At 41.6% G+C, this 142,192-nt stretch overlaps 1 protein-coding gene across 1 annotated transcript; it reads left to right on the top strand.

Moving 5' to 3' along the window:
- The first annotated feature begins 62,646 nt into the window (after window positions 1–62,646).
- FYB1 (FYN binding protein 1) lies at window positions 62,647–128,782 on the top strand. Its single transcript, XM_065406209.1, has 17 exons — window positions 62,647–63,814; window positions 90,554–90,737; window positions 92,185–92,234; window positions 93,337–93,356; window positions 94,686–94,732; window positions 96,384–96,504; window positions 97,788–97,947; window positions 100,235–100,379; window positions 104,066–104,094; window positions 106,188–106,257; window positions 108,728–108,759; window positions 110,166–110,235; window positions 112,514–112,628; window positions 116,296–116,458; window positions 127,125–127,158; window positions 128,558–128,589; window positions 128,721–128,782. The coding sequence occupies exons 1-17, from the start codon at window positions 62,692–62,694 to the stop codon at window positions 128,741–128,743; spliced, it is 2,418 nt and encodes an 805-aa protein (XP_065262281.1). The 5' UTR covers window positions 62,647–62,691; the 3' UTR covers window positions 128,744–128,782.
- The last annotated feature ends 13,410 nt before the right edge of the window (window positions 128,783–142,192 follow it).

Genomic DNA, 142,192 nt, shown 5'->3' with positions numbered 1-142,192 from the left:
CCCTAAAATCACAGGAGCCGCTTTATTTTACTCCTGCAATTCACAATTGGCCTGTTTATAACACAGTCAGGAAGGTAAATGTCATAATAATGTACACCGAGCCTACATAGCCAAGTATGTTTCCTACTGTATTGCACAATCAAATCACCTTACCAAATTAAAGTACATTGAGGGTGGGAAGGGGTAGCTCAGTGGTTTGAGCATTGGCCTGCTAAATCTTGGGTTGTGAGTTCAATCCTTGAGGGGTCCACTTAGGGATCTGGGGCAAAAATCTGTCTGGGGATTGGTCCTGCTTTGAGCAGGGGGTTAGACTAGATGACATCCTTAGGTCCCTTCCAATCCTGATAGTCTATGATTCTACGAGGCCCTGGTTTTCAGAAAAGCTAAGCATCCGTAACTCCAGCTGAAGTCAATCAGAGTTATAAGGGCTCAGCACTTCTGAAAAATCAGGCCTTCTTTGACTTGTTCAGTCTACATTAGAACCATATTAGAGAGACACTAAGAGCATGTTCCCAGTAAGCTGTTACATTCACCTACTTAAAATAAGGCAAACTATCTGATTGACATGATAGCTATTCTCTAATATTCTTTCTTTTGACAGGTGTTTGTTATGAAAACAATACAGCTTTCAAAGGCATGCATGAACTCTGCAATTATTCTACCGCATAAGCTTCCTGTTGGCAGAAGGATTAGAATTGTATGCTTCATGAGTGGCTATACCTTAAACAATCGCTAATCAAAACCAAAATAAGATAAAAATAAACATGTTTAAGGAGATTAGCTGGTGTGATTGGTGTTCAATGTGCATTTTTATTTGCTTCCTTTTAGCACTGGGATACATGCTACCCAATGCCTCCAAGAAAAAATAATTTGTCATTATTGGCAAAAAAAGGAGAAGTATTGATGTAAATCATTTACATATTTTGTGGCTCTTGACTTATTGTTTCCTAGATCCGTGTTGCTCAGCTAGCAGGGGCATTATCTGCAAGTGGGTAGCCTGGGGCTGCAGGACTGGCAGTGTCCTGCCTGGAATTAGTGATGGTCAAATCTCAGACGATGTGGGTAGGCAATGACACGTTCCCACTCCCTCTCTATGAAATGACAGATACCCAGCTTTAGCCACGCCCCACAACCTCTTCCTCAGGCCCCCTTGCAACTTTCCAGACAACCTGACAGGCTCCCAACTTGGACCCTCCCCAACTCCCCAGCTTTACTGACTTCTTAATGTTCTTCTCTGTCTGTTCTAGCTTTCTTCCTTGCTCTCTTCAAACACAGGTTCTGTCCTCAGCTAGCAGAGTGAGGCATAACATTGAAAAAAATAACTTACGTATGACAATCAAATCATTTTCTCATTAACCAAAATCTAACCTGCCTTTCATCTGTTTGTTTACTGTTGGTTATAGCTGTAACATAAAAATTAGTGGGCTTGATTCATATTTATACTAAGGCTTCCTTTACACTGCAAGAGCAAATGAGAATGTAGCTCGGAATATTTTTGCATACATCAGACATGAGGAAGTACCCCTGATGATAACTCTCAGTACTTAGTGTAGGAAAGAGGGTGGCCTAGTGGGTGGAACACTGCATTGGGACTGGGTTCTATTCCTGACTCTGCCACTGGGTGATCTTGGGCATGTCACTTCACCAATCTTGCCTCAGTTTTCCCCTCTGTAAAATGGGGATAATTGTACTTGCCTCCTTGGTAAAGCATTTTGAGATCTGCTGATGAAAAGCACTGTATAAAAACTAGGTAGTAGTAGTTGTAGATCGGAAGAGTAACATTTAAATGGCTTTGGGTTTGGGTGATGTTTTTGGGATCCTCACAATGACATGTCAGACTTTTTATATGATGAGCTGGGTGAAGAGTTACTGGTCTCGGTGGAATCCCATTATTGTGATATCACTTTTTTTTTTTAAAACCCTTTATCTAATTTAATTACTATCTCATCTCCTGCTCTTCACCACACATCCTGTTTCATCTGCCTGTTGAGAGTTAGATCCACATGCTTAGTCAATAAAATGTTTAAGAAACTATTTGGGGGGGTTTCCTAGTTTTTAAAGCTCTGAATATTCATGGAACTAACATTTTGGTTTATTATGAATTATTCGTGGGAGCCAGGAGAGGCAACATTTGAGAACTGCTATGATATGTGAGTGTGGGAGAGCAAGTGAACATAGCACCAAAAGACAGACTCTTGCCAGAGCTATTGTTTCTGCTGCTCATGACAGAGGTTTCTAAATCTATACTTAAAGCTTTCACACCCATTGTTAAACTCAGGGGCGGAAAATAGCACATATAGTAAAATAGGTTACTCTACGTGCATGATGCTTAAAAAGCATGCCAGAGTGATTATTCTGCATGAAAACGCCCTTGCTGATTTCACAAGAAATGTGAGCCAACCCAGCCGGCCATACATCTGCCTCAGGCTCTGAATCGCTGAAGGTTTTTACAGAAATGCTTTGAGGGAGGCATCGCTGACAAAAGATAAGAACACCAGAAATAGCACCATCACTCCCCCTACTTCTGATTTTTGCTAACTAAGCAAATAGTTTAGAGGGGTTTTTCTTTTTTAATTAAAGAGAGATTAGTCTTTTGTAGCGTGGACCTATCTTAAGTACTGATAGGCTCCCTACACACCTCACAGTATTGTAATGTAGTGATCCTCACAACACACTGTGAGATAGGGAAGTACTATTATTCCCGTTTTTTTACAGCGGGGAACTGAGGCATAGAGAAACTAACTTGACCACATTCCCCCTGTAATAGAGCAGGAACATGTATTGAACCATCATTCCTTTCTGTTTCGATCTAGAGTTGAATTTTGAACAGCCAAACATTCAGAGGTGTTTGAATAAGGGTTATTGCTCCAGCCGTTATAGGCAGGGTTCCGGATTCAAATTCCAAACACCCCTCAATATTAGAGCAGGAAGGTGATGGATTCAGGAGGATGTTAGCAAAGCCTGAACATTTGAATGTTGCTGGAAAGCAAGCATGAAAGGCTTTTAAAAAGAAAGGAGTCAAAATACGATTTTGAATTCAACCAAACACTAGTGGGAAAATGTTTATACTATTTTCTCATCTAGTCATTAACCTGTTTATCATCCTTTTGAAGATTATATAATGAACATATGTTAATTCACTTTCACTTGTCCTTCTCAGCACTACATTGTATCCCAAGAAAATACATACAGCTATAAGCATTGTTAGGCCTCTGATAATATGCAAAACAAGGATTTTGCTGTTATAGCTTCCTGTGAAAGCTGGACAGACCACATAGACTTTCAAAAAAAGGAAGTGCACTCTGAAGGACAGAAACATTTTTTGCCTCACAATATTGCAGTACATGCTCTTTACCAGACTTGCAGACACTGAGTTGCTGAAGCTATGGTAAGTACAGAACTTTCTATTCATTTACTTTTCATACACACATGCATATGACTTAGGACTAAAACTACAGTGGACATGACTGTAAAAATTTCTGTCTGCTCCCAGCAATTTTCATTTCAGTTCCCTGCAGTTGAACTGTTTAGTGAATGATGAAACTTTTGAATTTCTTTACTGTCTCTTCCCAAGGCCTGGTGTACACTTAAAAATTAGAGCAACCTGATGGTCACTCAGAGCTGTGAAAAAATTTGTGCCCTAAGTGCTGTAGTTAGGTGTAGATGCAGCTAGGTCAGTGGAAGAACACTTCCATCAACCTAGCTGCAGCCTCTCAGAGAAGTGGATTAACTACATCGATGGAAAATCCCCTTCCATTGAGGTAGGAAGCATCTACATTATAGCGTAATAGTGGTACATCTGCAGCACCATAGCAGTGCCGCTGTAATGTAGATATGGCCCAAGTGATCTGTACAGCAAAGGGTGTATTTTACTGATTCTAGCATTTGGAATTAAGAAAGAGAAAGCAATTGTTTCCTTCAAGAGTAAGCAGGAAAAAAAATGTGGTGTATCTTAGGGAATCCGATGCCAATGTGAGTGTGTAGCAACAGCCACACATTGCAAATGGGAATGAGTCAAGCACTTTAATTAGACCTCCAGAAAGCCTTTCCAGTGTCCTAATCTGAAATGTAAGAACATTGTAGCTAAAAAACTTAAAAGCATTTTATGTGACTATACAATAGAGCTGCACATTTTAGTAATCTTAGATGTGTTTCCTTAAAAATAAAACTTCAATAGAATACAAGTCTTCTATATAATACTATAAAGTTTACATTTTTTAGATATTTTATTAGGAAATCCTGATCAATGATTGGAGGCAGGAGATGGTGGCTAGGGGGTGAACAATATGAAGTCTGAATGAGAGTAGCTTTTAGTATGGGCTACCTTTTCCTCTGGGGATGATGTAGAAGTACTGTGAGTATCTGTATGTTTTCATCATGGTATATATATGCAAACGAAGCAATCTTTCATTAAGGGTAATGATTTTGTAAGATAGATTCTTCATTTGAACACTTCCATGTCAGTGCAATTGTGTGAAATGTGTAAACAGAGGTTAACACAATCTGAAAGACTCTGATCTGGCTCCGGAGTCTGAACACCCCAAAGTTCAGGGGGATTTGGTTCAGGTCATCATATAGAGAAAGATGATGCGTAAATGTTCAGATCCAGATCCAGGTTTATTCTGCACCACCACCACACAACGTTTGGAATTTATGGATCTGGGCTTTTGGTTGAGCCCTTCTCTAATGATGAAATCTTTCATGAGTCTGAGGAATGGCTTCAAAGGCTTAGAGTAAAATTTGGGATATGTAAAAATGGCATTTCTTATTCATCACTAATTTACTTTGATTTTAATTACTAGTATTCATGACAGTTACTATCTAATATCCAAAGGCAAAATTCTGCTCTGTTACACCAGTGTAATTTGATTCAAACTCACTGAAGGTAATTTACACTAGCTTTACACAGGTATAACTGGGCGGAAAAATTGGCTCTAAATTTGTACAAGACTAGCATCCCACAATCATAACACATGTCAATTTTCTATTTATTGCAGAAATTCCATCCTTATCACTAGAGCTAGTCAATAAAGGCCCCAAATTTGCATGTACCCCTAGCACTTGCAAATCTCCATATTTAAATGTGTGTGGCTGGCACACAGCTACTCTATTGGCACAATTCAAATGCCTGGTTGCTTACCCAAATGGGGTTGTTTCAGTGTAGGGAGTATGTATGCAAGTATGGGGAGTGCACCAGTTGTTCTGTGCTCCAATATAGTTTGAAAATAAAGAACAAATAACAGGGCCACTTTTTTCTTTTTCTTTTTTTTTAATTTTAAATTCTCCAAGTTGCTCAGTCTGAATCCAGTTTTCACTGACAATTCAAAGTTATATAAAATAACTGTGTGCATGTTTATGCTAGATTTATCTTAAACTGACAATTTTATAATACTGTTTCAAAGATACTGTTTTCACCTCTTCTGCTGAGCATCACAAGCATCCCAGCAATCTCTCAAAGGCAAATAAGCAACATTCTGCAAAGCTGCAGGAAGTGGAAATGAACTAAGGCATGAGACTGATAGATCCAGGAGTCCACTTAATCATCTAATGACCATGACCCAGTATTGGCATTTGCTGATGTTTCAGCACACATCAGTAGCCATGGTCTGGAAGCATGCAAAACTTTTTTCTAGGGGCTTTCTCCTAAGTGACCCTGTCTAAAGTGTGCAAGGCTAAGGGATGCTATATCTGAGAAGTTTCAGGGCTTCGCCTTACTGCCATAATGCAGCTAGAAGCTTACCTAACCTTAAACCAAAGGCCCAGTCTGATAACACCGGATGAGAAAAATACTGGGCAACGCTAGTTGCTGTCAATAGAGATAACTGAACCCAAGTTACTACATGGCTGAAACTGACTAATATATTCAGGAGAAATAGGTAGCATTCTCTGATGGTTTCAAACCCAGCTGTGTAATGCGGTTAGAAATAATCCTTAGTCCCCAGCCTTCCTGAAGTAGGATAATCCTATTGATAAGAGTGTTAAACCAATTGCATGAAACAGGAGAACATTTGAGACTTGAGAATCCAGGTGAATTGATAAGATAAACCCTTATCCAGAAGTTGACCAGATCAGGATGAAATGATGAAACTGGTGACTCATTTGGATCTAGAATTTGTTGTTAACTATTAATTCTTGTTGAAGACTGTATAGAAAAAGAAGGGGAAGGTGTGTGTATTGTGTTTTTCAATCTGTAGGTGGGGAAGGCTCTAGAGAGAAGCTCTACCATGAAGCAGAGAGCGAGGGTAGCTTTAGGATTTATACTGTTCATTATTCCAATAAAGTCCCTTCTTCAGTCTGAGAAGAAATCAACTTTTTTTCTGTAATTCTTTACTATTCTCACACAACAGGATTCAAGATGAAAATGCAATCCCAAATCCAGATTTTAAATACATTTTAATTTGGGGGCTATTTGGATTGTTTTATTAATATTATTATTAAATATTTATACTGTGGTAGTGCCTAGAGTTCCCAACCAGGTCAGGATCCCATGTTAGGCACTATATAGAAATATAATAAATGATAATCCCTGCTTCAAAGACTTTACAATCTAAGACACCAATTCTGCAAGTTACTTAAGCACATGCATAACTTTAAGCATGGGACTACTCATGTATTTAAAGTTATGCACATACTTAGGGCCATGAACTGGTTGTTTGTTTTTTTCAAACCATCTTTTAACTAAGTAGGACAAAACCCTCAGCATCTTATTTTCAGAGACCAACTTCAGACTAGCAGCATTAAAAATATGAATTTAGTAAACGCGTTAATTAATAGTGAAGGAATGGTAACAGTTTTGAAGTAGAGTTGGAAAGAAGAATGCTAGGTGTGTTTTAGCAGAGTTTGGGACAAACCCTATCAAACGAGTGAGCTTGCTGAAATAAATCCATTTGCAACACTCTTATCTATAGCACTTTTTAAAAGTGCACATAGTGCTTCTGAAAGGTACAGGATAGACAGTGTTGAACAATGAAGTAATCTGTTTCTCCAATGCAGTGCGAGCTTACCCCATGTCACCCAGCCAGTATGACTAAAGCATGACCCATGGGGATGACTTTGAGGGTGAAGGAACATTTCTAATAATGGGGCTGTTCATTTCTTGAGCTCTCTATGAAGACTGCCTGAAAACTGTCTATTGGGATATTTTATGCACCATTGTTTCAGCCTGTAGAGCCTTCAATGCTTCTCCTCCACACAAGCATGCTGTCTCCCAAGTTTTTGAATGATTCTGCTTAGATTTTTTAATTCTAGCAAATTCTTTCTTGATCTGGTTGCTTAGAAAACTTCCCCCACTGTGATTTTAAAAGTGCAAACACTGAAACAACAAACAACCTAAAAAGAGATGATGTCTCAAATTGAATTTCATTGAAGAAATAAACTGTTAACTACAAAAACAAAGGTGCATGCAAAGAGTCTACATAGCAAACAAGTTTAGTTTTCTTCTCCATTTTGGGAGAAAGCAAGCTGGTTGATGTAATTATTTTACTGCATGAGTTAAACACTCATTTGTTTTAGCCCACTAGGATTAATGTTGCTGAGAAACTAGGTGATGTAAAAGATACTAAGAAGACGGTGGTTTCTTTGTTATTGTCAGCGTCCACTATGCTCTGTGGTGTCAGAGCAAGACAGGACTTGGCAATCTGTCACATATTGAATCAAGACACATTTGTGATTGTGAATCATCATAAATAATAGAGGATTATTCTCAGTATTGGCTGAAATCCACAAACTATATATTCAGTCAGAAATGCGCCACACATGGGCTATCACTGTTTTAAACATAGTTGCCTACTTATGCCAATAGGCTGCCAAAAAAATTTACTTTTTAGTTCCCCATCGATAAGATGCCCTGCATAACAGGTTTTGCACAACAGGTGTTGCATGTACATATTTTTTCCTAAACGTAATTTGTTTTGATGCTCAGAGTTTCAAAGACCTTCCATTGGGGGGATCATTTTCCCACATGAAGGGCTACAGATTTAGTGATCCTTTTTAGTTGCACCTGCCAACAAGTGAGCATAACTGTTCTGTGCTCAGAAAATGCTTTATGTGCTCCATCATCTGCACTGGCTTCAAGATCATCTCTGGGTGCAACTGAAGATACTGAAGTTTACTCTCGGGAGTCCTTTATTATGGATGGGTACCTGGTAGCCTCACTTCTCAACTTAGTCCCCCTTGTTTAAGGGAGAACAGATAGGATGTTTTTAGTGAAGGGTCCTTGACAGAGGAACTGATTTCAGTCATCAGTTCACCTATGCCTTAGTTTGTTGACTGTCATGTCCATTTGTTCCCCCATGCCTTTCTCTGGAAGCAGAGGAAGAGAGAGTAGATGGGAGAGGGTTGTGGGATAAAACATCATGGCAAATGCAGTTACTGTTCATACACAGTCAGCATTTTTCTCTTCTAATTCTTCATTTCAATGAGCTGGTAGCACAACCATTCACTGGACATTGTGTCACTGCAGGGGGGATGCACTACAACACATTCTGTTCTTTGCCCTAATGAAGGGCAAAAGTGACATTCTGAGGTATAGGGCCTCGGATTGGTGTAAATCTCATATCTCTATGGAAGTCAATAGAGTTATGCCAATTTAAATCAGCTGAAAGTTTGGCCTATAGTCTCATTTCAGCACTCTGCGGTTTACACATAAGCATTAAGCTCACATTTGGATTCACGGTGTGCAGTTGGAACCTCAGCTGCAGGCACAGGGCAGTGTGAAACTGTGTGGGAGAAGTGGGTTGGGGGAAAGTGGTGCCAGGCAAACGCTATTTGCAACACTTCTCTGCTGGGCACCCAGAGCCAGCTGTGACAACTGCAAAGCAAGTGGAGATGGCCCAGAACAGGGGGAGGGGGCAGGGCAGGGCTGGCCTGGAGACATGTTGATTTGGCACATTTCTCGTTGCTGGCAGGTCTTCCATAGAGCCCTGGTTGGAACTTAGAGCTACCCTCTATTTCCCTTTCCCTACAGCATGAATGCCTCCATCACAATAGCTGCCCCACTGACAGGAAGGGAAAAGCAATTTGCAATCCCTGTGCCACTGTGCAAAGGACATAGGACCCATCACTGATCCATTGTTGCCATCCAAAATAAGTCCTGCAATGCAGTCTGCTAGAGCAGACGCCTAAGCCCACAAGGAGTCCTACTGATTCTATGTGAGGACAGTGATCCATATCAGATCAGAGATTAGGTGAACTCCTAGGTTGCATATGCAAGTCACTTGGGAAGCTGCTAATGGTGGCTGTAGAATTGTTTTTCATTTTGTGGCAGGTTGTTTCTGTGTGTTCAGACCTGCCCTATGTGTTTGGGGAAGGTGGGGCAGTGGCCAGATACGTCACCCTAAATTGTTGAGCCCTTGAAATGAATCCCAGTGGAGAAGATCGACACGAGGTTGGTGTATAATGATGGGCAGCTGCTGCAGGAATAGGGGGGGCAGGCTGGGATCAGAGCTGAAAGAGCTGGAGTGTGTCAGGCCACCTGGTAACTGATGGGTTATGTGGAAGCCAGGATATGTCTGTGCACAGGCCAGTCCTATGTAACCCAACTGCACAATCCCTGGTTGGTGAGGAAACAGATCCCATTTTGATAGCTGAGGTTGTGTGTGTTCCAGCTCTACATGTGGGTAGTAAAGAGGTTTCCCCAAGAAGGGCTGTCCCGACCCCTACGCAAAGTACGCAGCTGCATAGGGCATCAGGGAATTTGGGAGGCCTGAGGCAACACACACACCCTGCAGGGGGGCTGTGTAAGGCACCAAAATGGCTAGGGATGGCCCTGTCCCCAAGTACTCAAAATGTACTGATAATGTTATTCTGAAAGGTGTTTTCCACTGTTGGTCCCTCAGAGTGCATCCATACATTCCAGAGCAGCTTCAGGATAAAATGTATTGCTCTGTGCACGATGGTGATTAAGTTGCCAATACAGAATTTCCCCTTCCATAGTGGGGTGACTGGCCCCTGGAGGTGAGAATACACTGCAAAGCCTCAACAGATCCCAGAAAGAAAGGCAGTGGTGTTTTCAGGGATTATTCTTTCCTTGTTGTTTTCCCACCTGCTACTAGTAGCTAAAAGAATTAAAACTTTACAAAAGTTATACAATTACATGCATGGATTCACACTAACAATTCTATCCCTTATTCCTTTCTGTATATCTCACGTCTCCATAACACACACGATCTTCTGTAATCAGGAAGTATGCAAATAATCTTGTGCATGTAAGTACTGATCTCTCCAGTGGATGGAACATCCTCCTAAGTAATTGCACCCTCAAGTTCGCAGATGACACTAAACTGGGGGGAGAGGTAGATATGCTGGAGGGTAGGGATAGGGTCCAGAGTGATTTAGACAAATTGGAGGAATGGGCCAAAAGAAATCTGATGAGGTTCAACAAGAAGAAGTGCAGAGTCCTGCACTTAGGAAGGAAGAATCCCATGCACCGCTACAGGCTGGGGACTGACTGGCTAAGCAGCAGTTCTGCAGAAAAAGACCTGGGGATTACAGTGGATGAGAAGCTGGATATGAGTCAGCAGTGTGACCTCGTTGCCAAGAAGGTCAATGGCATATTGGGCTGTATTAGTAGGAGCATTGCCAGCAGATCAAGGGAAGTGATTATTCCCCTCTATTCAACTCTGGTGAGGCCACACCTGGAGTATTGTGTCCAGTTTTGGTCCCCTCACTACAGAAGGGATGTGGACAAATTGGAGAGAGTCCAGCGGAGGGCAACGGAAATGATTAGGAGGCTGGGGCACATGACTTACAAGGAAAGGCTGAGGGAACTGGGGTTATTTAGTCTGCAGAAGAGAAGAGTGAGGGGGATTTGATAGCAGCATTCAACTACTTGAAGGGGGGTTCCAAAGAGGATGGAGCTCGGCTGTTCTCAGTGGTGGCAGATGACAGAATAAGAAGCAATGGTCTCAAGTTGCAGTGGGGGAGGGCTAGGTTGGATATTAGGAAACACTATTTCACTAGGAGGGTGGTGAAGCACTGGAATGGGTTACCTAGGGAGGTGGTGGAATCTCCATCCTTAGAGGTTTTTAAGTTCAGGCTTGACAAAGCCCTGGCTGGAATGATTTAGTTGGGAATTGGTCCTGCTTTGAGCAGGGAGTTGGATTAGATGACCTCCTGAGGTCTCTTCCAACCCTAATATTCTGTGATTCTAGGTACAGGGTACAAGATATTTTTGCCCATACAGATTAAAATGCCAACCTCTATATATCCTGCCATTCCAAATGTAAGCAGGCAAGAGCTCATTCAGACCCTGGCATCTAGTAATGAGCTGAGGGGAAAGACTTCAGGAGCAGCCCCTATGTGCATTGACACATTTACTCTGCCCAAGTGCTCAGCAGACAGATCTGCTTTGCCAAAGTGATCAATTTTGGCTGGTTTTGGGTTACAAATCACTTTGGATGCAGAGATAATGAAATGTTGTTATTCTTAGTATATAAGTAAAGGGCAGCAGAACTATACTTAGCATGCCCTGCTAAGGGGGTCATCCTAAACAGAACCTCACTTGATAAGCAGGAGATGGGGATGCCAAATTCCCAGGAAAAGGAAAGAGGGCAGGGGGTTCCTACCTGATGGTGTGGACTCTGCCTAGAGAGTCCTACACTCATTTGACCTCCCCTTTCCAGTGTTTAAAGACAGAGCTGATTGGATTCAAGGGAGCATCCTTGTTTCTGGTCAGTTCTGATTGCTAGAACTGAAATCACTGGTGAGCAGACCTAGGGGCTAAGCCTTGGACCTGGTTGGCAGGGGGGCAGGGCAGTATTGCAGTGAAAGACAATGAAGAGGCAGCAGCAGACAAGTACCCCACTACCCAGTAAGAGCTAGGCTAAGTGATGGAACCTTAGAACATGGCATCACGGAAGTGGCAGTGAGCTGGCAAGCAACAGCAGTGATAGCAGCAGCAAGCAGCCAGCAATGGCAAAGCACAGGGGCAAGTGGTGGCAGACAACAGCAGCGAACCAGTTGCAGAGGGGGTGGCAACAGCGGAGACATTGCTTGACACCCTCCTCCTTTTTGGGGAACCCATATGAACACACTTCTGAACTCTGGGTCTCTGCTTACCAAGGACAACCCGCTGTGAGAGTGTGGTGCAGCAGAGGGAAAGGGGAGTGGTGTGCTAAAGGCACATTCGTTCCTTGTATTCTCACACCACACTGTGAGAAACTGAGGTGAAGGACACTGCCCAAAGTACTGTAGGATAGGTGTTTGTTAACTAATGGTTATATGCTTTTGAACTGCGGTGATAGTGTTTTCCCAAATTAATGCTGAGTTCCCTCTCCCTTTTCATAAAAATGCTCGTTTGTTATACACACACTCAGTGCTTGCGAGTAGGGAAGTATTGCCTCTTAGAGGCAACTGGAGTGGTGTTAACTTTTTACAGCTTACTGAGTGGGGGCTCGAGCTTGTTCTGTTTTGTATTGATAAGATGAACCCCTAGATATTGAACCTGGCCGTTGCTGCTGCCTCAGCCCAACATAAGGGTTACACAGTATGGATTAAACACCTTCTGTCTATGTCACTGTTCCTGCATCGCCTACGCACCTACAAATAGAATTTAATAAATGATCTGAGGAGAATAGAGTTCATGCCTAAAAGAACATCACTGGAGTCCCTTTACACATAACTTACATTGACCTCTTAATTGATTTTGAATTAGATGCACTGAGGTACAATAGGGTGCCTGAAATACAAGTGTTATAACCAGGACTGCCTGAGGGAGGGAGGAGTTTGTCCAAGGCCCTATCTGAGAGGGCCCCCAAATTGAGTGACGCCGCTATCTGATGCACAGGGTCGCAATGCCACTCACCAAAACTGGTCCCTCTGTCATGACAGAAGGGTGGCCAAGCTAAACCTAAGTGACGCTATGATCCCATGCACCAGGTCACAATGCCCAAAGCAGGGAACTGGGCACTGGACCCAGCCATGTGGGACAGGAGCCAAGTTTCTGCTGTGCAGCTCACTCTCCAAACCACCTCACCCCCACCCCAGAGCCTCCTGTCAGTGGTAATATATTTAGAAGGATGGTCCCATTTCAGATTTTGCCCTGGGCCTCTACAAATCTCTGTGTAGCCCTGGCTATAGCACTCCCAAATGGGAACAAGGTAAAAGTAAGAGTATATGTGGGTGTTAGATAAATCTGCTTGAAAGTCACTTACTAGGTGAACTCAAGAGACACCGACAGAGGCAGCTAACAGGACAGTTTTGGACAGAGTTGAGAAAGGGAGTGTGAGAGGCTTTCCTTCCAGGTTCAGCACTATATGTGATATCAAGATGCCCAGCAATGGAACAGTGGTGGTGACCTGCAATGGATGTGCCACATTCTCAGACAGAAGGGATTCCTGTGACGTGCAAGTTGGTGGCTATGCTGGAGAAAAATTGGAGGGGCAAGCTGAGATGCTGCTGAGAAGCTGAGTTCCTGGACAGCCACATTTAGGAAACACCAGTATCCCACGTTCAACGAAGAATGGAGATGGCCACAAAGGAATCAGTGAGAAGTCAGAGAGGAGGCCTGGCAGCTCATAACCATCAGAGGCAAGAGGTCATGGCGGCATTCTATACTTTTGGAGACGGATGAGGATAGGCAGACTATGGCCACCAGAGAGAATTCCATACAGCTAGAGGTTTCAAAAATGATACCAGTCCTCTGCATGGAAACTATGGAAGATACCTCTCAAGTTCCAGCAGGTCCAAGGGGATGGAGAGATGTATAGGACACATGTGGATGGCAGCTCAGCCCAACTTGTAAGAAAAAATCAAGCTTACCCACAAACCTTGGAACAACCGTCCAAGGAAGCCAGATGCACCTTGTTGGAGATTTGATATTCAGAAGACTCAAAGGAACATTCTAAAAGGGGTAGGCATACAACAGGGACAGTGTGCTGCCTTCCCAAAGCCAAGACATGAGATGTCATGCAAGACTGGATAGGCTTCTGAAGTCTATGAGCAAGGATGTTGACAATAAAATTAATCAGAGGACATGAAGAGAAGAAATTTTTGAATTGCCTATACACCAATGCTAGGAGCCTGGATAACAAACAAGAGGAACAGGAATTGCTCATTTAGGAGTATAAATTCAACCTAGTTGGTATGACTGAAATCTGGTGGGATGATTCACACAACTGGAATGTTATTGTCAATGTTAATGTCAATTTACGAGGGATTAAATGAACAGAAGGGGAGGAGGAGTGGCACTTTGTCAAAAATGGCACTAACTGTTTGTGTCACTGATAACTCAAAATAATAAAATGATCTTAAAAGCTTTTGGATTATCCTAATAGATAAAGCACAAGATTGGGTATTAGCTGGTGTCTGCTACAGACCACCAAAACACACTAAGGAACAGGATGGCTATCACTTTATGCACCTGTCTATAATGTATAGGGGGGAAAATTGTGAGATCACAGGGGATCTCAATTTGAGTGACATATGCCGGAGGTCATATGTTGCCAGTACAAAAATAACCTTGGAATTTCTAAACATTGTAGATGACAATTTCCTAACTCAAAACATGTTGCAGCCAACATGGAAAAATTCTATATTAGACCTTGTCCTAACAGATAAAGAGCAACTGATCACAGAACTAAAAGTTAATGGCAGCTTAATACAAGTGATCATAACTTGATCATATTTATAATGTGCAAGACGACTAACATCCAGGCCAGTTTTGTTTGTTTGTATGTGTGTACGTACACACACACACACACACACACACACACACACACACACAGTGCTTTAATAGGGCCAGTTTCACAAAGCTGAGCCAAATCAGCTGTGAGGAAGAATTTAATCAGAAAAATGTGAATGATAATTGGGAATCATTTAAGAGCACCTGACTAGATACCCAAGAAGCCACAATCCCACAATTGAGGAAGAAGGCTGTGCTGGTTTTAAAAAACAAAAAACAAACAAACAAACAAAAAACACACCACCTGGTTTAGAGGGGGAAGAGAAGACTGCTGTAAAAATAATAAGTATTATTATCATATAAACAAATGGAAGAAAGGGGAAGTTTATAGTAATGAATATAAATCAGAAGTTCGGAATTGTAGAAAATTAATAAGGTAAGCCAAGAGACAGAAGGACACCTCTATGGCCAGCACAGTTAAGGAAAATAAGAATGTGGGTTTAATATATTAGGAAAAAAGAATCCTGACAATGGTATTGGTCCATTACTAGATGGAAGTGGTATTAATTCATCATTCTAAGACAGAAACGGCAGATGTGCTCAATAAATATTTCTCTTCTTCATTTGGTGAAAAAACAGGACACAGCTTCATCATGTAGAGATAACATTCTTTCCATTCTACCACTGAAGGATGTTAAATAGAAGTTACTAAAGTTAGACATTTTTAAATCAGCAGATCCAGATAACTTACATCCAAGTGTTTTAAAAGAGCTGACTAAGGAGCTTACTGGACTCTTAATGTTGATTTCAATAAGTCTTGGAGCACTAGGGAAGTACCAGAAGACTAAAAGAAAGTTAATGTTTTGCCTCTATCTAAAAAGGGTATATGGGATGACCAGGTAATTATAGGCCTGTCAGCATGACATCAATCCCAGGCAAGATAATGAAGCATCTGATACAGGACTCAATTAATAAAGAATTAAAGGTGGATAATGTAAGTAACGAAAATCAACATGGGTTTATGGAAAATAGATCATGTCAAATTACGTTAATATCTTTTTTGATGAGCTTACAAGTTTGCTTGATAAAGGTAATAATGTTGATGTAATATATTTAGACTTACGTAAGGTGTTTGACTTGATTCCACATGACATTTTGAGTAGAAAACTAGACTGATATCAAATTAACATGGCACACATTAAATGGATTTAAAACTGGCTAGCTGATAGGTCTCAAAGTGTAATTGTAAATGGGGAATCCATATTGAGTGGATCTGTTTCCAGTGGTGTCCCACAGGAATTGGTTCTTGGCCTTACTCTATTTAGTATGTTTATCAATGACCTGAAAGAAAACATTAAATCATCACTGATAAAGTTTGCAGATAACATGGAAATTGAGGGAGTGAAAAATAGTGAAGAGGACAGATCACTGATTCAGTGAGATCTAGATCGCTTGGTAAACTGGGTGCAAGCAAACAATATGCCTTTTAATAGAGCTAACTGTAAATGTATACCTCTGGGAACAAAAGAATGTAGGCCATACTTCAAGGATGGGGGACCCTATTGTGTGAAGCAGTGACTGAAAAAGATTTGGGTGTTGTGGTGGATAATCAACTGAACATAAGCTCCCACTGTGACACTGTGGCCAAAAGAGCTAATGCAATCCTGGGATGCATAAGCAGAGGAATCTTGAGTAGGAGTAGAAAGGTTATTTTACCTCTGTATTTGGCACTGGTGTGACTGCTGCTGGAATATTGTGTCTAGTTCTGGTGCCCACAGTTCAAGAAGGATGTTGATAAATTGGAGAAGGTTCAGAGAAGAGCCACTAGAATGGTTAAAGGGCTAGAAAAATATACCCCATTGTAATAGATTTAAGGAGCTCAACTTATTTAGTTTAATAAAGAGAAGGTTAAGAGGTGACTTGATTACCGTCTATAAGTACCTACATGGGGAACAACTGTTTAATAATGGGCTCTTCAATCTAGCAGAGAAATGTAAAACATGATCCAATGGCTAGAAGTTGAAGCTAGACAAATTCAGACTGGAAGTAAGACAAATATTGAATGGTAAGAGTACTTAACCACTGGAACAATTTACCAAGAGTTGCAGTGGATTCTCCATCACTGATAATTTTGAAGTCAATATTAGATCTTTTTCTAAAAGATCTGCTCCAGGAATTATTTTGGGGAAGTGCTATCACAACAATCCCTTCTGGCCTTAGAATCTATGGATCTCTGAAAGCTCATGTGCTACATTAAAGGGTAATAGATCAAATTATTAATGCTTTTTGTTGTGGGTTTGTTGTTGTTGTTGTTGTTTGTGGTGAGATTTGGGGCCCAATTCTGATCCAATTAATTTTAGCAGGAATCTTCTGCCATTAACTTCAGGAGGGGCAGGATTAGGTACAATAGCCCTCATTCAGCAAGATAATTAAATACCTGCCTAACATCGAACATGAGTAGCCAATGAGATTTCTCAGGTGCTTAATGCACAGCATGTGCTTTATTGAATCAGGGTCTATATGTCTGGGTTAGTATGTTGCACCTTGTGGCTGGTTGCAACCCCCAAAAAAGCCCCCAAAAGACATGAGTCCTTCTATAGGTGACAACGAGCAGTTCATTCTTTAGCTCAAGTGCTAGAGGTTTAGGACCCATAGTACTAGGAATCTAGTCCTGGCTCACCACCTATTTGTGGCTTATTACTGAGAAGTGGAAGAAACTAAACAAGGCAATTTGCAATGTCTCATTACAAAGCCAATCTTTCCTCATTTTACCAGAGTGTGCTATGTACTCTGTATCCCTCATGTTGCACTGCAGAATTAGAAACGTGTACAGATCCTGCAAGGTGCTCCATGATAGCTGACCTCTGTACCCTTGTGGAGGCCCAGTGAAGTCATTGGATGTCACAAAGGATCTGGGCTCCATCTGCACAGAGTTGGTTAGGGCTTGTCTAAACAAACACAAGCTGAGGCATCAGCACATCATTTGTTTCCATTAGTAATTTTTTCACTTGTTTGACATATACTTGAAATGTTGTATTTGTCTTTGCTGGTTAAAGATATTGTCTTCTAATACAAACTCATTCACCCACCCAACGATGGGAATTACCATCACCTATGTTTATTGGGTTTGTGGGGGAGCAGGTAACAGCCTCTCATTAGAATATTTTACATTAATATAGAGACCCCATTACCACTCAGCTCCTTCCTTCTACAATAATTACACTGTGCATGTCTCCTAGTAGGATTTAGGGAAACATCCCATAAAGATGTCTGCAAGTTTTAAGTTTTTTTTTTTAGTTTTGCCTATCCAGAGTGTCACCCAACTCTTGCATTGAAGTCACCCTTGAGGATAAGCTTGTCTTCCTTGGCTGTAGCATTCAGGACTGCACAAGAGCACAGTAAAACTGCTCCTTGTTGTCTTCGTCATCATCAAATGTGGAAGCATATGCACTGATGACCATGGCATACTGGTTGTTACTAAGCTTAAGGCAAAGAGTCACGAGACATTCGTTAATATCCATAGGGAACTCTAAAAGCTGGTTAGCAATCTTGTTCTTGATGGCAAAACCAATCCAATGGAGTACGCCTCTGTCAAGGCTGTATCACCACTTTGAACTTTAGGGTACAAGTGTGGGGGCCTGCATGAAGACTTCTAAGCTTAACTACCAGCTTAGATCTGGTCCGCTGCCAGCATTTCCCACAAGCTAATTCCCTTCCCTGGGAAGCTTTGAGAAACCTTTCACCAATTCCCTGGTGAATACAGATCCAAACCCCTTGGATCTAAAAACAAGGAAAAATCAATCAAGTTCTTAAAAAGAAGGCTTTTAATTAAAGAAAAAGGTAAAAATCATCTCTGTAAAATCAGTATGGAAAATAACTTTACAGGGTAATCAAACTTAAAGAGCTCAGAGGACCCCCCTCTAGTCTCAGGTTCAAAGTACAGCAAACAATGAAACACTCTAGTAAAAGGTACATTTACAAGTTGAGAAAACAAAGTAAAACTAAGACGCCTTGCCTGGCTTTCTACTTACAAGTTTGAAATATGAGAGACTTGTTTAGAAAGATGGGGAGAACCTGGATTGATGTCTGGTCCCTCTCAGTCCCAAGAGCGAACCACCCCCTAAACAAAGAGCACAAACAAAAGCCTTCCCCCCCCCCCCCCCAAGATTTGAAAGTATCTTGTCCCCTTATTGGTCCTTTGGGTCAGGTGTCAGCCAGGTTACCCGAGCTTCTTAACCCTTTACAGGTAAAAGGATTTTGGAGTCTCTGGCCAGGAGGGATTTTATAGTACTGTACACAGGAGAGCTGTTACCCTTCCCTTTATAGTTATGACAGCCTCTCTTCAGATGACTTTCCTTTCCAACACAAAGTATAGCCACTTCCATCTTCTTTCTGTTGGCTTACTCTGCTCAATGGGTCTCATTTAGGGCAGCAATATTGATTTCATATCTTGCAGATCTCTAGCTATTATGGCAGTTCTTTCAGGATAGTCGCTGCTCGGGGAAATGTGACCATTCCAAGTGGCGAACTTCATTACTTTGCTTCGTATGTTTTAACCGTAGGTAGAGCGATTCCACTGGACACAGCCATCTAGGTTGGGGGGGGGGGGGGCGGGAGGTGTTGAGACAGCCTATGCTTAGGGAACCTTTTCTAGCTCCTTCCTCACTCAGGGTGAGCAGAGGGAATCCTGAAAAGGACTGCTCAGTCACAGCCACCAAATTGCACTTCTGCCTCATAAGTCCAAGCGCAAGACGACCCACACGTGGCTGCTGCCTGCATGATGCAGATTTGTGACTAGGGACTCCCAGAGATCATTGCTCCTGTCCACACCACCACTTATCCATCACTGCAGGACTTTGTTAGTGGGAGATGTTAACCCATCCTTGTCAGAGGCCTACATGTGAAATCTTTTAATGTGGGGAGCTGATGCAATCTCACAAAACTTGACCAGAAGGAGCCCTGGACCTAGTGGCAGGGAATCCTGAGACAACCAGAGGCCTCCATCCTGCTGCAGCCCTCATCTGCTTTCACAGCCGCAGAGAACTGACAAGTCCTTGAATATGCCTATTCCACCAATGGGGTCTTAGGCACCATTGGAAAAGAAGGGGTGGGGAAAGTCAACTCTAATGGCATTCTCCTCCTTAGCAAGTGTGTGGAACATGATTTGCTTATCACAAAGACCATCTTTAGACAGAGGGACAAATATAAGACCACTTGGAAACACCCATTTTCCAGACACTGGCATCTTCTGGACTATGTCATCATCAGATCCATGATCACACTGATGTCCATATTACACAAGCTATGAGAGGTACGGATGACTGATATGAACAAACGATGGTCCATCCAGCAATCATGAACATGTGGCTTGTACCACAACACCATAAAAACCGAAAGGAATGCAGAAAAGATTTAACATCAGGGTGCTTCAAAATCATGCTAGTTGTGAGACCCTTCAACAACGCCTCTGAGAGGCTCTCTGGTCTGCCTGACAACATCAGTGACAGCCAAATACATTGGGAGAAGTTCAAGATCATTATTCACAAGGTATGTGCTCAATCAATTGGATATTCCACGTACCACTATCAGGATTGGTTTGATGAAAACAACAAGGAAATCCTAGCACTTATTCATCAGAAGAGAAGCGCACTTTGCAAAATAATCCTTCTAACCAGCAAAAATGAGAGACTTATCGGATTAAAGCTGTAGTTCAAAGGAGACTGTGTGACATCAAGAATCAGTGGTGGCAAGGAAAGGCATGGAGATCCAGAGCTTTGCTGATCAACATGACATGAGAAGCTTTTTTCAATCAACAAAAGCCATCTATGGGCCAATCTTAAGCAGCACAACCCCTCTGCGATCCTAAGACAGCTCCCCCATTCTTAAGGAAAATGTAGCCCTCAAGCAACTTTGGAAGGCACATTTTGAGATGCTATTGAACTGCGAATCTGAAGTCTCAGATACCACCATCCAGTCCATTCCGAGCATCCAGTAACAGAACCTCTTGCCGACCCCCATCTTCTGAGGAAGTTTGGTGTGCTATTGCTCAGATTAGAAATAAGGTGCCGCACCCAGATGGCATCCCCAGGGAGGTCTTCAAAGCTGGTGGAATAACACTCATGCAAAAACGTCATTAACCCAAATCCTAACAAGAAGTTGATGAGGAAATTCCACCCAGCCTAAAGAGTGCCAATATTCTGACCATTTTTAAGAAAAGGGACAAGTCAATGTGTGGGAATTATGGAGGCACTGTCTGCCTCTCCATTGCCAGGAAGATCCTGGCTTGCATCCTTTTGAACCATCTCCTCCCTCTTGTCAAAGATGTCATTCCAGAATCCCAATGTGGTTTCAGACCATCTCGGGGCATCACTGACCTGATTTTTGTTGCACAACAAGAGAAGTGTAGAGAACACAACCACCCATTGTTTATCGCATTTATTGACCTAACTAAGGCCTTTTGATTCCAATCAATCATGAAGCATTATGGAAGGTGCTGTCTAGATTTGGTTGTCCATTGAAGTTTATCCACATTCTCAGGCTACTTCATGATGGGCTTGACCACCACCATCCTCTGTAATGGGTTGGAGGTGGACCCGTTCACCATCCATACTGGTATTAACCAGGGCTGTGTTATTGCCCCCACACTTTTCTCCCCATTAGTCTTGGCGTGATCTTGATTCTCCCGCCTTCCTTCTGGAACTGGGATTGAATATGACATTGTAACGATGCTGGCTTTGGTGGAACCCAACTGAGAGATACCAATTCAGGACAAATTGCTTAAAGCAGGGCAGTTACAGCTCAAGGCTGGGGTTCCTTTGCGCACCAAGGCAAACCAAACCAGCCAAACAGAGAAGACTTTGATTTTACCCCACTGGCTAACCATAAGTCACACAAGCAATTTCCTTAGACACTCCAGTTTCCCAATATCACCACCAGTGCCACTTGTTATGGGGACAAATGGTTATGAAAACCAATACCCCAGTAAAAGAAAAAAAGGTTCTCCCGATCCCAAAGGACCAAGCCCCAGACCCAGGTCAAATCAGATCTTACCCACAAATCACACTGTTGCCAATCCTTTAGAATCTAAAATCTAAAGGTTTAGTCATAAAAGGAAAAAGCTATAGATGAGAGCTAGAACTGGTTAAATGGAATCAATTACATACAGTAATGGCAAAGTCCTTGGTTCATACACCCCACACAAAATTGATTCAGGAAGGGATGACACAATCATCGCTGACTGCATCCCAAGTGCTCCCCATCCTTGGTTCTGTCTTACTACAGCTAGTATTGGGTAAGAAGCCGTATCAATGTACAACAGAAACGGTTTATCAAAGTCATGTTCAATAACATGATTGAATCTCTTTACAAACTCAAGGTAATACTTGATTAGAACAATAGTGGATTGGATCTGCTCTTGCAGCATGGTTCCTGTATGTCTTATGTGATCTTGCCAACAGTTAAAGAACATAGCTACTTTATTCATACAAGCTCTGGAAAATGTTTGGAACTCAATTAAAATTAAGTTACTGAAGATATTAATGTTGTCCACAGTATAAGAATCTTGGCATTTAGCGGTGAAAGCAATATGGTAGTGTGCCTCAGTTTCCCTTTTCATACAGCACATCAGGTTTGGAATGTCTTTTCCCCTGTGAAAAGTTCCAATACTGTTTACAGGCATTAACTGTGAAACATCAGTATAACAAGGCCTTTTAACATAAAGTATGTTCTCATGTAACATGTTCAAAGTTTTTTTCAAAAGATTAGGCACATTGTACATTTTTACAGTTCTTGGTAATAGCAACACATTAGTTACAAAAATTACCATTAGCAACAACATCATTGCAAGTGTCCATCTACAATCATTTTTGTCATGCCACACCTTTGGCTCAATACCATTGGGGTTTTGGCTAGGGGCGGCAGGTTTGTATAATTTTTGGTGGTGCCCAGAACAGGTCCAAGTCCCGCCTCCCCCCTGCCTTGTAAGCCAATATACAGTAACTCCTCACTTAAAATGGTCCCGGTTAACCTTGTTTTGTTGTTACGTTGCTGATCAATTAGAGCAATGGCTCTCAAACTTTTTTTTCCGTGGACCACTTGAAAATTGCTGAGGGTCTTGGCGGACCACTTAATGCTCTTTCCAAATGTTGTTAGTACCGTTAGCTAACTATTGTAAAGCGCTTTGGATAAAAGTGCTATATAAAAAAACCTTGATAATAATTAACTTTTTTGTTTTACATATAAAAGCACACAACTCATATTTTAATATCAGTAGTCTTACCTTTTCTAATGCCCTTCCCCCCCCACCGCAGCAGCCCCCAAGCTGGGGCTGGGAAGGAGGGGAGGATCTCTCCCTCTCTCCCCCACCACAGCAGCCCCCAAGCTGGGACTGGGAAGGAGGGGGGGGTTCTCTCCCTCTCTCCCCCACTGCAGCAGCCCCTAAGCTCGGGCTGGAAAGGAGCGGGGGGGGTCTCCCCTTCCACAGCAGCCACAGAGCTGAAGCTGGGAAGGGGGTCTCTCCCCAGCAGCCGCAACCCTGGAGCCTCTTTCTCTGGCCGCTGCCATAGCCCTGCACGTCCCAAATTCCCCCCACCCCCTCTTCTCACACCACTGCCCCCTCCTACCTACTCCCTATTCCCCCCCCCCCAAGGCCACCACCTCACCTTACATGTGCATCTTCTCCAGGGTCCAGGCACCTAATTAGTGGAGCCACGCCTGCGTGGCTCCACTAATTAGGTGGGGGGCCCTTCATTCTCTCATGTGCGGCTGCCCAGGAGTGCACCTTAAGGGAACTATCCACGGACCACCTGAATGGAGCTCACGGACCACTGGTGGTCCATGGACCACAGTTTGAGAACCTCTGAATTAGAGAACATGCTCATTTAAAGTTGTGCTGTGCTCCCTTACAGTGTTGTTTGGCAGCCACCTGCTTTGTCCACTGCTTGCGCTCCAATAGGCTGCTCTTTCTGCTAGTGGTGGGGGCTTGGAACCAGGGTGGGCCGACAGCCCCCCTATCAGCTCCCCTAAGTTCCCTGTGCGGCTGCCACCCAGCAGACTATCAATTGCTGGGCAGTTCAGGTGTCTCTCCCCCACACCATCTCCTCCACTGCCTTGGAGCTGCTCCCATGAACCTCCTGCTTGCTATGCGGTGGGGGGGGGGGAGAAAGAGGTGCTGTTGTCAGGGTGTCCCCTTCCTGCTCCCCCATCTCCACAGAGCAGGGGGGGATACAACAGGGTTTAGAATGGAGGGAGCTTGCTGGCAGTAGCTGCTGTCTCAAAGTCTCTCTCTCACACACAGGGTGTGTCTCTGTCTCTCTCTGCCATGCGGTCATCTCCTCCCCCTCCCCTCCCCATTTGTGCTGCCTTATAAAGTGTGAGGCTGCATTAACAACACTGTGTTAACCCTTGAGGGCTCAGCCGAGTACTAGTTCATCATTTAGCACAGGGTTTCTCAAACTGGGGGTCATGGGGCTATTACATGGGGGGGTCATGAGCTGTCAGCCCCCACCCCAAACCACGCTTCACCTCCAGCATTTATAATAATGTTAAATATAAAAAAGTGTTTTTAATTTGTAAGGGGCTTGCTGTGTGAAAGGGGTCACCAGTACAAAAGTTTGAGAACCGCTGATTTAACAGTAAGGCATTCCCTGGGAAATATCCCACCCTCTGACTTCACCACCTCAACCAAGCTTCACAATTATCATTGCTGTGTACAGTATTAAGTTGTTTAAAACTTATACTGTGTATATATATAAAATATGTAGTCTTTTGTCTGGCAAAAAATAATTCCTTGGAATCTAACTCCCTATTTACATTAATTCTTATAGGGAAATTGGATTCGCTTAACATCGTTTCACTTAAAGTTGCATTTTTCAGGAACATAACTACAACGTTAAGTGAGGAGTTACTGTATATTTTTTAAAATAATGTAAAAATGTGAGGGCTCTGGGGTGGGGCTGGTGATGAGAAGTTTGGGGTGTGGGAGGGGCTCAGGCAGAGGGCTAGGGTTCAGGGGTGGGGGCTGTGGATGAGGGGTTTGGGGGGCTCAGGGCTAGGGTTGGGGTGTGGGGGTGAGGGCTCTGGGGTGGGGTGGGGCTGGGGATGAGGGGCTTGGGGTGTGGGAGGGGCTCAGGGCTGGGGCAGAGATTTGAGGTGCAGGGGTGAGGGCTCTGAGGTGGGATAGGGCTGGGGATGAGGAGTTTGGGGTGCAGACAGGCTGCCCCGGGGCAAGGACCAGAGAGGAGGATTCCCCCCAGCCCTCTCCCCGCAGGTAGCAACGAACTCCGGGGGAGGGCCCCCCCCCCATCCCCCCTGCACCACTCACCTCGCACCACTGTCACTGCACGTGTTCCTAGGGCCCCTCTCAGGCACAGGAAGCCCCCTCGACTCCCCTGTGGTGGGTGCCTTGGGGGGGCGGGGCTGCCATCACATGTGCACCTCCTCCCCTGCTGCTGCCCCTCACTGTAGCCTCACTGGGGGTGGGGGATGGGGCTGCCCCTTGTCCAGCGTGGGGCAGGAGCGGTGCCTGCGGGCCGGGGAGCCCCCTGTGCTGGTAGAGGGTTCCGCTGGAAAATGAAGGGGTCTGAGGGGGAAGGGCAGGCTCAGGGTCAGTCTGCCCTGGCAGTAGTGAATCGGGGGCACTAGAACCCTGCGATGGCAGTTGATGCAGGAAGGCAGCATGGAGCTGCAGGGGAGAGACAGGGATGCTCTGCTCCGGGGCCCCAGGGAGGCGCCGGGGGCAGCAGGCGGGGCCGGGGGAGAGACCCAGCTCCGAACATTGGTGGAGCCAGGCCCTGAATATTGCTGGAGCCTGGACACCATGGACACATACAACTCGCCGCCCCTGGTTTTGGCATTTTAGGGTTAACTTGTGGCTTCCATTTGCAGAAGTAAATTCTCTTTTTACCTTGTCCTAAAGGATCAAACCCTGATTTCTCTTGCATAACAGATTTCACTGGCTGATTGGGTGTGCTTTCTTTGCTAACCGCTATTAGCAAGTCTTTCCTCCCCCAGTCAGTCAGGTAATTTGCATCAACACAAACACTAGCTTTTAAATTTTCAGCTGCTACCAATTTCAAGGCTGGACTTTGTCTTAAAGAGATACCATACAAATCCAAAGAGTCTGAGGGTGAGAGTTTGCTTGCTCTCCCCTGCATCCTTAAGCATTCAGCCATAAAACTATTCTGCTCTGAAACACCAATAGCCAAATTTGTTTTCAGACCCTGAAGCACAGACTGCTCACTTAATGAATTAGCATGGAGACATTCCTCCCTCAACAACCTTGTCTCCCCAACAAACTGGTCAAGCACAGCCACTTGGTTATAGGGCTGTTCAACTTTTGTAACAGCTTTTACTCCATCTGAGACCTTCTCAAAGCTCTCCACACTAGATCTTTCAAAATGAAAGTCAGTGGATCCAGTCACAACAGAAAATTTCTGGCTGTTAGGAACTGAAACTTCCTTGATTAACTCATTTTTACACCCTTCAGTTGCAACAAACTGCTTGCACAGATTACCATGAGGATTCCTTTCCCTAGGAGCTTCTCTAAGCCACAATTCATCCCTCACAGAAATTCTGCCCTTACCCTCGTCACCTAGGGCTTGCTCTAAAGGAACACTTTCCTGAGCAACAACAGACTTTTGCTGGGTCTCACTTATATCCAGGATCACCTTTGGCCCATCAGGTGGATTCCTACACAATCCCCTTTCAGGCAAACTCAGACTCACTAGATAAAACATTAGAAGCATTCTCCTTCCCTTTGCCACACACAAGTTCAGGAATCTTTTCCTTCTTGCTACAAATTTGCAAACTATCAGTAGGTAACACAATCAAATCACCTTTCTGCTCTCCTTGTGCCCTGGCTAGTACATCACCCTGATCAGACAGAGTTGCTACACCCTTTTCCAGCCACACATTAGCAACAGGCAAAATACAAGCACCAGAATTATCTGGTCTTTGGGATTTTGCTAAGACACTAATGGGATGCAACCTAGTTACAGTGCCATTCTCCCTAGCAGACACAAACTTAGGACCATTCCCTTCCTGGGCTTTAGTTGAATCCAGAACCAACTGAGACAACTGAACCACCCTCAACCATCACAGGCTGAAAGGCACCTTCTGTCTGCTTCACAGACAAAGAACTGGAGACACCTTCTCCTTTACCAGACACACAGCTTGGGATCTTATTTCCCTTGTCCCAGCACACAGGGCTGTTCACAGACAACTGCTTGGAGGCAGGAGCGCCGCCAGCTTTTCTGCCGCCCTAGGCGGCGGAAGGTCCCGCCCCGAAATGCCCCGCCCTCCCCCGAGGCGGCGGAAAGTCCCACCCCCAAAATGCCACAGCGGTTGCCACCCCCCAAATTGTAGCGCCCTAGGCGACCACCTAGGTCGCCTAATAGGTTGCGCCAGCCCTGCTTGGAGGCTGGGGTAGCTCCCTCCATAGGCAAGTCAATACCCTTAACAGACACAGGTACATTCCCTTTATTGTTACAATTCTCCACACAGGAAACAGGTAAGGTATAGGGACACTTATTTTCCACTATCCTTGCCTTCCTAAACTGCTGATTGGACAAAGCCATCAGCTCACAAGGCTGCCTAGGCTCATTCAAACTTTCCTTACCAGGCACATTGCCACTCCCAACAGATAAACTGCTGCTCTTCTCGCTACACTGAGCTACTTCCAGCAAATTACAGTCACCCTTTTCAGGTTCACTTTTATAAGATGTACTAGCCAACAATCCATTATCCATCAAAAATCTACCCTCTCCTTCCTCAGTTAGGGCTTTAACCTGACCATTCACTTTAATCTGCTCCCGAGAAACATTTTCCTGACCAATGAAATCTTTCTGTGCTTGATCCAATTCCAGATTCACTTCTGAGACATTAGACAGACATTGCGAAACTTCATTCACAGACAAACTGCTTTTTTGCACAGACAAACACCTATTTCCCACCAGGTTAGAGTTACCCTCTCCCTAGCCATAGCAAAACTGGTTAAACACAGACAACATTGTTATAAACTCAACTTCCAAGAAGATACAATTTTAGCTGTTCTTCCATTGCTTTTTTGACTTGGAGCTGAAGTCTGGCCATCTTCTGTTGCATCTGGTGAACCCTCTCCTCAGCAGTGAGCAGCTCAATACACACCCCCTATGAGCCCTTTCCTCTCTCTCTCTCTCATCAGCCTCTCTTTCCAATTTAGCATTTCTTTCCTTAGCTTCTTTCTCTCTCTCAGCAGCTTCTTTTTCTAATTCAGCATTCTTTTGCTTTTCCAGCAATCGAATGTCTGCTAGTTTCTGTTCATGCTCAAGTTGCAGTTTATTTGCTGCCTTTTGCATTCTAATTGCTCCTGTAGTATCAGGTAAGGGCTGTGCACCTGCCTTCTGATCACTGGCCATTAACAGATCTCAGTTCTTGATTTGTAGCTTTCTTTTTAAAGCTTAGTCCCTTTTCTGAACACAAATCTTCCCGGACTTTTTTGTCAAGGCCCTCATATGCTCTTTGCTCACCCATTGCAACTGCTCTTTAACCAACTAAACTCTCACTACCAAAATTCAAATTTTGATAGCGTGGGGTTTTGATTCAAAGCTTAATTGACCTGGTTCTGTGGATCCCAGCACGACTACGCCACTGTAACGATGCTGGCTTTGGTGGGACCCAACTGAGAGTACCAATTCAGGACAAATTGCTTAAAGCAGGGCAGTTACAGCCCAAGGTTGGGGTTCCTTTGCACACCAAGACAAACCAAACCAGCCAAACAGAGAAGACTTTGGTTTTACCCCACTGGCTAACCACAAGTCACACAAGCAATTTCCTTAGACACTCCAATTTCTTAGTATTACCACCAGTGCCACTCATTATGGGGACAAATGGTTATGAAACCAATATCCCAGTAAAAGAAGAAAGGTTCTTCCGATCCCAAAGGACCAAACACCAGACCCAGGTCAATATACAAATCAGATCTTACCCACAAATCACACTGTTGCCAATCCTTTAGAATCTAAAATCTAAAGGTTTATTCATAAAAGGAAAAAGATATAGATGAGAGCTAGAATTGGTTAAATGGAATTAATTACATACAGTAATGGCAAAGTTCTTGGTTCAGGCTTGTAGCAGTGATGGAATAAGCTGCAGGTTCAAATCAAGTCTCTGGAGTACATCCACAGCTGTGATGGGGGGAGGGATAGCTCAGTGGTTTGAGCATTGGCCTGCTAAACCTAGGGTTGTGAGTTCAATCCTTGAGGGGGCCATTTAGGGAACTGGGGTAAAAAAATCTGTCTGGGGATTGGTCCTGCTTTGAGCTGGGGGTTGGACTAGATGATCTCCTGAGGTCCCTTCCAACCCTGATATTCTATGATTCAGAACTTCAGTTTGTAGCAAAGTTCCTCCAGGGGCAAGAAGCAGGATTGAAAACAAAATGGAGGGGATGCAGCAGCTGCCTTTTATATCCTCTGCCCTGTGGACAATCACAGCAGCAAGATGGAGCCCTGGAGTCACCTGGGCAAGCCACATGTCCATGCAAGACTCAGTTCTTTATAGGCCAATGCCATTGTTTACAAGTTAGTTTGAACGTTCCCAGGAAAGCTCAGATGTGGATTGGCGTCTCCCAAAGTTCATTGTCAGCTAAGTATTTCTTGATTGGGCACTTACTGAGAATAGTCCCTTCTCAAGAAGCTGACCAAATGCTTCACTGAGGCTACTTAGAATCAAAACACATTGATATACAAGTACATAGCCAATATTCATAACTTAAACTACAAAAATGATACACACATACAGATAGAACAGGAGTACTTGTGGCACCTTAGAGACTAACAAATTTATTAGAGCATAAGCTTTCGTGGGCTACAACCCACTTCTTCGGATGCATTGTAGCCCACGAAAGCTTATGCTCTAATAAATTTGTTAGTCTCTAAGGTGCCACAAGTACTCCTGTTCTTTTTGCGGATACAGACTAACACGGCTGCTACTCTGAAACCTGACATACAGATAGCATAATCATAACCAGCAAATCATAACCTTTCCATAGTTACCTTACACGACAATCTTTGTACAATATTTGCTGCAAATATATAACAGTGGTTGCAACACTGATCTATATGGTTACAGTTTATGTCAATAATGTCACAGGCATGGACAGCCAGTTCTTTAACTTGTGGCATCTTCATTCTAAAACTAAGGTCACCAGCACTGTTATTACCAACTGGCAATATGCTGATGACTGTGCTATCCTCATGCACACTGAGGCTGACTTGCAATCAGTGTTCCCTCTAATTTTTCCCACCCATGTGTGGAATGAATTTTGTTATGTGCATATAACAAAATTCATGTGGTGGGGGTGGGGCCGCGGGGTTCGGAGTGTGAGAGGGGGCTCTGGGCTGGGACAGAGTGTTGGGGTACAAGGGTGTGCAGGCACCTTTCTCCTGTGACCGATCTGGGAGGTGTGACTGCGTGAAGCCCTTCTGTGCTGGGCTCTGCCCTCTCATAGGCTCAATCTGGTAAGGCCAACAGATCATTTCTCGTAATCCCCTGCAGGCTCTCTGGGGGTCTACCAGCACCGCAAGGGGAACAGGTCAGTCTCCGCACCTTGCCTGGGTGAGCCTAAGTGTGCAGCCATAGCTCCTCTCCCTATGCAGTAAGGCAGCAGGTGGCCAGTGGGGGGCACTGCTTAGCAGCAGCTGCAGCACAACAAGTGCCCTGCATGCACTCTACTCACAGACAGAGGAATTGGCCTGAAAGGGTGGGCTTGTAACTGGAGTGCTGGAAGACTGGCATCCCTTGAGGGTAGAATTAAGGGTGTGCTGCCTGGTGCGTGGTACTTGTGGCAATGGTAAGGCATGTGCCTAGGGGTGGAGGAGTACAGCCAGGGTATTGCTATAGATTAGCAAAAGCTGCTAATGAGCTGTGCATCAGGGATCATTGAGGTATACACACCCAGGATGAAACTCCTCATAGAATTGATATGTCATGCAGTCAGTGCCCGCATTGAGTCATTACGGGTATCGTGTGAGTTAAAACATGATGATTCTTCTTGTTGCAAAGCAGCTGCACTAAAGGAAGGTGGGCTCCCAGGCCCACTTGGCCAGTCCCTGCAGTCTCTGCCTTGAACGACGTTTCCCATGTAGAAAGTGCAGGGCCTGAGGTGTAAAAACGGACAGTTTGTTAAGCAGAGAAACTTGTGTGAGGCCCTGGAAAGACATAGAAGTACAAAACAGCTGCCTCTGGGAATAGTGTAGAGTGACCTGAGTTTTCTGCTAAGGGGAATTGCCTGTGTGCCATTTCTTACCATCCCTGCTGCAGGGAATGGGACTCGAGTACATTTTCTAAAAAGCAAGTTGCACTGACTCTGCATCTCCGTTTTCTGCTCCAAACAGGAAACTGACATGCAGGACCCTGACATCAGCTATTGCATAGTGAAGGGTACTGTTAATTGGCTTAACTTTCCTTTCCTTTGCCTTTGGGGGGGGGGGAAGGGGGGTCAGATGTGTCACAGGGCAACTGGCTCCTTTGAGGGGAAACGGAACAGCCCCATGTGTGACTCATCAGCTACCTCCCAGCTGATGGTGTGGAGCTAAGGTCATATGACAGCCTGAACAGCAACTCATCCTTATAAAAACCAGCAAGTGCTCATTTGAGCTGGAGGTCTGTAGAGAGGCCCTACAGTGAGGTGCCTGTAGCAGGACCTGGGTGAGGAAAAAAAACCCAGCTATTAGTTGACTGTGTATGGAGTAGAAAGGCTCTTGTGAGTGCCTGGGTCAGGGTAATGGGTAAGAGGGGTGAAGGAAAGACTCTGGGGGCTGTAGCCCTTGTGAGGCAGAGGAACAACTTTATTTTGCCTAAGTTTCTGTTCAACCAATAAACTGTTCCCTGAGGGAAGGGCCTGAAGCAGACTGTGGTGTGGCATTGCTCCTTCCTGGGCTGGTTAGCTAGCCTGCTGGCTTACATCTGTAGCAAACTCTTTTTTTGTTTGTTTTTTTTGCAAATTGTATAAAAGCATAACTGTGCAGTAACTCAATGCACAGTGCCACTGCTCCAAGAAAGGGCTTTACAGCTAACAAACTGTTTTTCAAAGTGACTCTACACTATCAGTTCCATTGGCATAGGAGTGGTCTATTTTCCCTTCTATTGTGAATTCTTCACTGATGTGGGTAAGTAGGTGGTTTGCAATGGGAGTGGCATACTCTGCACATAGACACAAAAGCTGAAGTTTCATCTCAGGGTGACTCATGACTGATTGGCAAAGAGGGAGGGTTTGTAGTAGAAAGAGAGGTCAGGCTGTCATTCAATGGTTTCTCACTCTTGTAAAGTTTTTTAAGCAGAGCACTTCTAGAGAAGTGATTAAAACTTAATACCGGACTAAACTTAAGGAAATGTTCGTCACTGTCCTAAATTTAGTGTGGCTGTTGCGATCAGCAATATTAGTCAACTGCCTTCTCAGTGCAAATGCAGACGTTTGAAAAAACGTGGACAGAAATAGACAAAAATGGCTAACGTTAAATTCAGTATTACTGAAGTGGTGTAATCATGTGAAGATTAGTTCCTAGTAAATACACTTTCTTTTCTGTTTGATAAAACTTAACTCACCATTAAAAGATTAAGGATTCCATTCAAAAAGATGCAGGTGCCCACACCCTACTATAAAGTACATTTAAGCCAGAAAATGAAATATTATGAAGTGGTAGTAGCCCTCTGCCATGCCCTAGCTCCATATCTCACCCAGCTGTAACTTACCCTACAATACACACCTTCTATACTCTTGCTAAATCTGCAAAAGAAGAGCTCCTTTGGGGCTTCTTAAAATCAACTGTAATCAGACTCCCTTCTAGTGGTGGTTGGTTTTGTTTTTGTTCCAGAGTTAAAAAGATTATTGGGACAGGCTGCCATAAGAGTCTGGGTAGCTTTCCTTGGACTGAGAAACCATACATCATCTACTCAGAAAATGCGCTTCTCTTGGCTTTGTGTTGGTTGTCTTTTGCTTGCTGTATGCCTGTCCTGTTCTTTATATCCTGCTCTTAACTAGGGGACAAATGAGTGTCAAGCCTAACAGGGGAGCATGGTGTTTTTTGAGCCTAACAATATATCCTAAATGGTATTTGCCTCCCCACTGGCTTCTGTTGCACCTCAAAGAACTGGGCGAGGGGGCAGAGGAACTTCACCCAAATTGAGGACTGGAGAGAACCGGGCCTTGTCTCCTGATCCAGCTCACCAGTGTCACCAGCAGTCTCAGCAAGACCAGAGTTATTCTACCAGCTTGGGAAAGGAGCCATCTCCTGGCCAAAGGGTGATAAGTATCATCATCCACCAACCACATGAGCCTCAAAATCCCTCTGTCTGTGTGTCTGGCTGGGAAAACAGACTCAACACAACTAACTGTTGTGAGTAAACTGCAAATTTTGGTCGCAATGCAGGTAATATTTCCATTGCTTAACAGAGGTTTAAAGAAAATACTGGGGTTTGTAACTAACAGTTTTTCCATTTATTATTTTAATAAATAAAAATAGTTTAATGTCATGCATGTGCTAATTAAGCCTTAGGCCTTGAGGAACAACACTGATGTTGTTATTACTAGACATGGGATACACTAAATAACATATAATTAACCCATAAGCAACAATAGTGGATGGCATGATTTGGGGTAGTAATAGGATTACACAAAGGATTATGTGGCCATGGTGAATTGACTGGATCGCTCTTCTCCTCATTGCCAGATGTTCTAAAGTTTTTAGGGCTGTTCTACACTGAAAAGTTACATTGACATAGCTACATCTCTCAGGGGTGTGAAAAATCTCCCCCCTTAAGGGACGTAGTTAAACTTACCTAAGTCCCTCCCCCCCACCCCTGTAGACAGTGCTAGGTCGCCCTAGCTACCGCCTCTCAGGGAGGTGGATTTACTACAGTAATGGGAGAACCCCTCCTGTCACTGTAGTAAGTGTCTACACTGAAGCGCTACAGCTTTTAAATAGTCTTTTAAATAACATTTTTGTTAAATGTACTTCTGGGATGGAGCAGGAGCATATTAGCTGGACTCCACAGAAACATATTTCACTGCTCTACAGCCAAAATGCTTCTGAAATAAATGTAGTCAAACTTTACTAATTCTGGGTCACTGAGAACGAAAATGATGCTTAAAATTGTTGATTGGCTCTAGTTTTCAAGATATGCTATTGGGTCAGTATATACGAGCCTTGACTTGGGAATGGCGGAGGATAAGTGAGTTATAAAGGGAAGGGATCTCAATTTAAACCAGAAATGACTAAAATACATCTTGGACTGGATCTATGAATAAATCTATGACTGGGTTTGGACAGTACTTGCTTTTTAGGCAAAACAATGAATGATGAAATCTGAAGCTGGTATTGCGTCATACATGATATGAATGCATCATGTTATTCCTAGAAGTCATGGATGATGCAATCATAACGAAGCTTACATCACTCTGCTGAACAAATTGCCCTATATCAGCTCTAGAAATCATACAGTGTCGTGCTCTCTTATTTGTCAGTGTTTAATTTTGCAAAGGGACACGTTTCTGTTTAGCCAAAGTGAGCAGAGATGCCTCGTACTTGTGTGAACAGTGCAGATAACTTCTGCTATGTTTGTGGTGAAGTGACTTTTGCATCACAAAAGCGCAGTATAACCACTATGGTTAAGAAAGCCTATCACCTTTATTTTGGCTGCAAAATTGGAGATCAGGACAAGAGGTGGGCCCCACACATATGCTGCAACACTTGTGCAACAAATCTTCGCCAGTGGTTGAACAGGAAAAGGAAATCTATGCCTTTTGCAGTGCCAATGATTTGGAGAGAGCCAACAGATCATACCAGCAATTGTTACTTCTGCATGGTGCCTCCAGTTGGGAAAGGTGTGTCAAAGAAGAAAAAGTGGACTGTGCATTATCCAAACATTCCATCAGCTATACGCCCAGTACCCCACGGAGAAGGACTGCCGGTTCCTGATGCACCAGAATCATTCTCACTTGAGTCAGATGAGGAAGAGGAAGAGGATGAAACTTCTGGTCCTGAACCATCAATGTCACAGGACCCACATTTTCTCCCATCCTCCTCCTCTGAACCACACCTCATAACACAAAGTGAACTGAATGACCATGTCAGGGATTTGGAACTACCCAAGAGTAAGGCAGAGCTGTTGGGCTCCAGACTACAGCAGTAGAATCTCCTGGCAGGTGATGTTAGGGTTTCCATGTTCCGTGACCGTCAAAAGGATCTTGTCCCATTCTTCTTCATGGAAGGTGATCTTGTAGCCTGCAACAACATCGATGGTGTGATGGCAGCCCTCAACATCGTTCACGATCCAGATGAGTGGAGACTGTTCATTGATTCATCGAAGACGAGTCTTAAAGCCATTTTACTGCATAATGGCAATGTTTTGCCATCAATTCCAGTTGGTCATGCAGTCCATATGAAGGAAACCTATGACAACATAAAACAACTTTTGAGGTGCATAAACTATGACCAACATCAGTGGCAGCTTTGTGGCAATTTGAAGGTTGTTGCTCTCTTGCTTGGTCTGCAGACTGGATACACAAAGTACTGCTGTTTTCTCTGCGAATGGGATAGTCGTGCAAGAGATTCCTACTACATCAAGAAAGATTGGCCACTCCGACAGTCATTGGAGCCTGGGAGGAAAAGTGTTCAGCATCCACCACTTGTTGAATCAAGGAAGATTTTGTTACCACCCTTACACATCAAGCTGGGTCTGATGAAGAACTTTGTCAAGGCCATTGACAAAACACAAGCAGCTTTCAAGTACCTCCGTGGAAAATTTCCAAGGTTAAGTGAAGCTAAGATAAAGGAAGGTGTCTTTGTTGGTCCTCAGATTCGTGAACTTCTTCGAGATGATGCATTTGACCATGCACTGCGTGGCAAGAAAAGACGGCATGGAAAGCCTTCCAGTTAGTGGCAATAAATTTTCTCGGAAACAACAAGGCAGACAACTTCAGGTTGTTGGTGGAAAACCTCCTCAAGGCATACAAAAGCCTTGGTTGCAACAGGTCACTAAAGATACATTTTTTGCACTCTCATCTAGATTTTTTTCCACCGAACTGCGGAGCAGTGAGCGACGAGCACAGCGAGCGATTTCACCAGGACATTGCAACAATGGAGAAACGCTATCAGGGCAAATGGAGCCCATCAATGCTTGCAGACTATTGCTGGACAGTGACAAGAGATGCTCCATTTAATGAATACAAGAGACAAGCCAAGAAGCGCCGAGTAGACACTGAATAGGACTAAATTATGTACATAATAGTATTTTGCCTTTTGTTTCATAATAAATTTTATTTATATAACCCTTTTGCTGATTTTTAAAGTGTTACATAAACAGGACAGGTGAAATATTATCATGTAAAGCAACCATAAACACATGAAAAGACCTAGGTTTACAATTTGATTAAAACTCTACTATCTACACAATATACATAGGTTTCAGAGTAGCAGCCGTGTTAGTCTGTATCCGCAAAAAGAACAGGAGTACTTGTGGCACCTTAGAGACTAACAAATTTATTAGAGCATAAGCTTTCGTGGGCTGTAGCCACAAGTACTCCTGTTCTTTTTACGATATACATAGACATAAAATGTAAAAACTTAAATATCTTAGAAACAGTAGCCAATCAGTTGTTTTAATTGTCATAATTGAATTCAGCACATCAAAATACATAATAAATAGCACATTTTATCTCTGAAGCAGACGACTTCTCAAAAATTGTAGACCGGTGTTTTCAGCCTTAGCTGTTGTCTAACTCAGTGTGTGTGTGTGTGTGTGTGTGTGTGTGTGTGTGTGTGTTAGAGAGAGATTTATCAATCAGGGACTCTCTGTAACTGATAGTAACTTAAACATCTTATTTTGTGATTGTATTTTATAAAAATCCTTTTAAAAACAAAAAACTACCCACTTCTGATGGTTTATCTGATGTGGGCACTGACCATCAAAATACGGGTCTTTGTACAAAATGTAAATGGGCCTGTAACAGGGTGCTGGCCTAAGAGGCCCTGAACCAGCCCCTGTTAGCTCAGAACCTGCTAGCGTAGCTCCCATAAAGGGGAACTGATTGGAGCTGGCAGGGTGTGGCTCATTAAAGGAGCCTAAGAACAATCACCTGTGAGCCTGCTGGGAGGAAGGCCTATAAAGCTGAGAGGAAGGAAGTGGAGGAGAAACAGGAGGAGTAAGGAACTGCTGCGCCTAGTTAGCAATAGGCACTAGCTGTCCCCTGGCTGGCTACCTAACTGCAATTGACTTATACATAGAGTTGTATATAGATGGTGGTGGGAATGAACACAGGGAAATAAATGGACACTGGGTTGCAAAATAAGAGGTCTCTGGCTAATTTGTACAGTGAGCAAGGAAGTGCTCGTTTACAGGGCCAAACACTGAGTCCCTTCTCCAATGAGCTTTTAAGGGCACAAAAGGCAGTTGGATACCCAGTTCACATTGAAAGCGAATGGTAATTGAGCTCCTAACTGTTGTATGCACCTTGAGAAATCTCACCTACCTGTTCTGAAGGCACAGGTGAGACAAATGCTAAGGTACACCAAAGAACAAACATAGAGGATGGAATGCTTCCTGGAGCTTGAATGCTTCACAGGACAAGGGCGTCATGTGGCATTTTTTGAAGGACACAGAAAGGGCAGTTAGCAAATTTGGATTCAGAGGCTATTACAGGTGTAAGATATAGTATGGTAGCAAAGAAGGGTGCAAAGTTATGAGCGGGAAATCACCAAGACCCTTTAAGTCAGGCCCTCGTCTTACAAAACATCATTTGCATAATTTCTGGCAACAGATTTGCAAATTCTTGCACATTTTTCTTTTCAGGCAAAAAGGGGGAAGGATACATTATAGATGAGAAGGGGAAGTCCACTGTGTTTGCTAATTCTATCAGTTCCTCTTTCCTTTCCCCTTCTCCCTCCTCACTGAGAAGTTAGCTGTTTGGAGATGCTGAGCGGTAACAAGTCAATGTGAAAAATTCCTGGTTTGAGTGCAGGGACATTAAGGAAGTGCATAGCAGCAGAGACAAAATTGAAGCAACTTCTCCTTGGTCAGGGAAATCTGATAATCCCCATTTATAGTTCCCCCACATCTCTTCTGCTTGTGTGAGGTTATTCCTGACCAAACAGTTTCTAAAATTAATCTAAATAAACAAAAGTTAGTATGGAAAATATTTGCATTCATGTGAAGGCCACACATGCCCGGTACATGACCCTCCCTCATCTCACTCACCTGGCCTTCCTGTCAGATGTTTCTACAGCTGGGCTGGATCCTCAACCACCCAGTTTTGCTGTGGGAAGGCTGCAGGCCTTTGTTTTTGCCTTTCTACCACCAGAGGCCACTGTGGCACCCACTGAGCAGATAGCCCAATGCCTCCTCTGTAGGTGCTCCCCCTGCTGGATCTAGCCAGGCAGAGCAATCAGACAGAGGCAGTGGCAGTAGAGGCTTCAGGAGGCAACAGGAACAGCAGAATCAGGAAGGCAAGGTCTCAGACTCCCTCAACAGCAGCTCCAGGCAACTAGCACACACCCACCTTCCTCAGCAACTGCATGCTCCAGTACCACTGATCCCACATGCACCCACTGAGCTTCAGCCACCTTCGTCACCTCAGATGCCACCACCTACCCACCCTGCCACTCCCTGGACAGTCATCAGCTACCTCCCCGACACCTCGTCCCAGCATCCAGCTACCCTCAGCCACCTCTAGCAATCCCAGATACCTTCCAGCCATCTCCCACAGTTGAAGCGGCCAAGCTTCATGACGCTCCATGTCCTCCCCTCTCCATTGCTTGGGGCAGGGTTTGCTGACCATACAACTGAATATTATGATTGCAAATTATGTGCAAATATGCAAATGATCTCATTAAATAATTTGCATTAAATTGTCACACATGGCGCTGCACAAGACATGGCAGCTGTGCTGAAGGCACATGCTGTGTATTTTTAATGTCCTGCCAGCGACACATGTCCATCATGAACGGAAGTAATTATGCTATCCTAGGAAAAGCTGCACAAGGGCTTCAAGTAAAGAGATAGGGACACTGTCAGCTTGCAGTTTTGGAAACGCTGGGGTTTTCAGTTCAGGTTTCTGACCACAGTTTAAACAGTAGAGCCTGAATTTTAAAAAAGGGTTTCTGCTTCTGTAGATGATCTCTTGGGTGGGCCCAAGGACACAAACACATTCGGGCCATACTTTCTCTCCACCCCCACCCATCCCCATCTCCACCTCCACCTCTCTCTGTCTAGACTCCGGCCTGCTGCCTCATCAGTTTCAGCTTCACTGCTGCCGGTAAAGACAGCCACAAAACAGAGAAATTGAGTGTGCACAAAGGGCCTGGTCTGAAGTTTATTGAGGTTGATGGAAAGACCCCCATTAAATCCAGTGAGCTCTGGATCAGAATAGCCCATTGGAGTCAGAGAGAGAGAATGAGAATGACTCTATAGCCTGGTAGCTAGGACATTTGCCTGGGAGAGCCAGGGTCCACTCCATTGCCCTGGTTCTAACGACTGTTGAATTATTTAGCCAAAGTGGAAATACTTCAACAGGAGAGATTGAGAATGACCCACATCAGAATATCCTGGACCTCAGTGGCTAGGGCATTCAGCTGAGAGACCCCCCATTCAGATCCTTTCTCCCCATCAGGCAGGTGTGGGGGGGGAATTGAAAGCAGGTCTCCCACATCTCAGCTAAGTGCGCTAGCCACTAGGCTAAAAGTTATAAGGGATTCCTTGTCTCTGGCCAAATTTTGTCTGGAGCCAATCTGATAGGCATGCTTTGAGCATACGTTCTGGATCAGGCCTGCAGGCCAGATCGGCAGGGGAATGCCCATCTTCCCTTGGTTTGAGGATCCCACTGAGGGTTGGGCATGTGATTGGCATCTGGATGCCTAGAGGGAGGCCTCCGGCATGCACGCCCAGAAACTGAGGCAGCTAGGGGACTTTTAGGGTACAAATGTAGGTGCTGAGGGATTTTAGATGCCTACAGGGTTTGGTGGCAGCCAAGCATAGGTTTTGAAGATCTCAGCGGCACCTACATTTTGGATGTAGGCCCCTATAGTGGGGTGTTAGGTGCCTAAGTCCTTTTGTGGATCTGGGTCAAAGTAAATAAACTGCAAAAAAAAAAAAATTACAGAAAATGTGCATTTCTCTCTAATCTTTCAGCTGCAGTAGTCTAAAGAGTCACTTGTAGCAATGGTAGGTTCCATATGTTCCATATGTGGCCTATGTCACCTTTTAGGGCTTAAGATACAATAACTGATACTTTTAAAAAGCAAGAGTGATTAAAATATAGAGAGCTTAAGTGCTAGAATGATTCTCAGAGTCTGATCCGGTTCCTGCCATGGGATATGCCCGGGCAGACCCCTGTGCTGCACAGGCACTGGCTTTCTTTGGGCCCCAGGCATGCTCAAACCCCCGCTCCGCCCCAAGCCCCCGCCCTGGAGTTCATGCCTATGCTTTGCTGTGCAGACACTGCACACTGTCCATGCACACTTCATTGTGGGGTTGCGGGCTTAAGATGCATCTACACTTCCCAAAAAATTCCACCACAGCGAGTCTCAGAGCCTGGGTCAACTGACTTAGCAGAAATAGCAGAAATAGCAGAAAATAACTAGCACAGGCCCCGAGACCCCCTCACTGGGTTTCAGAGTCTGGGCTCTAGCCAGAGCAGGAACATCTACACTGTAACATAAGCCCTGCAAACCTGAATCAGTTGACCCAGGTTCTGAGACTCATGGCCACAGGGGTTTTTTGGAAGTATAGATTGTAGATTCCCCTGCAACACAAGGTCACTCCTGACCTTATAGAGCAGTAGTTCTCAAACTTTTGTACTGGTGACCCCTTTCAAATAGCAAGCCTCTGAGTGCGGCCCCCCTTATAAATTAAAAACACTTTTTTTATATATTTAACACCATTATAAATGCTGGATGCAAAGCAGGGTTTGGGGTGGAGGCTGATAGTTTGCGACCCCCGTGTAATAACCTCACGACCCCCTGAGGGTTCCCGACACCCTCTATGCCAGGGGTTCTCAAACTGGGGATCAGTGGTTCCCCTGTGTCTTCTGCTCCAGTGACAGAGGAAAGAGCCCCCTTGGAGGCTGTGATTCAGAGGCACCAAGAAACGTTACAATGATCCATTCTCCACACTTACCCCTATCCTCAGTGTTTCCTGGCTGGCTCTCCATAACCCACTCATTTGGTGGCAAGCACAGGAAGTCTGTTTTCTATCAGAGTTTTGTCAGCAGCACTGTTGGGAAACAGTAGCTCCTGTCCCAGCATCCGAAACTTGAGAGGCCCAGATGGGGTGGCTATCCAGGCAGAACCTTCCACTGAAGCCACATCTGAACTCGCCTCAAAAGACTAAGACTACACTGATATTTTTGAAAAGAAGACTGCGGAAACTCTCCCTCTGCATGAGGACTACAACAGAGCTGCAGCCAGGTGCAAAAATACCATTTGGGGGAATTTACACCATGTCAGAACGTGAACTGACTGTGCTCCGAGAAATACCCTCAGGCAAGGTTCTCCTGGTAATCTGCAAGTTGACCTCATCAGCTGGCACACCACTCTTTTTGTCATGAAGAAAGACGGCAGTCTCAGACTCAGACCGTGCACTGAATCAGATAACTATCAGGAATCGTTATCTGCTACCCCTGATTCCTGAGTTGCTAGATTGTGTTGTAGCTGCCCATATAGTCGCTAAATTGGACCTGAGGGCTGCATACAACCTTGTACAAATTAGAGAAGGGGACGAGTGGAAAACTGCCTTCCAAACCCGCTATGGCCCATTAAGAATATCTTGTAATGCCCTTCTGGTTGACCAACTCCCTGGCTACCTTCCAACATTTTATGAATGACTTGTTCCAAGATATCTTGGACCACTATGTAGTAGTCTAGTCTACCTGGACAACATATTGATCTTCTCTGAGTACCGCAAACAGCATACTGCTCCCATCCGGGTGGTCCTGGAACACTTATGGCAGCATGGTCTTTTCGCCAAGCTCGAGAAGTGTGCCTCTGATCAGACCTCCTGGAGTTCTTGGGCTTCATCTTATCCCCAGAAAGGTGAACCCATGCAAGGCCTGAGCCATTCAAGACTGGCCGATTCCCCACATGGTACGCGACCTGCAATGCTTCCTGGGGTTCGCCAATTTTTATTGATGATTTATCCTACATTTTTCAAAACAAATCGAGTCCCTCACCACTCTTCACTGGAAAAATACCCAATTCCATTGGCCTCCTGAAACTTGAAACTTGCCTCTACTACAGCACCCATATTGGCTCATCCAGATGTCACACAAGCCTTCACTGTAGAAGCTGATGACTCCAGTATGGCAATTGGGGCTGTCCTCTCCCAGAGACTTGGTCCCAAGCCAGTGTTACAGCGTGTGCTTATTATGCAAGGAAACTCACTCACACAGAACTAAACTATGAAATACTTGATAAGGAACTCCTGTGATAATAACTGCCTTTGCAGAATGGTGGCTGTACCTGGAAAGAGCTGGCTACCTGGTGCAGGTACTCACTGATCATAAAAATCTGGAATAGCTATGTAGGGCAAAGGCCGTAAAACAACAGCAGCATTGGTGGACCTTGTTTTTCTCACAATGCAATTTCATTATCACATACTGCCCCAGATCCAAAAATGGCAAGGCCAACACCCTGTCCTGAAGATATGGTACCAACCCACATTCTCAAATCCCAGAACTTTGTCAGTGCAGCTCGTCACCAGGATGTATTGATATAGCGCAGTGTAGACACTGCTGGAAGTCGATCTAAACTAGGTCAACTGAAGATACATAACTTACGTAATTTAACTAGCATAACTTAGATCGACTTACTTCATTAGTGTAGACCAGGCCTATTAGACCTTTTTTTAGGTGTGGTCTCTTAAGTACTGTTTCTTACAGCAATATTAAATAAAGGGCATGCTCATATATCAGTGTCAACAAGGTTTTAACTTAACCCATAACAAGGTTTAACCCCGCTCATAACAATACAATACCTATGGCCCAGTTCTACTTGTAGTCATCAGAGCTTTGCCCAGTTCTTCCATAATAATTTAATGTGCTAATTATCCATTAAAACTTTGGTCAGAACTACACTACTCAAAGCACTTTAAAATGGCAGCCAAATGGAGCTTTAATAGCATGTTGTTCAGGAAATCTATTCCCGTCTGTGGAGGCAAAGATAAGGTGCATGATCGCTGAAGGAAATGCCTTGTTCTCCTTTTGTATTGTGCTGGTAAGCACAAGGAGAAGCTTGTCTGTACTCCAATGCTGCAAGTACGCACTGAAGATTTAGGTATTTCCTAAAATGATTCCCTAATAGGATTGATTATTGGGATATCTGGGCCATTACCTGTCCTGGGAAAATGGGGATAGATGAGAAATCATTCCCAGAATTCTTGCCTTCCAGGAGCAGCGTAACAGCGCTGGTTGTTGCTGGTATGTTAACTCACCATCTTTGTACTGTAATTTATAGACATTCAAACTTTTGGAAGCACTAATTCCACAAATGGCATTAAATCTCAGAGGGCAGGCAGGAGCTACTTGGCTGCCTGACAGGGTACCTGACATCTCATCTTTGGTCCCTAGCCTAGAACTAGGAGGGAGAAGTACTGCCATAGTGGTCAGAAAGAGCAAGAGAACTTCTGGAGACAACTGTACTAAGGGGACTTTGCTCTTGCTTAGACACTTTATGCATTCTCCTGCTGGTTATTTATTGATTACTTACAGGTGTCCATCACCATAGCTTCATGATACTGGTTACTTAAAGTGCAACACTTCCCAAATTAAGGCACAGTGCTCCCCCTCCTTGCCCCCTCTCAACTACTACCCACTTGATGAGGGACCACGTTTAAGGGATAACCAACCAGGAGACCAGATGTCACCAACTGTTAGGAATAAGCAGGAGCAAGGAGATTTGTGCTCCATCCTGCCCTAAAAGTGACAAGATCTTGACTCTGAGGGGGCTCCGTTAGGAGTGAATTCCAAAGCTAAAGGAATTCCCTCTACTGAGAATGTCCAACCCTCAAAATACAATAAGAGCAGGGGACAATTGTCTTTGACATTTGATGTGAGCAAATGAAAAGGGTACATAAAAAGGCCAGGCCACCACTCATCCTGTGGAAGCTCTGTAAGGGAATTTACTATTTTTCTTGTTTTTTTTGCGTTGTTACTTCTGACTTGTTTATTTTTCTTTCAAAAAAACTTTTCCCCCAAGGTACAGGAAGGTGATCAACTGAATAAATGCTTGGAAACACAGAATATACCTCATGTAGTACAGGTGACTGATGTGTACAGGAATATTAACAAACCATTACACTGGGGATTGGAAGTCAGTATGTGGTGCACTAAATCAACTTGTCATTGTGTAACAGGCAGGCACACAAATGAGCCAATCTATATACAGAGGTCAGGATGGCACAAGCAGGCATTACTGTGTTTGGAGGGATATCTCTGTTTTACTGGAAGCCTGAATCATTTTGTGTTGGTATTTTGGTTGTGGAGAAGTTTCCTTGCACTGCTGAGAGTGCTGGAAAGCAAAGGAAAAAAGATCTCTAGACCCTTTTCAAAGTTGCAGGTCTCACGTGCCTGCTAAAAGTGCCTTACACCCAAAATCACTCACTAGTAAATGCCACAGTGACACCAGAGAACTGAGCGGAAAGCCACAAGAACTGAAAGGCTGTGGCAGTTGTAAAATGGCTCCCTGAAGCATTTGAACACCATTTTTGACTATAGATAATCTAGTGATCTGTAGCAAACATTGAACGTGGGCAACTTCACAGCAAGTTCACTGTATAGACTGTGATTCCGACTGAATGGCATTGTTTGGTTATAAGGTATACTCTCAACAGCATTATAGCAATGAGGGCTATTTTTACTCTCCTGCATTCTATGAAAAAGATGAAAACCAAAAACAGTCTTATCAGAGTTGCAAAGAGCAGCTCTTTCTTTGATCATTCCATGATTTGCTTAGTGCCGATACTGTATGCAAACTCTGGCAGCAATGTTTACCAGTAGCAAAATAATGCTGCTGTTTTAGCTCTCAAACAGGCATGCAGATCAAAAACTAGACTGTCAACAGCCAATGAGTGTAATCCTCCTTAGCATTTAGTGCTGACCGCTCATTCTCACCAACAACATGAATTGTATAAATGAAATCTAGTGTGTACTAAAAAGGATAATGAACAGCAAATATAATTCAATTAAATTAAAGGAAAGATGAGGATGAACATTCATGCTTTAGATCCTCTTTATCCTGTAGGTCTTGTCCCAAACTGGATATTTTGATAATTCAAGTGTACAGAGGACCTTCTTATCATAATCCATCTCCCTAATCCATCTCTTTATTTAATCTATTCCTGCAACTAGGTCACAAAAATCATCTGTGTCACCCAACTGGTGGTGGTTGTTTTCACTTTCTCTCTCTCTCTCTCTCTCTCTCTCTCACACACACACACACACACACACACACACACACACACACACACACACACACACACACACACACACACACACACACACACACACACACCAGAGATAACATGGCCCTCTAGTGGCAAATATCTTAGTCTTAATAAAAACAAGGAGGAGTCCTTGTGGCACCTTAGAGACAACAAATGTATTTGGGCATAAGCTTTCGTGGGCTAAAACCCACTTCATCAGATGCATGGAGTGGAAAATACAGTATGGAGGTATAAATACACGGCATATGAAAAGATGGGAGTTGCCTTACCAAGTGGGGGGTCAGTGCTAATGAGCCAATTCAATTAAGGTAGAAGAGGGCTATTCTCAAAGGTTGACATGAAGGGGTGAATACCAAGGGAGGAAAAATCACTTTTGTAGTGCTAATGAGGCCAATGTAATCAAGGTGGCCCATTTCAAACAGTTGACAATAAGGTGTGAGTATCAGCAGGGGGAAATTAGTTTTTGTAGTGCCCCATCCACTCCCAGTCTTTATTCAGGCCTAATTTGATGGTGGCCAGTTTGCAAATTAATTCCAGTTCTGCAGTTTCTCGTTGGACTCTGTTTTTGAATTTTTGTTGTTGAAGAATTGCCACTTTTAAGTCTCTTATTGAGTGTCCAGGGAGATTGAAGTGTTCTCCTACTGGTTTTTTAATGTTATAATTCTTGATGTCAGATTTGTGTCCTTTTTTTTTTTTTTTGCATAGAGACTGTCTGGTTTGGCCAATGTACATGGCAGAGGGGCATTGTTGGCACATGATGGCATATATCACATTGGTGGATGTGCAGGTGAACGAGCCCCTGATCATGTGGCTGATGTGGTTACGTCCTATGATGGTGTCCCTTGAATAGATATGTGGACAGAGTTGGCACCAGGGTTTGTTGCAGAGTTTGGTTCCTGGATTAGTGTTTTTGTTGCGTGGTGTGTAGTTGTTGGTGAGTATTTGCTTCAGGTTGAGGGGCTGTCTGTAAGCGAGGACTGCCCTGTCTCCCAAGGTCTGTGAGAGTGAGGGATCGTCCTTCAGGATAGGTTGTAGATCCTTGATGATGCGCTGGAGAGGTTTTAGTTGGGGGCTGTAGGTGATGGCTCGTGGCGTTCTGTTACTTTCCTTGTTGGGCCTGTCCTATAGTAGGTGACTTCTGGTTACCCTTCCTGCTGTCAGGGTGCCAATGCCTGAGATGATGGGGTGCCCAGGATTCCCAGGTTTATGGATCTTGGGTAGCAGATAGAATACCCCTGGTCGGGGCTCTAGGGGTGTGTCTGTGTAGATTTGTTCCTGTGCTTCTTCAGGGAGTTTCTTGAGCAGATGGTGTAGTTTCTTTTGGTAATCCTCAGTGGGATCAGAGGGTAATGGCCTGTAGAATGTAGTGTCAGAGAGTTGCCTAGCAGCCTCTCATTCATATTCCGACCTGTTCATGATGACTACAGCACCTCCTTTGTCAGCCTTTTTGATTATGATGTCAGAGTTGTTTCTGAGGCTCTGGATGGCACTGTGTTCTGCACGGCTGAGGTTATGGGGCAAGTGATGCTGCTTTTCCACAATTTCAGCCCGTGCCCGTTGGCAGAAGCACTCTATGTAGAAGTCCAGTCTGTTGATTCGATCTTCAGGAGGAGTCCATGCAGAATCCTTCTTTTTGTAGCGTTGGTAGGAAGGTTTCTGTGGGTTAGTGTGCTGTTCAGTGGTGTGTTGGAAATATTCCTTGAGTCAGAGACGTCAAAAGTAGGATTCTAGCCTTAATACTAGCTCATGTGCTCAGCCATTGGATCTTTGCTATTTTAAGGCTTTAGGATTTAAAAGGCAGAAAGAGAGAAGACAAGATGCACTGGAAATACTGATGTGGGGTTTGTGACAGATTGTTCTTTACTTGTGGATTACCCATGTATGAGAATTAGAAACTCAAGGGAACTATCTTAGTGAAATTTCCCCAGTATCATTTTCTCAGGCGTTTACTCCACACAGAATAAGCTGAGGGTTTGGTCTGCAAATCCAGTAGATTTCCTGAAGCCCAAGGAGGTCTTTGTGCTTCTCTGTTGGCTTTTGGCTTCCCCTCGCCATAGTCTCTTGACAGGAGCCAGGGAGATCCCGATCCACTGATTCTAGTCCCCTGGAACCACTCCCATCAGGGGTGTTTGCAGCCTGTGGAGTGGGAACTCAGCTAAGTTAATGCTTGCAGGGTCAGCATTAACTTATCCAGAAAAGACGTGGAGAGCTGCGTAGGTACAATGCTGGTGGTGCAGCCCAAATCCAAATGTTTAAGGCCCTTATTTCACAATTTGGTCTCAGATCCCACCTGGCTTCCGTGGGGGCTGTATGTGGGGGTCAGAGTCACCCTGTGTGGATCAGATTGCAGGATCAGAACCCAAGTTCGTTCAGTTCAAGTGCTGGATTAAGGTTCATGGGGAACATGATTTTATTCATACCAATTTGTCCCTCTTTATTCTATTTACCTACTTTTTGACTTATAAAATACTCCCAGTGCCACAGAGCTGCATGCACGTGTATAACACGTAGTTTTAAAAATGAACCTTTTAAAACAAAAGCTAAAGAAAGAAAGAAAAGACAAAAAAATTCCCTCCTGTGTTTCATTAATCATGGCTCGGGAAGGGCCAGATCCTGTAAAATGCACACTGACTTCCTGGGGTGCAGGCTCTGGTTCTGATCCCTCAGCTAAATATATAACTGCCACTCACTTTCTTTCAGCTATCACATGGAGAATATTGCTGATGGCAGCAGCAGAAGTCTGAATAAACACATTTTAGTTCCTTTTCTCCTACACTTCTTGCCCAATATCCTGTAAGTATTAGAAAGAAAGGGTTTCTTTGCTGATTGCAATGTTGAGCTAATGGAATCCACAGTAGGTTTTATTCTGCAACCCTCTGCCAGGTTCAGCACTTCCGTGCATGGATTCCTGAGCGCACAGACAGAGGTAGCAAGGCCACAATGAAGGTGAACCTGTGATTTTGCTGCACTGAGAGAGAACGAAGACTGATAGTTTTTCTGTCTTTGCCAAATTATTGGAGAGCGGAATGCAGGTAAATGTCATGTATGTTTATTTTATAAATGACTATACAGAATTCCAGAAGAAGAAAGGCACATTCGATGCCTCAATAAAATCTCTTATTCTTGGAAGCGTTAATTGAGCTAGATGGAGAACAGAATAGATCATGGCACAATATGATACATTGTTTACAGACCTCAATGCAGACCTACCACAAGACTTAAGAGCCACAAAATTGCCCCGTCTCTCTCTGAAAAATGCACATTGTGTAATTTCCTGACTTTACTAAAAGTCACCCTGATTCTAAAAAACCTTACAACTTGAAGATTAACTGAAATAGTGACCCCAAGTGGTATGTTATGGTTGTGACCAGTGATTTCTTTCCTAGCATTTTCTTAAGCATTCTTTGTGTTTGGTTGTTTTTTCTTGTGTGTGTTGTGTGTTGTGGTTGTTTTTAGTTGTTTGCTTGTTTTATGGTAGCCTGGAATGAGGTATCAGCTTGAGTATCTACCCTGTTTCTAATTGGCCAAGAAAGCAACTTTGTGATGATTTATTATTCATAATAGTGCCATTTTTATTCGTAGGACCAAAACTTGAACTAAATCTCCTGGAAACTACATAGGATCTTGCTTGCTAGCATAAAATCCTTTGAAAGTAATGGTGGGGGTCCATAGCTTTCAGTGCTTGGGAAGACAGAGTTGTTGTGTTAATTCTGATGGAATAGATGGCCCCAGAAAGTCCAAGGGGTTAACAAGCCCTATCACTACAATAATAACCAGTCAAATATAATTTGGGGTTTTGAGTACAGAGATTTCGACCTGCTTAGTCCCATGGCAAACACACTAGAAAATTCATGCCAAAGTTTAAAAAAAATTATTGATTAGGATACATGAGAGAGAAAAAGAATTTTTTAAAAAGCTTTTGGAAATCGAGTGGTTCTGTAAAACAAACTTAATCAAAACCACTTTTTGAAAGAGAGCGAGAGAGGAAGAGATCAGTTAGGGACTCCTATTTTGTCAGCTGATCCTTCTAAATGGAGAAGAAAGCTGTTGAATTTTGAGTTGGCAGCTGTAAATAGTAGTTACTCTTCCTGCTTTTGACAAAACTGGCAGGCACAAAAAAGAAGAGATGGAGGGGGGCGGAATACAGCTTTCGTTGATGTTCTTAGGATACAAGCTTGCTGTTCAGTGATGGATGGACGTTGTAGGCTGGCAGGTCGGCCATGACAGTTGTTGCTCTTGACCCTGGCTCATTTCCTTGGTCTGGGATGTCATCTATTTTTATTATTTTATTAATAATCAAGTTTATTAGTGTAGTGTGTAAGGGCCAACCAAGAATGGGAACCCATTTACAATCCAAATAGACAAGACAGACACAGGATGAGAGAAGGGATATAATGCACAAGCAGAGTGAACAATATGATGATAACCAATGGCATGTTAGTTCCACTTTGTGTGTGTGTGTGTGTGTGTGTGTGTGTGTGTTTGTGAGAAGGGTGTTACCTAGGAGAGAATCGGCTAAACGGAAAGAAAAGAAAAGGGAAGGGAAGGGAAGGAGGTGGATGACAGAGGTAAAGAGGGTAAGAGGGACAGATATGGATTGAAGCTGAGGTGAAGAGACTGGCTGACCTGGTCAGGTCCCTGTCCTTCACTGGTCCTTCTGAGTCTGGGCAAACTGGATGGGCCATTTCATCCAGTCATGCTGGTGCCATGCCACAGTGAATCAGGTGAAAAGTCAAAAGATAGTGAAAGAGGACTGGAAGCAGATGGTAGCAACAAAAAGGAACACAAGAGAAAAGGGAAGACAGAGCAGGGTCTCTCATGTGTCAGGCTGGAGTCCTCACTGGTACAGAGGTGATGGTCTGGCATCCTCAGCCACATGCTGATCTAGACATACTGATGTTTGAGGCTCACCGATGGAGGACAGAGTCTATGGGGCAAAACAGATGTCTGTTGGGCTATCCCCAAGGAATCCCTCACAAGTCTATTCCACTCTGATCCCTAGAGTCTGCTTCTCTGAGAACCCCAAAGGAGCAGATTGGTGGTTGGAATAGCCCATCCTTTCATTATGTTGTTCACCAATTAGGCATTATTTCCAACACATTAATTTTGCTCCATTAATTTTTTATTCCAATCTTGTTTACCAATCATGATCTTAACACAGTCCTTAGATTGTATCAGTAGCCCTTTTTGAATGGGTGAAATCTGTCCTTTTGTACCTTTTCCATCAACATTTATTATTACAGGTTATTGCAACATTTTATGGACTTTCTCCCAATCTCCAACAGTTGAGTTTACAATTTGGGTAGGCCCACTAGAGCCCAGTCATTACAACAGCGCCAAAGGGAAAGGAAAGAGCATGACAGTTATTTCCTCTGAAAGGAGAACACTGCATGGTGGCAATCTTGCAGCCCCTACATTGGGCGAGTGATAGCCAGGAGAAGAAAACGGTCACTCGGCCATCCTAAAAAGTACTGACACGTTCAGCAAGTGACTGAACATTCTTCACTCCCTTTGATTTCAATGGAGGCAAAAGACACCAGGACCTCCCAGGATCAGACCTGTATTTTGCAAAATAATTTTCAGATCTATATTTTTCTATCACTTTCAATGCCAGTCTTCCTGGACTGTTACTATCCAGTTCCTTATTTGACCTGTCCTTGCATGAGATCTCACTTCCCTCAGTGGCTAGCAGCTGATGCAGGTCTTTCATTAAGTAAGGAAACATGCTGGAGTATATTGCTTTTCTCCTAGAATTGATGCCATTATTGTTTTCTCATAAATCCAACTGATGAAGCCTTCTGCAAACTCAACCAGACCTCATTCCTTTGCAGAGTTTCGATTTTCTTAGAAACTCTGATTATGGCCCCTAACTTCCCCCAGCTGTTACAGAGACATGGCAGGAGGAAGAAAAGCTGTCACAGGTGGAAAATGTATCTAGAATGAGGATATGGCTTTGCCTTTACAAGTCAGGTTTGTATGTATTTTTCATGAGAACCGGGTGTTTCTTATGCTTTATGTAAAGATTGTTATCTCTCTTGAGGGAAGGGGTTATGCCCATGTGTGTGCTCGTTTGCTCGGAGCAAAATTACTTTGTTCCTTTGTTGATTGATCCAGTGCTGCTGTTTGCTTGAAAAAGAACACCCACAAGAGGAAGTTAAAGTGAAATGATCTCTTTGCATTAAAGAGAGTGGAAAGTGTGTGTTGATGTGTAAATGGAGCACAAATCATCTCTGATCGCCAAACCATGCTCCCACTTAAGTACAATTGCACAGTTCCTAATAATTTTAATGAGATTGGAATTGGGCCCGTTAGCTTTCATAGATTCATAGATTCTAGGACTGGAAGGGACCTCGAGAGGTCATTGAGTCCAGTCCCCTGCCCGCATGGCAGGACCAAATACTGTCTAGACCATCCCTGATAGACATTTATCTAACCTACTCTTAAATATCTCCAGAGATGGCGATTCCACAACCTCCCTAGGCAATTTATTCCAGTGTTTAACCACCCTGACAGTTAGGAACTTTTTCCTAATGTCCAACCTAGACCTCCCTTGCTGCAGTTTAAGCCCATTGCTTCTTGTTCTATCCTCAGAGGCTAAGGTGAACAAGTTTTCTCCCTCCTCCTTATGACACCCTTTTAGATACCTGAAAACTGCTATCATGTCCCCTCTCAGTCTTCTCTTTTCCAAACTAAACAAACCCAATTCTTTCAGCCTTCCTTCATAGGTCATGTTCTCAAGACCTTTAATCATTCTTGTTGCGCTTCTCTGGACCCTTTCCAATTTCTCCACATCTTTCTTGAAATGCGGTGCCCAGAACTGGACACAATACTCCAGCTGAGGCCTAACCAGAGCAGAGTAGAGCGGAAGAATGACTTCTCGTGTCTTGCTCACAACACACCTGTTAATACATCCCAGAATCATGTTTGCTTTTTTTGCAACAGCATCACACTGTTGACTCATATTTAGCTTGTGGTCCACTATAACCCCTAGATCCCTTTCTGCCGTACTCCTTCCTAGACAGTCTCTTCCCATTCTGTATGTGTGAAACTGATTTTTTCTTCCTAAGTGGAGCACTTTGCATTTGTCTTTGTTAAACTTCATCCTGTTTAACTCAGACCATTTCTCCAATTTGTCCAGATCATTTTGAATTATGACCCTGTCCTCCAAAGCAGTTGCAATCCCTCCCAGTTTGGTATCATCCGCAAACTTAATAAGCGTACTTTCTATGCCAATATCTAAGTCGTTAATGAAGATATTGAACAGAGCCGGTCCCAAAACAGACCCCTGCGGAACCCCACTCGTTATGCCTTTCCAGCAGGATTGGGAACCATTAATAACAACTCTCTGAGTACGGTTATCCAGCCAGTTATGCACCCACCTTATAGTAGCCCCATCTAAATTGTATTTGCCTAGTTTGTCGATAAGAATATCATGCGAGACCGTATCAAATGCCTTACTAAAGTCTAGGTATACCACATCCACAGCTTCTCCCTTATCCACAAGACTCGTTATCCTATCAAAGAAAGCTATCAGATTGGTTTGACATGATTTGTTCTTTACAAATCCATGCTGGCTGTTCCCTATCACCTTACCACCTTCCAAGTGTTTGCAGATGATTTCCTTAATTACTTGCTCCATTATCTTCCCTGGCACAGAAGTTAAACTAACTGGTCTGTAGTTTCCTGGGTTGTTTTTATTTCCCTTTTTATAGATGGGCACTATAGTTGCCCTTTTCCAGTCTTCTGGAATCTCTCCCGTCTCCCATGATTTTCCAAAGATAATAGCTAGAGGCTCAGATACCTCCTCTATTAGCTCCTTGAGTATTCTAGGATGCATTTCATCAGGCCCTGGTGACTTGCAGGCATCTAACTTTTCTAAGTGATTTTTAACTTGTTCTTTTTTTATTTTATCTGCTAAACCTACCCCCTTCCCATTAGCATTCACTATGTTAGGCATTCCTTCAGACTTCTCGGTGAAGACCGAAACAAAGAAGTCATTAAGCATCTCTGCCATTTCCAAGTTTCCTGTTACTGTTTCTCCCTCTTCACTAAGCAGTGGGCCTACCCTGTCTTTGGTCTTCCTCTTGCTTCTAATGTATTGATAAAAAGTCTTCTTGTTCCCCTTTATTCCCGTCGCTAGTTTGAGCTCATTTTATGCCTTTGCCTTTCTAATCTTGCCCCTGCATTCCTGTGTTGTTTGCCTATATTCATCCTTTGTAATCTGTCCTAGTTTCCATTTTTTGTATGACTCCTTTTTATTTTTTAGATCATGCAAGATCTCGTGGTTAAGCCAAGGTGGTCTTTTGCCACATTTTCTATCTTTCCTAACGAGCGGAATAGCTTGCTTTTGGGCCCTTAATAGTGTCCCTTTGAAAAACTGCCAACTCTCCTCAGTTGTTTTTCCCCTCAGTCTTGATTCCCATGGGACCTTACCTATCAGCTCTCTGAGCTTACCAAAATCCGCCTTCCTGAAATCCATTGTCTCTATTTTGCTGTTCTCCCTTCTACCCTTCCTTAGAATTGCAAACTCTATGATTTCATGATCACTTTCACCCAAGCTGCCTTCTACTTTCAAATTCTCAACGAGTTCCTCCCTATTTGTTAAAATCAAGTCTAGAACAGCTTCCCCCCTAGTAGCTTTTTCAACCTTCTGAAATAAAAAGTTTTCTGCAATGCAGTCCAAGAATTTGTTGGATAGTCTGTGCCCCGCTATGTTATTTTCCCAACATATATCCGGATAGTTGAAGTCCCCCATCACCACCAAATCTTGGGCTTTGGATGATTTTGTTAGTTGTTTAAAAAAAGCCTCATCCACCTCTTCCACCTGGTTAGGTGGCCTGTAGTAGACTCCTAGCATGACATCACCCTTGTTTTTTACCCCTTTTAGCCTAACCCAGAGACTCTCAACACTTCCATCTCCTATGTCCATCTCTACCTCAGTCCAATTGTGTACATTTTTAATATATAAGGCAACACCTCCTCCCTTTTTCCCCTGTCTATCCTTCCTGAGCAAGCTGTATCCATCCACACCAACATTCCAATCATGTGTATTATCCCACCAAGTTTCAGTGATGCCAACAATGTCATAGTTGTATTTATTTATTAGCACTTCCAGTTCTTCCTGCTTATTACCCATACTTCTCGCATTTGTATATAGGCATCTAAGATACTGGTTTGATCTTTCCTCCCAGTTTTGTCCTGACCCTCCTTTCTCTCTGCCAATATAGCCCACACTCCCTCTCGTTTCCCACCCATCTCCCAGGTCTCCATGTTCCCCACTTACCTGCGGGCTTTGCTCACCTGTCCCCGTCGAACCTAGTTTAAAGCCCTCCTCACTAGGTTAGCCAGTCTGTGTCCAAATAGGGTCTTTCCCCTCCTCGAAAGGTGAACGCCATCTCTGCCTAGCAGTCCTTCCTCAAATAGCATCCCGTGGTCTAGGAAGCCAAAGCCCTCCTGGCGACACCATCTTCGCAGCCAGGCATTCACCTCCATGATGCATCTGTCTCTGCCCGGGCCCCTACCTTTGACAGGAAGAATCGAAGAGAATACCACCTGCGCTCCAAACTCCTTCACCCGTACTCCCAAAGCCCTGTAGTCACTCTTGATCCGCTCAGTGTCACACCGCGCAGTATCATTTGTGCCCACATGGATGAGTAGCATGGGGTAATAGTCAGAGGGCTGGATAATCCTCGACAATGCCTCCGTAACGTCTCGGATACGGGCTCCCGGCAGGCAGCATACCTCCCGAGATGAAATGTCAGGGCGACAGATGGGCGCCTCCATCCCCCTCAGCAGAGAGTCTCCGACCACCACTACCCTACGTTTCCTATTCGCAGTGGTGGCAGCAGACCTCCCAGCCTTAGGGGTACGAGGCTTCTCCTCCTTTACTGTAGGGGGTGATGCCTTCTTTCCTGTATCAAGAAGAGCATAACGGTTACCTATTACCACAGCGGGAGGGTTCGGAGCAGGGTGGAGCACTGCCTGCTGCCAGAAGTAACCAGCTGCCAGTGTCCACCGTGAGCCATCTCCTCCTCCACCAGTGGTGTATCAGCAGTCCTGTGTACTGGGACAGCTACCTCAGCTGTCTCCACATGGACACTGTCCAGGAACTGCTCGTGGATTCGGATGCTTCTCAACCTAGCCACCTCCTCCTGTAGCTCTCCCACCTGCTGCCTGAGAGATTCCACCAGCAGGCACCTTTCACATTGGATGGTCCCCCCAGCCTGGATATCAGTAAGTGGACATTGCAAGTTACAGTCTCTGCAAAACCACACCAGGATCTGGGTAGAAGCATCCATGCTCAGGCGCTCTGTCTGGCTACAGGCGCAGGTGGAGGAGACAGAAGCAGTGCTGGCACAGGTGTTGCGGGTCTTCCTAACCATCGTAAGCCTCCCTCTGTCAAACTCCCGTCTGCAGCCCCCTGTCTGCTGAAAGGGTTGTTTAAGCAAGAAGTTTTACGTTTTAAGGGGAATAAAGGGAAAACAGATAGAACTGGCAAGGGACCCTCGCCCCTTCCCACTCCCCTTCCAAACTCCCTTGCGAAACTCCCTGTTAGCAGCCCCTGTTCGCAAAAGCTTTGTTGCATTTGGGCTGTATTCTGGCCTCATGTAACGTGACACACTTACGCTAAATTTAATAGTGAGTTGCACCTGCTTACACCAAGATTAAATTAAGCCCTGGTCCTATAAGGCACTCCATGCAAGTGGGCCCCAAAGCTGGTGTGGAGCCCTGTTGAAGACAATAGGAGTCTGTCCTGGAATAGCGTTTTGCCCATGCAAAGCTCCTTGCAGCATCAAGACCGTGGGAACCAGAGACAGGGCTATATGAGAAATGCAACTAGGATTGGACCATCTAGTCTGGATAAAATCACAGGTGCCACCTACTCTCAGCACATTAACACCAAATCTTTTCTGAAGTTAGAAAACCATTGGTATGTTTTTCCCCCTCATTATTTTACTGTTTCTGACTGGGAGTGGAGGCTGAAAGGCCAAAATACTTCTCATTGTATTTCCTGCTAGATTGTAAACAGGAAGTGCAGACAGTAGCCTAAACTCTGGTCACATGAGACCGTCTACTCCAACAGGTTTGAATACGAGGCACCCAAACATCTGGGTATTTATTCAAACTGAATCTATCCATAGAGATTCCAGTGCACCACCTGGCCAGTCAAGGACTGCACAAGGGGCCAGAATTTGGCCCTCAAGGTAGTAATTAGGGCTGTTAATTAACCACAGTTAACTCATGAGATTAACTCAAAAAAATTAATCACGATTAAAAAAATTAATCGTGATTAATCGCACTTATAACAATAGAATACCAATTGAAATTTATTAAATATTTTTGGATGTTTTTCTACATTTTCAATATTGATTTCAATTACAACACAGAATACAAAGTGCACAGTTCTCACTTTATATTATTTTTATTACAAATATATGCACTTTAAAAATGATAAAAGAAATAGTATTTTTCAATTCACCTCATACACGTACTGAAGTGCAATCTCTTTATTGTGAAAGTGTAACTTACAAATGCAGATTTTTTTTGGTTACATAACTGCACTCAAAAACAAAACAGTGTAAAACTTTAGAGCCTCAAGGCCACTCAATCCTACTTCTTATTCTGCCAATCACTAAGACAAACAAGTTTGTTTACATTGACGGGAGATACTGCTGCCTGCTTCTTATTTACAATGTCACCTGAAAATGAGAACAGGCGTTTGCACGGCACTGTTGTAGCTGGCATTGCAAGATATTTACGTGCCAGATGCGCTAAAGATTCATATGCCCTTTCATGCTTCAACCACCATTCCAGAGGACATGCGTCCATGCTGATGATGGGTTCTGCTTGATAACGATCCAAAGCAGTGTGGACCGACGCATGTTCATTTTCATCATCTGAGTCAGATGCCACCAGCAGAAGGTTGATTTTCTTTTTTGGTGGTTTGGATTCTGTAGTTTCCGCATCAAAATGTTGCTCTTTTAAGACTTCTAAAAGCATGCTCCACACCTCGTCCTTCTCAGATTTTGGACGGCACTTCAGATTCTTAAACCTTGGGTTGAGTGCTGTAGCTATTTTTAGAAATCTCACATCGGTATCTTCTTTGCATTTTGTCAAATCTGCTGTGAAAGTGTTCTTAAAACGAACATGTGCTAGATCATCATCTGAAACTGCTATAACATGAAATATATGCAGAATGAGGGTAAAACAGAGCAGGAGACATACAATTCCCCCCTCAAGGAGTACAGTCAGAAATTTAATTGACGCATTATTTTTTTAACAAGCATGAAGGGACATAGGAATCTTTAGCACATCTGGCATGTAAATATCTTGCGACACTGGCTCTAACAGTGCCATGCAAATGCCTGTTCTCACTTTCAGGTGACATTGTAAACAAGAAGCAGGCAGCATTATCTCCTGCAAATGTAACCAACCTTGTTTGTCTGAGTGATTGGCTGACCAAGAAGTAGGGCTGAGTGGACTTGTAGGCTCTAAAGTTTTACATTGTTTTATTTTTGAATGCAATTGGTTTTTTTACATAATTCTACATTTGTAAGTTCAACTTTCATGGTAAAGAGATTGCACTACAGTACTTGTATGAGGCAAATTGAAAAAAAAAATTCTTTTTTACAGCGCAAATATTTGTAATAAAAAATAAATATAAAGTGAGCACTGTACACTTTGTATTCTGTGTTGTAATTGAAACTAATATATTTGAAAATGTAGTAAACATCCAAAAATATTTAAAATAAAGGGTATTCTATTGTTGTTTAACAGCACGATTAATCGCGTGATTAATCGTGATTAATTTTTTTAATCGCTTGACAGCCCAAGTAGGAATAACAAGCAAGGCCTCCACAATTTGAAATCACAATAAAAAATCAAAAAGGAAAAGATTCTTGTTCTGTTACCCTGACTACTAAAAGCAAGTAAGAAAGGACACATGGCTAATTGTGCCTTCTTGCTGCATATGCTCAGTCACCACTCTTTTCTCTTTGAAGAGCTTGTATTCATGTATGAAGAGGGTAAGAGTGGTTGTCTGTTCAAAGCACAATGGAACTCCAGGGTAGAGTTTACAGATGGAAGGACCAATTATGCAAGGTGCCGAATTCCCCCAACCTCTAATGAATTCAGCAGGAGGCAGGGGCACTCCACACCTTAGGGGAGGAGCTCAGCACTTCACAGGCCCATAGAGTATTTAGCTAAATTATTGAAAGGCTTTCAGGATATTCCCTTCCATTTTTCAATTGACAGGCATTGTGTTTCAGAGTTGGAATGAGGACACAGCTGAGTACCTAATTTTCTAATGCATATATAAAGGGAAAGCTCTGGTTTCCCACAGAGCAAACATGTACTATTCTATTACGTTTATTTGTTCTCGATGTATTGGATACTGAATCTGATTTGCTGGTTTGGGTTCTTTTAGCTTTGATAATTGTGAGAAAAAAAATGATACATGAGGTAATGAAGACGTTGAATTTGATCAAAAGCTCAGTGAAATCCATGAAAAGACTCTCTGATTCCAATGGGCTTTGGATGAACCCATAGTGAAAATATTACTGTAGCCATATGTTAACTATGTTAACTGTACCTGGAAAGAAAATGAAGCAAATAATTAAGCAATCAATTTGCAAACATCTAGAAGATAATAAGGTGATAAGTAACAGTCAGCATGGATTTGTCAAGAACATATCATGTCAAACCAACCTGATAGCTTTCTTTGACAGAATAAAAAGCCTTTGATGGGGGGAAGCGGTAGAGGTGGTATATCTTGACTTTAGTAAAGCTTTTGATACTGTCTCACATGACCTTCTCATAAACAAACTAGTGAAATGCAAGGTAGATGGAGTTACTATAAGGTGGGTGCAAAACTGGTTGGAAAACCATTCCCAGGGACCAGTTATCAGTGGTTCACAGTCATGCTGGAAGGGCATAACAAGTGGGGTCCTACAGGGATCAGTTCTGGGTCCGGTTCTATTCAATATCTTCATCAATGATTTAGATAATGGTATAGAGAGTATACTTATAAAGTTTGCAGATAATACCAAGCTGGGAGGGGTTGCAAGTGCTTTAGAGGATAGGATTAAAATTCAAAATTATCTGGACAAACTGGAGAAATGGTCTGAAGTAAATAGGATGAAATAAGGACAAACGCAAAGTACTCCCCTTATCAAGGACCATTCAGTTGCACACATAGAAAATGGGAAATGACTGCCTAGAAAGAAGTACTGCGGAAAGGGATCTGGAGGTCATAGTGGACCATAAGCTAAATATGAGTCAACAGTGTAACACTGTTGCAAAAAAAAGCAAATATCGTTCTGGGATGTATTAGCAGCAGTGTTGTAAGCAAGACACGAGAAGTAATTCTTCTGCTCTACTCCACGCTGATTAGGCCTCAACTGGAGTATTGTGTCCAGTTCTGGGTGCCACATTTCAGGAAAGATGTGGACAGAGAAGAGCAATAAAAATTATTAAAGGTCTAGAAAACATGACCTATGAGAGAAGATTGAAAAAAATGGGTTTGTTTAGTCTGGAAAAGAGAAGACTGAGAGGGAACATGATAATAGTTTTCAAGTACATAAAAGGTTGTTACAAGGAGGGAGAAAAATTGTTCTTCTGAACCTCTGAGGCTAGGACAAGAAGCAATGGGCTTAAATTGCAGAAAGAGAGGTTTAGGTTGGACTTTAGGAAACACTTCCTAACTGTTAGGGTGGCTAAGCACTGGAATAAATCGCCTAGGGAGGTTGTGGAATCTCCATCATTGGAAACTTTTAAGAGCAGGTTAGACAAACACGTGTCAGAAATGGTCTAGATAATACTTAGTCCTGCCATGAGTGCATGGGACTGGACTAGATGACCTCTCAAGGTCCCTTCCAGTCCTATGATTCTGTTAGGTAAATGATTTATTACATTTTGAAAGCATATATAAATGTAGTAAGTTCTGCCTATTGCAAAGACCCAGAAGACTCACAAAGGGAATTAGCAAAGCACTGCGCCCAACTAATGGGAGAACAAATTACCATGAATAATGCAAACAAAAATAATCTGTATAATTTAAATCAGATGGAATATGGCAAATACTGTTATCCTTCCATTGAAAACATCCTTCCACTGAAGGTGTCCTATGGAAGGCAGAAGTATTGTATCTTCCCTCTGAAGCACCTGGCATTGGCCATTGTCCGAATACAGAATACTGAGCTAGATGGACCATTGGTCTGACCCAGTACAGCCGTTCTTACGTTCTTATCTTTGATTTACAAGGAGTTTATTTGAACAATTCATCTCAGCCTCAGTTTGGTAGGATTTAGATTTTTTTTCCCATATGGTTTGTCTTTTTAATAAAAGATGCTCCAGAAATGTTATTTCATCAAAACCTCAGATTTCGACAGGAAAAGCTTCTTTATTAGCAGCCAGATTTCCAACACCTGTAAGAGCTATGGTAAGATTCTGTGAATGGCTCGTATCTGTGAGCTTCACATTACTGTCATTTAACACAGTATGAGTATAGGGATCAATTTAAATGAACACGTGTGAACTGACCAAACTACTAAGCAGTGGATGGAAGGAATATGTTCCAGAAGGGTTCAAACACACTGAAGGAGAGGTTTTGAACATCTCTGATTGCTAGGATTCTATTGCAAAGTTTTTAAAATATGTATATTGTGACATAAATAGGGCAATATTAAAACGTGTAGTCAGGGCAGAGACCTGGGAGCCAGAACTCCTGAGTTCTATTTGTGGCTCTGACATTAATTTTCTCTTCTCATTGAGCAAATCAGTGCCCGTTGAAGCTTTTAGTCTGGTAGGCTTTTGTGTATGTGTGCACATGCATGTCCGTAGTAGTTAGTTTAAATCTGATAGTATCTCTAGTGAATGTGAACTTCCTCCCTTTCCTGCATAAGCAAGAGAGCTGGACAGAGATAACAATGGGGTGCTTTAAGGCTGACGTTTGTCTATCTATATTCTTAAACAACACCCACATTAATTCACTTTCTGTATTATTGAAGTGACTGCACAGTACAGTATACTGTGTGGAATGACTAAATGTTTGATGCCATTAAAAGGATGGGGGAGAAATGCAGAAAAACTAAATCCAGAAATACGTAACTAGAATGATTCAGAAACAGTTCATGTAATTCATTGCAATAACACGGTAGGCAAAAGCAGTGGATAACCCTGATTCAGTGTGTGTTGTGCATGTAAATTAATTTATTATCAGAATTAATCTAACTAGCACAGTGTGAACTCTAAAGGAAACTGCTCTTCTGCCCAGCATTATTGAGGGTCAGAGAACAAACTGCATAACTCTTCTATCTCCTTCTAAAATTCTGAGTTTTGTTCAGCCCTTTGCCTAGGTACGGAAGTTATGCTGTATTATACTGTGCAGTGATATTCCTTTGTTTGCAGACAACTCACACATCACCCCCTCTGCACTTTAACTTTTAGGCTAATAAATGGTGATAACCAAATGCACAGACAAAACAGTTCCCATTTAAAATAATCTGCACATCTGGTAGCATACACCCCCATATTTGCTGTAGCAAGTATGTTTAGGAGAAGTCTCTCAAGAGCCATTCTTTCCAAGGGTATCCTTGATATAGACTTCTCAGAGACTGAATCTTACCCTCAATGCCAGGATCTGGGGTAGGAGATGGGGTGTGAGGGAAGGCAGTTCACTCATTGCTTCCCCTTTTTCCAGAATTACATAGAACCTTCAGTATAGTATGGCCTATGTGTGTCATGCATTTGCTCTCAGTTCACATTTGGGGCTTGATCCTGCAAGGTGCTGAGTAGAGTTGATAAAATAAATAAACAAAACCTGGGCTTTTTAATAATCAGAAATGTTCACCAAAACAAAATGTTTTTGGTGTGCATGGGGGTTTGTTTTGCTTTTTCTTTCTATTTTTTTCCCAAGAAAGTGGGAGAAAAAAAATCCAGTTTTGGGTTTACAGTATTTCAACTCCTCCCCCCCCATTTTGTCCCTCGGTTTCCTCCCCACCTCAGCCCTCCCCCCCTTTTTCAGTGGCAAAATGGAAAAGAAAAAATAGAGGAAGGGGAGGGGAGAAAAAAGGAGGGGGAAGGAAAACTGAAAAAACAAAATCCCAGAGAGTTCCAGTTAACACAAAATAGTTGGCAAAATAACACTATGTATATTATCTGGGCCCCAAACCAGCTTAATTTGACTGATGAGCCTAATTTTTATTTAGCGATATTATTTACAAAATTAAAGAGAGGTTTATGTATAATGTGGCACTTCCAGTTGCTGCAAATAAAAAGAAAAGAAGAACAGAAATTACAGTAACAACACACTAGCTACAGAACCAGTCAGCAAAAGAAATGTCTGAACTGAAAACTTTGAAAAAATGTTTAACCACGGCAAAGATATAACAAAACACTCAACTTCTTTAGCCATACAGGAAGATATGTTACAATATCTCCCCAACCAATCAGTAGTGCTGCAAGCCTCAGACCAGGAAACCCTTTAAAGTACAGTATATGTGAACATTGCAACTAAGACTTCTCACTTGCTGCTCTTTCTTTCTTTCTTTTTTTTTTTTTTTTGTTCTTTCTGGTTGTAGAATGGCAAGGCAGATGTGAAGTCCCTCATGGCGAAATTTAACACTGGTAACAACCCATCAGAGGACGTTCCGGTTAGCAATCAACCCTTCAAAATCCCAGGACAACCTTCATCTTCAGGACTACAGGCAAGGAAAGCTGCACTTGAGAAATTTGCCAGTCCTCCTTCAGGTCCCAGTACCTTTCAGAAGTCTGCATCTCCTAAACCGTCATTTGGAGCAAAACCTTCTATTGAAGATAAACCAGAAAGGGATCCAAAACCTCCCTATCTAAAACATAACCCTGTGGCACACAAGTTCGGGTCTCCGGTTAATGCAGCTAACAGAGAAGCTGATGGAAAAGCTGGAGTCACTAAATATCTGGGTCCTAAAGCCACTGAACTGTCAAAAGAAGAACCCAAGCCTGTGTTTCCAAAACCTCCTGTAAACAAGTTCCTTAGCTCTACTGCCCAGGAGAATGACATAAAGCCGCCAGGACCTAAACCGAATTTTAATTCTGCAGCACAAGAGAGTGAGCCAAAACCAGCATTCCCCAAACTAGCTGGGGTTAAAGAAAAGTTCATTGCTGCATCACAAGAAAATGACCCCAAGCCTCCTTTCTCTAAACCACCCCTTGGGCAAAAACCTTCTCTAAATCCTGATGTCTCCCACCACGAAGATATTTCCAACAGACATGCTTTTCTGACTAAGGGATCTTCAGGATCTCTAGGCCCCAGACCAAAAATACATTCATTTAAATTACCAAAGGAAACAGCAGAAAATAGCAGTAATGGAACCGATTCCCCAGGTGGTCATTTTCCTACTGTGACTCTGAAATCTATTGGTAATCGGAGCACCCCAGGACAGGTTCTAAAAAATGTTGAGGAAAAGACTGAAGATAATAGGTCGGGGGTCGCCAAGAATATTTTCCTCAGTAAAATTAATCAGGAAGATTCTGGTCCAACTCCTTCTAAATTCCGCACGCCAACTGCCAAGCTTGTTGCAGGAGGACCATTGGGCAGCTTCCACCAGAGAGAAGAGGGAGACCAGAATTCTGCAACTCCCAAGCGCAAAGCATTACCTCCATTATTTAAATTGGGCCAGCCTCCCCAAAAGCCCAGCAGACCCCCAACTGTGGACCTGGAAAGATTCCGAAAAAATAGTGCAAGAGACAGTGAGTCCTTTTTTATCTTACTTTATTTATTGATGTACTACTTAATTCATTCAGGGTGAAATTTCCCACGATATTCAGGGATAGCGTAAAGCCTGTGCATCATGCCAATCCAACTTAAGCCTTTCATTTGCAAGTGTTGTCCCCTGCCCAGGACAAAACCTACTGAAAGCAAGAGAAAAATAGTTGCAAAATAAAAATCATTTGATTCTTCCAACTATTACCCAGTGGAGAAGGGGCATCTTCTTTAATTGGTGTATTTGTTTCTGAAAATTGCTTAGATGTGGTTATAACTTGAATCAAATATTTCAAGTATTTCTTCTATGAGGCGTTTATTTTCTGTTTCTTTAAAATGAGGCGTTGATGTAAAATGTCCTTTTTCACAAAGCAATTTCCTGGTGGAGATCGGTAGCTAAATAGCTACATGTATTCGATACACTGTGGTTTGTCATTTTAAATGCCCAAAGGTTTGTGTGGTTACTAAAGGTCAATGTGAGAATCTGAGAGCGCCTTTTTAAAATGTATCTATAAAGATGGGCCTTAAGCAAAACCTCAGAATCCTCATTTAGAGTGTCCTCTAAATTTGGAATTGTTTGAAATTCAGATCCAGATCTGAATCCAAATTTCGCAAACAGCTTCTGGGCTAGATCATCTGCTAGTGTAAATCATTGTGTCACTACTGGCTTCAATGGAGCTATGCTGATTTACATCAGCTAAGGATCTGGCTCACTTTTATATGAAGAAGCAAGAGCCTCTGAACTTTGTGGCAGTTGTAATACCGATCTGAATTTCGAGGCTTGTGATCACCTATACATAAATACTGAGACAGCTTTATACATAGGGCCTCTGCAAACGTGCCTGCAGTATTTGTGAGTACCTGCCTGTCACTGTCTGAAATACAGAGTTGTGTGCATGCAATCATTGGCTTGTGCAAAATAAATAATGTTGGCCCTGGTTGTGCAAGGAGCTCTGCATGGATAGACCCCTTCCCTCTCACTGGTGCAGTTGCAGCACCTGGGAAAGTGCATATAAGTTGCTCTTTTTCTCATACAGTTGCTGGTTTTGCATACCGAAACAGGTGTGCCTGCCATTGCTGCAGATTGGATTTTCTGAGACTCTGGAAAATATGTCACCCACTAAGGCCAAACATTCAAAATATGAGTACCTAAAAGTTAGGCTCCCAAATCCATATTAGATCCCCTAAGCAGAAGTTGTCAGATTTTCAAACATGTTGAACACCCTTAGTTTCCACGGAAGTCACCCAGGTTTGAAACTGTTGGTTTAAGGTATCTTTCTATATAATGACTGTAAGCAGTTTCTCTGAACTAATCCAGTGCATCTCAGTGTTGTCAACTCTCACAATTTATTGCAAACCTTGCAATAATTGGTGTTTCTATTTAAACCAGAGCTCCTGGAGTCAAGTGATTAGGGAGAATCTCAGTTTTCGTTTTTAAAAAAGAAAGTTTCCCTCCCTCCTGGTTGAAGAGAAAAGCTGCAAAACTTGACCCAAGTATACTCTGAGGGCTTAGGAAGATAAATAAAAAAACACCAAAATTATTATCATTATTTTTAATATGACATTTTAATTCAATCTCATTGATCTTTCTGAGCTTGTCTTATGATTTTTTTAATGCTTGTTAGTAATACTGGCACAGTGAGCTTTTGGGTTACGTCACACAGATTAATAATTACAATAATACTTTGAATTTCTCCAGCATTCTTTGGCTGAAAACTTTAACTCATTTCGCAAACAGGTAAAGGTCTGTGTGAGGTGGTTAAACCACTTTTTTGTAAGTCCCTTTTAAACTAATGATTTGCACTGGTGCAGCTACATCAATGTAATTATGCTGGTGCAAAAAGGCCCATTGTAGACACAGTCTACAAGCCCCATTGTCTTTGTTACTTTCATATTTAGAACACTGTATTGCATGCTTGTTTTGCTATTAGTTTTTACGTACTGCTGGATGGACATAAACAAAATGTTATGCCCAGATGAAGATTCTGTAGAGAAAAGAGTTCAGAGTGGTGAGATGAGTCACACTGATGATAAAAGCCATGTTATGAACACGGAGTAGGGGTGCAACATTATATCCAGCTATTAATTCCTTCAGTACTGAGTTAGTGACTGAAGCTTGGCTAATTAAAGTGCACAGTCTTATCAGTAGCTACATTCTGGTTTTCCTGTGTAACTGTATTTTTTAAGTGTTTTCATTAATTCATTGCATGGGCTAAATGTTCATCTGTGTGACAGTGTAACGAACACATTTTAAGTTAGTGACACTATAAACTGTGAAACACACTCACAGAGATAAATCAAAAACAACAGCAGAATTGCTAACCAGTGTTAACAAAAAAATTAGGAATCAGACCACAAAAAGATCAAGGGATTTAAAAAGAATAATAATAAATAGGAGGTTCATCATATTTGTCTCTGTTTTCTGCGCTGTTAGGGTGCTCTCAGGTCATGTTTTCAAGCTTTCCTCTGCAATCACAGGGGCTAGAAATCTAATGTTTAACAAATGATTTGAGCTTTGATCCTGCACTTGGCTCCACGTGGCTGCAAAGGTTCAGCCATGCACAGCAGCTTGCATGATCAGGGACTTCATTTGTAGACTCTTTGGTGAAGAGCCCATGTGATTGTACTAGTCCTGTCAAGTGCCTCAAATATGCTGTAATAATAATAGTAATAAAACTATGTTGAAGCAAAATTATTGGCTTCCAATAGGTACCACTAATATCCTTGTAGGTTGCTCAACATACCTTGTACTTGAGGATGGATGGGTGAGTTCTTAGGTAGCTTAAATTAAAATAACTCCTGGAAAAATTAGTTTTCAAGTAAACAGATCATTCATGTCTGTTGGACTGCTTGGGATAGTAGCTTTGCAACAGTATCATCATTTTTACTTTCTGCATCCCATTGGCACCTTTTTGCTCTGGGGTTTACTTCTGTGATTCTGGGTGCTGAGTAAACAGAGAACAAGCAAACTTGCTGGCAAACCACTGTGGTATTATCCACTAATGCCATTCCCACTTAGAGTGAAATACAGTGCAGTCTATTATCAGTTCAGTCCTAAATCATAGGCACTCTATTGGCTTTCCATATTCAGATGATAATAATAATAACAATAATTATTAGTGAGTGTCCAAAAGTATACAAGGACTTCACAAAAACAAGTAAAAACACGGTCCTTTCCCCCAAACAATTGACAGCCTAAGTCTTCAACCCTGCAATTGATTTCATAGAGGAAGTCCTGCACCTGTGGCTTCATGCGGGTAGAGATGTCCACCCACGTGAATTCAGTTGCAGGATAAGATCCTAAATACCTCAAAGACCTTCCTTTTCTCTACCCTGTGAATGAAGAGCATTTGTGCTTTTAAACGTTAGTTGCAGAACTGAAAGGCAATGGGTATGAATCAGTTGGGAGGGAGGGCATTTTAGGTACCTCTCCTATTTCTCCTTTTAATGTAAAGAAAAATTACTTCACAGAGATGACGTTTTCTGAAGCAAATTACCTGAGAAGAAAAGAGGGATAAAGGGAATGTTACAAAAGTTGGTGTAATCACTGTATTTAACTGCAGGTGGGAATCAATAATGAACAAGCAGCAATAATCATAATCATGTATATTTTTGTTATAGGCCCAGTCAATATTGAGACAGCAATATTAGCAAGAGACAGTCCCTGCCCTGAAGAACTTACGGTCTAAGGGTATGTCTACACATCAACTGGGAGGTGAGATTCCCAGCTCGGGTCGACAGACATGTTATCTCTGCTTGAGCTAACATAATGAAAATAGCAGTGTGGCTGTGGCAGCTCAGGCTAGTCGCCCAAGAACAGTCCCCCCTGACTCCCTGGGTGCACAGTCGGGGGGCTAGCACATACTGTCACCACCCATGCTGTCATGGCACATTGTTTTTTTTAACATGCTAGCTTTAGCAGTGCTAGCATGTGTACATCTACCCAAGCTCGGAATTACACCCCTCAGCTACTGTGTGGACAAACCCTAAATGGATACGACAAAGAGTGGAAAGGGGAGGGGAGGAAGGCACAGAGAGGTGAAGTCCTTTGCCCAAATCACAGATTGGCAGATTAAATAATTAACAATCAAATAAGATAATCAAATAATATGACAATCTTAACTGTCTGATGCGCAGTACATTGGAGCAAAGGGAATGCAGTTCTGATTGATGTGCAAGACAAAACAGTGACTTGCAAAGTTGTAAGGTTTTTTTTTTCATTTTAGTGAATTTAAAATAGGTCACTATTAAAATAGCAACTTTGTTTAAAAAAATAGAACATACTAGAGTTGGTCAAACGTCTTAAAAGCTGATTTGTGAATATTTTTATACATAGAAGCACCAAGTTAGGTGCCCTGTTCTTCTTCAAGTGATTCATTATTTGTGAGTATTCAGATAATGATCAGGTAATTATGAAAATGTGAATCAATTTCATGAACTGAATTCAATGGAACTATGCAATGGTATAAACTTATTCATGTGCATGTATGTTTGCAGGATCAGGACCTAAGGGATTACTGCAGGGAGGGTTTGTTTGCTTGGTTGGTAGGTTTTTGTTTGTTACCTCACTGCTAGAATGGGAAAAGATATATATATATACCAGCATAGGTATAAGTATAACAAAAATATATGGTAAGAAAAAGAAGTTTAACTTGAGACAGAAATATCAGTTTCTAAAACAATTCAAGCTCAAAAAAACAAAAAAACAAAAACAAAACCCATGCATTGTACCAGAGACTAAGCTGCACCATAGTTTTGTTTTTAGTATCTAATGGAAGAGACCACATCTGTCATGCAACATGCCACAAAGTCTTGGCTGAAAGAGTTCTCAGACCAACAGTGCTGTAGCAACAAGTGTTACAGACTGCCTCAATCTTGGTTACCTTGTCATTTCAGATAGATAAAATATCCTGCCATAAATTTTAAAATATTCATGAAATATACATGACTGATTGGGCCAGTTAACACTGGCAGGAATTTGACCTAAGTGATCTGAAGGTCTTTTCCATCTTTAGATTCCATGATTTTATGTACATCATCATCATCATTATTTATGTATTTATTTATTTATTATCCATAAATCTAAAGCGTGGAAGTGAAAATTAAGATTTGAGCTGAAATTTTTGCCTCACAGATGTACTAATAAATCTAATATTTGTCCACATGACTATGTATGTACTGCTGTTACTTCAATCAGCTGAGTTACTTTTGATTTACAGTGGTTTAACTGAAAGAAGAATTTGTCCCTTCGTTATTATGTGTGACTCCTAGTGGAAAGCAAGTTGTGAGCTATGTTAGTGAATGAAAGAGCCCAAAGGCTTCTGCTTTCAAATGTGTATTGGACTATAACATTGTATATCTCTAAGGACCAGGAGAATCAGATTTTAAAGCTCCTGGCAAAAGATGATTCATTTCAAAGTCATGTTATAAAATTACCATGAAAACCATCATAATGTAAAGTGTGCGATGGGATACAGTGTATCTGGTGCAATGGAAAGCTGTAGTTCCTTAAGCAATTAGAATAGAAAGGGGTGGACTTTTTCTCACAGCTATGCCATCACTTAGTTACTTTCTGAGAAAATCTGTCCATATAAAGTTTTCAGTATTACTTGGAGTATTATATACAGTATATATGTATTATATTATATACAGTATATACAGTATTATTGGAGGAGGAGATTGGTCATCTTGAGGTGCCTGAAATCATCAATTTATGATTGCCTGAGTTGGAATTTGGGTGAAGGGTCTCAAACTCATAACTTTTTAGTTCCAAACCTCTCTAACCATGATTATATTGCCACATAAAAGCACAACAACGTTAATGTACCTGGTGCTTAAAATGGAAATATTAAAGTGATGAGGCCTGTGTCTCGGGATAAATTTGTTGGAGAATGAAATCCTGGCAGTACTAGTTAGGGGCATCTCTGATATCAGAACTATCGTGGTCACACAAGTACATTTAGATTCATTCAAGTTAGAGCCAGATTCACAGCTGATGTAAATTGTTGTTAGCTCTGTTGAATTCAGTGGAGCTACACTAACTTACACCATCTGAGGATCTGGTCCCAAATTGGTGTTTGACAGAACCGGATCAATATAATGTCTGTTTCAAGGTTTGTTAGAGATAGTGTTGACTTCTTCCACAATTGCAGCGTAAGTGCTCCGGGCAACTTTCATAAGCCAAATATTTGTGTTGCGGACCAACTAAACTACTACTTTTTCCAAATCCTTTCTGCTTTCTGCTTCATTCCAGAGTAGGAACTCAATTCACGGTGATGATAGATCACATAGTTAAGAGAGCAGCCATATGCTTTCAGTCTGAGAGATTTTTTTTATTTTAGATTAAGGAAGAAAGTCTCCATGAGAGAGGACAGAGTGTGTCTTTGCTTAATATTACTGATGAAATCCTGGCCCCCTGAAGTAAACAGGAGGTTTGCTGTGGAATTCGTGGGTCACCGGTTTTTACCCTGTGTATCCGCTCTGTCTGACTGCTGCCTTTTCAATCAAGGAGATTGCCTAGATGTTTAAAGATTCATGGACAGCCAGCTCTTCCACTTGTGTAAGCTGGCAAAACTCCACTGAAATCAGGAGTGTGACTCCAATTTATACCAGCTGAGGATCTGTCCTGCAGTGCTTAGTAAGCAAAATCATTACAGCTTTGAGATAAAAACACCCAATTAGACAGGGCGATTAGGAAGACAGACAGGAGATTGATATATTTTTAAAACGACTTAACTGCACAGAAAGAATATCTACTGGAAGAAAGGAAATTCCAGTATTTCCCATCAGAAGGTTGTGTAAGATACTGTATGCCACTGTTGTAAATATTTAAGAGGAAGCAAAAATACCACAAAGATTGCTACAATGCAAAAATGTTGCAAATCTGTATTTATACACATGCACTCTACCAATTACGTCCTTTGCTATGTGCTCTGCAATATTTTTTTTGGGGGGGGATGTTTTTTTAAGATGAGAGAGAAAAATTATCCATAAAAATATACTGAAGGGGAGTCCTCGACTGGTGTGAATTGTAACTCCATCAATTGGCAATTCACACCAGCTGAGGATCTTCCCAGGAATATCTCCATACTCTTGTTCTTCCTTTAGTATCAAATATAGGGACACCCTTCCCTTCCATACGAGTTGGTCGTTGAGAAACAAAGCCCAAGATATGGGTTATAAAAATGAGTCCTAAGTTATTACAATATTATTGAGATATGAGGTTACAATTTATGTGTAGGTTTTAGGCCTCAGTCCTGCAGTCCTGGTTACGGAAACTTACATTAAATCAATTTGAATTTTTCCTGAGTTAGGACTTCAGGATTAGACCCAGGACCAAAGCAGATTGTGAAGAACTTCAAAAAGATCTCACAAAACTAAGTGATTGGGCAGCAAAATGGCAAATGAAATTTAATGTGGATAAATGTAAAGTAATGCATATTGGAAAAAATAACCCCAACTATACATACAACATGATGGGGGCTAATTTAGCTACAACGAGTCAGGAAAAAGATCTTGGCGTCATCGTGGATAGTTCTCTAAAGATGTCCACGCAGTGTGCAGAGGCGGTCAAAAAAGCAAACAGGATGTTAGGAATCATTAAAAAGGGGATAGAGAATAAGACTGAGAATATATTATTGCCCTTATATAAATCCATGGTACGCCCACATCTCGAATACTGTGTACAGATGTGGTCTCCTCACCTCAAAAAAGATATTCTAGCACTAGAAAAGGTTCAGAAAAGAGCAACTAAAATGATTAAGGGTTTAGAGAGGGTCCCATATGAGGAAAGATTAAAGAGGCTAGGACTCTTCAGTTTGGAAAAGAGAAGACTAAGGAGGGACATGATAGAGGTATATAAAATCATGAGTGATGTTGAGAAAGTGGATAAGGAAAAGTTATTTACTTATTCCCATAATACAAGAACTAGGGGTCACCAAATGAAATTAATAGGCAGCAGGTTTAAAACAAATAAAAGGAAGTTCTTCTTCACGCAGCGCACAGTCAACTTGTAGAACTCCTTACCTGAGGAGGTTGTGAAGGCTAGGACTATAACAATGTTTAAAAGGGGACTGGATAAATTCATGGTGGCTAAGTCCATAAATGGCTATTAGCCAGGATGGGTAAGAATGGTGTCCCTAGCCTCTGTTCGTCAGAGGATGGAGATGGATGGCAGGAGAGAGATCACATGATCATTGCCTGTTAGGTTCACTCCCTCTGGGGCACCTGGCATTGGCCACTGTCGGTAGACAGATACTGGGCTAGATGGACCTTTGGTCTGACCCAGTACGGCCTTTCTTATGTTCTTATGTTCTTATAAATAGTGTAAATATAGCTGTCAGTGCTGTTCAGCAGAGCTGAACAAATATTATAAAATAAAAATACTACAAGTACCTATTTGAATTTTGAAATGAATTTACTTCACCTGTGTTTGTTTCAGTTGTGTTAGTGCCTCTTTGGTGTTTGTTTTCTATTAATGTTATAGCAAATTAAAGTTAAGCCCATGCTTAAGTATTTTGCTGAGTAGGGCTGGACTTGTATGATGGAGTTTAGCGTGAGTTTTGCTGAATCAGCCCATATGTATACTAACAAATGGAGCCTGTGCTGGCTTTGAGTAGATCAGCACAGATGGTGGGGTTGGGATTGGATTACATTTACATTAGGGACAGTATTGAAAACACTAGTCAGAAAGGGGAAATAATGAAATTATAAGGACCATATGATTTAATTCTGAAAGGCCAGTAAGGATTCACAAAAGGGAGATAAGAGGACACTGTATTAGAGAGAAAACTACAGTAAAACCAAGGGCTTATCAAAAGGCATGTTTTTTCTTTCAGTTTTAAAACTGTACTTATTATTTCCTGGAATCTTTTGGCCTGGGCCCATGGGAAATAACGCTCATCCCACAGCTACCCAAGTTATGTTCAAAATCTAAATCTGCCACCAGTGTCATAAACTACTGCATTATTGGTGCCCTTCCACAAGAAAATAATATGAACGCCATTAATATTAACACAATTTTAAGCCAGTTGATAGAGCGTGAGAAGAATTGAGCGTGCTCAGTTTTTAAACTCTAAGTACATCTTTTTCTGAAAATCTATTTTGTAACCAGTTAAAGCAATAGCCTGTGATGTGAAACCCAAAATCTCACATCAGACCGTGTGCCTATGACAGCAATATTTCTTCTTCTTTCTCCAGCAATGGAAAAATACCACAGACACAAAACTTTTCTTAAGCAAGACTTTGGTTATTAGTACAATTATACCAATATGTGTACTGTACTGTAATGACCTAATTTTCAGCTGGCTTCAAACACGCCTCTAATTCTGTGTTCACAAATGTTGGGCCTGCACTCTTTGCGCATACAAACACACACAAAATTGTGAAAATTTAGCATACAGTGGCTAATATTATCTCAAGCCCCAAAGGAGTGCACAACCCCAATATAGAGCCAGTAGGTAGAAGATATTCAATTTATTCATATAGACAATGCATACATGTTTTCACTGTAATGAATAAAACTTTTTCTTACTGTTTATTATATTAGATAAGACAGTTTGGCCCCAATTGAAGTTAATGTGACTACACTTAAAGTTTGACATTTGCTGAAGCACCTTGAAGAACTGGGGGCTATATTTCTATACACTTTATACTTTTAAAATAGTATTTAATAAACAATCCAATTTATTGCATACATAAAAACCTACACAAGATGTACAAAATTTATATATGAAATTACTATATAACACTAGGGACAGCATGTTCATATTTTGATGCCTAAAGTTAGGAGAATTCCAGTGTATGACACAGCCGTACACCAAGTGAGAAATTATTGCTACTTAGGAAGCATCATTACAGAAAATGGAAGATCGGACACCAAAGTCAGCAGCAGAACAGCAAGAGCAAAGAGACATTCTGGAAGAATAAACATCTGATGAGAAGAGACATAAGTCTGAAAACTAAATTCTGACTTTTAAAAACTTACATTTGGCCTGTGTTAAATTACAGCTGTGAAAAACGGACATTCAAACAATGCATAATAAAGAAATTACAATCCTTCAAAATATGGTGGTATAGACGAATTCTGAACATATCATGGACAGACTGCGTACCCAATTAAAAAGTATTGGAGATGACTGCAACTCAGCAAATGCTAGTCCTAGATCTTAAGAAAGGAAAGTTTCAATTTGCAAGGCACATTTTAAGGGGTTCAATTGGCAATTGTAAGCATATTTACAGGCACTGAAAGGAAAAGTTGATGGCTGAAGAACATGAGGCCAAAAAAAGATCTTATCTAGGCTTCGGGTTGATGAAAAGGGCTATTCCTCTGAAAACAGCTTAGCAGTGGATCATACGGAATGGGCTGCCTAGGTTGCAAATCTCCAGTAATGGAGATACCACATAAAAAGAAGAAAGTTAGGTACCTAAGTAAGTGATTTGTTTAGAGCTGGTGAGCACTTGCAGCTCCTTTTGGGTTCAGGTTAATTTTGAATTCTTTCTTGGCAACTTTTCCAATAAAGAAAAATGTCCTTTCTACTTGAACATCCTCTGTTATGGTGTGGGTCTGATTCTTACGCATCTATCTGGTTGTTCACCTATTTATCTCTCTATGTGCTTTTGTGGCCTGACTCACTGCATTTCCTGAGTATCCCTGAGTATTAACAATACAAATAATTGTATTCTTTTCTTTTCTCTGTAGGAGAACCAGCTTGATTAGTTTATGGCTTTTGTTAATTTTGGTTGGGGGGTGGCTGTATCAGAGTGAATGAGTGGCTTTTGGAGTGTGCAGGTGTCTGCATGCATGTGTGAAGAACTTGTTGAAGGAAAACTAAATTGAAGAAATGAGTTTTGCATTTAGTTCTAAAAGTAATAAAGTCCATGGTCATTCCTGTCTCTTGCAAGAGTTTGTTCCACAGCATATATCCATTTCCTGTGAAAGCTCTGTCTCCCACAGTCACAAGCCTCCCCAATGATTGATCAATCCATTGTTCCAGTGGAATAATCCTTAATCCAAATACAACAGGCAGTCATGCACAAGGGGGAGATGTGATCCTTCAGGTATTTCCAAGCAATCCCATGGAGGTCTTTAAATATCAAGACAGAGACCTTGCACTGGACTCAGAATTCACTGGGGAGCCAGTACAAAGACTGGAGCACTCAGATGATAGATTCACTGTGATCCATACTGCTGAATGGACAGATTACTGCATTTTGTAGAAATTGAAGCTTTTTCAGGCTGTCTAGTTTCATTCTTAGACATGAAACTGTGACTAACCCTGGAGATTGTGAATGCATCAGCGTGGCCTGCTCGGTGTTAAATAAGTTGAGGTGCAAACCTCTGGCGAGTTGCAAATGTAAGTGAAAGTGTTTTGCTGTCATAACTATTTGGCCATCCAATAGCATCAAGGAGTGAAAAAGGACCCAAAGGCTGCTGAGCAACTCAGCAATTTGAGAGCAGATATCCTTCATAGAAAAGGCAATTGCTTAACATATATCTCTTCCTACCAGCATTGTCTCAGTCTTGCCTGGGTTTAGTTTAGGCCTGCTTATCTTCCTGCTGGTCTGTTGTCAGCTAAGCAATGAGAAGCCAGGAAAGCAGGATGACAAAATGGTTTACATTTATAAAGCTGGGAGTGGACTGCGTACTGCTGGCACTTCAGCCTGTGTTGTCTCGCCAGCTCTCTCAGTGGCTCCATATAGATGTTGAATAATGTGGGGGAGAGGATCAGGTCGTGGGAGTGAGTTGGTGCGGTCTCTGGAGGTGGAGGAACACTTGCCCATAAGTACCCTCAGAGGAAGGAACTGAGCATTTCTGGGCATTTCTGTTCATCCCTGCAACAGGAGTATTGCTGATCAGTGGTATCAAATGCCACAGAGAGGTCCTGGAGGAGAGGTCTGGATGTACATCTCTTGTCTATGGTCATGAGGAGGTCTTCCGCCAGGGCAAGAAATGCTGACTTTGTGCCATTCTCTGTCCTGAAGCCTGACTCAGGGGGTCCGTTACACTGGCCACTCACAGGTGGTGGCAGAGACTGTTTTTTGCAAACTGCTCAACTGTCAAATTCAGACAGTAGTTTGCAAGGTCTCTAGCGTCGAGCGACGGTTGCTTTAGTACTGGTTGTCCTACTGTATGTTCTAGGGTGGGCGATAGATTACCATTCTCAGTCTTTATTAGTAGGGGGCCCAGATGCTCTCTTGCCCTCCTGGAAGGGTCAGGTCAGAGCCGCAGGGGTAGCCCTGATTGCTGTCCATGTGTCCATGATTTCTTCTGAGAGTCTCCAGATATTCAGTGTTACTATTATTATTTCTTATTTACACTGGGCCATACGTGTGCCCACAGTTTGCCAGACAAATAATGCTCATTATTTTATTTGTATTGACTGTCCAGCTCAAGGGCATAAAATACAAAAACCCCAGCAAAAAATTACCACAGAAAAGCAGTTCCAAATATAAATAAAAGCTCAGTGCATACATTCTTCTGGCATATTCTGGGGAATGTACATTTACATGGAAATAATAAACAGAAAATCAATTGGGGATAGTTTCTGTCCTCAGTTATGCAGACCAGGCTCCCATGGGGGTTACCTTAAAAGGGCCTGATTTTCAAAATGTGCTGAGAACCCACACTCGGATAATCAGGACCCTTTAAGGTATTGCACATTGGGCACTTAAAAATTTCAACATGAAAAATCACTAGTCACTTTTGAAATCCCTGGTCTTAATTACTAAATAAATGTAACAGCAGCCAAAATAAAATAAAATTAGAAAAGGTTCTATTCTACAATATTATTTTTGTAAGTTGAAAATTTGTAACTATTTCTAGTTTTTGACCAAACCTACATACTGTAAAGTGACACTTTTTGGAACAATGATGCACCTTGTGTGCTGCTCTTGAATGGAAAATATGCAAAGAAGCACCATTTGAATGCAAAGCTGTGTTTCGTGTGGGACTACTTGTCTGAGTGAAGCTTTGCATAGCTCACAAATGGATATAACCCTATAATTAATTTTTAATTAAAATACCTCTTGTCTTCTATAAACGGTTGTTACTATTACATGCCGTATAAAAAGATCTGAATGTTTTAAAAATTGAATGATGGGTGTTTCATCCAAAGCGCCTCCAATTTGCTGATTTGGGAAACAGGAGACACCAAATTGTCATGTTTAGATGAATTTGTGCCCTTTCTAATACATCTTCCCCCCCACACACACACACCCCTTTTCCTTTCCCTGCCCTTTCTGAACTGAATCAATGGTTTATTAATGATTTATTTTAAATTATCAGCATCTTATTAGAATATACATATTCTATGTCTGAATAATTTTAATTAGGATTATTTTTGTTGGCAAAAATGATAGACATAAACCTTTATAGCATGAAAAGTAATTGGCTAATATTTGTAAATACTTCAATATCAGTTATTAAGGATTTCTTTCAAACAATCGGGAGTTTTGTCTGACAGTTTGGCATTAATTAAATCTCTGATACCTCCATAGAAGGGGCCAGATTTCTGCTCTCAGTTGCATCAGTGTAAATTTGAAGCAACTTCACTGTCATCAGTGAGTGCTGCATATCTTTAACACTTCTTAATATCTAGCTGCTTATTTAGATGCCAAAGGGCTTGGTCCTGTAAACACACATTGAATAACTTTATTCACCAGAATAGTCCCATTGAAGTCTGTAGGTTTACTTGGGTTAGTAAACTTACACATGTGCTGAAGATGGTTGGGTTTTGTTTTTATTTTCTTAAGGATCTCAGGCTCTAATTATGGATTTAGGTGCTGAACTTAAATACTTAAGTTTGAGCACATTGCCCTTAAACACTCTGTGTCTCTGTTACCACAGTTCAAAAACAGGAATGGGGATTAATAAATGTTTGTACAGTGTTTTGAAAATTAAGGCATTAAGTAGGAGCCAAATATTTTAATAACTGTGCGTTAGATTGTGTCACCAGTGTGAAGTTCTGCTTAAAAACTGAGGGCCAGATTCTCCAGTTTGCCATGTTTCTTTTGCGACCCTTACACGGCACAAAGTCAACTTAGAGCAGCTGGAGATTTGTATTGGAGAATTCCCTGAGATAGGGGCAATTTCTCTTGCTACAAAGCAGGCAGAGGCAGCTCCATCACCTAACTGGAGTAAAAGGCGGGAGGTAGGGAGGAGTTGCATCAGGGGTTGTGCAGGGTGGGGAGGGATATGGGGGAGAACAGTGTGTCAAAGAAGAAGGGAGGGGAGGGATTGTGCTACACAGTTCTCAATGCAGGATCAAGGCCCTCACATGTAAAATTTCTGCACAGAAAGAAATTTTTTTGAAAAGTCATGAGCATGCAAAAACAGGTGGCCATAACTAAAACTTTTTGTAAACTTCACTTTAGTAGGCATTCCCAGTGTCTGCAATAATTAGCGTCTTTGTGCCTCTATCACAGTAGCATACATTATAGCAGTGTGATACTTATTAAGAAGATTCCAGTTTCAATAATGCTATGAACATAGTTGTTTATTTTGGGCAACTCTAAAATAAGATAAGTGGGAAACCTAGACTAATTGGTCTGTTGCTAAAGTAGCATGCAAGATAGGGAAGCTGAGCTGAGAACAGTTTTCTGCAAAACATAAATAAAGTAGGAAGTGGGTGCTCGGCTGTAACAAGCACTGTTGCAGCTTCTTTGTTTTACAGCCAGAGCTGCAAGCAAGCTCTTTTTAAAACCAATAAACCTCCCCAGGCTCTCAGACAGAAGTGGCTAAATGTGATTGCTTTTGCTTTTTCAAATGTTTCCTACTAAAACTGAAAAATCTCAAGAAATTTGCAAAATTTAATAAAAAATATTTTTAAAAATCTGTGAAAGTATGCACAATTTTAAGACAGCAAATATTTTGTAATGATGATTGAAATTCACAAAATTAGAATCAGTGAGATTGAATGTACTGTCTCTGCCAAAAAAACAAAAAACAGTGAAATGTGTTTCTCCATTGTTGAAAAAAGGAGGTGCATGAACACGGGAAATTCATTCAACTACCACTCATTTTCCAACCAGTATTTCTTTGCTACCTCATCAACAAGTTGGTGACATCCAGCTTCTGTGCATCTGTCTATCTTTTTCTCTTGTTCTCATGACTGTAGTCTCTAGCTCTCTCCATGTATTTCTGGATAATACACTTCTTGTGTGTGGATTTGAGGAAATGAAAGAGTTTGACTGTACAGCATTTGTGTCTCTGGAAGGATCAAAAGTGAGGCTGAAGAAACAGTGGATGGAGACATTTCGCTGTGCACTAGGCATAGACGACTCATGCCTCCCCATACTGGGGGGGCACAATCTAAAGGGGAGGACATGTGACTGCCCCATGTGTCTCCTCTGCCCAGGGACTCCCACCCCGCCCTGTGCCCAGCCTAGGGACACCACGCTCTTCCCACTCCACGTTACCTGTGGAGAGCGGGGACTCTGTCTTTCTCTCCCTGAGCCTCCCTCCTGCACTTCAGCTGCTCTCCCTGACAACTGGACGGAGAGTGGGATGGAGCTACTTCTGCCTGAGAGAGCTGGCTGGGCGGCAGCGGCAGTCCGCTCCCTGCCCGGGTTTGGCTGCCAAGAACAGAGGCCCAGCGAGCCGGAGCCCGCCCTTCTGCCCCGCATGCTTGGCCTCTGTCCCCAGCAGCCAAGCCCAGGCAGGGTGTAGGTCGCTGCTGCCTCCGAGCCAGTCTCTCTCAGGCAGAAACAGTAGAACACGCTGATGGGGAGGGGCAGGGAGAGGAGGACAGAGCCCCTCTTCCTCCCCTCCCCCGGCAGGCCAATCTGGGGAGGGGGCATTTGACCCTGCAACCCCCCCTACGTGTTGCCTCTGCAGTAAAGCTGTTTGAAAATGTTTCCTCTTCTTAAAAAAAATGTAATTTCAAAATACAGTACCTTTTGACCAGCAGTATAAATGGTTGGGGGGGGGGGGGGGAAGGAAAATGTTTTTTGAGAACATGTCATAAAAATTGTCCCCACCTTCTCAAATTTTGAAATCAACCAGTTCTGCTGTGAGTTGGTTGGTGCCTGATGGGAGGTGCCTGATGGGAGAACATCTTCATCTGTTCTTTACACCAGTGAAAGTAGAAAGCATTCAGTACGGATCAGGAGTGTTCCACATCTCACAGGATCAGGCCTCGTGAGGAAGGTCAAGTGAATGTTTGATCGGGTGTCCATGGGGGTCTCCATTGTGATGTGTGCAAAATGAAGGAACACTTTTTCTAGAACTGTAGGGAGGACAGAAAGATGTTGGAAATTAGGATGAGATTAGTGCAACTAATGAGGAGGCTTCTGAAATCAGTAAAGTAGGGATAAAATGCTGGACTTGATTGTTAGAGAGACAAGGTGGTGAGGCAGTATCTTTCATTGGACCAACTTCTATTGCTGAGAAAGACAAGCTGTCAAGCTACACAAATCTCTTCTTCAGATCTGGGAAAGGTACTAAGAGCTTCACAGCTAACTACAAGATAGAACTGATAGTTTAGCATAAGTAGTTAGGTTTCAGAGTAGCAGCCGTGTTAGTCTGTATCCGCAAAAAGAACAGGAGTACTTGTGGCACCTTAGAGGCTAACAAATTTATTTGAGCATAAGTGTTCCTGGGCCAGAGCCCACTTCATCAGATGCATAGAATGGAACATATAGTAAGAAATATATATACATACAGAGAACATGAAAAGGTGGAAGTAGCCATACCAACTGTAAGAGGCTAATTAATTAAGATGAGGTATTATCAGCAGGAGAAAAAAAACGTTTGTAGTGATAATCAAGATGGCCCATTTTAGACTGTTGACAAGAAGGTGTGAGGATACTTAACATGGGGAAATAGATTCAATAAGTGTAATGAGTAGTTAGTACATAATAGGCAGGACCATTCAAGGTGAAGTGGCCCATTAACATCCCTGTAGGCATAAGACAAAAAAGGGAGTTAGTGGGTTACAGATTGTTGTAATAATCCATATATCCAGTGTCTTTATTAAGACCATGATTTTTCATGTCTAGCAAAGTTATGCATTTAAGCTCCCAGGCTCATCTTTTCGAAGTGTTGTACAGGTTTCCTTTGAGGATGAGGACTGATAGGTCAGATATAGAGTGATCGCTCTGTGAAAAGTGTTCTCCCACAGGTGACATGGTGTCTGTCTTTTATAATTTTCCTGTGTGAGTTCATTTGAGAGTATAATGATTGGTTTCACCCACACAGTTGTTATTAGGGCATTTGGTGCACTGGATAAGGTACACCACATGGCGTGATAGGCACATGTAGAACCCATGGATCTTGAAAGGTGTGTTGGGTGGGAGTTGTTGATCATTGTAGCAGTGGAGATATGTCTTCAGATTTTGCCTTTGTTCTGGCAGGGTCTAGTGCTGCTTTGGTGTTTCCTGGTCTGGGGGGAGCTTGCTTCTGTTGATGAGCTTGAAAGCTTGTCTCTCTCACCAACAGAAGTTGGTCCAATAATAGATATTACCTCACCCACCTTGTCACTCTAATATCCTGGGACCGAGATGGCTACAACAATACTGCATAGAACTTGATTGTGTCATTTAGGCTGTGCCGCTTCTCCTACATCACTGTGTGGGGTGCAGGAAACTATCACTCGGTATGGCAGGCCAGCTGCAGTGGCTGGTGTATAATGGGCTGACCCATGGTCCTGTTTCCTCTCTGCCCTTAGAGGTGCCCTGGATCATCTGTGGAGGAACAGGGATAGAACATCCCCTACAGTCCCCAGAGTGCACAGTAATAAGGTGTCATACACATGCTGGTAAAAGACTAGTTTTTATTTACTAGTCCCCATCACCTGATATGGATCAGGGGATACAGAAGGTCAATGACCACTGACTGCAGTGGCTATTGTTACACAGGGGGCTGCAGTTCTGCTTGGCCTCTCTGTGCAAGCACTCCCTATGTAAACATGGAATAAGGGCCAGGCACAATCTACCCCATGGAAGATACAGTACTCCTGGGGGCATCCTGTATCAAAAAATATATAATTCTGCACACAATATTTTAAAATTCTGCAAAATTCTGCAAATTTTATTTGTCAAAATAACACTACATAATCACGCCAGTTTCAATTATTTTGGTAATGTATTTCAAAATACCTGTCAGCAAGTATGTCTGTAACAATACAGACACACACAAAAATTCCCTGAGGAGTAGAGAGTTAAAGAAACCCCTATGACAAACCAATTCCTGTTTTTCTGCCCCTTTTCCCACCCCAGAGTCCAGCTGGAGAGCCAAACACCCACAACCCCTTTCCCCCCCAGAGCCCAGCCACAGGGCCCCCCCCCCCCAGCCATTACACCTGACCCCCTCCTCCACAGAGCCCAGCCACACCCCCACCAGGCCAGATACCCGCTCCTCTCCCCCCCCAGAGCCCAGCCGTGGCCCTCAGCCCAGACACCCTCCCCTCTCCCCCCTCCAGAGCCCAAGGAACCAGAGGGAGAAACAGCCTGATGCTCGGTCCCAGGCTTGCACGGAGTTTCCTGTGCACTGCTGCCTCCTTCCCCCAGGGCATGCTGGGAACTGCAGCTGTCAGGAATCCTCTAGCGTCCTCTCCCTCCCCCCAGCAGAGTCTTCTATGTGCAAGCTGGGCTCTGCCAGATCCAGTGGCCCCTATTGGCAGCTAGCAGCACTGCGGCCCATTTCTGTGGGGAAAAGGAAATTCTGCGCACACAACATTAATTTCTACAAAATTCTGCGCCGCACAGTGGGGCAGAATTCCCCCAGGAGGTGTCCTGTAACTAAAAGTGTTCAAACTGATGAGTTTTATGCAATTGTTGTGAAAAATAGCCACAGTGTTTATGGAAAACAGTCTAGCAGGCTATGACTTTTTGAGACCACCTTCAGCCATGATTTATACCTGAAAAGCAGAGGTTCATAATGTAAATGAAAATCTTCTTTACTCTTATTTTACTGATCACTTTTTATTTCCCTCCTGATTCAGGAAAACAAAAGTCCTGAAGTCAACGGAACTTAAGCATAGGCTTAAAATTAAGCACATGCTTAAGTGCTCTCATGTATCAGGTCCAGATTTCATTTTTATTTCAGTCTGATTCTGAAAACATACTCACAATGCTTAATAAGAAGTCCCATTAAAGCAAATTCAACTATTTGCATAGGAAAGAACCATCAGTGTAAATGTGACAGACTTACAGGAACTCCTCGCTTAAAGTTGACCCGGTTAACGTTGTTTCGATGTGAAGTTGCTGATCAATTAGGGAACATGCTCATTTAAAGTTGTGAAATGCTCCCATCTAACGTCTTTGGCAGCCGCCTGTTTTGTCCACTGCTTGCAGGAAGAGCAGCCCATTGCAGCTAATTGGTGGGTGGTTGGAACAATGGGTGGACCAGCTGCCCCCCTATCAGCTCCCCTCTTTCCTAAGTTCCCTGTGCAGCAGCTGTCCCTCCCCCCACTGCCATGTGCTGCTCCTGCCCTCTGCCTTAGAGCTGCTTCCAGAGACTCCTGCTTGCTGTACGGGGGGAGGGGAAAGAGGGGGGCTAATGTCAGGGTGTCTCCCCCTCCCCCTGCTCCTGCACCCCACTTACTCCATCTTCCATAGAGAAGGGGGGACATCCGACAGACGGAGGGAGCATCTAGGCAGTAGCTCAGTCTCAGCAAGCTGATTTAATTAACAAGGCAATGTACTTAAGCCTGGGGTCAGCTACTTAAAGGGGAAATGCGCATTTTTTCTCTCACACACAGGGAGTGTGTCTCTATCTGCCCTCCCTAGTTTCCTGCTGCCTTGTAGAGTGTTGTGAGAGTTAACCCTTGAGGCCTCAGTCAATTGCTAGTTCATTTAGCAATAAGGCATTCCCTGGGAAATATCCCGCCCTCTGACTCCTCCACCTCAACCAAGCTTCACAATCATCATCACTGTGTACCAGTATTAAATTGTTTGTTTAAAACTTATACTGCGTGTGTGTGTGTGTGTGTATATATATATATATATATATATATATATATATATATATATATATATATAATACAGTCCTTTGTCCGGTGAAAAAAATTTCCCTGGAACCTAACCCCCTCATGTACATTAATTCTTATGGGGAAATTGGTTTCGCTTAAAGTCACATTTTTCAGGAACATAACTACAACATTAAGTGAGGAGTTCCTATAGGCCCTAGTGATTCGATTCATTATAAGAATTAGATGAGTTCGGGGAGGACTTTCTTATTATTGGCCATGCTCCAGGTGTCCCTAAACGTCCAAGTACCAGAAGCTGGGAATAGATGATAGGGGACGGATTGCTTGAAATTGACCTGTTCTGTTCATTCCCTCTGAAGTATCTGGAACTGGCTACTTTCAAAAGCCAGGATACTGGGCTAGATGGACCACTGGTCTGACCTGGTATGGACATTCTTATGTATATAGGTTCTCATATTGCACTCATCACCATAGTATCGGAGTGCCTTCCAGTAGTGCATTAAGCAGTGTGACTGCACAGCTATCACGTGTTGTTCTTTCATCCTCTCCCCAGAGGAGATCCGTGTGCAGTGGAGGGTCTTGTTGTGGAAGATATTTTGTTTTGTGTTAATATACATATTTCTATGTACTTATGTTAGAGAAGGCAAGGTCAAAGAAGTGCACCTTGCACTCAGAGCAGAAGGTGATGAGTTCCTAGAGGAATTCATTTTACAGTATCAGACCAGCCCCCGAGATTGTTCTCACTCTCACACAGACAAGCTCTACCCTTGCAATAGAAAGTTCCATTGTACCAAGGGAAGGGGTTAGTTGTCAACCAGGGTCTTCATCCCAGGGTTTTAGGTTGTCTTTTAAATATCCTGGGCCCAGGCCTTGGGGCACCTTGAAGATAAGGGCCACACCTAGAATTTGATTAAAAATTCTATGAGAAGCTAGTGTAGAGAGCAGAAGACAGATGTGATGTGCTCACAGTAGCCTGTGTTACTGAGGAGATGTGGTGCAGTGTTCTGTATCTCTTAAGTGCAGAAGGCTTCATTCCAGGTATATCACATTGCTGTAATCTAGCCAAGAGGTGACAAAGGCATGAATAACTGAAGCCAGGTCACCTTCTACCAGGCTGGGACAGAGCCTCCTAGCCAACTGGAGATGATAGAAAGCATTACTCATGGATGCTGCTATGTGAGAGCTCAGCATCAGTGAGAAATCAATGAGCACTCCTAAACTATGGACTGAAATGACCAATTGTGGGTGTGTATCTTCAATCAAAGGTGATGGCATCATGATGGCAAACTTTTCAAAGTATTGTCCTCTGCCCTCCAGCATCACCTCAGTCTTGCTTGGGTTCAGTTTCAGCCAGCTGTTCTTCATCCATGAGCTGATCTTATCCAAGCACAGGGCCATCTTGCTAGTAGTGGTATGGTCATCTGTGGTGAAGCATAAGTGGGGCTATTGAGCTTCTGCATAGTTCTGGCACCTGAGTCCATTTTGTATGACCAGTACACCTAATGGCTGAATGCTGAAAAGAGCTGGAGAGAGAATTGTTCCTTGTGGGACTCCACAAGTGAGGGGTCTAGTGGTGGAGGTATAATTTCACAAGTCTTGAGTTGGGACTCCTTTAGATGTGTCCAGAACTTCCCAGAGCTGATAGGTAAGGTCCCATGGGAATCAAGACTGAGGGGAAAAACAACTGAGGAGAGTTGGCAGTTTTTCAAAGGGACACTATTAAGGGCCCAAAAGCAAGCTATTCCGCTGGTTAGGAAAGATAGAAAATGTGGCAAAAGACCACCTTGGCTTAACCACGAGATCTTACATTATCTAAAAAATAAAAAGGAGTCATATAAAAAATGGAAACTAGGACAGATTACAAAGGATGAATATAGGCAAACAACACAGGAATGCAGGGGCAAGATTAGAAAGGCAAAGGCACAAAATGAGCTCAAACTAGCTACAGGAATAAAGGGAAACAAGAAGACTTTTTATCAATACATTAGAAGCAAGAGGAAGACCAAAGACAGGGTAGGCCCACTGCTTAGTGAAGAGGGAGAAACAGTAACAGGAAACTTGGAAATGGCAGAGATGCTTAATGACTTCTTTGTTTCGGTCTTCACCGAGAAGTCTGAAGGAATGCCTAACATAGTGAATGCTAATGGGAAGGGGGTAGGTTTAGCAGATAAAATAAAAAAAGAACAAGTTAAAAATCACTTAGAAAAGTTAGATGCCTGCAAGTCACCAGGGCCTGATGAAATGCATCCTAGAATACTTAAGGAGCTAATAGAGGAGGTATCTGAGCCTCTAGCTATTATCTTTGGAAAATCATGGAAGACGGGAGAGATTCCAGAAGACTGGAAAAGGGCAAATATAGTGCCCATCTATAAAAAGGGAAATAAAAACAACCCAGGAAACTACAGACCAGTTAGTTTAACTTCTGTGCCAGGGAAGATAATGGAGCAAGTAATTAAGGAAATCATCTGCAAACACTTGGAAGGTGGTAAGGTGATAGGGAACAGCCAGCATGGATTTGTAAAGAACAAATCATGTCAAACCAATCTGATAGCTTTCTTTGATAGGATAACGAGTCTTGTGGATAAGGGAGAAGCTGTGGATGTGGTATACCTAGACTTTAGTAAGGCATTTGATACGGTCTCGCATGATATTCTTATCGACAAACTAGGCAAATACAATTTAGATGGGGCTACTATAAGGTGGGTGCATAACTGGCTGGATAACCGTACTCAGAGAGTTGTTATTAATGGTTCCCAATCCTGCTGGAAAGGCATAACGAGTGGGGTTCCGCAGGGGTCTGTTTTGGGACCGGCTCTGTTCAATATCTTCATTAACGACTTAGATATTGGCATAGAAAGTACGCTTATTAAGTTTGCGGATGATACCAAACTGGGAGGGATTGCAACTGCTTTGGAGGACAGGGTCATAATTTAAAATGATCTGGACAAATTGGAGAAATGGTCTGAGTTAAACAGGATGAAGTTTAACAAAGACAAATGCAAAGTGCTCCACTTAGGAAGAAAAAATCAGTTTCACACATACAGAATGGGAAGAGACTGTCTAGGAAGGAGTACGGCAGAAAGGGATCTAGGGGTTATAGTGGACCACAAGCTAAATATGAGTCAACAGTGTGATGCTGTTGCAAAAAAAGCAAACATGATTCTGGGATGTATTAACAGGTGTGTTGTGAGCAAGACACGAGAAGTCATTCTTCTGCTCTACTCTGCTCTGGTTAGGCCTCAGCTGGAGTATTGTGTCCAGTTCTGGGCACCGCATTTCAAGAAAGATGTGGAGAAATTGGAAAGGGTCCAGAGAAGCGCAACAAGAATGATTAAAGGTCTTGAGAACATGACCTATGAAGGAAGGCTGAAAGAATTGGGTTTGTTTAGTTTGGAAAAGAGAAGACTGAGAGGGGACATGATAGCAGTTTTCAGGTATCTAAAAGGGTGTCATAAGGAGGAGGGAGAAAACTTGTTCACCTTAGCCTCTGAGGATAGAACAAGAAGCAATGGGCTTAAACTGCAGCAAGGGAGGTCTAGGTTGGACATTAGGAAAAAGTTCCTAACTGTCAGGGTGGTTAAACACTGGAATAAATTGCCTAGGGAGGTTGTAGAATCTCCATCTCTGGAGATATTTAAGAGTAGGTTAGATAAATGTCTATCAGGGATGGTCTAGACAGTATTTGGTCTTGCCATGCGGGCAGGGGACTGGACTCGATGACCTCTCGAGGTCCCTTCCAGTCCTAGAATCTATGAATCTATGAGTGAGTGTACTGACCTGTGGGAATGCAGCTGGGCTGTTGGTTGGTGGGTGCAGGTGGAGTGGATCCATGCTGTTTGAGGAGGCTTCCCAATGTGTGTGGTTTTTTCTGTGAAGTAGGATGATAATTCTTTGCAGCGCTTGGTACTTAGCTCTGATCTAGGTTGTAGGTACTCAGGATTGCTGAAGCAATACACACCCTGGCCAGCTCCTTGGGGTGGGATTTGGCAGCTTCAATGGAGGCTAAAAGGAAGGTTTTCTTGACCTGTCACATAGCCTCAGCACAGGCTTTGAGGAATTTGTTAGTCATCCTGTCTGATTCAGCTTTCATTTTCTGCCATCAGTGCTCGGCTTTCCACCCTTCTGTCTGGATCCGGTGCAGGATGTCTGAAAGCCAAAGAGATCTGCAAAGGAGAGGAAGGAGTCATTTGGTGTGCCAGTGATTGAGGCTAGTGCACAATGATAATGATTCACCAGGTCTTTGAATGGTGTTGATTTACATGTGCAACCACAATGATATTTCATTATTGCTTCTCTTTCTGTTTTACCTGAGCGTTCCCAGCTGACTCCAATTCCATCACTAATATAGCTCCTTTCCATGCTGTGTATTAAACTTTCCGTGCTGTGTATTAAGACTTGCAGAAACAGACAAATATGGAACTTAGGTTAATTCAAAACATCCAATTAAAATAGAAAAGAAGCAGTATTGAAACATCATTATGGCTTAATCTGCAATCACTGTGGACCTGATTCTGCCAGCATTATTTCCACTGAGTGGTATTTTCCTACACAAATAGTCCCATTAATTTCAATACTAGAATGGAAGTATTTTGCACCCACACTGGTTTCAGTTTGCACAAGTGTGGATGAGTACACAAGGTGCAAGACAGGAGATAATGAGGCCTACAGAAAGAAAAGAAAAAGGAATCATTTTGAGTATAAATGTGATTACTTAGTATACGTTAAGTGCCAACAGTGTGCTAGTACAAATCACGAAGAGCCAGATTTTACAGCTCTTACTTTATGCTGAGCACGTAGGTCCAATAGAAGTCAATAAACAACTGGTGGGAGGGGAATGTGATTGTGTAATTAAAGACTGCACAAGAGGGCAGAATTAAGGTTGCACAGGGTAAAATAATGAAAAAGCTGATATGGGATTCAATTAATAAAGAACTAAAGGATAAGGCTATAATTAATGCTAGTTAATGTGATTCTATTGAAAATAGGTCTTGTCAAACAAAGCTGATTCATTCACTGATGAGATTACAAGTTTGGTTGACAAAGGTAATTGCATAGTTGTAATATACTTAGACTATTGTAAGGAGTTTGGTTTAATACTGCATGACATTCTGATTAAAAAACTAGCACTACACAATATCAATAAAGCACAAGGAGAAAACGTTGGGTACTGAAAAGCTCTCTAATGTAGCAGAGAAAAGCATAACAAGAACCAATGACTGGAAGCTGGAGCCAGACAAATTCAGATTAGAAATTAATCAAAGTTTTTTAACTGTGAGGGTAATTAACCATTGGAACAAACTACCAAGGGAAGTGGTGAATTCTCCATCTCTTGATGTCTTCAGATCAAGACTGTTAGCATGTGTGAACTGGGATTATTCAGAGGTTTATAACTTAGCCAGATTTAGGTGGATTTTCACAGCAAAGAATAGATCCCTAACACCAGAGCAACACACACACACACACACACACTGCTTCCAAATTAGAAGTCCCTGCTCCAATGAATGACAGTGGCAGAGCTTCTCAATGAAACAATTGTTGTAAGATTTTCTTATCATGAACAAAACAGTGTATTTTCCCTAATTTCATTCACAGATACAGATGAACCATTGTTGCTAAAACCCTTTAAAAAATTCAGTGTGAGGCAGATGCCTAGCATGGGAAATTTCAACCCATGTTTAAAGTTTGGAAAGTTATACGCAACTGAAAACAGGGTCTTAAAATGAAAAAAAAAATAGCAGCGTTAATTTTGGGCTTCACTATCAGCATCACCTATTAGAATTATTTAATGTTGGCTGGTGTGCTGATACTACAGCCTATCATGCTGACCAGTATTGCCTAATTGTTTCCTTGTAATATCCCCACTGTTGTATGTGACGTTCCCCTCTGGTGGTATCTGGACCGGTGATCTGCTAGATCACCCCAATCCTTGACTCTGGGAACCAGCCTTGCCTTGCTCTGCTGTGAGAACCCCCACTCCTGGGCTGTTCACGCACAGCCTCTACCAAGTAAGCTAATCCTTGGATTGTGCATCCGAATGACAGTAGCCAATATCTTCAGTCCCACACACAACCCTAAGAACCTCCATCTTGCAGTGTCCAGTTATGCTCGCTGGACACTGCAAGCTTATGAGTTCATCAATTTAACAAAGAAATTGATATGTATCAGGCTTGTTATCCCAAGGGGAGCCTCTGACACCCTTCAAACCAAACACACTGCTTCAGGTAGAATAAACAAACAGATTTATTAACTATAAAGATAGATTTTAAGTTATTATAAGTCAAAACATAACAAGTCAGATTTGGTCAAATGAAATAAAAGCAAAACACATTCTAAGCTGATCTTAACACTTTCAATGCCCTTACAAACTTAGATGCTTCTCACCACAGGCTGGCTGGTTGCTCTTCAGCCAGGCTCTCCCCTTTGATCAGTGCTTCAGTTGCTTGGTGTGGTGTCTGTAGATGTAGGTGGAATTGAGAGAGAACATGGCAAATGTCTCTCCCTTCTATCATGTAAATTGTTTGAAGCAGGGCCCATCTTTTTGTTCTGGTTTGTACAGTGCCTAGCACAATGGGGTCCATGGCTGGGACTCCTAGATGCTGTGATAATACAAATAATATCTGTCTATATATGTATTATAAGGCACCATGCACATCTACGATCTTTAAATAACATGTTAATTTCTGGGTATGTTTCCTATTAATATGTTATATCTAGAGTTTATCTAAACAAGCAATGTTTTGTCTTTGGATCATCTTGAGTTGTTAACTAGATAAATTGTCTTTGTTTTGTTGGTTTTAGGCTCTAACAAAGAAGTTGTTAAACAGATCTCCCACTCAGTGCTCTCCTCACCTCTACTTCCACCCTCCCATTCTGCTACACAGACACCACCTCCTCCTCCTCCTTCAGCTTCTCACCCATCAACACAAGCACCACCAGTTCCCAGCCTACCTCCCAGAAACATCAAACCCAGCTCTGATCCCTCGTAAGTGAACATGAAATCTGTTTTGCTTATATTTTGCTTTTACTTTCCAGTTCATGTCTATCATGGGAGACCAACATGCTCAGGCAGTGGCAGTTTAAGGCCAGCTCCCAGGTGCCTGGAGACCCAAGCTCTCACGCCACATTGAGTCTGCTATTAAAGTGACTGAAAGTCTTTACATGGACTATAATGGAACTTGGATTGGGCCCTAGCTGATGAGACCTTCAGCTCAGCTGATTGCTGCCAGCCCCTGGAAATATACTATCAAATCCCTCCCTCCCACTCTGCAGGTGATGGTGGGAGAAAACTCTTCCATGTCCTGTATCACAAAAGTATAAGGGCAGGTGCTCTGTCCTCTCCCTTATGTGTAGGGAGTAAGTAGTCCAGCCAGCAGCAGCAACTGAGAACCTTACTCCAGCACTCTGGGTCAATGGCAGAGGAGGGAAGAGACAGAGAAGTCAATGGCCACCAGTCAGTGCATACCAGGCAAAAGGGCTGGGGAGAGTCAGTGAGACTGCACACGTGAGAGAGGAACCTGGCTCATAGTTTTAAATTTCGGAGCCTCTATTACCCATTGTGGTGCTATTTTCATGCTCTTCTCAAATTTGGCTTGCCAAGTCGGGACCTGCTGGCAGCCAAAGGGTTAAAGGCATGTGTTTCTAAAGTGAAAAGGAAAATGGAAGCAGGTTCAGTATTCAGAATAAGCAATTTTGCGGTAAACAACTTATTGCACACATAGAGCATCTATCAGACATAAGAGGTTTCTGTCTTACCACACAGCACACTGTATGTTGCTACTGATGATGTGAAAGCACACAGTCTAAAGAGGCTGCTGTTCTTGAACTTGAGAAACATTTTCAGATAGAAAATTCTCGTGAACCCAAACAAATATATTACTGAGTATGAACTACATTAAGTGCTCCATCTAGTGGCCAGAGAGCAGCTAAACCACAGCAGGTCCCACAGCTTCTATAAAAAGCATTCCTGTACATTCTCCGTCCTGTCTGCTTAAGATTCAAGCTTCTTCTCTTTGCCTGCAAGGACCTATATAACATGCAAATATATGTTGCTATGCTTATGCATCTGCAGAGATTATTAGTGTTCCAAACCCCCAAACAGATTTCTGACTATTCTGTCTGTCTGTCGGTCTGCCAAATTACTGTGTTTATATCACACTTGTATATGAGTGCCTTTGGCTCATTTATTTTCTGTTTTTATGTTCAGAGTCAAGATGCCACCGTCTAAAAACCAGAGTCACGCTTAATCCATTATGGGAATCTCAACTGTACTTAAACACAGATTTAAACTCTGTATTGTTTAGGGCTGAATGTGAACAGACTATCCAGTCAATGTCCCAAATACTTGGCACGTGCAGCAGAACAAAGCTAAACGAAGGTGTAATTATAGGAACTATCTTCTCAGATTTCACATTTTCTTTTCATATTCACAGAAGTCCAGACAATGAACAAAGTTACGATGATGTTGAATTTGGTTCAGATGGTAAGAATACATTTTAACTAATAGCAACCATTTAAGAATTAAGTTGTATTTATAATATAAGTGACTGGCATAAATATTTATGGTGTTATTGAACTGCAAGTCATATTTTGGAGTGGTGTACATTCTATAACAGCATTAACCACTCCACAATCAACATGGCAGGCACTTTCTCTTAGAAAGCCTTGTTTTAGCACCCGCGTAACTTTGGCTTGGAAGATTTGCTGAGCCTAATAACTTTCAACGCTGATCTGGAATGAATACTCTTTTCAGAGTTAGTTGTTGTGTTCTCATGAAAATGCATTGCTTTTATACTGGATAAAAGTAATTTACTTGTTAGGTATGAGCGTCACTTTGCCATCTGCCCTGAGCAAGGGCCAGCACATAGTTGTATTGTACAGAAGTAGCCCAAGAAGCAGATTATGACTCTCTCTCCTGGTCTCCCCTAGGAAGAAAGTAAACTGTGCCAGGGCTATACCAGCCGCAGTGTACCTCACTCAGTATTCTGGCCAGCACAGCATGTAGTGAGGTGGAGATGAAGCCTGCTACCCACTTGCACAGCCTGGGAAAATCAGCAGCTCTGCCTAGCCTTCTCTTCCTATGCTGCAGGCCATAGTATAGCTAGCACGCACAGGAGAATACAGCCCTTATGCCTCCATACTCCCTGCCATGGCTGTGGAGGGCTGGTGCCCTATGTGACCAGTGTACGATTTTTCATTCTTATCTATTCACTTCCTTGCTTGTAAGTGGTTGGATTTTTGTAAACTGATATGATAGGCAAGGACACTGTTGTCTCTGAGGAAGCTTTAAAGTGAACATTCTGGTTTGGGGTGTATGTGATACAATACACACTATGGCAGATGAAGTGAAAGTCCTTAAATCAGATACTGCTAGAAGTTTAGAAAGTACCACAGTAGGAAGCTCAGTTCATCCCAATTCGTTTCCATTCTTATCCTTATTAAAACAGATAAGATTCATTATAAATCTATATTTGGCACTAGTTAAGGTACAGCTGTGTATGTGTCCATATAGTTAGCACCAGCATGAGGCACTTTCTCTACAAAAGAAAATAATAGTCTGTTTATTTTTATTTTTGGTCATTCAGGTCATGGAAATACGGATGGGGTAAGTATTATCCTTTATAACACACTGAAAACATATTCTTTCCAATACATCACTGCATTAGAAAAGCCAGTTTGTTGCAGAATAGATCCAGTATATTGCTGATAAATTGGAGAACTGTAGAGGGCAACAATGAAAGTAGCTGAATCCAGAACAAAAGTGGGACTAATTATAAAGCTGGCCAGAAGCCAAAAAGTTCACAAAATCTTCCATTTCCACTTTCCACTGACATTTCAGTTTCACTGAAATTTTCCGGAGATATAGGCCTATTTCATCAAGGTACTCAATCACGTGCCTAATTTTAAGCACGTGAGTATCCCTGTTGATTTCAGTGGGACTACTCATGTGCTTAAAATTAGGCATGTGATTAAGTACCTCACTGAATCAGGGCCTCAGTGGCTTGCCCAAGGTTACACAATAAGTCTCTGGCAGAGTCAGGAACAGAACTCTAATCTGAGCCCTATTCGAATACCTTCAATAGATTTGCCCCCCTCAATGCATCATCTCCCATAATTAGTTTTTAACTCTGGTCCCTTTCAAGCCATGCCATCTTTCAGATGCAGTCTAACCAAAGTTACAGCACAGAGACTCACTTCAGAATAAACAATCAATGTGTGTGTGTGTGTGTGTGTGTGTGTGTGTGTGTGTGTGTGTGTGATGGGAAGGAGGCTGGTTTTTATTTTATAAATATAGATATAGATAGATAATAACAACCAAGGTCAGAACAGAAGAAATACGTATTTGAACAATTTAGTACAGGGGTGGCCAACCTGAGCCTGAGAAGGAGCCAGAATTTACCAATGCACATTGCCAAAGAGCCACAGTAATATGTCAGCAGCCCCCCATCAGCTCTCCCCCCTCCCCCCCCACTCCTAGCACCTCCCGCCCATCGGCAGCCTCTCCTCCTCCCTTCCTGCACCTCCCGATCAGCTGTTTCATGGCGTGCAGGAGGCTCCAAGGGGGAGGAGCGAGGGCATGGCAGGCTCAGGGGAAGGGGCGGGAAGGGGTGGAGTGGGGGCAGGGCCTATGGCAGAGCCAGGGGGTGAGCAGTGAGCACCCCCCGGCACATTGGAAAGTTGGCGCCTGTAGCTCCAGCACCGGAGTCGGTGCCTATACAAGAAGTCGCATATTAACTTCTGAAGAGCCGCATGGGGCTCCGGAGCCACAGGTTGGCCACCCATGAATTTAGTAATTTGGGCATGGAAAGACTAAATGCATTTTCAATTAATTATTTTTCTGCTTTAATGTATGTCTGTTTGTATCTAGCTATAAAATTGAACTCCAGTGTATTTGGGCCACTGGAGACTGAATCATGATTAATTTTTCGTATAGGGTCAAGAGAGTGATGGAGAGACGTATGAAGATATCAATGACATCAGGTATCAAATCTAACTTATACAGCTATAATCCGTTGTGTCTTTGTTACTGAATGAAGAAACAGATCACTACGAAATATGCTAGGAAATATACTTCATCTGGCCCAGAAGCTTGACTGCACTGCAATCTTGGGCTCCATCCACCTTAATCATCTTCCCTAAAGAAAGCATATCAGTTTACAGGTTAACTCCCTCCTAGAACTAGATGTAGCATGCGGGTAGAGATGCTTCCTCAAATGAAGTCCTGTGACTATTTTGAATTGGGTAGTAAAAGAGTGTGCTCTTCAGCTCTTTGGAACATGGCTGAGCTGCTGCACAGAGTTACTGCCTGAAATGGGAACAAAATAGAACTCCACCACCCCAATACTAGTTGAATTATTTTGTTAATGTTGTTGTTCTCAAAGTGAATTTTAATAGAGCTCATGAAACTGTTGGATTGACATCTCCACGGATCTGAAACCCACAGAGCAGGGACAGTACAGACAGCAGAAATGCAAGCTTCCCTCCCACTGAACTGCTGCAGTGCCCCTCATCAGAAGGGACCAGCAGCCTACCTCACAACCTCCTAAGGCCCACATGCGGGAAGCAACCTGTGACAGAGACCCAAAATGAGGGACACACAAAAATATTTCATGCAGGAAAGCTAAAGCACTGTGGAAGGCTTGTCTTTTGGGTAGTTTTATGTTTCTTTATTTCTAAGGCAAAATGATTTTCAACAATAAAAGTGAAGGGGACACAAAGTATGCATGGAACATAGGTGATGTTGAGACTGAAATGAGTGATGGCTCTCAAAATGAGGTGCATTTGAGTTGTACGGAGGGTAATGCAGTAGTTCAACCTCTGGGCCCATTCAAGTCAGTTCAACAGAAGCACACAAAAAACAGGGGCTATGTTATACCTGTGAGACTCATTGCTGTGCAGTGGAGAAGAACATCATTAGGGACAATGCTTTCAGGGTGCTGGGAAGTAACAAGTCTTGCTACACATTCCAACGCTATAGCCAGTCCTCTCTATTCCACCCCAGGGCTCACCTGCTGGTGCTGTCCAGCATGCAGGAGCAGGGCCATGCCTCTCAGACATGTCCTACACTGCAATTAAAAAGCCGTGGGTGGCCTATGCCAGCTGATACGGGCTCCTGGAGCTCAGGCTAAGGGGCTGTTTAATTGTGGTGTAGACGTTCAGGTTCAGTCTCAGGCTCGGGCTGGAACCTGAGTTCTAGGACCCTGCGAGGTGGGAAAGTCCCAAAGCTTGGGCTGCAGCCTGAACCTGAATGTCTACACTGCAATTAAGCAGCCCCTTAGCCCAAACCCCATGGGCCAGCCACGGGTGTCTAATTACAGTGTAGACATACCCTCTGGGGCTACTGTCACTTTGGGCCTTTCCAGCATAGCCAGATAAATTATGGTTGCATCCTGTGCACATGCCTTGTAGGGAAAGGGTCTCCAAATACCCTCTCCCATATGTAGCTCATCCATGCAGGACCAACCACCATAGGGTTCAGAAAGTGTTTTCATGCTCTTATTAGGAGAAGTCTCCTCCTAGCTGCTCTTGCTGATCTTGGAAGAGAAAGCTCTAGTGAGGGCCTACCCACTTCTGCCCACTCATATCTACATTCATCCCCTTATCTGTGAAATAATCTGTTTTCATTGTTCAGAGCCACATCAAAAGAACAAGAAAAGAAGAGAGAGAAGGAAGAAAAGAAAAGATTGGAACAAGAGAAGAAAGAACAAAGGGAAAAAGAAAAGAAAGAGCAAGAAATCAGAAAGAGGTTCAAAGTAAGGTCCCTTTCTAGCAGGCTACACAGAGAAGTGCATCAGGCATTATTTAGCCTTGTACAGTTTAAAACATACATTACAGTGCAAGGACATAATTTGGCTGCAAAGCTGCATGGTGATGCCAGCTTGTTTGTTTGTCCCCTGGACTAAGCCTCAGGAAGGGCTCGATCCTCGATCCAGCTGGCACCGAAAGAACTTAAACACACACTTGAATTTAAGCATGTGAAATTTCCCATTGAAGTCACAAGTATTTCAGTGCTTACAGGGCCTGATTCTCATTTCCACAAAGTCTCCTGTACGTCCATTGGTAGTGTAAAAGGGCCTTAACATATATATAACTGTACTTTACAGTTTACAGCCCCTTTACACTGCTAAGGTAGCATAGAGGGGCCTTAGTGAAAAGGAGAATTAGGTCCACAGTGTTCACATGCTTAAAGTTAAACACATGCTTTGCTTAACTGGGTCTGGAGCATCTTCCAGGATTGAACCTGTAAATGACCTTTGCATGGAGGAGCAACACTTGGGACAGAAGTATGAAATCTCCTAGCTCAATACAGAGGTTGGGAATGAGGCACCTGAGCCACAGCCACTACTAAAGCCCATGGTGTGTATTAGTGAGCCCAGTTCATTGTGCCCCAAAGCCCTTTACACATAGTTTGTAACCAGCGGACCCATGCAGTCTGCAAACCCACTAGTCATGCTCCACCATCCTTGTTTCCTGACCACAACCCCCTGCCATGTCCCTGCAGAGAAACCAAAGAAACCACAGTGATTCTTCTGTGTCTAGGGCATCCCACCACTGTGGAAAGGCTGAGACGATTTGGCACTTTGGATAGTAAATAGTGGACACAATAGCAATGTATCTACTTGTGTGTTTTTCAGGGATCTGCCCCCAAATCCCTTTCTCACACCGAATCCTTGGCTGAAGTATATGCATTAACATATAGGGCTAGATTATGTAATCCTTGTTCACATAGGTGAACATTTATTTACTCACAGGAGCAGTTCCAAGATGTGGCCAATTAGTACCTCAACTGCTTTAATTATATGCTGTACCCCTCCCCTACACCCTTTGCTTTTTAGTTTGTCTTTAAAGTGTAAGCTGTTCGGAGCAGGGCCTGTGCCTTTGTGTTTGTTCGCAAAGTGCCTAGCGCATGTGGGTGGTACTGAAAACAAATTATTATTGTTTTGTATTTCATTTGATTTTTTGTCAAAGCAATCAGCACATCCTCTGCATGTTTGTATGTGTGTGTGAGACTTCTCTTATTGCTTTTTCTGTGCAGTTATCCGGACCCATTCAAGTCCTTCATCAGGCACGAGCTTGCATGGACTACAAGGGAGGGAAGAATGAGCTGACTGTGAAACAGGGTGATAATATTGAAATCATCCGTATTACAGAAAACCCTGAAGGAAAGTGGCTGGGCAGGACAACAAAAGGATATTGTACGTTCTGATTCTCCACTTTACCCCTGAATGTTTGCCCTGTCAAACACTGACTGCCTGAGTACATACAGCATTACATGGGAGAGTAATATTAGCTAGGCTGGGTCCCCAGCCAACATGGGCAAGGACATATAGCATAAACTGCCAAAGCTCATCCTGCTGTGCTTATCTGACGTGGGGTACAGCTCGTACAGTAAACTTATGTACAATAGAGTGTCAAACTTAGAGATTCTAGGATTAGCTAAGGACAATGGGCCAGATCCTCACTGGAGCTACACCAGTTTACACCCACTGAGGATGTGGCTCAGTGTGTCTGCCTTAGAGTCAGCACTGGAGCTTGACTCTGTGGAAGTATTTTAAGAGCAGTCAAAAAAAAAGAGAGAGCTTAGATTAGATAAAATGTTGCATTCAAAAGACTAAAGGGCCCAAATTTCCCCTCATTTACAGTCACTGGAGTTACACAGATATAAGACTGGTGTAAGTAAGAAGAAAAGTAGCCTTTAGAACTTCCTACCAGTCTCAAGAAAAAATGGGAACATTCCAACTTTTTATCTGAATATTGATTCCTAAAATCAAAAGTTGTTTTTGAAATCTAAAATGTATCTTTTCTTTTTCCCATCCCTACCCTTAGCCCCAGCCCCAGCCCCACACACACATATGCAGCTAGGGCCAGATCATCAGCTGGTGTAAATCAGTGAAATAAGTGGAACTATGCTCATTTACACCAACTGAGGATCTGGTCTCTAATTTACAGAGACATGGGCATTAGGGTCTTGATCCAGCAAAGCATTTAAACACAGGCTTAACTTCAAGAACATTAGTAGTCCCATTGACTTTTGTGGGACTACTTGCATGTTTAAATGCTTTGCTGGATCAGGGCATAAGTGCTTTATGAGAATGGGCATGCTAATTTATACTTTAAAAGAACCTCTCATTTTTAAAAATATGTTCTGTTTGGGAGGTTTTATACACACAGAAAAAAATCTCTGTAGAGGAGTTGTCACAAGCCAATTAGTTTCACTTATTTTGGCTTGTCATAAACTGATTTTATTTCAGCAAAAGCAGAAGTTGTACCAGCCTTCCCATGGGTGAAGGTTAAAGGTACAACTCAGCGTAGTTCATCAATGTTTCAACCTGAATCTTATCTGCCTACTTAAAAGCGTACAAACTGATAAGAGAGGGGAGGGCTTGAAAAGGGAATGAGAGTATCAAATGGTATAAAAAACAGTATTTATAATTATTCACTTGAAATAAGCAACAATGACTTTGTTTGTGATTTACTTTCCAAGTTTCCATCATTCCCCCGCCCCCCAGTTATTTAATTTTCATGTGGAATTCAGATGTAGGTTAGAGGGAAAATGCATCAGAAATTTGGGCTGCTGCAGCAGGAGAGGAGGAAGGGTTTTCAGGGCTCATTCCTATGTGCTTTTCTCAGTTTTGAAAGAACATATTCATGCTTATTGTCAAATACAGTCGGTGTAGTCAGCATGCCTATCATTTTATCGCTTAGCAGATACAGTGTTTAAATCCATCTTATTATTATAGAAATTTGCCAGGGACATCTACACAGTAAAGTCAAGTGCAAGTGATAAAGGTGGAGGTTCCAATCCTCAGATGCTTTGTACTGCTCCTCCAGCCATGATACCCAGGTAGCAAGAGGATCACTCCCATGTAGGCTGAATCTGCAGTGGTAAAGGGCCGGCATAGTGACTTCTATGTACTTCTCTATGAGCTCACAGCATAAGGAGTGTGGATATAATGTCCCTGCATCTTAGTGCTCTATCTATCAGCCTGTTTGGACCATAGACTGCTTTAAGTTAGGCGGGAGGACTGGCCATTTGCACAGTAACCCCAGGATTAACTGAGAAAAGGTGTCTTAAAGCAACTTTGCCACTTGCCCCACTCCCCACCAGCTGCACTGCACACTCCTCTGCTACAGTTGAGCATCCGACCCATTGTCTCTAGTGGATATCACTGTAGTGATTATGTAGTGTTAACTCATCTTTATAATGGGGGCTATGTTTCCAAGACAAGGGGCCTGATTCTCCTATGACCCAAGTGTGTCTAAATCCATTGAATTCAATGAAGTTACACCTGATTTGCACAGTGTAAGTGGAGGAAATTAAGGCCCAACATGCTTAGATTCAGAAATTTCTATAGAGTTATTCAGCCACACAATACAACTGGAATCATTTGAGTTCTCAGCCTTCTATTAAAGTCCTTCCTTAGCTGTTGAGTTTTAAAATGAAAATTGTTGCTGCTTGATCATAAGTTTTCATTGTTTTAGATGGATACATTAAAACAACCGTGGTGGAGATTGACTATGATTCTTTAAAAAGAAAACAAAGACCTTCCATGAGTGCTTCCCTGAGACGTGTAGACAATGACCAAGAAGTTTATGATGATGTTGGAGAGCAGGACAGTATCAGCAGGTACGTGTGAATCCACTCAAGGAAGTTGATTTAATCCAATTTGATAGATTAACCCAACCAACCGAAATGAGGAAAACTACAACACAGGAACAAAGCATTTTTTAATTTGAAAAAGAATATATTCTTGCTGACACAAAACATCAGATTTTAAAATACCTGAAATTACAGTGAGCGTAATTAAAAAACCAGCATATGCTGGTCTGAGGCATTTGAGTTTTACCATAATATTTCCTGTACTTAGAATGGGAAATACTACAAATTCCCTGGTGAAGTTCACTACCATGGCACATTAAATGCTGCTTGTTTAATGATTCCCACTGTATGAGTTGGAGGCATTGTGGGACTTCCTTCCAGGCAGTCTGTAACTTTAAATTACAGTATCTAAGCCAATCCGTTCAATATGCCTGTCTTAGTCAATATTTTCAGCTTCAGAAGCCATCTTGGTTGTTTAATCAGGCATCCAAATCATTTCATAATTCATTTCAGCTCTAGGTTCAGAACATCAGACTGTCAATACAATCAAAACAATACTGGGTGACATAAAACTTACTGTCAGATCTCCCGCAAAGAGTTGAGATGTATGAAAGAAGACAAAATCCTATCTCATTTAGCTAATTACATTCTCTGTGAGAAGAAAATGACTCTGAACTGCAAACTCTGGATTAAATCTGTAAATTCTTTTTCAGTAGTTACACTGCCTTTGTTTAGGCAAAACTTCCACTGACTTCACAAGTACTTCAGGATTTGGCCCAATGAGATGCATGCTAGGCTGTGAGCAGAGTGGCTGTTCTCTATTTACCACAATTTATGACACTGCTCAAATTTTTGCAAATATAAAACAGACTCTTGTAGCAAATGAAAAACAGCTAATCATATAAGAAAAATGTAACTGGCCTAAAAAGAATGAAGTAGTGAGAGAAGTAAGAATGAAAGAAGGAATCCAGCATCTAGAAGCATTTATGCATAATGGAGTATGATAACAGTGGAAGTGTAGAAAATACTAGCAGAACTCCATAGAAGGCAATGAGATGAAATGCAGGACTCCCATAGATGAAGCACAAAACAGATCACAGAACAAACAACACAGTTCTCTCCTTCTCTTAAAATCGCATGCTGCCCTTTCTAGTCCACAGGTACGAAAGGCCCTAAAAGCAAAGGAAGCATAGCAGCTGCACAGGTGCACTCCTCACCCCCATGCATTCCCTCAGCCCATGAGCCTTGGGCCCTCTGTGTCTCTTTACATGAATATGGAGGGATGTTTGGAGGCATGACTGGGATAGACCTTGGGAGGGATCAGTGGATAATATAGTTAACCTCCCAACCTCAACAAATGGGGGAAGGGATAGCTCAGTTTTTTGAGCATTGGCCTGCTAAACCCAGGGTTGTGAGTTCAATCCTTGAGGGGGCCACTTAGGGACCTGGGGCAAAATCAGTACTTGGTCCTCCTAGTGAAGGCAGGGGGCTGGACTCAATGATCTTTCAAGGTCCCTTCCAGTTCTAGGAGATAGGATATCGCCATTAATTTATTTAAATGCAATATCCAGGCTGTGGAGGATTTCCCTTGTGGAGGAAAATCCTCCAGTGTCATGCAGCCATCCTATTAGTATCTAGGATATTCCCCATTTCTTGACATACAGGTGTGGCTGGGATAAAGGGGGGGTGGCTGGGTTGCGGCTGCACACAGCTTTTCCTCAGCTGCCAAAACATCCCCTGAGTGCTCTGGGCAGCTGGACATAAAATAACTGCTGTCAGGATAGTATTTTCTCCCTGTTTTAAGAGGGGACCAAATGAGCAACTAGTGCTTCCCTGGAGCTGGGAGCAGAGAGGTTGCTTAAAGCTACCTTCCTCTGCTGCACATTGGATTACGCCAAGCACAGTTTAGCCATACCGGCGAATCAAGCTACACTCACTAGTCCAGGTCAGAGTCAATTCCAACATTAGGTACCTCACTGCAAAAGTATTTTTAGACCTCTCCTTTTCATGATGGACATTACAATCATCCATTTCAATTCAAGGAATTTAGATGTGCTATGTTTGCAACAGCCAATCAGGATGGATGCATATTTATTTATTAAACTGGATTATTCAGAAAATAGTAGACTATATATGTGGGTTTAAGTATGATCCCTTATACTTTTGTGTAATACTAATAACAGTAAAAGGCTGTACAGTGAATAAAGGGCTGGAACTTGCTTTTAGAGTCCTGTAATTCATTAAACCCTTCAAGCTATATTCTGGCATTTTTATCATCTCTAGTGATTTATAGCCTTGTATTCAGTTCATGAGCTTGAATTATCCTGCATATATCAAAATATCTGACATATGCACCAATATGTTTTGAGACCAACATAAGATCCCCATAATAAAAAACTTGTTGACGAAAACTTATCGTAACTGGTAATGTGTCATTGGTAATGACTCCAATGTTTAATAAAAGCCTAAGACTGCTGAAGTTCATGATATACTGAAATTTGATTGCATGAGGCATTTTAAAGAAAAAAAATTATGTATGGTTTTGATTTGAAAGTAGGAATGCTTAACTTGCTACAACCCTGCTATTGATTGCATTGAATCACAGTTAGAAAAATGGGCTCATACCAATTTATATAGCACTTGGAATACTCTAGGAACATGAAATTCAGAAAATTAAGGCATCACTTGATCAGACCTAGTTAAGGTGTATTGTCATAATTTCATTTATTTTCCTTTATGTCTTATGAAAATGGCATGATCGGGGATGGAATCTTATCTATATATACATTGGACTAAAGTTTTGGGGTCAGGTTATGCCACCCTTACTTACAATAAGAAATACATTAGTCCATTAATAGTCTCACTGATGTCAACAGGAACATAAAGTACATCTACAATTAAATATAGTGATGAGTGCCATAGAAATACCTACAAATATAAATAAATAGTAGCACTTCTTTCTGAAATCAAATGAAAATGATGCTTTGTTGGAAATTGCTAACAATGTTTTAAAGAACAAGGAGCAAATTTTCTGCTCAAGTAAATTGGCACAGCTCTATTGTCTTTAGTGAATCTGTACTAGTTTATATACACAGAGAATTTGGGTCCTAACTTTTTTCCCGAGATCGAGTCCCCTTGTTTGTTTTTACATTAAACACAGTGCTATAGATAATTGGCCCATATTTCTTCTGGAATGATACTTTATAATAATCTTGGGTGCCTCTTTCTTTGGGATGAACTATTCCAGAGGAAGGGGGTAGGGACAGCAATTTTTGGAGTAAAATACTAGGTTAACAGACAATATTTGACATATTCAAATCATTTAGGGTTCATCTCTCTTCATATAAGAGCCTATTCATTCGTGAATTGGATGAGGAGCTCCCTTGCGCATCAGTGAGAGAGAAACCAGTTTCTGATTTTGGGTGCCTAATGGGCACTCATTTATCATAGTGATGAGTGTGGTGAAGAAAGAGAGAGAGAAAGAATTGGTACATTGGGGCATTTAGAAGGTCAGTATTTAGGCACGCAAAATGGACATTTACTTTCCTGAGTGCCCATCTGAGCATCTAGATGTAGGATTGGGTTGTAGTATTTGGATGGATCCATGTGTATTAAAGTATACTACATTTAGAGCATATATCAAGAAAAAGTGTGGGTGTTTGTTGTTTTCTTTTTACAATGAATGAAAAGTTCTTTAACTTTTGTTCTTCCAGCCAAAGTGGTGGTAGAAGTGGAACTGGAGGTGAGTTTTATTTTTGTTACATCTATTTTTGTGTGTGTGTGTTTTATTTAGTACTTACCTACAGATGCAGACCTTTGTGGTTTCCAGATAATGGGGTAATTACCCACAAGTATGCAAATATTATTTAGCAAGTGGTAAACTATGAGGCGCAATGGTTTAATGCAGTTGCCTTTCACCTGTGGAAACTTGGATGAATCAGAAGTTTCAACTCGGGATACAGTGAATCTGAAGTATGATCATAATCACGGTCCTGGGGCCTGTTTTGTTCAACATCTTTATTAATGATCTGGATGATGGGATTAATTGCACCCTCAGCAAGTTCGCAGATGACACTAAACTGGGGGGAGAGGTAGATATGCTGGATGGTAGGGATAGGGTCCAGAGTGACCTAGACAAATTGGAGGATTGGGCCAAAAGAAATCTGATGAGGTTCAACAAGGACAAGTGCAGAATCCTGCACTTAGGAAGAAAGAATCCCATGCACCGCTACAGGCTGGGGACCAATTGGCTAAGCAGCAGTTCTGCAGAAAAGGACCTGGGGATTACAGAGGACCAGAAGCTGGATATGAGTCAGCAGTGTGCCCTTGTTGCCAAGAAGGCCAACGGCATATTGGGCTGTATTAATAGAAGCATTGCCAGCAGATCGAGGGAAGTGATTATTCCCCTCTATTCAACAATGGTGAGGCCACACCTGGAGTATTGCATCCAGTTTTGGTCCCCCCACTACAGAAGGGATGTGGACAAAATGGAAGAGTCCAGTGGAGGACAACGAAAATGATTAGGAGGCTGGGGCACATGACTTACGAGGAGAGGCTGAGGGAACTGGGGTTATTTAGTCTGCAGAAGAGTGAGGTGGGATTTGATAGCAGCCTTCAACTACCTGAAGGGGGTTCCAAAGAGGATGGAACTAGGCTGTTCTCAGTGATGGCAGATGACAGAACAAGGAGCAATGGTCTCAAGTTGCAGTGGGGGAGGTCTAGGTTGGATTTAGGAAACACTATTTCACTAGGAGGGTGGTGAAGCACTGGAATGGGTGACCTAGGGAGGTGGTAGAATCTCCATCCTTAGAGGTTTTTAAGTTCAGGCTTGACAAAGCCCTGGTTGGGATGATTTAGTTGGTGTTGGTCCTGCTTTGAGCAGGGGATTGGACTAGATGACCTCCTGAGGTCTCTTTCAACCCTAATATTCTATGATTCTATGAGATTGAGGATGATTGCAGACACTAATCTACACCATCAAAACATCATGTAAAATGGCAAAATTTCAGTATGACTGAGAGTTTCTGCTCAAAAGAAACCAAACACTGAAATAGCTAGGTATACTGGCAGTCAAAATTATGGTTCACTGGCAGAGCTAAGGGGGAAGTCTGGTTCCAGTCATATTGTCATATTTTATAGGCCTAGACTCTGATCATCATCCTCTCAGCTTAGTTGAGGGTACTTGTCAAGAATGGAAACTGTCATCCCCCCGCACCGCTCAGCAACGCAGAAGGAAGATCCCACCCAACTAAGTATTGTTCTCAGTTGACAGTGAGCAGAGAGGCCAGAGATTGACGGGACAGGGAGACTGAACTACCCTTTCATTCCATCAGGTGGTGCCCATAGATCAGGGTTGAGGCACGGGGGGGGGGGCAATATGCGGAAGCTTGCATTGCTACTGCCTCTAATTCACATCTTCTGTACATGAATAGAATGTTGGTCTGGCACCTTTATGTTCATCTGGCACCTTACACCTGTACTAAAGTCACACACAAAAATAAAATTAAAAAGTTACAAACCCTGTTACTGAGTTGGTCAAAAGCATAATAGCTCTCCAGTTTTCATCAATTACTTATTTGTTTTCAATGTTCAACTTATTATTATTGGCATTATTTTATTTACATACTACGGGCCAGTCTCAAGTTGATATAAATCAGAAGCGCTTCATTGACAAAAGGAGCTCTGCTAATTTACACCAGCTGAGGACCTAGCCCAGTACATTTAACATTACAAGTGCCTTAGAGAAGTAGCAGCCTATAGCAAACCACTGGGTAATATCCCACTGTAACAGAATCGGAGTATTCATGGATTATTTCACTTTTCGATCTATTAAAGTGATGTTCCCACCTCCTGTCCCCGATGAAGAAATTTATGATGGAATTGATGACGAAGATGTTAATGCTAGGTAAGTGTTTATATCATTTATGATTGTTACCCATTTGAACTCAGTCCCATAGCTTTTTATTTTAACATTTTAAATTTGGGATAATAATTAACAAGTATTTGGCTAGCTCTTCAGTTGGTGTAAACATGAATGGTTCCACTGACTTCAAAAAGACACACAGAGCTTGAATGCCACCAAACTGTTCCAGCAGTGAACAGATTAAAAAACAAGAAGGCATGAACTGAAGATAAGAACTGAACTCTATGGTACTTCTGGAAAGATTTTTTTTAAACAATAGGATAATTAATGTGTGGAATGGATTAATAAAGGCAGCAAAAGAAGCTGCATCCAAAACCCAACTGGACAGAATAATCCTTAGAGGAAAGGGAAGAAAGGTACAGATGCTAGCTTGCTAAATGACATACAAACATTAAATGTGAATGACCTAAAAGAGCAGGATCATTTTCTTCCAGTCCAGAATGTTACTCATTATAAATGCCTAAAACAGGGGATACTTTCTGACTCCTTCCACCTTCCCTCTCCTATACATTACACTGCACTGTTGGGAAGGCTTCCAGTGCAATGCAGAGTTGTACTTAACACTTTCTACTTTGCTGTAAGTACACTGCAGTATGTCCGATCTTGTGTGTTTGTGCTATATAGGCCTCAGTCTGCAACCAACCCCTCTCAAGCAGACCTTTGCAACTGCACTGAGCCAATCACAGGATTGGGGCCTTAGATCCTGCTCTTACAGCACATGCCTAACTATACTCATATGTCTAGTCTTATTTAGCTGCATAAGACTATGCAAGAGTTAGGCATGTGGTTATGTATTTCCAGGATCCGGGCCTTAGTTAGCCACTGGTTTTTGTATGGCTGTTGTTCTAATAGCATTTTTAATTCTATATTTATTAAGTACTAACATTTTAGAAAATAAGTTAACAGGTGTCTATTCTCACTTCATGGCATGCCCCTAGTTCTCACTAACGAGAATTACGTGCATCAACCAAGAGCTGAAAATGGCCTTTTTGAGAGAGAATGTCCCTTCTGCATTGTGATAACTGCATGCATACTCCAAAGGTCTATATCACAGGATGAAGATAAGAATGACTCCCGGTCTTGGGGACTTTTGAAGATGTTAAAGGGAAAAGATGACAAAAAGAAAAGTGTACGAGAGAAAACAACCAAAGTCAATGAGGCAGAAGATAATGGAGGTTCCTCGTAAGAGTCTGCCATGAAAACATAGTGCACTACAACTAATGCTAACATAGTGTTGATCATGTGCTACTAACATGTTCTCATAGCAACTTAATCAGTCACGAATCAATCTGCCCACATATAAACAGATTTTGAAATAATATTGCTCTCCATTACCTACTGCAGCATGTCCTTTCCCATGCTATGCTATCTTTATTAATGACGGAATGTATGAAGCGCATACATTTGACTTCAGATTCAAAGAGAATAGATGTCCCAATCCAGCACAGCATGTACACGCATTCTTTAATTCTTCTCTATTCAGTAAAACATTGATTTTAATGGGACTTCAGCATGTGCTTAAAGTGAAGCATGTGCTTAAGTCCTTTGAAATAGGGATGGTCTGCTGAACTGGGTCCAAAATGCTTACTAATTGATTTATGCAAGCCTATAACATGAAATCATCCTATAAGATTGTCTTAGAACTGTCTAGAGGACATATTTTCAGTTGTATAATATAAGCATTCTGTGTTAACACAATGTTTTTATTTACCCATATTCAATCACTAAATTAAAATATTATTTTTGCTGTGAAAAACAGAGGGCTTTATTCATCAGAACATCCCAGCTACTTTGTGCCTTTCTGGTGATACAACTTTATTATAAACTCAGCAGAAGATACTTTTATTTGCATCGCCGGCATGGCACTAACCAGCTGCTGTATACTGGTGAATCTGGCCCTATGAGCCCAAAATATGGATAATATGCAAAACAGAAGAATGGCAAAGATGGTCTCCTCCTCTTACCGGATCCTCCTCCTATTCAAAAAAACCTCTCCAGTTCTCCATAATTTCTGATTCCAAATACTCAATGAAGCCACAAATCACATGCTCTCTGTCTAAAAGAAGACTATGAAATATGGAGAAACATTAAAAAAAATCACAGCAGAACCCCTTTATTTGGTCCAATCCTGCTCCCATTGGCTTTGTCAACAATTAGTTTCTGGGTTATCTCCCACAGTTGTCATAAGACTGGTGCATCTCCTCCAATGTTACCAGTGCTGGAGAAATAGAGTAGAAATAGAGTAGACCAGTTCTGAACACCAGTTCTGAACATGTTTACCTGTTATACTGGTAAAAACCACATGACCATTTCTAGTGTTGGCAGAGCGGCACAAATTTAACAACAGGTAATGTGCAGCACCAGTGTTGTGAATTGGCTATCAGGGGTTTAAATTAGGAGAAAGTCTGTTCATTTGATTATAATTATTTAATGAAGATTACATTTTTTTCAGCATGAATCCTCCAATAAAGACGTTTGGGAAAGGTAAGCAATAACCCAATGTTTTTCACTGTTTTATTTTTATATTAATTCTTGCAGCATCATGTAGTTAACACCAACACTGCTGCATATATTGTTCTGAATTATGCTATTCACAGAAAAAAAATTATCAAAAATAAGAATCAGGATTTCCCATTGATTAAATTTTGAAATACCTCAGCTCACCTACAAATGTAATGTTGGGTCTGTATAAGGCAGTGCACCTTTAATACAGTGTCATGATTTTTTGCTTATGAATCATAGAATCATTGAAGTGTAGGACTGGAAGGGACCTCGAGAGGTCATTTAGTCCAGTCCCCTGCACTCAAGGCAGGACTAAGTATTACCTAGACCATCCCTGACAGGTGTTTGTCTAACCTGCTCTTAAAATTCTCCAATGACGCAGATTCTGCAACCTCCCTAGGCAATTTATTCCAGTGTTTTTTGTAATGTCCAACCTAAACCGCCCATGCTGCAATTTAAGCCCATTGCTTCTTGTCCTATCTTCAGAGGTTAAAGAGAACATTTTTTCTCTTCCGCATGTCTTATTTCATTCATCATACAGTATAAACAGTTGTAGTTAGAAAGAAATATTGAATGCATAGTTTTAAAAATGTGCAATTATACAGAAGTGATGAACAGTTTTTTGTGTTTTTTTTTAAATAATGCACTCTCTTGTTAAGGCCACAAACACTGGTAAATATCAACCCAGCTATGGAATATTAAGCAAATTCTTAGGATTCTTGCTGCTGCTGCCTAGAACCAAAACTTAAGCCTACATTTCCTGTAATCACTTTTTTTAGGCACTGACTGACTTGATGTGTTGATCAACAACTAATGCCTTTCTGCAAACGTATAGGGCCAGCTTCAAAGTATAATTTTGGGGCCGGATTCTCACTTATGCTATGGCCTCTTCCCACTGCTCTAGCAGTGTAAAGTATAAAGTAGTCCGAAAGATAACATAAATTTGATTCATGTCCAGTAAAAGGCATCTTTATATTACCAGAGTGGTGTAAAATGGCCTTAGTGTGAATGAAAATCAAGCCCAAAATGCATACTTTGAGGCAGCACAGTGGGAAATGATGTAATTAAATTGAAGATTAAAGGCTACTGCATTAACCAACATGTGCTAAAACTTGTTTAATCTTAAAAAGATTAAAATATCAGTGAATACCCATTGTTTATTATTAATAGTTTTATTCTGAAAAGACTGGCTGATTTTAGTGTAAATTTGTCCTGCATGTGAGACAATCCACAATGAAAAGCTGCCTGTTAACTATAAAATATATGGATACACTTCATGCTGCAATTTATTGTCCTCTTTAACATACATTTTGTTACAGCGTGGGACTGTATCCATTACCCAAGGACTGCATACTAATCTTTCATTGTTTTGAACCCTGCTGTTTCAGATGCAGGAGACAATGATGTTTATGATGATGTAGAATCATCCGAATTCCCTCCTCCACCAATAGAAATTGGGTAAGTGAAAATAAAAGCTATACTTGTGGGAAAAGATTATATATGCTATGACACATTTTCAAAGTATTTGCTATGGCAAATGGTTACATTACTCAGCTTGTGTATCTTGTTTGCTGTTGCCAGGTACTGTAGTTTTCATTGCCTGGGTGTTGGCACTGTAAGTTAAAAGTTCAAATCCTGCATTTGCAGTTAAAACAATAATGAAATTAGGCTGCTAGAGTAAATAGGCTTTGCAACATGCCCTGAATTTCAACAAATTCAGGTTCTGTTGGCCCAAAGGGAGAAATGAATTCCAGAGGCAAGGACTTCCTGCTGTAAATGCCCTGCCGTTAGTCTTTCTATTTAAACCTATGGACTGACACCTTGAGCGCTATGTTTGATCTCAGCTGCTCCAGTATCATGTGAAGAGAGAAGGAAATCATAGAATCATAGAATATCAGGGTTGGAAGAGACCTCAGGAGGTCATCTAGTCCAACTCCCTGCTCAAAGCAGGACCAACCCCAACTAAATTGTCCCAGCCAGGGCTTTATCAAGCTGGGCCTTAAAAACCTCTAAGGTTACATCCCTAATGTATCCAGGACCCAAGCCATTTAGAGACTTACCGTATGCGTTACATTAACACCTGGTTTTGTACCTGGAGATGAACTGGCAGTCAGGGCAGAGATGTATTATACTAATATTATGTATTTTGATATATTATACACCTGGATCAAAGATGTATTACGCCGCTTGCTGAGAGGACCAATAACTAAACAGGGTGTCATACTCTGCCCTTACTGACTTTTCATGATAGTCTTCAGTATAGCCCCAGTAGAAAGCACCTCAGTAACCCAGTCTGAAGGTGACAAAGACACAGAACACTAACAACATCCACATACAAAGGAAGGACCTGACCCACCATTTCCAGGCTATTTCAGCAGCCTACCCGTGTGAAACGTTCTGTGGTTTCCAGCCCTAGAAAGATCAGAAAGACAGAAGGTGGAGTCAAAGCTCAGCTTTCCAGAAGTGGAGGGATGGAGGGTGGCAAAGGAATTCAGTCTCTGCCACAGACAGTCTGACAGCATCACAAACACGGAAATAACAATGGCACTCTAGGTGGACCTTGTGTATATTTGTGTGGTGTAGATTCCCTGGAATAGTGAGGCCATGTGTGGTCAGGGCTGGCTCTACCATTTTTGCAAAACAAAACAAAAAGCCGCTCAGACTGCCACCCGAACTGCCGAAGCAAAAAAAAACCAACCAAAAAAACCCCCCTGGACTGTGCCGCCCCAAGAATGGACGGAATGCCACCCCTTAGCATGTGCCGCCCCAGGCACATGCTTCCTCTGCTGGTGCCTGGAGCCGGCCCTGTGTGTGGTCACATAGGCTTAAGGCTGCTACTCTGTGAGAGGCTAAAACTATCCAGGCAGCTCCACAATGGAACAGTCATCCAGATTACTCAGCCTGTTGCACCAAGCATACATGTTCCCCAGAAAACCACATCCTGCATAGGGTTCTAAAATGGTGTGTCATTTATCTAATCTATAGTATGTAGGTGAGAGGTATCTTTTGAATCGTTTTCTTATTTTGTGTGGGTAGTAGATAAATAACAGTCAGAACCAGGGCCGGCTCTAACTTTTTTGCTGCCCCAAGCAGCAAAAAAAAGCGCCGCCCCGCCGTAACACCCCCCCCCCAGCGCCGCCCCGCCGAAACACCCCCCCCACGAGTGCCGCACCGCCGAAACCCCCCCCTGCCGAGCGCCGCGCCGCCAAACAGCCGCCGCCCCCTGCCGCGCTGCCGAACATCCCCCGCCCCCTGCCATGCTGCTGAACACCCCCCGTCCCCCGCGGAGCGCCGCGTCGCCAAACACCCGCCGCCGAGCGCTGCGCTGCCGAACCCCTCCCCGCGGAGCGCCGCGCTGCCGAACACCCTCCGCCGAGCGCTGTGCCGCCAGAACCTCCCCCCCGCCGAGCCGCGCTGCCCCCCGCCACCCCAAGATTGGCCGCCCCTTACCAGGGTCCGCCCCAAGCACGTGCTTGGTTGCCTGGTGCCTGGAGCCGGCCCTGGTCAGAACTCACATACACCTAATAAACATAGAAAAGAAAATATCTCTACTTTTTTATGCTTTTGAAAATCCAACTCTTAATGTGTAATGATTATCCATATTAGCACAGTAGGTGTAAAAGAAATCGATCAAAGACAAATGAAGTGTAAATGCAAGTTTACTGAAGTGTCTGAAAGTGTATCACATCCTATCACATGTTACTAATTGTGTTTTGTCTCTAATCTGGTGTTTTAGATCATCATTAATTATGAAATCTCTGAGCCTTGGAAGGGGTAAATCAGATGAGAAAGACACACGGAAGCTTAAAAAGATGGAAAAAGAGGAGAAAGAGTTCAGAAAAAAGTTTAAAGTAAGTCTTATTTGAATACAATCTAAAAATGAAAATACTTGCATAATTTATTCTCAAATTTTTAAATTATCCATTGACTTCTTCTGCCACTGAAAGGTAAAGTACTCATTTTTGGAGATCACGTGATCAGCTTAAATGGAATAATATTTACTGTTCTTCACTCAATATTTTAAACATAGCTTTAATAATTCCAATCATCAGCATTGATTTCTCCCCCTAAATGTTGATCTTGCAAAGCTTTACATAAGAAATCCCATCAATTTCAATGGGATTACTACAGCAAGCAAGTATATTCTGCATGAACAAAGGTTTTCAAGGACAAGGCTTATCTCAGTTAAGTCAATACTTGATTAACAATGAAATAAAAAGAAATAAAATCAAAGCAGTTTTGAGTTACACAGAGTCAGTGAGTGCTTGTAATAATTGACAATTTACATCTTCAGAGTGCTGAGCAAAGTTAGATAGTTGATCCTCACAAGCACCTTTTGAAGTAGCAAAATATTACTATCCCCACTTCTATAGATGATGGAACTGACCCAGAGAGGTGAATTCAGAGGTGCTGAGATCCTCAGTTTTCCTGAATTAATCAGGGGTTATGGGTGCTCAGCACCCTAGAAATCGTAAGTGACTTGTCCAAATCAATGTAAAAACTCAGATTAGAACTCAGGAGATTCTGTAGCCAACTCTTCAGTCAGGGAATTGACCTGCTTCAGACTTTGGCTTTCATCCATCTGACACCCTTTTTGGTAAAGTTAAATTAAACTGCAGATGTTATATTAACATAAAATCTATATATCTTTTAGTTGTGTGTTCCTGTGGCAACTCTAGCTCTTTCAAATGACAGTTTAGGAACAAAGGTTAGTGCAATGATGTAGACTTGTTTATGTTCAGACCTACTGGATAAGGGCAGCAATTTTCAATGTTGCTTAGACCTGTCCTGCTGCCATCTGAAATCAATGGCAACTTAGGCCAACGCTCAGGACCTTAGAAGTATAGTAATTGGTACAAGATTAATTTACATTGTGAGGGCTTCTGCCTTATGTCTGACACTACCACAGTAGGCACGAATTAGTAATAACAGTACAATTCACACAGACTCGTTATTTATTGTATCATTTTAATTAAAGGATGTTTTTTTGCTTTGTGGTACGCAAAACATTAAACAGCTGCTGCAATTAATAACTGAAATAGGATGTAGGCATTAAAAGAGAGCTAGATACATTCATGGAGGTTAAGTCCATTAATGGCTATTAGCCAGGATTGGTAAGGAATGGTGTCCCTAGCCTCTGTTTGTCAGAGGGAGATGGATGGCAGGAGAAAGATCACTTGATCATTACCTGTTAGGTCCACTCCCTCTGGGACACCTGGCATTGGTCACTGTTGGTAGACAGGATACTGGGCTGGATGGACCTTTGGTCTGACCCAGTATGGCCATTCTTATGTTCTTATTTAATCAATCTCAAAAACTATATGATGCAGGTATGCTGCAAAGTAATAAAGATCGTTCCTCTTACACAATAAAAGCACAAGAATGGCTATACTGGGTCAGACCAATGGTCCATCTAGCCCTGAATCCTGTCTTCCGACAGCGGCCAGTGCCAGATGCTTCAGAGGGAATGAATAGAACAGGGCAGTTATCGAATGATCCACCCCCTGTCGTCCAGTCCCAGCTTCTGGCAGTCAGAGCTTTAGGGACACCCAGAGCATAGAGTTGCCTCATTGACCATCTTGGCTAATAGCCATTGATGGGCCTATCCTCCATGAATTTATCTAATTCTTTTTTTAACCCATTCTTACTTTTGGCCTTCCTATCTTTTAACCAGTTACCGATCCATGAGAGGACCTTCCCCCTTATCCCATGTCTGCTTACTTTGCTTAAGAGCCTTTGGTGAGGGACCTTGTCAAAGGCTTTCTGAAAGTCCAAGTACACTGTATCCACGGGATCACCCTTGTCCACATGTTTGTTGATCCATCAAAGAATTCTACAGATTGATGAGGCATGATTTTCCTTTACAAAAGCCGTGTTGACTCTTCCCCAACATATTGTGTTCATCTATATGTCTGATAATTCTGTTCTTTACTATAATTTCAACCAATTTGCCTGGTACTGAAGTTAGATTTTCTGGCCTGTAATTGCCAGGATTGCCTCTGGAGCCTTTAAAAAAAATCAGCATTACATTAGCTATAAACCATAAAATAATGTTTGCCAGTATTTTACACACTTGGGACATGGATACAAACTGAATAAAATTGGTGCTTTTCTTGACAGTCTCAACACAGTGGCCAAGGACTGAACGATCTGTGCTCTGATTTTTAGAGTGATTCATCCAGCTCTGAGCTGTAGCATATTGGAAAACAGTGGGGGAAGTCTGCATTGCCACTGCCTGTGCTGTACCTGTTTGTTTGATGAAAGATGATTTCACTCTCCACCTATGCCAGTTCAGCAACCTTCGCTAACACAAACATTTCCCTACAAAAATTTAGAAATGAGTACAATTATTCAAAGGCAGTTGAATAATTGTGTGAAAGGAGTAGCCTATTGGGAAAGAAGTGATTTTATTAGGTACACCTCATGTCAATAAGAGTTTGTCATTTGTGATTTTTTGACTGACTTGGATAAAATATATGGCATCCCATTCATTCACACCAAGGGCTGACTTTCAAACACTTTGACATGCAGTTGCATTCTTTATTTGTATCAGCAAATTGAGTACTTACATATGCAAATGGCTTTGCAGATGACATCAATTTGCTATCCCATACTCAGAGACCTGCAAGCCAAAATCAAATGATCCAGGCGGCTAGGCCTATGCACAATTAGTGGGATTAAAAATCAGCACCAAGAAAACTAAAACCATGAGAATTAACCCACACAAGAAACACCAATAACCTTTTCTGGGACTGACATAAAAAAATCCAATATTTCACATATTTTGGCAGCATTGTAAATGTCACAGGTAGAACAGACATTAAAGCCAGAATATCAAAAGACAGACATGCCTTTGTAATGCTAAAGTTGATCTGGAGAAACATAAATTTTGCCCTCCAGATTAAATTTCAAATATTTAACACCATTGTCAAGTCAATATTAATATATGGCACTGAAACTTGGAGACTTATTAAGACCTTACAATCTAAACTCTAAGTTTTCATAAACAGCTGCCTTAGATAAATCCTCAATATCAGATGGCCAGTAAAAAAACACAAATGAAGAACTCTGGAGGACAAAACAGAAACCGATAGGACAGGAAATTATTGAACAAAAATGGAGATGTCTAGGACATACGTGGAGGAAAGACCTGAATAATATAACAAGATAGACATAGGACTGGAACAGAGCCAGGGCAACAAGCAATGAGGGAGACCAAGAATAACATAGAAACACACAACAGAAGCAGAACCAAAAGCCATCAAAATAATATGGGAAGAAGCTAAGACTGCAGCAGCAGGAGATCAGCAAAGATGGAAAGCCCTATGTTCTGCATGGAATAAAGAGGTGTCAGAGATGTGCAGTCAGAAATATAGATACCATAACAGCGCACACAATTACTTGCCTAAGTTTCTGAAAACCAGACCATAAGTGTTAAGAGACTGTAACATAATGTATAAGAAACTATAAAGCTTGTGTAATGTTTGCATCTTGCATCTCTTTATTTTGTTTTTGCAGTTTGAAGGTGAAATTAGAGTTCTTTATTCCACTACGATTATCACAGATCTGCCGTCTAAAAAATGGGGAGCAAAAGACTTACAAGTGAAACCAGGGGAGTCAGTTGAAGTTATACAAATCATAGATGATGCCAAGGTCCTGTGTAGGAATGAAGAAGGAAAATGTAAGTTATATAACACATGGTACAACATGACACATATTGTGGAACAAACTGACAAGTAGAGAATAATAATTTACTGCATAACATCACTCATGAAACTAAAAGAACCACAACCTTGTTATGATCAAGCATTGATTGATGATCGCTTTTTCTGTTTGCTGTATGGCTGACAGCATATAGATTATTTGTTGTTATTTTGTTATTACTTACAGTAGTGCCTACACAAATGCATGATAAGAGACTATGCTTGTCCTAAAAAGCTTACCAGCTAAATAGACAAGACAGATCAGGGTGAGAGAAAGGCAGCATTATTATTTAATTAAATATTAGTTTGCATTTCCCAAGATTAACAGGTTTTGTCTGCTACTCAGATCTCTCCATTTGTCATATAGAGTACAACTAAAATTTCAGATAGAATTTAATGAAGCAGTAGGGGCCAAATTCACCCTCCCAACACCTCCAGTGTTAGTTCTCCTACAATTCACCTATACGAGGACTAGTGATGGTGGTCCCACTTGCCCTCATGCTGGATTTCTACTGTGAGGCAGGTAGGTTTAATCCTTGCAGCAGGCTTTATGTGAGCACCACCAGGGAGTTCTCCACTCAGCAGATCTTAATCACATGTCCTCCCTGGCCAGTGCTGTCTGTTGTTAGGGGTTCATAAAGCAGCTGCAGCCAGACATCCTGGAAAAATGTCTTGGCTTCTTCTGTCTGTCTGTCTGTCTGGCAGAAGCTGGTATGTCCCTTATGTAAATTTGGCCCATGTATTGATGGTTTTGAATCCTCCAAAGATATTTAATTACCCTACTTTATAAAATTCCCAAATCAGTAGAAATCCATGTTGTATATAAAAAGATGGATGAATAGGCTGCAGGTATACAACACTGCTTTTCCAGCTGCCCTCCTCATCCACTCTCCCAGCCCATGCCATGGGCTAAAACAGTGACTTTTACCCTTTCATATCTCTTATGTGGGGATTACTGGTCACTGGATCTACATAAGCATGGACCTTTCTTCTGGCATGTCCACTCTGTTCCCCATGTACCAGCCTGTTCTAACTGGGAGCAGAGTCTTCTCCCCAGGACACATGGAGGTGTGGAAGGCTCCCCGGCATGGCTGCATGTGGGTTTTCCAAAATGTGGACAGGCCCCTGGCCTGGGCCCTTCCCCAGTGGGTGACTTTCATTGTAGCATTTTTCTAAATAGATCATCAACAACAAAACAGAAAATAGTTTGTGGTGTCAGTTTTACCTATGGATTTCTTCAAACCCTTTGATTGTTTGAATAATGACAGAAGCTGCTTCTCTGCTGTGCACAAAGGAGTGAAAACAAACAAACAAAAGCACCTTCACTGAAAACCCCTGAACAAATCCCTGTCAACTTCCACATTAATAAGTGGCTGTAAGGCCAGAACCTAGTGCATTGAAGTCTATTGCACTTTTGTCATTGATTTTAGTGGGAATAGCGTCATGCCTTTTAAAGAATAATTATGCTTTAAGGCAATGGGTAGAACAGTCCAAATTCTGTGTCAATTCTATTAACTTCGTGGAATTGCAGAGGATGTAAAGTAACACATACTGTGATCCAATCACTTCTTCTAATATTACATGATTATGCTAGATGGGATTCAGTTGTGAATCTCAAATGCAGATTTTAAGACTATGCTAATTTTCTAGACATTTGAAAATTCAACTTGATTTTTATAATTTCCTTGTTAGAGAATTCACCCCAGCTAAGGGCATTATGATACATGCACACCTATAGGGTCAAAAAGATTTTATGAAATCAAATTTGAATATAGCTAAGGTTATGATTTTTTCACGAAGGTTGCGGAAGTCACGGAATCCATGACTTCCAGCGACTTCTGTGAATTTGCCTCAGCGGCCAGGAGCTGCCCAGGAGGGAATCCCATAGCTCCCAACTACCACAGGTGGCAGGGGGACCCCCAGCTCCTGGCTGCCCTGGGCAGCGGGGAACCTCTAAGCTCCAGGCTGCTGCAGATGGCGGGGCCGCAGTCCTGACTGGAGCTCCGAGTCACCGCGGACAGCGGGGGTATCCCAGAGCTCCTGGCCGCCATGGGCAGCGGGGGGACCCTGGAGATCCTGGCCTCCACAGGTGGCAGGGGGACCCTGGAGCTCACAGCCCCCATGGGCGGCAGGAAGACCCCAGACCTCCAAACCACCACAGGCGGTGGGGGACCCTGCAGCTCCGAGCCCCCACAGGCAGTGGGAACCCCCAGAGTTCAGAGCAGGACCACGCAGCTGCCCAGCTTCTCCAGGCAATGTGGGGACCCCACACCTAAGCTCCCCATTTTGTCATGGATATTTTTAGTAAAAGTCACGGACAGACCATGGGCTTCCATGAATTTTTCTTTATTGCCCGTGACCTGTCCGTGATTTTTACTAAAAATATCCATGACAAAATCTTACCCTTAAATATAGCCAATACTGACAAGAATTCTAAAGCAATAAAGTTGGTATTTCTCACAACAAAAATAAAATTATAACAAATATACTACAGTAAAACATCTGTGAAATCCATGGTAGCAAAACTCAGCAGTTAAGGACTTTTCTTGTCACTTTTTCTCTTTGCACACCGATTTCCTCCATTTAATTTTTAACTTGCTCAAATGCTACTGTACCTACATACTTACTTATATACTACCTACCTACATACCTACATAGATCAACACATATTCTCATCTTGGTGCACAAGGAGTGACAATTATAGGGACAGATACTTCTCTCAGTTATCTGGTATAAATGTAGAATAACCACATTGAAGTTATTAGAAGAATTCTATGGATCACATTTTCATTAACCCTGCTCTCTGGGCCAGATTCAAAGTCCATGGCAGACTTTCCATTCACTTCAGTAGACTTTGTTTCAAATTGGCAGCCTAAAGGGACCTTAAAGTGTTTGTAAATGTAATTTATGTCCACTTAAAGGTCCCTTTATACTGCCACAGTGTTGTAAAGAGCCCTTGGTGCAAATAAGAATCCATTTTTACCAGATAAACGAGAGCAGAGTTTTACCCACAGGCACCTACATTCACATATCATGTAAACTACACAAAAGGAAACAAAGTAGTTTTAAAACCTGGCATGTTTTGATATGTAGCTTTTGGGCCACATTTCCCCACGAAGAAAGAAATGCAGTATAGGTGGGAGCAACGTCAAACAGACTCAGAGACCAGAGATCTGCAGGAAATCCTAGCTCCTACATCATGAGTCCAGCCTCCAGCAATAGTAGCACAACCATTTATTGGGTACTATGGGTTGCATTGCTACATCTGAGTACAGTATTGCACCCTGTGACTTCAAGTGGGGGGAAAGTTGCAGGAGCCAATGAACTATTTGAGAAACAGCAATCCTGCTCTCTTGCGAATGTGCCTAATAAAAAAAGAAAGATTAAAAAGCAGAAATGAGACAGACAGAATGGTTTTTAAATGGAATATTTCTCAAAGTTCTCCATGAGATGTCAGCAGGTTGTTGGGCCAGTCCTGCAAAATGTTAGACTTGGTCTACACTACCGAGTTGGTCAATGCAAGGCAGCTTACATCGACCCAATTATGTCAGGTTCTACACTACAATGCTGCTTCCGCTGAAGTTAGTGGCCCGCTACACCAACATAATAACTCCACCTCCATGAGAGGCGTAGTGCTTATGTCAATGTAGTTAGGGAGACACAGTGTCCATGTAGACACTGCATTTCTTACCTCCGTTGTTGGCTGTCAGCCCAAGTGGGTCTGACAGCTGAAGCCCTCCACCCCGCCCCAGCGCTGACAGCCCAAGCTGTCGGCCAGGCCCTGGATGAGTCCTGTGCTTGGCTGACAGCTTGGGCTGTCAGTGCTGGGACGGCAGAGGGGATGGTTATGAGCCTGCTGTCAGCGGCGGGGGGGCCAGCTGTGAGCACCATGTGGGGCTGACAGATGAGGCTGTCAGGCCCAGGGCTGCCGTACTCCAGGTGCTGGTGTCCCACAATACCCCACATCAGCAGTTGGAAGTGCTCCTAGTGAGGACATGCACTACCAAAAGAAGGAGCCAGTGTGGTTGTGAACCACTGCTTCAATTACCGTGGTGGCTGTGCATCGACTTAAGTTGTCTTAATTCTGTAGTGTACACAAGACCTTAGTCCCTACTCAGCTAGAGTCAAGAGCAGACAAAGTCTTTAAAAGAACTCCTGTTTTTATGCCAGTGACATCCCTAGTAATGAAAACTGAGGAAAGAGAAATGGTAAAATTCTAAATAGATAGATCTGCTTGTAATTGGAGTCAGTTTCATTTAGTCAGTCATGTGAGTAAAAATGTGGAAGATTGGGTCCTTCAGATCATTAGCAAGACAGCTGTAGTTAAATACGTGAATGAATAAGTTATGGTAGAGGTTATTTAAATAACCACTCTTCATGACTCTCATTATATTAATACAGGCAAGATTAAAGAATAAATATTTTACCTAATACATCTTTAATAAAATATTAAAGGTGTAGGAAAATGAGTCATATTAATGACAACAAGATTCCATGTGCCTTTTTCAAAGCATTCCTTTTCTAACTTTAGTTCAGAAGCTTTAGGAACCCAGATTAAACAAAAGAACTGATAATTTGGTTGCTAACTTCTTTACCAAGAAGCTGTCATTTGATAATTAGTTTAGAACTGTGTCACTAACCTGTAGCTGTTAGCTTTGGACATAATTATTTAATTAAAGAAGATTATTTTTAAATGTGATTGTATTCATTTAACTATTAACAGTAAGAAATTGAGGCTAAAGCAGATCTCAGAAATCTGAATAGCATCCAAATAATTACTTTATTATATTAACGTAGATTGTCTTTAAAGGAATTTTCAACTCTGACCCTAGATATAAATTCTCTCTAAACAATGTTACATGATTTATGTATTGTGGCTGTGACACAGAAAATCAATAATTTGTTCTACTAAGTCTGCTAATAGCAAAATTTACATTACAGTAACATGAGACAGGCAAGCAGAGTGGTATATGCCAGAGAGAAGCTCATTTCCCCTTGGGAATTATGGTAATTGGTGATATTTTCCTTAATTTAAGAGGGAAGCATGCTAACATGAAATGAATTACAGGTACTCTGGTTTCAAAGGCCCCAGGAGAGCAGTAAGATCAGATCTTGAATTGCTGCCTTTGTAATATTTGCTGTTTGAGTTGTAATTGAAAAATAAAGGGGGAGGTGGGAGTATCTAACATAGCAGTGCCAAACTTGTTCAACATGTTGAATTCCATTTTAATTAGGGCATACATTTAAGACTACATGTTTCCTTCATTCTTCTGCAGGGCTCCCACTGATATTAATGGGTGGTTTGCACAAAAATCAAGGGTAGAATACAGCTTGATGAGTATGCACTACTCAGAGCTATTCTTTCAGGTTGTCTGCAGACTCAGAAGACATCACCCTGTCAGCTACACTTGGTTCACATTTGGAAGGTTTTCTTTACAACAATGAAAGCTTCAAACTTCCTTTTTTAACAGAAGCTGTAATTCTACAGAATCTGAATATGGCTTGTTGGCCACACAAATACATCAGCGGGGCTGGATCCTTACCAGACACTGGGTAGTTGACATCCCTGATTGAGAGGTTTCAGACTATGAATTCAATATTGCTGAATGTTTCTTTACTCTCATGGCCACCTCAGCACAATTTAGAGCAGCTCCGAGCTCTAAGTTGTGCTGGGCCAGACCACCTCCCCTGCCAACCCCAAGATCAAGGCAATTCAAATATGTTGGAAAGCCATCTTTGCCTTCCTTTGAGTCTTGAGCTGAGCAGAACTTGGCCAGACCTGAGAATGTAGTCCTTAACATTTAAACTTCCCATGAAATAAAAATACTAATTCTCTGTTATTTCATAATCTGACTAATTACTTTTTAAAAGATTCTTCCATTGAGTGTCTCTATTCCTAGTTCAACAATAGCTGTAGATGTATCTGGTTCTCTAAGATTTGAGTTTGCATTGACAAAATTTCTTCACTATAGCAAAATGGCAACTCTGCTATAGTTAAGGTTGAAAGTCACTTAATATTTAAAGAATGACTATTCTAAGTGCTCTAAAATCCACTTGCTTACTTGGATTGCACTCATGGACATGCAAGATGGGGTTAGTGGTTCAAATTTGGGTTCATTTGAGCAATGGGTTCCCAAGATACAGTCTCCCTAAAAAGGAACCTTTATATTAGTACCAAACTTTTGCCTTCTCTACATGTACTATTGTTGATCTACATGTAAGCAGATCTTGTTATAGGTTCTCTTTTCTGCCAGCAACTCCCAAATTATGGTATCAATCTCTATTGCTAGTGTTACCCCCAAATTTAGGCTTTTGGGTGCCCCTAGAATAACTTGCCTATTACCCCCTTAATCTGCTCTTCTGGAGTTTGGGTATCCAGGGTAGCTAAGGAAACACTTGAAGGACACAGATGTAACCTTCCGCTAAAGTGATTGACACAAGTTGTATATTTTCCAAAACAAAGTATCTTTTTATTAATGTAAGTAATAATCCCTACTATAATGTAATCTAAAATCCTAAATAAGCTACAAATCCCTTATTGCAAGTTAAATAGCAATTAAACCACAATAGCATACAGTTTAAATGATTCTAAGCGATGCGCTCTATTACAGGTGATCAGTCTGCAATAGATCACTGACAACAATTCTTAACTTATATTTTAAGTTTTACATAAGAAAATTATAATTAACAACAATTCATTCAAACATTCACTCATACTAAGTATACTATACTTATGCTAAACAATAGTTTAAAATAACAAGCTTACTGTCTGGTGATTCTGCTGCATTGTTACAAATGTTGCTGCTACTTGCTACTGAAGTGGTTGTTCTCAGGATTCTAAACTCTCTCTCTCTCTATGGAAATCTTCGATCTTCTCAGCAACTCTTCTGTTTGCTTGGTAAGCCCTTGGATCTTTCTTCTTGCTCCTTTCCAGCAGCTCTTCTCACTGGCTCCTGATTGACCTCTTTGCCTGCTCTCCAATCTCTTTCTCCCTCAAGTGTCTTAACTTCCTGCCTTATATACTGTTTTATCAGAGTTTTTTTTTATAGTGCTATTCTTAACCCCTATTGAGCATACTTACTAACACACATTATCTCATCTTCAGACTGTACATGCTCATCGCCATATATTATCTCATTTTGCACATGCTCACTCATTTTGTTTCTACTTCATAGCCATGATTACCTCATCTGACCCCACTGCTCATGTTCTAGGCCATTTACTTTGTGGCCATACCTCGTTTTATTCTGCATTAACTGGGCATGGTCCAAATTTGACCTACTTAGCTGATTTTTGTAACAAGCATGCTCATGATCTGCAGCTTCCATTTTACAGTGGAGTGACTCCTGCTTATTCAGAATAGAGATTAGTCATACAAAATGGAGGATAGAGAGTTTCTCTAGTAACGCTAGCAACTCTTTGATATCTTTGTTTGCGAGTTGCTGCAGAAGAGAAAACTTATAACAAGAACTACCTTTTTGTAGATCAACAGTAGTATATGCAGAGAAGACTTAAGTTTGGTATTAATTTAAAGGCACAGTGACAATTCTGCTAGATTTTATGTTATTATAAGAGTTCTAAAACTTTACACTAAAATTCTGTGTATTTTAGGGATCCATAAAGTCTGCCATCGGAACAGGTTTTGAAATGAGTTTGCCTCCTTGTGTCTTGTATGCAGTCAAGGTGACATCTCTTCTAATTGGATTTGAGTCATCAGATACTGTAGTGTAGGGGTAATCTAAACCAAATTAGACAAAATAATTATGGACTGACTCTCCCCAAGGACTGTAATGAATTGGGAATCTTGGGAATTTCTCCTTCATAACTGATCCTCCAATAGTGCTCAGATACTATAGGGATTAGCATTATATAAGAATTAGAATACCAGATATTTTTTACCAAAGTCAGCAAGACATTTTTTCAAAGGGATTAAAATATCCTGTGTGTAGTTGTCTCTTGATCCAGCAGTAACGGAAGAAAATGTTATTTTTATTCATTGATGAAAAGCTCTTCTCAATTTATTTTATATTCTTATATTTTGAGTTTTTTATTGATCTTGTCTATTAACAAAGTTCAAACAATTATAGTCACCCAATAAATTAACTTTTCCACACAACTCCAAGAATATTTTTGTCCCAGGAACAAGCCACATTTCTGTTACTTAGGCCTGACAAATACATTTTTAAAAGTGCCATTTTTATTTTCTGGTCCAGTACAGCAGTCACAGTAGTTTCTGTTATCATGCACCACAATATGAGTGTGTCCATCTCTCTGTGTATATATATATAAACCAATTTGTCTTAACAATACTTTGAAAATAAAAAATTAGGGCTGTCGAGTAGGGCTGTCGAAAAAATTAATTGCAATTAACCATAGTTTTAATCACACTATTAAACAATAGAATACCAATTGAAATTTATTAAATATTTTTGGATGTTTCTCTACATTTTCAAATATATTGATTTCAATAACATTTTATTATTTTATTACAAATATTTGCACTGTAAAATGGTAAACAAAAGAAATGGTATTTTTCAATTCACCTCACACAAATACTGTAGTGCAATTTCTTTATCATGAAAGTGCAACTTACAAATATAGATTTTTTTTGTTAGATAACTGCACTCAAAAACAAAACAATGTAAAACTTTAGAGCCTGCAAGTCCACTCAGTCCTACTTCTTGTTCAGCCAATCGCTAAAACAAACAAGTTTCTTTACATTTACAGGAGATACAATGTCACCTGAAAGTGAGAACAGGCATTTGCATGGCACTTTTGTAGCTGGCATTACAAGGTATTTACGTACCAGATATGCTAAACATTCATATGACCCTTCACTCTTTGGCCACCATTCCAGAGGACAAGCTTCTATGCTGATGACACTTGTTAAAAAAATAATGCTTTAATTAAATTTGTGACTGAACTCCTTGGGGGAGAATTGTATGTCTCCGGCTCTGCCATATATTTTATGTTATAGCAGTCTCAGATGATAATCCATCACATGTTGTTCATTTTAAGAACACTCACAGTAGATTTGACAAAACACAAAGAAGGTACTGATGTGAAATTTCTAAAGATAGCACTCAACCAAGGTTTAAGAATCTGAAGTACCTTCCAAGATCTGAGAGGGACGAGTTATGGAGTATGCTTTCACAAGTCTTAAAAGCGTAACACTCCAATGCAGAAACTACAGAACTCAAACCACCAAAAAAGAAAATCAATTTTCTGCTGGTGGCATCTGACTCAGATGATGAAAATGAACATGCATTAGTCCGCACTGCTTTGGATCATTATCGAGCAGAATCTGTCATCAGCATGGGCACATGTCCTTTGGAATGATGGATGAAGCATGAAGGGACATAGGAATCTTTAGCACATCTGGCATGTAAATATCTTGCGACACCGGCTACAACAGTGCCGGGTTAAATGCCTATTCTCACTTTCAGGTGACATTGTAAACAAGAAGCAGGCAGCATTATCTCCTGCAAATGTAAACAAACTTGTTTGTCTGAGTGATTGGCTGAACAAGAAATAGGACTGAGTGGACTTGTAGGTTCTAAAGTTTTACAATGTTTTGTTTTTGAATGCATTATTTTTTGTACATAATTCTACATTTGCAAGTTCAACTTTCATGATAAAGTGATTGCACTACAGTACTTGTATTAGGAGAATTGAAAAATACTATTTCTTTTGTTTTTTACTGTGCAAATATTTGTAATCAAAAATAAATATAAAGTGAGCACTGTACACTTTGCATTCTGTGTTGTAATTGAAATCAATATATTTGAAAATGTAGAAAACATCCAAAAATATTTAAATAAATGGTATTCTATTATTGGTTAACAGCTTGATTAATCACGATTAATTTAATCGCTTGACAGCCCTATAAAAACTAATGAATACTGAGACTAAATTCAGGTTATTGATGCAATCAAGAAAAGGAGCCTCATTTAATCATGTAGTTTTACACTGTACTGTACAGATATCTCTTAATTATTAGGTAAGCTTCTATTAAACACCATTAAATTACTTTAATGAGGCTACTCTTGTGAGTGGGAGTATGGGTGTCACAGTCTGGCTCTAAGTGTACCTACTGATGAGTCTGAGTCACCTTTTGTGGATTGACGGGTAGTTTTGCAGCCCGAGCCTGCAGGTATTCAGTCTTTTTGAAACATCTGGTAAAAGAAAATGTTATTTGGTTACAAGACACATTTTGTAAATACTGTTAAAACTTGTGCAATCTGACATTATTTCACACATCTGCTAAGTAACACTAGGTGTCTGAGCAATGGAAATTCATTACAATGACATGAAAAATTACAGCTTATGTGCCTGTACGGTGCATAGCACAATGGATCCCTGATCTCTGATTGTGACCTCTAGGTGCCACCATAATATACTACTACTACTGCTACTTCTCATAATAATAATAATTAATGATGAATTAATCACTTTAAATTGATTTCAGTATCATGTGTGTAAATTCTCCATAATTACAACCTCTTCCTTTTTACTGTACCGTGGGTATATACGGTACATTTCTATTTTATGTATTAAAAAATGCCCTTCTCTGGGGAACACAAGAAATATAACATAAATTGAAATTGAAATTAAATATATATATATGTATATTTAATTTTACAGATGGCTATGTCCCAAGACGCAGTTTAGTGGAGAAGTAAGTACTAAATGATCTTCTGGAAACTTGTCATAACATATTCAGTTTTGCTGTTAACTACTCATTGTACAACTAAAAGTGAAAATAAAATATTTTATTGTATGAGTTTATTGCTAGATTGGTTATGAAGCTTATCCTTCCCACATTTGTGTTTGAAATTATCTACGGAACCACTCCTGTATTATTGACTGAGCATTGAAAAATTCAGGACTCGTCACTGAAAAATTACACAAAACACGTCTTAATCCATAATTTGAATATTATAATAACCATTATTTAACTGCACATTAATTAAAATGATGGCAATTTCAAATGTTTAAATATATTAGACCAATTTCTCCTCTAGTTTTCTTCTGTATAATTCCACTGGGGCTGCACAGGTGTAACCCAAAGCAGAATTTGGCTCAGTATTTCTGCTTCCAATACGCAGTCTATTGCACTGGGTTCAGCATTTAGGGTCTGATCCAAAGCCCATAAAAGTAAATGGGAGTCTTTCCATTAAAAATAACAGGAGTACTTGTGTGCACCTTAATTGATGCATCCGAAGAAGTGGGTTGTAGCCCACGAAAGCTTATGCTCTAATAAATTTGTTAGTCTCTAAGGTGCCACAAGTACTCCTGTTATTTTTGCGGATACAGACTAACACGGCTGCTACTCTGAAACCAGTCTTTCCATTGACTTCAGTGGGGTGTGGATCAGGCCCTTAAACACCAAATTAGATGACAGATTTAGGCCTCAACCCTGCACACACTTATACATGCACTTAACTTTAAACATGTGAGTTGTCCCGTTAAAGCCAATGGGACTATTCAATTACATAAATAAGTGCATAAGTAAATAACTTGTTTTGAAAATATACTCTTTGGAGAGTATGTACTATTTGTAGATGGACATTAGCTAAATGTGTTGTCTAGCATTTACTTTCTCCAGTCCCGTTATTATATTGCTGAGCATCTTTTGAGAAAGTTAAGGATATGATGATTCCCTCTACTACTGTTTTCATTTATTGGTTAAAAAAATAAAATAAAAATCAATGACCATTTCATTTTAAATGAACATTTTGTAAAAGTAGCCACAAAAATGATGATTTTTTAAAGTCATAATTTTTTCTTACATTATTGTGTTTGAAAAAAGCCATTTTCTAAAAAATGTTATCCATGTCTATTCTTAAGTTCCTTGAGTATGTTGTCCTCTCCACCTGTGTTGATTTCAGAATGATCCTTCCAAATATAGAAATATCTGAAGTCTATGTATAAATACGGTATTTCCTTAACCATGTTTAATTACTTGATATGGGTCTAGACCATGCTACCTGATTTTGTATCTACTTGCAAATGATAATATATACTATATGAGTTTTTTTAAGATAAAATATATTTTTCTCTTTCTAAATTCACAGTGATGGAGATATCTACGATGATATTGCTGATGGTATGTTGCACATTTCAAACAATATAGTAATTGTTACATGTAATGTAGCTGAAATGAATCACTTTTTTAAATCTATGTAGTAGTAAATTATTATACAATACTAATATTTTTGCATTTTCTTTCCCATTCAGGTTGCATCTATGATAATGATTAATCTTGAATACTGGTAAAGTGTGAGCTTCATTGGGGGTAATATCTCCTCTGGATTTCCAGTTGGCATAAAACATCACCAAAGCTGATTAGTCACAAGCTATGGCTATCATCAGTGATTACCCTTCTGCATGTACCAAATTTTGGTTAACCTGTGTCGAACATTAGATCTTTTGGATTTATTGCTTTGAATGGCACTTTCTCTTTGTCATGTATCAGCACAACTAATATTTGGGTAATCTGAACTGAAATTAAAGTTTTCATCAAATGTGTCCTTTCTGCCTCTGCCACAGTCCACTGGTCCATATAAAAACAATTCCTCAGGCAACTTCACCCAAAGATGCCAATTCACTGCTACGAAGGATATGTGGGCCAGTAGGCCCTGATGGCATGGACTGCCCACTTTGTGGAGGACAGCATCATGAAAAGAAATGTAACCACCACTGGTAGGCATCATTGTTGGGAAAGCAGGAAATAGAAGTGGGTGGCAAAGAAGCCAATATATCCTTGACCCAATATTCCAATTTTAATAATCAGGGTTAATGTGATAAACATGGCCATGTGCCTCCACTGCTAAAGTTTTATACTGTACCAGTAATAGACTGTAGTTCTCTAAAATGATCATTAAATGTTTCATGTGTTATTTTTGAATACATAATAATTACACAATAATAAACATAATTTATCGGGTTTTTTTATGTGTCTTATGTACAACACTCTGAGATACTAGCCATGGAAGGCTCTCCTTAACTATATAGCACATCATTGTTATTCAGCAGATTTTCAGGATGTTTATCCTAAGGTTTTACTCTCTGTTTAGTTTAAAGGGAAATTGCCAAGTCATTATTGTAGTTTAGGCATGAAAATCTACTTCTTATAATTGTATAATCTGATGGGAAATAGCCTCTTCATTTAATATAGATACATAGTCTCAAATTGCAACATTTTGATGCTGAGATTTTTCTTTTAAATATTGCTTTCTTACACTAGAGTCAGCTAAATGAAGGAGCACAACTTAATTAACAAAACCTATTTCTAAAACTGCCAGCTTCATTGATGATGCTATTATACAAATAAGCAAGTCTTTATAGTAAAATAAGTATGTAATAATGATTAGTATTACTTTGCACTTATTAGTATCAGGATCAATTGAGAAAATACAATAATATTAACAATGAATCCCAAACATAGAAGAACAAAATGTTTAGAAAATGAGATTTTATTTGTAGCTTCTCAGGTCTTGTCTACATTGGGAATTTCGGCCATCAGTAACCAGCTAACACCAGTGTAGTAGGATTAGTGCAAAGCCCTAATGAAGACAGGCAAAACTGCTATAAACTATGACTTGCAATAGTGCAGCTTACCCCTGCTTGAAACCAAAGTAAATAAAAGTTACTGCTTATAGTAGTTAAGCCTGCATACACCAGGGTGAAATCTTGGCTCAGTGGGAGATTTGCCACTGATTTCAGTAGAGCCAGGATTTCACCCTAGGGCTTGGACTAGGACAGCTACAGCAGTTATTATCCATAATAAATCTCCTCTGTAGACAAGGCATAGAAGGATATCAAGTATAAAATTAAATAGAACAAATTTGAATGATGTTTAGTAGCAAACATGATTTAATATCACATAACCACCTGTAAGCCATAGTCTAAACAATCTTTAAAAATCACAGATTTTTATACTCTGGAGCCAGTTTTGAAGTTTTGCACTCAATTAGAGCCTCCAGTTCTGCATCTGGATGTTCACGTCAGTACATAGGCACACAAATACCTATTTTAGGCATTTAAGCACCACTGTTAGCATCCAAATTTGAAATCTGTCCTCTCTTAAGTACCATGAAGTTTTCAACTATTTAGCAGCTGCAGTCTGTTTTATTTTTCAAAGGCATTGAAGACAGTGTATCAAAATAGGGATGTGACAGAAGGCTCAGCTGAAATTCAGACACTGAAATATAGGGCTACCTGCCAACTAGTGGAAAAATATTTTCATACCTAGCCACCATTAATTACTCACAAAAAAGTTTGATTTCCTATGTAAATGCCCAGACTTGTTCCTTTTACAGTTAATGACATGACTTCAGTGAGAATGGAATCAGACCCCAATCATTGTGTACAATTTACCCCATGTAGAGGACAAGTACAAGGACTTAAGTTGGACTTGAGTGGTACATAAGCCTCTTGTTGTCCCCCTGTACAGGTGTGAATTTCACCCTTTGTGAGTAGTGAGGCTTTTAACAATACATTTTGAATATTTCTTCCAGTTTCTAAATAATTTTAATATCTCTCATAACCATAATATAACAGATGTAGATAGTATATAACTTTATAGATCATAATGTAACATGGCCCGATCAGACTGATTAAAAGTGTCATAATATACTAGCAAATCACTGAAGTAACTTATTTTTATTTTACCATTCTCTGGATACAATCTTTTTTCTTTCTCTAAATGAAAGTGTGTACTTCCAATGAGAAATGTGGGTGCACTGCCTTCTGCCAAAATTGCCACTGAGCAGCAGACTATATGTAAGTCAATGTTACGATTGATGTGACAGCATACTACTACAGATGTGACATTACTTTGTTAGTAATGACTTTTTAAAATGTGAAATGTAAGCAGGAAAACTTTCAGATAGAAAAGTCTATGTCTATATTATTGAAAAACATAAAGTATGGAACAGCATAATAAAGATTGTATCTTGGTCTTTTTTCTTATGTAGTCTATTCTGCCATCTTTAAAACTTCCCAAGGGAAGGCGAAAGGTGCTGGTAGTCTGCTCACATTCCTACCCTCATAATCTCAGACTCCATCCACAATCCTGGAGTAGCTGGATATGTCTGCTAAAGTATTCAACCGTGAAATAGTTAACAAAGTTGACATTAAAAAGGAGGTAATTAAACTTCAGCGTTAACACCCAGTTGTGTCAAATAGGGTCAGTCTGCTTGCATCTATCTTAGGAGCAAATGTTGCTCCCTGTGCCATGTCCAGTGAAAAAGCTGAGTATCAAGTAGTGCTAAGAGAAAAGGAATTCTCCTTCCAACTCAGTGGTTTTGGAGCCACTTATCTGCTTTTACTACAGGCTATGGATTGTATAGTAGCAACTGATTCTCTGTGCATTCCTGAAGAGGGGGGTTATTTTTCAATCCACATAACTGCAGCTCCTTTGGCTATTCCCCACACTATATTAATAAACCACATCTCTATGGGGAGTCCTCTTGCACAACCCTTCCTACCACCAATCCCATAGAGCCGAGTGCTTTTAGGACCTTTGGTGGAGATGAGGCAAATTTACTCTTGGGAGCTATAGCTTCAGTCTGTTTGCACATTTGAGCACTGTGTCTGTTCATGTTCAGATGGATATATTTGCAATCAAAGAGGTACAAGCTTTAAAAAAATTGTAAATGAAAATTTAGATTCTGAAGGAGCTGATCGGGCCAGGAGAAGGGTGTACCCTTTCTATAGTAACCTAATCCAACCCCTAATACATGTACATCATAGCTCCAACCTATACCACAAAAACTCTGCCTTACAAGAAAATCATTAAAGTTAGGAAACGCCCAAATTAAGCTTGTCTGTGCAACTTTTAATTCTGCCCTCTTGTGGATATGTGTCTTATTGTCTTTAATTGTGCATTACATGACATACTATTTTTTTCCACAGAATCCCTGCCTCATTCAGTGCATAAGTTGAAACTAAGGGAACTGTTCAATCCTCATCATTCAGTTAGTGGCCCCTGATTTATTTACCGCACACTTTCCAAACCCTGCACTGAATACAGAATTATTTATTTCCTCTGGGTTTCTCTATGGCTCTCATCACAATAAAATCTGAGATACTCATGAATATTAATTAATTTATCTCACAATTCTCTTGGTAGATAGGAAAATATTATAATCCCTATTTCTGAGATGAGGAAAGGAGGTATAGACAGAAGAAGGCCAAGATTGTTAAAAGTGTTCACTAATTTTGGGTGTCCAAATGACTTCAATGTTAAATATAAGGTAATCACATGCTTAAGTTTTTCACTGAATTGGGGTCAGTTTTATGCATACCAGTCGCATAGCATATCTGTTTATGCTTGGGTGGCTGCAACCTTATAAAACAATTGTATTAAAACAAAATCTTAGAATTTACAAGATATTCTTGAATGCAACAAAAAATAGGGGAAAATCCTAAAATTGTATTATCTACATTCCCCGGGCCCTGATATCAACATAGGGTTGGTTTGTTTTGGGGGATTTTGCTGCTGTTTGAATAGGACATTTACAATGTCCCTTAGATAAAGCAGCAGCCTGAGAGCAGCAATATTGCCAACTCAGTAAGCACGAGCATTATGAGGCAATAAAAAAAAAAACCCTAAACCTGGCTTTTTTTTCTAAGTCTTTTTTGGCTTGACTTCTGATTTTCAAACTCTTAGCAGGAAAAGCTCCTTGCTTCTTCCATTTGTATGCATGCATTTTAAGTGGGAACCATTTCCAAAATATGCACACACAAACTGAGAGTCCTGTCTCCTTTTCTTCCTGATGGAAGGGCCACATTCTCTAGCTCCCTGTTCTGCCAGCTCTCCAGGCACCACTTTGGACACTCTCCCCAGCTCGCTCTTCTACTTTGGACACTATTTCCAAGTCTTTTGCAGTCTCCTGTTTCTGTGTTGATTTGAAGAGGTGCTATCTCTTTGGCACCATACTCCTTTCCCTCCCTGCCAGGGGCGCTGCCCCATGCTGTAGGCTTCTCTGTCCAATTCTTCTCCCTGTCTCTATCCTTTGCTCTCCTAATTTCTATCACTATTAATTGTTCCACTGTCCCCTGATTCTTTGGGTATGTCTTCACTACCCGCCGTATCAGCGGGTAGAAATCGATTTATCCGGGATCGATATATCGCGTCTCGTTAAGACGCGATATATCGATCCCCGAACGCGCTCACCGTCGACCCCGGAACTCCACCAGAGCGAGCGGCGGTAGCGCAGTCGACGGGGGAGCCGCAGCCGTCGATCCCGCGCCGTCTGGACCCCAGGTAATTTGATCCAAGATACTTCGACTTCAGCTACGCTATTCGCGTAGCTGAAGTTGCATACCTTGGATCGATCCCCCCCCCCACCCAGTGTAGACCAGCCCTTTGACCATGATGCTCTGTCCCCTGCTCTTCTGCTTCTTTGTCCCTTGCTTTCTTGATCCCTCTTGACTGCTCAGCTGCTCCTGTGTCCCTGGCCCCTGCACATTCATATTTTTTATGGCTGTGCTGTTTAAAGACTCTTTTTGTGCAAGATTCTTAACTCAGTGGGTGACAGCAGCAGAGGCTCCATGATTCAGCAACCACTAAAGAGGACTATGACTCTACTATTTTGAGTTTCATTCCACTTATCCAACAGAATCTGAAATTAGGCCAAATGCACTTTACTTCTCTCACTATCACATGGGGAACTTCCTTCAGAGTTCAAACGGGGAGGCTATAAGGCAGGGGTCGGCAACCTTTCAGAAGTGGTGTGCCGAGTCTTCATTTATTCACTCTTAATTTAAGGTTTCGCGTACCAGTAATACATTTTAACGTTTTTAGAAGGTCTCTTTCTATAAGTCTATAATATATAACTAAATCATTGTTGTATGTAAAGTAAATAAGGTTTTTAAAATGTTTAAGAAGCTTCATTTAAAATTAAATTAAAATGCAGAGCCCCCCAGATCAGTGGCCAGGAACTTGGCAGTGTGAATGCCACTGAAAATCAGCTCGCGTGCTGCCTTCGGCACATGTGCCATAGGTTGCCTACCCCTACCTAGAAGGTATAAGGTGTAAGAAAGCCATAACCACATGTCTCACTGGGGCCAGCTGAAAAACAATACAAAGTATCAGGTGTTTTCTTTTGCATCCCATTACTTTTTTCTACCCCTTTCATTACTAGAGTGGATGGTCACAAAAAGCCATTTTGTACTCAGTGTATGAAGGTTGTTCTCATGTTGTATGTTGAGTCCAGTAAGCATACTCAGGGAGTTCATCCATTTCCATACAGTTATATGAATGTAAAAGAAAATTGGTATAAATATGTTGTTAGCATTTTGCCAGTCACTACCCAAGCACATAATCAAAGGCTTCTACAGTTGTGACTGCAACTTTCAGAAAAATAGACTCAAAATTTAAAAGAAAATTGTCTCTGCAGTCACTAAAGTTTTGAATCAGGTGATTTCCAACTTGGGTCAGTGAAGAGCCCCATTTATATACATCCTCCTCTCTGTGGCAACACTTTAAATCTCAAGCCATATAATAGTTTTGTTTCTTAAAGTCTTTTGCCTCAGAGCAAATTTCCATTATTAATATGTCAACCACGGGCAGACTCAATATCTGCAGCTTTTCAGAGCTTATGTGATACAGAATGCCATGAATAACTTTACATGAATGGACCGATAAATGCATGAATGCATTAAGCAACAGTTAACCAAACCTCACAGTAAGTTAGCAAGACCTGTTGTATCACTTGAAAAGCTTTAAGCTGTTTTTATATTTTATACTGCATGGTTATGTGCATTTTTTAAATTATTTTTTTCTCCATAACTAGACAGTAAAGGAATACTTATATTTTACCTGGTTGCAATCAGTAAGGACTGTATATTGTTCCTATTTTAAAGAATGACAAACTTTGAAAGTGCTGCCTTGATATCACATCCAATTAGGTCATGCTGTTTTGCTGAATCTGAGGCATGTCTCTTTGAAAGGGGTTTAAACTAAACACACACAAAAAAGCACCAATCTTATTCTGGAATAAGAGTGTCCACGTGGAGCGTTACACCTGTATAACGATAGCAGTTTAACTATATTGGTATAATTATACTTGTTTAACAGCTAAAGCTTTCTCATGTGCACGAGCCCTCAGATCAATGTCATCATTTTTTTCTTCTGCATTGCCTGTTAAACAAGAGGAGAGCGGGCAGTACAAAAGGATCCAAGTAGTGCTGTTCCCAATCCTGAGAAGGCTGCTCTTTGCAGGGCATGAGCTTCACAAGTCACTGGATTGGGAAGCAGACTCATTCTGCAGCATGCTTCTGTGGAGACCTGGCAAATATCCAAGTGGAAGTTAAAGCTACTGTACTTTTCATCATTTACTCTCTTTGTAATAACTGAAGCTTAAACATAAAACCTCAACCTTTTTTTTATTTCGCAAACATTGATTTTCCCCTTGTCTTCAATGGAGCGGAAATAAATATGGCTCCCATTGGTTATGACACTGCTTTGTGTGTCATCATCATAGGCGATTTCTGGTTTTGTTAGCAGAGTGGAGTTCATTGGTTAAACTGTGTTCCCTCTGCTGACTGACTGACTTGTTCTGCAACGACAAAGCAAAACATTATCTGACAGTTAAAAAGTTACTCTTCTGTAACTAGCCCTATTTTTTGGGAGAATAGTGGTGGAGTTCTTTTTAACACAAGTGAGTGAGTGCCTGTATGGCACTGGTAATGGGCTTAATAGTTTATAATTTGTAGCTCACAGGTTCAAACAAGGGTGCTGGAACAATATTTATAATGGGAGTGCTGAAAGCAAAAACCCTGTATTTGGTTGTTACCAACCCCCAGCACCCAGAGTTTCAGCACACCTGGGTTCAAATACAGACCAGAGATTAGTAGTGACTAAATGCCATTACATGGCATTTTAGTGGCCTGTGTGAAATGAATTAATCCTGGTACATTTCCTAGTGAACACAATTCCATATCATGAAACCATTATCACAACTGCACTCTTTTTTTGCCATTTTCAGAAAGGCCCAGGATTGGCTGGATACGGAAATAGAAATTACCATATTTGGAGAGTGAGGAAGTTATGTGTAGTATTTTTTATAAATAGCATATATCCCTCTGGTTATCTGTTTGATATTAACGTGCCTGTAGGCCACCAGTTAAATCAAAGGAGGCTATAAAGGGGGAACCCACAAGAACTAGGGCTGTCAATTAATCACAGTTAACTCATGTGATTAACTTAAAAAAATTACCCTCACTGTTAAACAATAGAACACTAATTGAAATTTATTAAATATTTTGGATATTTTTCTACAATTTCAAATATACTGATTTCTTTTACAACACAGAATACAAAGTGCTCACTTTATATTATTATTTTTTATTACAAATATTTACACTGTAAAATGATAAAAAAAATAGTATTTTTCAATTCACCTCATACAAGTACTGTAGGGCAATCTCTTTATAGTGAAAGAATAACTTACAAATATAGATTTTTTTTGTTACATAAGTGTACTCAAAAACAAAACAATGTAAAACTTTAGAGCCTATAAGTCCACACAGTCCTATTTCTTATTCAGCCAATCTTTAAGACAAACAAGTTTGTTTACATTTACGGGAGATAATGCTGCCCGCTTCTTATTAACAATGTCACCTGAAAGTGAGAACAGGCATTCGCATGGCACTTTTGTAGCCGGCGTTGCAAGGTATTTATGTGCCTGATATGCTAAACATTTGTATGCCCCTTCGTGCTTCAACCACCATTCCAGAGGTCATGCTTCCATGCTGATGATGCTCGTTAAAAAAAAATATGTTAATTAAATTTGTGACTGAACTCTTTGGGGGAGAACTGTATGTCTCCTGCTCTGTTTTACCCACATTCTGCCATATATTTCATGTTATAGCAGTCTCGGATAATGACCAAGCACATGTTTGTTTTAAGAACACTTTCACAGCAGATTTGACAAAATGCAAAGAAGGTACCAATGTGAGATTTCTAAAAATAGGTACAGCACTCTCGACTCAAGATTTAAGAATCGGAAGTGTTATCCAAAATCTGAGAGCGACAAGGTGTGAAGCTTACAGCACCCAAACCTACCTTCTGCTGGTGGCATCTGACTTCGAAAATCTACGTTCTGCTGGTGGCATCTGACTCAGATGATGAAAATGAACATGCGTCAGTTCGCTCTGCTTTGGATTGTTATCAAGCAGAACCCGTCATCAGCATGGATGCATGGCCCCTGGAATGATGGTTGAAGCCTGAAGGGACATATGAATCTTTAGCACATCTTGCGACACCGGCAACAAACAGCGCTGTGCGAACGTCTTTTCTCACTTTCAGTGACATTGTAAACAAGAAGCAGGCAACATTATCTCCTGCAAATTGTAACTAAACTTGTTAGTCTGAGTGATTGGCTGAAGTAGGACTGAGTGGACATGTAGGCTCTAAAGTTTTACATTGTTTTTTTTTTTAATGCAGTTATTTTTTATACTTAATTCTACATTTGTAAGTTCAACTTTCATGATAAAGAGATTGCACTACAGTATTTGTATTATGTGAATTAAAAAATACTATTTTTTTATTTTTTACAGTGCAAATATTTGTAATAAAAATAAATATAAATATAAAGTGAGCAGTGTACAGTGTACAGTGTACAGTGAATAAATTACAACACTTATTCTGTGTTGTAATTGAAACCAACATATTTGAAAATGTAAAAACATCCACAAATATTTAAATAAATGGTATTCTATTATTAACAGCGTGATTAATCACAATTAATTTTTTTAATCACTTGACAGCCCTAACAAGAACCAAAACAATGGCAAAGATAAAGCTCCTTGAAGAAACAAAGGCGGGGGGAACTAAGGAGGAATATCCCCTGTTTGGCTTCATCCAGGCTAGAGTAGATTATCCCCTTCCTCAGGCTGAACCTAGGATCAAAGATATAAAAAAGACCCATGTGTGTGGGCCTTTTATTGGTTTTACTCTTTGCTCTATGTGTTTTATAGCTTTGAGGAGTGAATAAATAATGCGCTGTTTTCAAGATGCCATTTCTGTGTAACTGCAAAGTTATACTGTCACAGGCTCCTGGAAGAAAACAGGTGCGAAAATCAAGTTGGGCCTATGTTGTTAATATGGTTGAAAATCAAGGGGCTGCAGCCAAGAGAGCCAGTTTAAGAGTGGTTGTACTGTATCATTCGATCTATAGTGAGGTGTTGTAATGTAGTTCTCTCAGGGGTGCACAGTGCACTCAAGAGGGACTAAGAGTCTAAGGTGCAATTGACACTGTAACCCTGACGCCTTCTCTCACATTTACAGGCTAAAGTGTGAGGTATATTGACAAAGCTGTATGAGTGAGAACTACATTGCCCCAGTTCTATGGCTAGATCAGACTTTGATATCCAGAGCTCTCAATCCCATGGTTTACAGAAGAATTAAGTTAATTTTTAAAAGTTAACAAAGAAGATGGAAGTCAATTTTAATGGTATAGTCATATTTTTTGTATCAAACATGCTTGCCAGAATCCCTGTAAAGACAAGACGATTTTCATATCAGTGCTCAGTTTACAAGCAAAAGGATTTTTTTTTAAAGATCTGCTAGTCCAGCAAGCTCAGCTTGGGCTGTGAGAGTTGTTCTGAGGTTCTTCCTATCTTATACAATTACAATAAAGGTACTGAAAGTTAAATTAGGCCTTCAGTTACATTTGTGCCATTTGTTGCCTTCAATTGATTTGCACAGGTGTGTAATTGACTGAAATTCAGTAAATAATTCTGTTGATGATGTGTGAGTAGAATACAACCTGTTGCTCATTTGATTTTTGCTGTGTTGGCTCTGCAAACCAGGGCAGCCCAGAGGATTCAGGGGGCCTGGGGCAAAGCGGGGGAGCTTGTACTCACCGGGTGGTGCTCTGAGTCTGCGGCAGCGACAGCAGCATTTCGGCGGCGGGGGGCTCTTCAGTCGCTCCGCGTCTTCGGCAGCACTGAAGGGCCCCCCGCCGCCAAAATGCCGCCGAAGACCCGGACCGCCGCTGGGTGAGGAAAGGGATTCTCGGCCAGGGCTTGCGGGGCCCCTGTGGGGCCCAGGGCAAATTGCCCCACTTGCCCCCCCCCCCCGGGGCAGCCATGCTGCAAACAGTAGTCAAAACTCATTTTAGTCACTAAAGTTAGCAGGAGGAGATGCCAGTACTGGTTGAAGATCTGATTAAAAAAAATACAGAAAGGATGATGATCTATTGAGTAAAAAGGTGCCATTTTTATATAGACACTTTTCAGAGTAAAACTGCACTTTGAGAAGTGCAGAGCTCACCTGAGGAGACTCATGCTATTATTTTAAATTTAGGTGTTCATAGTTTAATGTCGTGGCTTGTGTGCTAAGTCTTGTAAACTCTTCTTCTGTATAATAAACAGCTATTTTTCACAAATAGGTGGATTTAAAAGTCAAATGTTTAAAATATAGAGGATATTTTCTACCAGATTATAATGTTAAGGTAAGTGAAATTGTGGATGTAAACTGCTTGACATTATTCTTTTAATAATTGCATTATCTTGCTCTACTCCCTGCAAAAGTGGTAGAAAAATCACTTACAAATGCAGTTTATAGCTTGGTCCCACATAATTTATATATGAAATTAAATTAAATCTTTCCAGGCCCTATGGGCCCCACCCAAAGCCTACTGAAATCCATGTGAGCATTCATTGACTTCAATAAGCTTTGGATCAGGGTCTGCTGTTGGATGAGATTAGTCAATTAAAAAAATAAAAATTCACAGGAACAAGTCATGTCCACTGATAGAGGTTGATGGACTCTGGAGATTGAAATAAATCTTAAGTGGCTTTAGTATGGACACCAAGGCTCTGTTGAATCATTGGCAGACACTGCCTGGGGTAGATGAGATTGCTTGAGTGATTTCATTCTTCTATGTATGATCTCAAAGGGAGGTATTGGAACATTGTCTATTGACCCAAGAGCTCTCTATTTTAGGGTTCTCGAAAGTTGCATTGTCACCAGGGTAAATTTTGAAATGTTTTGTGTGGCAATGCTATTGATATGCACCTTGTCTACATTTTGTTAAACCTGGATGATCGCCACTTTTGATTTCTAGGGGTACAGTGGGAAAAAGGGCTAGGATGAGAAGAAGCACGGTGAGAGGATAGATATTGACTCTCCTGCTATTGAAGTATAGCCATAATTTCCCAAAGTTCAGAATACAGGATGCCTCTAGCCTTCCAGTTTTCCCAGGGGTGCCGGGTAGACTTCAGAGAGAGGACAATGGCTGGTAATCTGCTTAGTTAGTAGTATCAACTGCAGGTCACAAAGTTATTATCCTAACTCACGGGTTCTCAAACTGGGGGTTGGGAACCCTTAGGGAGTTGTGAGGTGATTACATGGGGGCTCACGAGCTGTCAACATCCACCCCAAACCCTGCTTTGCTGCCAGCATTTATAATAGTGTTAAAAATATTAAAAAGTGTTTTTAATTTATAAGGGGGGGGTCGCACTCAGAGGCTTGCTATTGTGAAAGGGGTCACCAGTAAAAAAGTTTGAGAGCCACTGTCCTAACTTCTTATTTGCTTGCAGATGCAATTCAAGGTGTTCACCTTGATCTATACAGCTCCATATGATTTTCTATCCTGGCTGTGTGGCTTTCTTTCCATTAGTGATCACAGCAATTAAGATCACTTGAGACCAGGGTTGTCAACCCTCCAGGATTGTCCTGGAATCTCTAGGAATTAAATATTAATCTTTAATTAAAGTTCATGTCATGTGATGAAACCGTCAGGAATACATCCAACCAAAACTGGCAACCCTACTTGTGACATTCAAGGTAGCAGAGATTGAAATATCAGGACATTGGTGTTCTTAAGTGTAGAGCCATCCACTGAGAACTTGCTTCATCTGTGATCCTTCAGAAGCAGAGTTTCCTGACCTTCAGCGCATGCTGTAAAGCACTTCTACTTATTTAGGCTTTTGCCTGAATAGGGCAGGCATGAGGGTATAGAAGGTGTGGAGTTTTTGTGATGGGAGTCAAAAAAGTAATGTCACTTGACAAACCCAAGCAACATCTTTAGATGGGGTGGCTGAACAGTTATGTAGGAAGTTAGCTTCCAGCACTGCAAGCTCTCCGAAAAAGAAGGCATTTTGCCACATATTCTACAAAGGTGTAGAATTAGATTGAAGGCAGCACAACAGGGTAAGTAGGCAGGGGCCATCTGGAGTTTTCTAAACTGTTTCTTTGAATCTGCCATTTTGGGCCTTTTCATCAACACGTTCATTTTCACCACTTAGCAGGTCAGAGGTAAAGCTGCCGGAGAAGTCTGTTAAAGTTACAAGGCTGCGAAAGTATTTTAAACAGCAGCAATCCAGTCTAGTGACTTGTTGGCAACACTGACTTTTACCAATTGTTGTGAGGCTGGGGACAGTAGGTGTTTTTAAAGCCCTAGCTCCTGGAATTCAGTGAGAATTCCAGCTCCCAATTTAAAAAAAGAAAGAAAAAGGAAAAAAAGCTGCCAGCCCTCATGGTTGCAGAGGAGCGTGAACATGTGTTTCAAGTGTACCCAGTAGACAAATCACCCCAGAAAGCACTTAACCCCCCCCCAAACATTTATATAAAAAAACCCTCACAATTTTAAGTCAAATCTCAGGATTTTTGAATGCTGGGGGTTTGCAATGTTGTGAAAGACTGAAGTGGCTGGAGGAGGGAGGGGAGCGGACAGCACACAAAGGTTTGG

This window comes from Emys orbicularis, chromosome 6 (genome assembly GCF_028017835.1).
Source record: "Emys orbicularis isolate rEmyOrb1 chromosome 6, rEmyOrb1.hap1, whole genome shotgun sequence".
NCBI classification, from domain to species: domain Eukaryota; kingdom Metazoa; phylum Chordata; order Testudines; family Emydidae; genus Emys; species Emys orbicularis.
The sequence above is the reverse complement of the archived record's forward strand: the minus strand, read 5'-3'. Positions and strand labels throughout refer to the sequence as shown.

Coding starts and splice junctions, on each gene's coding strand:
- FYB1 (XM_065406209.1), top strand. CDS start 62,692: ATGGCGAAATTTAACACTGGTAACAACCCATCAGAGGACGTTCCGGTT. Junction 92,235..93,336: donor TGTTGAATTTGGTTCAGATG/GTAAGAATACAT, acceptor TTGGTCATTCAG/GTCATGGAAATACGGATGGG. Junction 106,258..108,727: donor GACGAAGATGTTAATGCTAG/GTAAGTGTTTAT, acceptor CATTTTTTTCAG/CATGAATCCTCCAATAAAGA.